A 144,179-nucleotide genomic window follows, 5' to 3' on the forward strand; every position below is an offset into this window, starting at 1 on the left:
GCATCGCTACCTGTTGCTGGAGCCTATCATTGTGTTGACAGAGGGCCTCATTTTCCCTCTGTGCTTCCTGGTTGGTCCTGGAGAACTGGGCCAGTCTTTGCTGCAGGAGGGTTACCTCCTGAGCTGTGTCCCTATTGGCCTGCTCCTTTCTTGCTAGAGCATCTTCCACCCTTCTGGTGTGCTCTACCAAGTTCTGGTTTTCTTTTTGGAGATCTCCCAGCCCCTGGAGGGCCAGGTGATTTTCTTCCATTTTTCTTTTTAAATGGCAGACTTCCTGGCCTAAGGCGTCTCTTTCCTGACTAAGAGCCTGCATTTGTGCCGCCAGGTCGTCCCTTTGCCTTTGGAAGGCACCAGCTTTTTGGCGCTCCTCATCAAACTCTGCCTGGGTATCCAGGTCTTTCAAGATCAGCTTGTTGCTCTCTACCTTCACTCTATCTAGATGACTTTGCAGGGTGGCTACCTGCTCTGTGCATGCCCTGTTAAAGTCTAATTGTTGCTCCAGCTTTTTCTGGCTCTGCAGTAAGGAGTCCAAACTGTCTTGGTGCTCCTTCTGCAGGGCCAGAAATCTGGTATCCTGTTCTGACTTTTCCTTTTGCAGCACATCCATATCCTCCTTTATTTTAGTAATGTACAGTCTGCTGTCATTTTCTGACTCCTGGCTCCTCTGCAGCCTCTGCTCAGAAGAGTCCAGATCAGATTGGACCTTCTGTAATGCCATCTGTTGCCTATTTGCCAGATTTTGGCTTTCAGCACATCTATCCTGCATGTCTCCCATATATAGGTACAGGTATGCTGCTATCCTGGCGATCTTATTGTGTTCCTCTTTGGCTTTAGGAGCCATATATAGTTCACTCAGGGCCACATGTAAGGGACCCTGATCTCTATATATATCTGACCCTGTTTCAGTGACCTGTTGTGTGATGGCCTGCAACCACACATCCTGGCCCTGTTCGGTCCATTCACCTCTCACAAATAGCTTATGCAAGAGGTGCTCTCTGGCTATTTTCATGTCTACTAAGGTCGTCATTCTAGAGATTGGTCTCTGTCCTGACTTACAGAAGTTTGTATTTTATTTTTGCAGAACAGAACTTTTCTTGGAGTGTCCCTTTTGAGGAATGCTTCACAGCGTAATGCAGCGTGGTGATCCGACTGGATGTATGTATCCCGTCAGTTAGCACACTGTATTAATCTGCACAAATGGTAAATCTAACCCAACGTCTCGGCTCGAGCCCCCACTTTGTAAGAGGATTCAATTCAGCACTACAGCCAAGTTAACGCCTAGTCTAGAATACTGAATGAAAACCCTTATTGATATATCTTTAGGTCCAGTTCATGCGTCCTGGATGACTACCCTTGTATAACACCCCTCTCTTGGAATCCCCCTGACCCCACTGAGCCAAGAAGTAGTTCTGTTTTGCAAGTTTAAAAGGTTTATTTGATAAATTAAAATATATATATCACACTTTATAATAAATTAATAATTGAATATCACACTTAATCTGATATGGTAAATATTAACAACGGAGAATCTGGCACTAGCACACTTCTTTATAATGACTAATGAGTTGACCTGAAATGGATAAGGTAGCACACTGGTAAATAGGAACAAAAGAAGAAGGTGGTACAAAATGCTTTATAGAGTTCAAATGGATGCAAGGTTGAATGAATGAAATGCAGTATAGAAATACTCAATATGATTTCAACAAAACAATGTAATCACTTTTCTCTGGCAATTCCCTCCCCCCCTTGATGCAAGGCAAGGAAATGGAAGGAAACACACAGTTCTCAGAAATGCAATCAAATGTGATTCAGTTCAATCCCAGCAAGCTTACAGAAAACAGATAGGAGTTTTGAAAACACAGGCAATGCTTGGATATGTGCTGGCAATGAATGAGAAATATGCTAAATTTGCTTTTAATTCCCTTATAGAGGTTCAGGGTGAGTGGTATCTAGTTAATATTAGTCCAGGCTCACACTAGCAATGATGCAGGGATAGTTAGCAGGTTAAACGAATTTCTGGCCAATGGAAAGCAAACAGCAGCAGTTTTTTACATGTGAAGAAATTGCAAATCGCGGTAAAATTCGCGGATGCGCCGAGCGCTATTACAAAGGAACCGCAAGGACTATCTCTACCGTTTTGGGGTCCTAGAAAAGCCTGGGATCTCAGCTTCCAAATGAAAGTTATTGCAAGTCTCTAGCCCAAACGGTTGCGGAGATATGAGTAATTTAGTAAAGGTCGTTTTTGGTTTTGTAAATTTTAAACGCACACTTTTTCAAAATGACAAGTGACAAATTTTTGCAGCTAGAATGACAGGTGACAGCTAGGAGGCAGTTCTACTTAGGTTAAATAGATTGAATTAGATGAATTTAAACTAAGAGATGTGTTCTGAGTTTTGCTAAGTACTCACAAGAGATTTTGAACAGGAAAGCGACTTGGTTACGGACTTCAGTCTGGTCAGGTCTTTCCGGGTTCTGCTCACAGCGCCTGGCCTCTGGAACTGCTCACAGGGGTCTGGTCTCTGCTAGGCACCGGTTCTTTGGGTCTCTCTGCTCTGGATAGATTGAAGTCTCTAGTTTGGCTTTCTGGAGTTTGATGGAGGTAAGTATGGATTTTTCCGGCAGAGCGTCCCGCTGCAAATGGATTTGGAAAGTCCCTATCTGTCCTGTCTGTCTGCTTTTATGTGTTTAGAATGTGGGTGTGTTCTAGCATCACTGACCCTACCTCTCTCTCAGCTTCTAATTGGTCAAACTTCCATTCCTCCGCTTGATTGGCAAACTGAACTGTGAGTCAGATTGATGTCATTTTACAGCCTGCAGAAAGTCCACTCCTCCTGTCAACTTACACACAAATCTAGATTTGAAACAAATACATATTTGCAGAGGTACATATTGTTTTAAAATCATATGCACCCATCATGCATTACAGGAGGTATCCCCTGTTCAAACTCTGCTCTTCCTGGGAGCTTGCATTCAGAACTGGCACATATTTCACTTTTTAACTGCTTTTTCAATTTCCGACATGGACCCAACTTTACATACATGTGTGCAGGGGGTAGGGACATTAACTGATGAAGTTTCAGATTTTTAACATGCACACATTTAGAGTAATATCCACTTTTCCGCTAAAACCCCCCTGAACATACCACCGGTTCCTACCACGTCTTAAACTGTGGGCAGAAAAATCACAAGAATTATGGTATCATTTATAAAATTTTCACATGTCCGCTCTATGAATTATCCCCCTTTTTATAAAACCATATCCTTGCTGCAGGGGTGTGTCTTTTCAGGTCACATGGTACAGAAACCAGTCTTTCCAGTTTCTGCCAAGCCAGCTTGCTTCTCACAGGCAGTGCTCCTCCCAGCTTCTCCAGGAGGAAGCCACTTTTTACGACGTCTGTAATAAAAAACCTTTGCCTGAGTGGAGAGGGCTTTGTTCACTCTCTGGCAGAGCACAGGAAATTCAATTATCAGATAGATGGCATATCCTTAGCCTGGGCAGCAAAAGGAAGGTTGGCCTGGGAACACAGTGGTGACTCAAGTTTCACTCCTGATGGGTAGTTGCTAGGCAAAATCAAGTTCCTTAAGCCAGACCTTCAGCTAACTTTTTGTTGCTTTTAAAATAACTTGTAATTTTACACATGCAGCTAGAATGCTGATTCTAAGCGCAAAACTATGACATTTCAACAGTTACAAAGGCATGTGACACCAAACATAGGTCACTCATTTAATTTAACATTTTCGATTTTGGTGGTTTTAAATCCAGTTGTAGTTAGGCTTAAGCTGCTGACTCCATAGCATTTTTGTTATAAGCATTGTTTTTGGGCTCTTCATTTCCCAGATTTTGTAGGCACACAAAACTCCATTCTGCCAATGTCTGCTGGTGTTCAGTAAATATTTTGCACATGTTGCAAGGTTTGAAATAGGCATTTTGCTTGCCTTCAGAAAAACACACAGAGTGGTTTTAAAACGCCGGCTTTTGGATAGTGGTGAGTACTGGTACTGCACCCATTTTTGGGATTTAAGAAATGAATTCCCCACAATTCTAGGTTGCATTTGGCAATCAGCATTGCCATTCCCAATGGTTTCAGACTACTGTGCGGGTAGTCCAATGGTGGTTTTAAAGCGCTTTGAAGCTAACCGGCGCTACTGTTTTTCCTTTGGCAACCCATTTCCCTCATGGCAACCCGGCCTTTCATTCTCGCACTGGTGGGTGGCAAGTGAGGCAACCATTTTGGTGGGCGCACAAACTGCGCAGCTTTCCTGGATTTCAGCGCACATGTGGGTTTTCCGCCATCTTGAATTTCCTAAGCCCACAGCACCAAATGTTGTAGCAGGATAGCTTAAACGTGGGTCAGGACACCCAACAATATCCTTTGGATGCCGAATATGCCTACAATAACTCTGTCCATTCGGGAACTGGGAAAACCCCGTTTTTTCTTTTGTACGGCAGTCACCCTCGAACCTCGGAGTGGGATCCCCTCCAAGATCTTGAAACACCAGCAGTAGACTACCTGCATTCTACAATCACCCAAGCCTTTAAGGAAGCTGTTTCTCACCTTCAAAGGGCTAAAGAACAATACAAGAAAGGAGCAGATCAACATCGGAAGGAAGCCCCTCACTATCAAGTAGGGGATCAAGTCTGGTTATCCACCAAATATCTATCTCTAAAAGGGCCACGCACATTCAACCCAAGATACCTTGGTCCCTATTCCATCACTACCATAGTAAACCCAGTAGCGGTCAAGTTGGACTTGCCCCCACACATGAAGATACATCCGGTCTTCCACGTCTCTCTATTAAAACCCGTGCAACCTCAAACCCGACTAACCAAATCTCCAAAACCTATCCTAGTTGATGGAGAACTCGAGTTTGAAGTCAAAAGCATTCTGGACTCCAAGATCTCCAAATCTAAACTATTCTACCTAATTGACTGGAAAGGCTATGGCCCCCAAGAGAGATCCTGGGAACCTGCTGAATATGTCCACGCTCCTCGCCTAATCAAAAGATTTCACTGAACATTTCCTGACAAGCCAAAACCCCCGGAGAAGCCCGGTTTGGGAGGGGCCTTGAGGGGGGGTACTGTCATGATCTCTGCTTCCAAAAGGTCAGGGTTTTCCCAACTCCCTTGGAAGCAGATCCATAACCCAGGTTCCGAGTGCCAACCAGTCCCAATTGGGACCTTTTGGACCCAGTCCTGGCGCCAGTGGCACCAGGCTCATAAATATGCCCAGTCCCAGCGCTGGAAGCGCCGGGCTCATAATGCTTTGGTGGACTTACCTGCAGCAGACCATGCTGCTTACTTGCCTGCCAGTTGAGCCTCTGATCCCCTTCTGTTTGGAACTACTTTTCCTGTTGGGTGGGGCTGGAGCCACTCCCTAGATTCAGAACACTGGAACTCTTCTGGAAAGCAGGAACTCTTTTCTTACCTAGGCATGGCTGTGGAAGGAGACACCGAAGCACTACAGGAGGCTATTTAAACCACACCCGGTGGATGAATCTTGCTTTGCGTTATTCTGCAACCTCTGCAGCAGAACGCTCATCGTGTCTTCTGCATCCGGTCCTGGGCCTAAGGAAAAAGGCTTACCATCCTGAATCCAGTCTTCAGCAACACCTATAAAGACAAGAAAGAACAGGTTAGCATTCCGGCATCTGAAAGGCAAAGGCTTACCATCCTGAATCCAGTCTTCAGCAACACCTATAAAGACAAGGAAGAACAGGTTAGCATTCCGGCATCTGAAAGGCAAAGGCTTACCTACTCTTTGTGCGCTCCGGAGGTCTTCACACTGCATTCCGGCATCTTAAAGACAAAAGCTTACCAACTCTTCGCACGCTCCGGAGGCCTTCGGCGCTGCATCCCGCATCTGAAAGACAAAACAAGGTGCGTTTAAGACATTGGAGAACTTTAATACTCACGTGCCATTACTCCTTTCCACATCTAATCCAGTGGGTATTCCGGCACCCTGCAGCCGCTCCGTACTCGTACCTGCAAAATAAAAAGACAGTTAGAGCGCATCGTGAAGCAGGCAACAAGCGCTTACTTACGTGCTTCCAGGCGCTTCTATTCATCACACGGGCTCCATCTTCAACTCACTTCAGCCCGTCATCCGCCATCGCCGGAACCCTGCAAACCAAGAGACATCATTACTAAAGACTTTACAGACATTTGAATGACTCGAAACTTACCGTTCGTGCAGTAAACGACGGACAGCAGTCCTCTGAAGTCAAGAGGCCTGCGCTACCTATCCAGTGAAGAAACTGGTTACAGCACCCTGCCCCGAGGCAGATGGAGAGCTCGGCATTCACTTACCTAAGGTGAGAGCGTTAACCTTTGGGGGTCTACAGGAGAGGAGAAGAGGAAAGAGATAGGGACACCCCAATAACCCCAGTTCATTAACCCCTTATTTTCTATCTGCAGACATCTTACTCTACACGTCAGGCATACAGTGCACAGAGGTCCAGCCCAAAGAGCCAACCGGGTGCTACACATCACCTTTGAAGATACGGTAGTCGCCCAGTCAAGACCGGCGCCTCTGCGAGAATCAGGTGAGCGTTACAGCAACCCCCAGTCTGTTTGCAGAGGGGAATCTCAGCCATTCTGCCGACCGGCACAACATACAGATATGGGCCTAGGGTGTCGAAGCCAGCAAGGAAAACAGGGAACCCCATGCATTTCCGAAAAGAGGACACTAGTGGGAAAGCACAGAGGTCTGATTTGCGCGAAGCGGGCCAGAATTTATTACCCAGACACCCCCGCAAAGTCCGAAATGTGGGGGAAAAAACACATTTTCCGCTCATTTCACTCGACGCACCCATCGAAACACGCCCCCAACAACACATGGCCTACCGTCCCGCATTCCCACAGGTGTCCCGATGAAAATGGTACCTCACATGCGTGGGTGCACCTACCTGGCCGGCAAGGGGCAAGCCAAAAACGCAAACAACCCCCAGTCTGTTTGCAGAGGGGAATCTCAGCCATTCTGCCGACCGGCACAACATACAGATATGGGCCTCGGGTGACCAAGCCACCAAGGAAAACAGGGAGCCCCATGCATTTCCGAAAAGAGGACACCTGTGGGAATCCGCAGAGGTGTGATTTGCGCACATCGCCCCAGATTTTTTTACCCAGACACCACTGCAAAGTCCGAAATGTGGGGAAAAAAACTCTTTTTCCGCACATTTCGCTCAACGCACCCATCGAAACACGCCCCCAACAACACATGGCCTACCGTCCCGCGTTCCCACAGGTGTCCCGATGAAAACGGTACCTCACATGTGTGGGTGCACCTACCTGGCCGGCAAGGGGCAAGCCGAAAACGCAAGCAACCCCCAGTCTGTTTGCAGAGGGGAATCTCAGCCATTCTGCCGACCGGCACAACATACAGATATGGGCCTCGGGTGTCCAAGCCACCAAGGAAAACAGGGAGCCCCATGCATTTCCGAAAAGAGGACACCCGTGGGAATCCGCAGAGGTGTGATTTGCGCACATCGCCCCAGATTTTTTTACCCAGACACCCTGCAAAGTCCGAAATGTGGGGAAAAAAACGCTTTTTCCGCACATTTCGCTCGACGCACCCATCGAAACACGCCCCCAACAACACATGGCCTACCGTCCCGCGTTCCCACAGGTGTCCCGATGAAAACGGTACCTCACATGCGTGGGTGCACCTACCTGGACGGCAAGGGGCAAGCCGAAAACGCAAGCAACCCCCAGTCTGTTTGCAGAGGGGAATCTCAGCCATTCTGCCGACCGGCACAACATACAGATATGGGCCTCGGGTGTCCAAGCCACCAAGGAAAACAGGGAGCCCCATGCATTTCCGAAAAGAGGACACCCGTGGGAATCCGCAGAGGTGTGATTTGCGCACATCGCCCCAGATTCTTTTACCCAGACACCCCTGCAAAGTCCGAAATGTGGGGAAAAAAATGCTTTTTCCGCACATTTCGCTCGACGCACCCATCGAAACACGCCCCCAACAACACATGGCCTACCGTCCCGCGTTCCCACAGGTGTCCCGATGAAAACGGTACCTCACATGCGTGGGTGCACCTACCTGGCCGGCAAGGGGCAAGCCGAAAACGCAAGCAACCCCCAGTCTGTTTGCAGAGGGGAATCTCAGCCATGTAAAATGTGCCCCGGACTTTGCGGGGGTGTCTGGGTAATAAATTCTGGGGCGATGTGCGCAAATCACACCTCTGCGGATTCCCACGGGTGTCCTCTTTTCGGAAATGCATGGGGCTCCCTGTTTTCCTTGGTGGCTTGGACACCCGAGGCCCATATCTGTATGTTGTGCCGGTCGGCAGAATGGCTGAGATTCCCCTATGCAAACAGACTGGGGGTTGCTTGCGTTTTCGGCTTGCCCCTTGCCGGCCAGGTAGGTGCACCCACGCATATGAGGTACCGTTTTCATCGGGACACCTGTGGGAACGCGGGACGGTAGGCCATGTGTTGTTGGGGGCGTGTTTCGATGGGTGCGTCGAGCGAAATGTGCGGAAAAAGCGTTTTTTTTCCCACATTTCAGACTTTGCAGGGGTGTCTGGGTAAAAAGATCTGGGGCGATGTGCGCAAAGCACACCTCTGCGGATTCCCACGGGTGTCCTCTTTTCGGAAATGCATGGGGCTCCCTGTTTTGCTCAGTGGCTTGGACACCCGAGGCCCATATCTATACGTGGTGCCGGTCGGCAGAATGGCTGAGATTCCCGTCTGCAAACAGACTGGGGGTTGCTTGCGTTTTCGGCTTGCCCCTTGGCGGCCAGGTAGGTGCACCCACGCATGTGAGGTACTGTTTTCATCGGGACACCTGTGGGAACACGAGAAGGTCTGACATCTGCTGTTGGCGACGTGTTTCGGTGAGTGGACACAGGGAAATGTCTCTGAAATTGGCCGGAAATGAAGACAATTCTCAGACATTTCGCTCTGGCCACCCACCGAAACACACCGCCAACAACACGTGGCCTACCTTCCCGTGTCCCCACACGTGTCCCGATGAAAACGGTACCTCACATGTGAGGGTGCACCTACCGGGGGCGCAAAAGGAAAAGGGTAACCGACTGGGAACCCCAAGCCATTCGCCACTGCCCATTTTGTTCATGTGGGCAACCTACAGATTTGGGCCTAGGGTGTCGCAGCCAGCAAGGGAAACAGGGAACCCCATGCATTTCCCAAAAGAGGACACCCGTGGGAATCCACAGAGCTCTGCCTGTGAATTTGCATTTTGTTTTTTGTTTACCCAATTTTGCTTGGTGCAGATGGCCACATTAGTGTGGCTATCTGCCCCCAGGGTGCCCAAACCCTACTGCCCCATCTATTGGGGGTCCTGCCCCACCTTTTGGGGTGGCCTTCTCCCCCCTCACCCCAAATGGAGGTGGGGTGTACCTCATGCAGGCCTCCCTGGGCCTCCTCGAAACGGCTTTGTGAGGTACACCCCACCTCCATTTGCGGTGAGGGGGGAGAGACCCCCCAGGGGTCCCTGGCGCTGTGGCCCCATGATTTGGGGCCACAGGGGAAGGGGGCCGCTTACCTAGTAAGCAGCCCCCCTTCCCCCACGTGTCACAAAAGGATCTTCGTTTGATCCGTGACGTTGCTGCCCGCGGATCGAGGCGCCCTGCGCCCGATCCGCGGGCAGCAAAGCCACACAATGGGTATCGTTGGAAAGGGGAAGATCTCCCCTTTCCAACGATACCCGCCTCGATCTCCGGCTTGAAATACAGCCGGAGATCGAGGCGGAACAAGAAGGGCACTCACCTTCTCTCTCCAACGCAACAGCCGAAAATGGCTGCTGCGGTGGAATTACTTTCCGTTTCACGCCGACGTGTGTAACGCACGCCGACGTGAAACTGAAGGTAATCCAGCCCCCTGGCAGTGAGGGGGGACCTCCCCCTCACATAGCCCGGGGGTTGGATTACAGTTCTCAGGAATAAACACTCAACAAATACAGTTTCAATCCCACTTCCCCCCAGCAAGCATAGAGAGAAACAGGACTGATTTTAAAACAGGTTAAATGCTTTTGAATGTGGCTTGTAATGAATGGGAAAAACACTGGAAAGTTGATTTAAATCCCTAAATTGGATTCAAAACTAGTGGGAGCCGCTTGGTGTAGTTCCAGATAAACACTAGTAATGATGATTGAATAACTAGCGGATTGAAAACCGAATTCTGAGGTCAGATGCAAAGAATAGCTGTTTTACACATGTTGAAATTGAGCCAAATGCAAATCCGCAGCAGCGCGCGAGAAATGTGATTACAGAAAAACTACAAGGAGTTGGAATGCGTTTTGGGTTGGTTTGAAATCTGAGGATGTTAGCTTCAATTTGACAGTTACAATTAGTGTCTAGCATGTACGGTTCAGAGGTTATGAAGGTTTTAATAGAGGTTGTTTTTTCAGAAAGAGTCAAGATTTTCAAATGAAAGATGCGCTTTTGAAATTACAAACATGAATTTATTTTACACTAAGGAGGCTATGAAGTTGCAAGATACCCAATGGGACAACCACCAGATCAGGGTGCCTCTGCTCTGACTTTTGCCCGCCAAAACACTTGTCTTTCTTCAGCAAATATATTAGCGCAAAGATTATATTATCACTACTATTAACAAAGGACTATATGGATGAGGGAAAGATTCAGGAAAAACAAAAGAGATTCTAAAATGCAGTTCTGGATATGATGGAATGATTTGGATAAGATTACTTAAGCATATGAGATTGGCTATGGACAATTCTATGCTATAGAAACTCACAACTATGGCTTTGGAATAGGCCCGTCAAAGATCTGGTCAAAAGTTTTGGAATGGAATTCTGCTAGCCCACCGGACAGGATTCAGGGACCCGTTTCTGCACTCAGCACGGCACTCTGGTCTCTGCACGGCCTCTGAACTGGATCTGATGGGTTGGTTCTGGGTTGCAGCTATCAGGTTACAGCTCTGCTCTACTGGTTTGGATCTCTGGGTTCTGGCAAGAGTTCTTGGCAAGAAGCAGAAACAGCACAGCCAGGCTGTTCAATTTTTGGTGTGCCCCTTGGAGGTCTGGGGTTAAAATCAGGTTTCAAGATTTAAAGGCCAGCTTTGGAATTGGGCCTTCTGCTGTCAGAGTTCTGGAGTCTTGGATCTGGGTCCTTCTGCAGAGTGCTTCGCCGACAATCAGTTGATGAGTGAATGTGTGTCTCTAGGTCCTAAACTGTCTCTATGTATTTCCCAAAGGGGTGGGTAGGCTGAATCATCTAAGCACACCCTCTAGGATTCCTATTGGTTAAAGTATTTCCCCTCTCCTGATTTGAGAAGGAAATCTAGTGTCATAGTGATGCTGCATTTCACAATCCAGGGAGTACCTACCCTTTGTTTCAGTAAAGTAAATCTGTTTTTCAAATAAATCATATTTACAATATCACCAACTTGGTAATAACACAAATTTACATCACAGATTTAGTACAGCACGTATCCGTCCGAGTTCCATTTTGGTGAGAGCTTTAGTTCCAATTTTACCGTTTTTCACGCTTTTGGTTGGGTACCCATTGTCATATCTGTCCACATTTTTCTCCATACATGTGCATGACATCTGGGCATAATCCTGTGAAGTTTCATATTTCTAGCATTATCACAATTGCTACAACATCAACATTTTGGTAGTCCTGTCTCTGAACATCGCACAGATTTCAGAGTAGTTTCAAACTGTGAGCAGAAATTTCATTTGAACAACACTATATTTACAGATTTTTACCAATTTTGTTCAGTTCTCTATGAATCTTTTTTAAAAAAGATATTTTCTTGTAATCTAAGATACACAAATCTGTCTGGCCCCGCCTCCATGGTTTGGCTGGGCCCAGAGCACTCCCAGGCTTTCTTCCTGCTAGCAGTTGGTTTCTGTTGACACCCAAATTTGAATTTCCTTTCAGTCCAGGGAGTCTTTTGTCTCTCCTTAGAGCGACAGGCCACAATCTCCTCCCACCTCCATTAACAACTCAATGACAGTTCCTGAGCAGAGAGCCTGGGGAAGATGCCATTTGTTGGAGCAAACTGTGGAATGTGTCTTTGAAGTCAAGTGTGGCTAACATTAGTTCACTTTTAAAACCCCTTGTTTAAAATTGTCTTTTATAAATAAACCTACATTTTCAATAAATATATGCACAGAGATCATAATTCCAGTCTTTTTCAAACATAGAGATTGAATTGTAGCAACCAATATTGCTTTTGATGGCAAGTCTCTTCTTTTCCACAATTTGATCTGAATGTACAAGTTTAACTAACAGTATAAGTAAATGGCAGCTCTGACACAGGCAGGCGGTGGTACTGCACCCATATTCTGACATATTTTTCCAGGGAAGCACCTTTTTGAATGGAAATCTTTTTTTGATGAATGAAATGTGCTTCTCCTGACATTGTGCTTATGGGGATTCCATAAATAAGGTGATGTTTAACACCCAACAGGGATGTTGGGTCTTTTCTGCGGTTAGGGAACCATGATTTTGCAATTTCAACAAGGAAAAACTGATTTTAAAGCACTTCTGGGTTTTCCCTGGCATGCAACACTGCCTTTTCAAATAGTTCCATTTCACTCTGTGGACAGCCCAATCACAGGTTTTGGCAGTGTGGTCTCCTGTTCTACCACTGACACAGGCATAATGGATTGGAGGCCTATTTTTCAGGTTTTCCTGTGCACTTCTCAGAGGTTTTTAGCGCATAGAGCTTTTTGGCGGCCATCCTGTTGTTTCTGATGAAAGCAGCACACAGTGATGTTGCAGGGCAGGGCCTAGTGGGTCAGAACATCCCACAACAAGAGGCAGAGCCCTCGGATAAGAGCCCCGACAAGCAAAGATAGCCACAAAGTCATGGATACAGTAAGAGTTCCTGTGGAGGTCAATACATACAGAAAGGTGAAACAAGCGGAGAGGGGGGATAGGGGAAGATCTTGGAAATCTCATGGGATGGGGGACACGCAGGAGGGTACACTGGGGGAGTGAATGAGCTCAACACCCGAGCAGGAGAGTCAGGCGAGGCTAGAGGCCGGTTGAGTCACCCCAGGATGAGTGGGGGGTGGGGCTTTGGGGAGGGTAGGAAGGGGGGATCCAGGCTCGGAATTAAGTCTGGAAGGGGGGATTAATCCTGCCACAAGTGGGAAGGATTATAGTCACTCACTAAATAAGGGCTACGGATAGAATGCTAAAAGTCATCTCATTGAATATCAGGGGCTAAACTCTCTGCTTAAAAGGAAAAAATTAGAGCAATACCTGGCAAGGGAGACCCCAGACATATTAGCCCTGCAAGAGACCCATATACACACTCAGGATAAGGGGGTACAGCAGAATCCAGCAAGCAAATAGCTTGAGAAAGAGTGTGGGCATGCTAATAGCTTTGAAAAACAATCTAGAGCTTAACATAACGGATGTAAGCAAGGACAACAATGGCAGGTACATAGCGATAACGTGCCAAGGAGGGGGGGAGTCTTTAACAGTGGCATCACTATATGCTCTGAACATGGTGTAAGATCACTACATACAAACAATGATGCAAAAGCTGGAATTCAAGTAGGGGACTTTAATCTTGCATGGGACCCGGAGAGGAATAGAAGTGCAAAAACATTTAACAGACACAACAAGCCATCTAAGGAATTAAAGGAATAGATGGAAAATCTAGCGCTGGTGGACACATGGAGGGAAAGGAGAGGGGAGGCCAGGGGGTACACACCTATTATTCTCATGTGCATAGAACATCCTCGAGAATCGATTATAAATGGGTGTCACGTCTCCTGTGTGGGAGATTGAAGGAGGTGGAAGTGGGTCATTACCCTGTCAAACCATGCTCCCATCACTGTGTCATTCACAATGACAAGCCATCCAGTAGGCCTTTGGAAGTGGAGGTATCTGACACATGTCTTTACGGATCATGTCCTTAGGGAAGAATTGAAAGAAGATATTGACCAATACTTCCAAATAAACGAGAACCAGGGGGTTGACCCACAAATAATCTGGGATGCCTTTAAGGCCACAATACGGGGCAAGGTAATAGAGATAAAAACCAAACGGGAAAGGGAGTTCAGGCACTTAGAAAGGGAGAGAGGTAGTTGGGGGGGAGTTGGGAGGGGAGTTCTTTGTTGACTGTAATAATGCAAAAATACCAATAAAAATGTATTGAAAAAATAGATATGTTCAGGGTCAGACTGGGGCATAAAATGAGCTTGGACACCAATAAAAAAGTGGCCTGCGATGTGTTCATTTCATGACAAGACTGAGTGGCACAATGTTTTGCAAATGGTGCATTTTAAAGAATATTTGTTACATAAGAACGTTCAAAACCACAATCCACAGAGAAGTACTTATCAGACTGGCCATCTTTGGCCAAAAAACGATCCCTCTCTGACCAAAGAATCGTGCCCATGCTAGCATGTTGGGGCTGCACTTCAGGCATTGACCTATAGACCAGGCCAAGCCTGGATATGTTCACATCATTTTAGTATGGGTTGGACGGTATCCTGGCTGGATACCGCAAATGCTAATTGCATTAGCGCCATGTGGTCCGGCGCTATTAGTGCTGGATCACGGGTTGGGAGATAACAGGAAATTCGATGCAATTACTGCACGCTAATACGCCAGCATTATTTGCGCTGAAACCAGGGCGCTAAGTGGGATTTTCACCTCCAGCAAAGGTAACACAGTCCATTTAGCGCACAACTGGTAATCAGGCCTGCCCTTAAATGCAGCTGTATTAGCGTTACCGCTGCATTTAAGGGCTACTGCCCAACTCCTGATCAGGCCCACAGAATAGAATACATGGCAGCCCGCAATATCCGTGTAAAAGCCTGGAAATAATGTTTTTTATTACAGGTTAGTTGTGACATCAGAATTGACCTGTAATAAGAAAATGACATCACACCTGCTCCATAATCAGTTATTACGCTTCAGTTGTGACGTCACAATTCCAGCTGCTTGATGCAGCACAGAGCAGATCTCCAGCTGTCACTGACGCCTTTAAATAAAGCCGTTACAATTTTTTCAAATTCCTTGCTTGTTAAACAGTTTTCTGTGGTACTGTGGTACCAAGGAACTGTTCATGGTAGAATGTTTCATGTGTGCGCTGCTGAGGTATAACATGTGTGAGCAAGAAGCTGCATGATATTACTTACATTAAATTGCAAAATGAAAACGTTTATTCGATGCATTATATTAAAATGTTTTAACTATTTTTCTGCAGCACATTCACAGCTGGATATTAGTTTTTTTTTAAAAAATCCAAACAGACCCTACTTTGCTTATATGAATTTGGGGTTGTAACCCTGTGTTACCGTGGCGATGGATGTGGCATGTGCCGGTTGGTATTCCCATACCCTGTATTGAGTCTCTAATGATAAAGGACACAGTTTTGAGCCTGAGATTGGTTGGGTTTTATTGCTCCATCGGTTCGGTTTACAATTTTTTGTAAACAATTTTGCCAATTATTGGCAGACTTCTCTGCATGTAGTTGATTATATGCCAGATGTTGTTTGCATTAGCTAGAGTGCCTTTGCTTATATGCATCAGCAAACGGAAGTGCTCTCACATTAGACTAAGCAAGAGGTCCGGTATTAAAAGGGATGACCAGGACTCAAGTCGAGGGTACTCAGCCCTGCCCCCCCCCCAGCTAAAATGAGAAACATTGAACGTCCTCTTTGAATTTAGGAATTAAAGTCAACCTCGGAGATCGAATCGCAGTCGTCAGGTTTACAGGCCGGACACTTCAGCACTGCACTACATAACCTGATGAAAAAAAAACAACTAATGGCCTGATTCATGGAACGTTTTCCTATGGGATTGCTCCATTATAAAACACTTCATGAATCAGGCCCCTAATGTCCCATTTCCGGACTGCAAGTTCCAGGGAAAACATTTGTATTGGTTCTTGGAGTTTAAAACATGCACACCGTTTAACGTGCTCAAAAACACGATTAGAAGAAAATATCCCTGCGACCTGTGCAACTATGAAATGTGCATATTTCACCTTGATATGCTAATTTCTGGCGACGTTGCATTCCATTTCGTGTGTTGATGAGTCCCCTAACACTTTAATGTTTTTCGGACTTGACCCCTGGGGATGACAGTGAATAGCCACCTAATATGAGTAATAAAATACCCCCTACAGTGTGTAAAAAGGACTATGCGAGTCACCTCGCAGTTCCATGGAGCTCCAAGCAGAAGGGTATGATTATAAGGTTTGGCGTGGGTTCTCCCATAGACAGGTTATATGACCTTTGTAATATGGCAAAATGCATCAGAGACATTTAAAATGAGTGAAGGGACACAAGGGCCTATGTGGGCTTGCAGGCCAGCAACCAAAAGCCACGCCCAGCCGAATCAAGCCACTATAGCTATTTGGAGGTTCTCGTATTCCTTTTAACCTTATTAATATTGCTGATTGTAATTTCTGTAATTTGGGGTTGCAGCTCATAACGGTTAGGTTTTGTTCCCTAGAGGGTTCAGGCCCAACGCTCAAATCGCGAGTCTTTGCTGTGAACTCGTGCTCGTTGTGCACAACACGGTGCACTGTTACGCAAGAGAGATGCAGGCGCCGCCCCATGACCTTTCTGTAAACACATCTGTATCGCTTTGATAAACGGGCATTGGGGGGGAGGGGGTGCGCAGCGTCCAACTGTCCCAGCGACCTTGCACTGCGCGCAGAACAGCTACGTGCAGCGCCCAGAGTCGCCTCGCAGCGCCCTCTAGCGGCAGGAGACACTTGCAACCTCAGCCCTGACACTCCCTCCTCCTTCACGCCGTATCACTGGTTGCACCGAGGGCCTTAGAGTGCCCACCCCTCCATCCGAGCAGCGCAGGCCTTAAGCCGCGAACGGGGGCGAGCCACAAGCGACGCAAACTCCCACCTTGCTGCCCGATAAGAGGCAAGGCCACTGGCAGAGTGCTGCCAGCATCAGAGCCTGGCATCCCAGCTGACCGCGAAGTGTAGGGAAGCAGCCAGGGGTCGTGGGAGCCCTGCACGGCGTCAAGGTCCGCGGATGCTTAGAGTGGATGAAAGTGGCAGAGGATCAGATCTCTCGCCCTGAACTCTGGCATGGCACGGCAGCAGGGGAACCCAGATAGCCCAGGCAGCTTTCTTGCTTCTGAGCGTCACATAAACCTACGTCTGTTGATATGTGAAAATATGAACGTCAGTGCAGAGGCTTTTTAATGGGCGGGCAAACGGGGCACGTGCCCCAGGTCGTCACACTTGGGGGGAGGAGGGGCACACCTGCTGCCCAACTCGAGCAGAGGGCAGGCTCGTAAAGGCCCATACGGCAATAGGTCCATGGCCGAAACAAAAACACAAAATGCTTGTGTGAGCCAGTTTTTGGGCCAATGTGGGTCAATTTGACGAGTTACTTTACTATGCGGCTAGTAGTTTTGACCAGTGTTGCTGAATAAGTATTCTTTAAATTGTATAATTTTCATCACATTTCCCCTAAAAACTCCTGCATGGGCACTATTCAAACAGTCTGTCGCAAAAGGAATGAATTGCCATTTGTAACTGTGGGCCACTTTTTCATTGGTGCCAGAGACCATTTTATGGCCCAGTCCGACACTGGGGCATAGAGGGTTCAAATATGCCGGCTGGTTGGGGGTAAAGTGGGGTGAGCTCAGGTAGGGAGTAGAGAGTGGTGATGTGCAGTAAAGAAGGGTGACATAGGGATAGTGGGTGGGGTTGGGGAAGTGTGTGTTAGAACAGCACAGTGTGGGAACAGAAGGTAGCGAAGGCTGAAGTTAAGCATGTAGGGTAGAGAGGGGTGTTGTAGGTTGGGGTTGTTGATAGAGGGGCAAGGTAGGGTGGGGTAGAGAGGAGGTGACCTTGATCGGGTGGGAACAGTGAGGGGTGAGATAAAGTGGGGGTGTAGATAGGCGAGTAGTGGGGGAGGTGGGATAGAGAAGGGTGATGTAGGGTGGTAGAAGTGGATAGAGATGGGCGAGGTAGGATGGATAGCAGTGGAGGATTTTGAGGTATGGTGTGGAAGTGGAGAGGCAGGGGGATTGGCTAAAATGGATATATGGGTCAAATGGGGTCATAGAGTTGTGTAAAAGGGTGGGTGGTTGACAGTAGAGAAGGGTGACAGTTGAGTGCGTGTGTCTATGTATGGGGGTGTAAGGGTCATATAGGGTGCACAGGTGTAGAGAATGGTGGGTTATGGTGGCTGGCGATAAAGGCGAGGGTTGAGTTGGTGGAGGCTGAGAGGGGTGAGGGATAGTTGGTGGGGGTAGATAAGAGTGGGGTAGAGATGAGTGAGGTAGGGTGGGTGGCATTAGAGATGTTTGGTGTAGAGTGAATGGGAGTAGAGAATGGTGAGGTACAGTGGGCAGGATATAAAGGGCTGAGATAGGGTTATCAGGTGGGGTAAAGAAGGGTGAGTTATAGCTGGTGGGTGGGCTTAAAGAAGGGTGAGGTAGGGTGGCAAGGGATAAAGGGGGATAGAGTAGACAGAGTGTTGGTATGAATTGATGGGGTAGAGTAGGTAGCAGGAAAGAGTGAGTTAGAGAAGGTGGCTGATGGTCTAAAGGGTTGAGGTAGGGAGATTAGGTTAAGAAGAGGGAGGTATGGTGTGTGTTAGGTGTTAGGGGTGATGAAGGGTGTGTTAGAGAGGATTGAGCTATGGTTGGTGATTCAAAATCTCCAAGCTCCCCTTGCCTGTGACACACTTTTTCCCCAGTGCTACCAGCCTTTGAGAGAGCCTGGCCTGCCTCTTGCGCATGTCACCCTAATGCATTAATGCATCTGCCTGATAAAGTGCCCTTGCCTCAAGGCCCACACTTGAGCACTTTCATTCACGTTCATTTGGCAGCACTTGCAGGAGATAGGCAAGGGTGGGCGGGCGTCTGCTCAGAAGGTTCTGCGTGTAGCAGAATGAAGAATGTGCATGAGGAGTTATTGGACCTACAAGACATGTGTGGTGCTCCCCCAAAAGAGGTCCAATGACATTTTCCTAAGGTGTTGGTTCCAGAGTAAGTCAGTGACAGAGTAGTCAAACATCAACAGGTGATTGGACTAAAGCAAGGCTGTTTTAAGGGGGGCATTCCCTGTTCTTAAGACAAGTGATCTGCCTGCTGACATCACCACCAGGGTGATGTGTGCTAAAGGAAGTGGAAGGGACAGCAAGGAAAGATAGAGAGAAAACAAAAGGTTGAATCTTCCTCAAACTAGGCTCCCTCTGTCTATATCATCTCTGCCCCCTTCCTTTGTCAATAGCATCAAACGCCCTTTTGATATGCAGAATTCTCAAACTGCTGTTAAAAGGAATTGTCACTTGTTTGGCTTCAGTCTATGATCAGTGCCACATTAGCCTCCCTTCACCCCGAGGCACCAGGCTACCTTCCACATCATCTTCACCCTACGAGTTCTCTTAGCAGTAACAGTCCACATTTTTCATTGGCAGGAAAGAATGAGAGAAAACATCTGACTCCATGATTCCAACTCTATACAAACACTTCAAACAAAAATACAAACGACTATATTTGGGCTTTAGGAAGACTGCAGCATTGAGAGCTTTATAAGTGTTTCATAAAAATGGCACTGTGCTTTATAGGTGCTTCATAGAAATTGCACAGTGTCCGAATTCTTTTTTGAACAGGCATCATGGCTGAACCTCACCCACAAAAGGGAATAAATGCATAATAAACTCAGGACATCCTGTCCTAACTCTCCTCCTCTCGCCCCCTCCTGCTATTCCCTGCTCTTCCACTGGCCCTTTTGCAGCCACCCCTCCTCCCTCCTTCTCTGCCTTTCCCATTTTCTCTCCTGACAAGATTTCTAGGCAAGTACGATCTATGAAAGTCTCGTCAAAACAGGTTCACCCCTGTTCCTCCAAAACTATCAAGGACCACATTGACTCCCTGGCTCCTGCCCTGGCTGATTTCTGCAATCATTCCTTCGCCACTGGTGTCTTCCCTTCCCCCCTGAAGCACTCCCTTGCGCACCCTCTTCTTAAGAAACCCTCTGCCAACCCCTCATGCCCGGCTAACTGTCACCCAATTTCCATCACTCCCTTCCTGGGCAAGCTCCTGGAGAAACTGGCCATCTCCTAGCTCAATCTCCACACTGAATCTGTTGGTTGTCTTCATGACCATCAGTCTGGCTTCAGAGCTGGCAGAAGCACGGAAACCGCTCTCCTGAACATCCGTGAAGACCTGCTCTCCAACCTTGACTCTAACACCCCGTCCGTTCTTATCTTGCTTGATCTCTCTTCTGTCTTTGACAATGTCAACCATGCCATCCTGCTCAACTGTCTCCGTGATAACCTGGTCATCACTGGTCAGGCTCTGGCGTGGCTGACTTCTTTCCTCTCCGACCAACCCTCCCAGGTCCAACTTGGGTCCTTCCTCTCCGACATCTTATTCTCTACCTGTGGTGTCCCCCAGGGATCCAACCTCTCACCCTGGCTGTTCAACCAATACCTGGCACTCCTTGCCCACCACATCGCCACCCCATCGCCGCTCCCTGTACCAACTTTTAGTGCTATGCAGATGAAACCCAGCTCATTTTCAGGCTACCCTCGGCCTCCTCCTCCTCTCCTTCCCTCATCTCTGACTGTCTGTCTGCCATCCAGGAATGGTGTGCCGCCAACGACCTCTGCCTTAATGCCAGTAATACTGAGATTCTACTCATTGGCACACCCGCTCCCTCCTTCCCTGCAGCTCTCTGGCCGCCTCTCTTGGCCCTCCTCCCACTCCCACCTGCAAGGCTAAAAACCTCAGGGTCATCTTCGACTCTGCACTCTCCTTCTCCCCTCGCATCTCTGACGTCTCTATGGAGTCACACTACCAGCTGCACCTCCTTAGAGGTATTCTTCCTTTCCTCTCCTTTCCCCAGAAGCTCACTGTCTCCAGAGCCCTGGTCCTCTCTAAGCTGGACTATTGTAACAGCCTATATCTAAATCTGCCTGCCTCCACTCTCCGCCCTTTGCAACTTATCCAGAACAGGACTGCAAGACTTGTCCTTGGCCTCAAGGCCAGGGATCGTATCTCTCCAGGACTGAAATCTCTGCACTGGCTCCCACTGGCTGCGAGGATTCAGTTAAAAACCCTCTGCATTGTACACAAGGCCTTCTGGGGTCTGGGACCGCAATACCTTCAACTCTCTCTTCCTAAATATCTTCCTTCTCAAGCTCTTCACTCATCTGCCTCCAACTCCCTCAGGGTCAGTCGCTTCTCCAAGCAACGAGTTGGTGGCAGATCACTCTCTTATGCAGGGGCCTCTCTCTAGAACAGCCTTCCTGTCTCCCTGAAACACGAGGAGAACCATCTCCGGTTCCGGAAGCACCTCAAAACCTTCCTCTTTGCTTCTGCTTTCTCTCCTCCCCTCCCCTACTGAATTCCTGACTGAAATTGCACTAGTTACCTGGCCACCCCTTTCTGATCTCTGGCCCAGGCCCCGTCATTTGCCCACCTGCACTGCCTCCCTGGCAACCCCTGTAGTTGGGGACTGTTTTCTGTATCCCTACAGTCCCCCTTCCAGCACTTATGTCTGCACTTGCTTGCACTTGCCACTAGCTGGCTGTTTTATTTGTTTTATTTATCTTATTTATTCCACGTTCCCATGTACTGCACTTTTCCCCTCTCCCGCGCACTTTCCTTTCCCCCCTTCCCATGCACTTGTGCGATCTGAATGACACCTGGCCTAGTAGGATCGTTGTCTGTCCTCCCTTTGTTTTCCCACTTGCCTCGTCGCACCTTGAAACACTTGTGTATAGGCGCGTTATAAATGCCATATATCATACCATACTCCTTCCAGGGGTAGCCGCCTGAACACCACAACTTGGAGACGCTAACCCTGCTACACACGGCATGGATGCATCTCCAGGGGGCCACTGGCCTTTTTCACGTGCCCCTTTTGAACACCCCTATCTATTTGAACCTGGCAACCCCTGGTCCTATGCCCCATGACTTTATTTTATATATTATTTAGTACTCTGGTTGCATAACTACATTTCTAATGTCTTTCTTTACTTCTTTATTTGTGCCTTATTCCCAGATCACGTGACCTAATGGCTCTAGCACGTTTTGGGATTGGAAATACTTCCAAGCCCCCATCACCACTGCCATTAGCCACTAGGCATCCCAGAGGTCTTGTACCCATGAGTGCCGTCAATCTAGGCTTGTGGCAGTTGTGAGGAATTGCTATCTGGCAAGGTTTTAGAAGCCCTGGCTTTTATGATTTGTATTAATCAATAAAGTGATGCAGGTAATTTCATCTCAGAAAGGGTAATCTGCTAACAGGATCTTCCTTTTCCTAAGCTCCAAGACAAAAGCATAGTGTACACCTGTGCCCTGCTGGATCACTAGCCACATGTTCAGCGTCTGCTCTCCAGTGGCATAGAGTAGGTTGAGGGGTCACACGTGCCAATTGGACAGCTACAATGACAGCCACGTCACTTCAGCACATGGGCTGCATTTCAGATATCCACCTCTGCTCCCAAACCACATAATTCTGAGAGTTACTATCCCAGTGGCAGTTACAAACATGAAATATAAGCCTTGCCTGAGTTAGCGTATGGTGGCTAACATCACTCATACCTATAACAGCCACATCAATTTAACATCATACATGTGTTTGCTCTGTGAGCCCATCTCAGCTGTGGAAGAGTTATGCGTACTCTGTTCAGACAGCCTGCGCCTGCCAACTGACAGGACAGGAGGCTGATTGACTGTACCAAGTCTTTCATTTTGGTTACACCTCTCTCCATCAGCAGGAGCTGTCCTAGGAAACAGGAATCAAAGGGCACACCCATCCCAGAAAGACTAGCCTCTCACCAAGGTGCTGCCTGCCAAAGGAGCCTTTCATGCTATTCACAAGGGAATGGGTGGGATTGGTGTAGACATGGAGCTCAGCATAGATGGAGGTGGATTCCACCATCTTGTTTCTTCCTGTATCTTTCTTTCCTCTCTCCTATGATGTCAGAAGGCAAGGACCACTTGTCTCAATGACATGGATTGGACCCCCAAATTAGTCTAACCAACTATGAGCTTTCACCTATAAAAGGAGTCTCCCATTCCTTCTTTGATTCACTCTTAGACAAACACCTGAGGAAAAATGAATTTGCAACTCCTTGGAGAGAGTTGATCTTTTCAAAGCCCTCAACCACTGAGGTGATGAAGGAGCAGTCCATGGCAGAGGCAAGCTTTGCTCCAGACCCACTCCCAGTGCACATAGGCGGTGACACTTGCTGAGGACCAGAACTGCCAATCTGCACCAGAGCTCCATAGATTGGGAAATTATATCCTGAACTGACTTATCCTGTCCAAGAACCCCTGAGACTTGTCTCACAGCATCTGGAGGGCTAGATCAGCCCATGCTGCCTGTTCTGCCACATCAAACAGGTTGAAATGTTTTTCAAATCATGTTTTCTGCAATCGAACCAAAGGGACTTGCGCGTGCTGCTTTTGCACTCCATCGAACTCAAACTGCCGCTGCATCACACCTGTTGTACTGGTTTGTCTCTAATCGTGCCAGGCATAGTCCATCACCTGGTCAGCTCCAACAACCTGCTCACCGCTGCCGACCAAACTCGAACCATTGCCTCACTGAACCTTGCATCAAAGCACCAAGGTCACCACAATGAACCTTGACTCAAATTACTGGAGAATCGCGTCACATGCTGACTCGAACCAGCAGTTAACATTTATCGAACAGACTTAACTTTCAATTCAACCCTGGTGAGCCATCCGAACTGCACGGCCCAAATGCCGCACTCGAACCACATCATTGCCTGTGATTTGAAACAACCAGACTCCAATCTCGCCACTTGACCCAGAATGACTCACCACACCTAAACCTGGTTCAACCCACACGGCAACAGAGCTCAAAACCTGGCTCAACGCTGTCAAACTACCTAAGAACAGCAGCAATGTACATCTAACTACAGGGATGTAAGCTCTTGTTCACAGGTTTTGCAAGTTTCAGCCCATTTTCAGGGACTGTTTTACAACTCTAGTGGTGGCACATAAGCCTTTGCGTACAGTTTCTTGAGAACCACAAGCCTCCACATAGTAGTAATAATATCACATTTTTCTATAGTGCTTTGTGACTGATTCTTACCATTTCTAAGCACTGTAAAACCTTATTTAATGATACTCAATGTCTCCCCCAGATGGATGGAGGACAGATCCTGGATTCAGACTTGTGTCTGGCAGATTAAAATGGATGTCTGGGGCCAGAACTTAATTGGCTGCATAAACACCACCTATATCTGCTGCCACTGCACCACTGCATAATTGTATTAATAAATTGTGTCTTTACAGCTGGATTTTTTGCAAATATGCATTAAATTTAGCTCTCACTTCACAATCGAGAAAGGATGAGCCAGCATGTCAAAGGTACTCCCCCATGAACTTCAGCTTGAAATAGCAGCGCTAGATAAGGTCACGTTGAGAAATGTGTCTTTTCTTTCCGAATGTTGGCCTTGAAATTATATGATCAGATTCCAAGATGGCTGCCATAGTGGAGATGCAGTGATACAGCGTGCTCCGCTCCCCCCTCTGCCAAAAACGGGGTAATTAGTAGCTGAAACCTCCTCCCCAGGCTTGGTTCGGCATTGAGAGGTACCAAGAGCACCCCGGGACACCGTGACAGTAAGAAAATAGAAATTGGTGCCAGGAAATGGCTTCTGGAGCGAAGGGAGCCGAGGACAGCCCTACGGAAGAAGTGGATTTAAGAGCGCAAGCTGCCAGCGCCAGCCGGCACGAAAGCACTTCGCAGCCATGAACGGCAGGCGAGGAAGACGTGGGACAGCTCGGCGGGGTACTGGGAGGTCCTGGGGAGACAGGACCGAGCTATTCCAGGTAAAGAAGCCCGTGGGGAAGCGTACACCCCGCCAATGACACCAAGAAAGCGGGAGCGAGCGCCTCAGAAGGAAATCGCCAGCGCCAGGTTAGACCTGGCAGAGGAGTCGATCTCTGGAGGTCCGGTGTCCCACGACGGGCCAGTAGCAGGGAGCGGAGCAGTGAGGCGGAAGCTGGATTAGTAGCTCCTACTGGAGCGAGAGCAATCAGCAGCGGGCGGATAAGAGAGCAGCCACCAGCAGCCGAGACGGTGACCTCTCGTAAACGTGAGTGGCAAAGAGGGAGCAAGCAAATCGGAACGGCAAGGTCCATGGTTCGGGAGAGGCAGGACCTAGCCGGACGGTGAAGAAGCCTGACGGAGAAGCGTCCCAAACTGCAGAAGGCGGGAAGAAGCGCCTTAGCGAGAAGACGCCAACGCCGGAACTGCCGCGGCAGGTAGGCCGCAACTGGAAGACAAAGGAGAGGGGAGATAACACGCTAAGGACCGGTAGGAAGGGATGTTTGCAGAGCTGGATGATCAGCGGGAGCGGAGAAAGGCAGCTACGACAACGTTGGTGACACAACATATCCCGAGGAGCTGGAACCGGAGCGGGTGAGGTAAAGGGAGGAGAAGTGCATAAAACATCACGGCGAGGGACCTGAGGACAGGGGGAGGGCTGGACTGCTTTGGGACTTGCCACAGAGGCAGAAGGGGCAAGCAGCAGCATAGCTGGGAAGGCCGGGACAGACAGTAAGCCCCCTGCCCCCGACCGCACCATACATAATGCAGCAGGCCTTGCAGCAGGAGTGGCCCTGGAAAGTCCCCAGAGGGGGGAAAGGGCACATAGGACATATACCCCATCCCCAAATTACCTGCCCAAGAGGAGGACATGTAGGGCAGACCACGGGGGGGGGCAGGAATAAAGGACATTCAGGTGATACTCCAACAGGAGGGGACCAAAGGAGTGAAAAACACCTGCATCTCCTTGGGAAGGAGGAGGACTATATACAAGGGCAACAACGGGCCCCACAAGAGGGGAGGCCTAACCCGCAAGGACAACAGCGATTCCCCCTCACAAGCAGAGGCACTAAGGGGCAGAAGGAGACAGGGCAGGCACAGACCCAAAGTTTCACCCATCCATGGCAACACAGCGAGGAAACGCAGCAGGTACCCCTGGACAAGAAAGCAGCACAAATCTGCCAATAACAGGCAGTAGGCAGCCGAGGGCTATGGAATCCAGATCCTGGGGTGGCGTCCCTATACCAAACCACAATAAACCAACAAGGGGAAGCATATCCTACAGATGTGAGAGGGGGATCCAATGGGACATACCCAAGCATCCCCAAGGGAGCGAGCACAGCCGGAATAGAAGGCCTAGAGGGGATATTCGTATTGTAGTGCACAAAAGGAAGGGGGGAAAGAAGACCAGCGACCCCTCAGCTTCGTGGGACGAGGTATGAACCGCAGAAGGGGCAAGGTGAACTGAGACAGGCTGAGACCAGAGAAGTGGTAGGAAGAAACACATGGCCTGCGGCCTTGAAGAAGTAAGGGATGTCAAAAAGCAGGGAGAAAGACCCCCAGAACCAGGCAAAGGGAAACAAAAAGAATTGTGAGGGAACAATTCAGAAAATGTGGAGGAAAGAGGCAGGACCTTTGCACGATAGTGACATGGGGGCGGACAGGTGCTAAGAGGATCCGCCTCAAGAATAAGCCCAAGAAGAGCAGGGGAGAACCCAAAAATGTATGGGAGCAATGCTGCCAGAGCTTTGGCAACAGAATGGCAAGTACGATGCAGAAGCAACTGGAAAAGAGGAAAGAGGATCTGTCAGGAGAGATAAAAGAAGTCAAATGTGAGTTGCATGGCATTGAAGCAAGAGTGGACACCAATGAATGGGCCCTGCAGGAGCTGGCTGAGGACAATCTCAAAAAGGAAAAAAATTATGATACAACTTTCTAGAGCCACGCACAACTCGGAACTCAAGACAGAGGACCTAGAAAATAGGTCTGGAAGGGCAAACATCCAAATAAAAGCATTACCAGAGACAATAGGAGATGCTGACCTGTTACAAACCAAATATTTGTGACCCTGATAGACCTGCCAAATCCAGAGGAGATTCTGGTTGACAGAGTGCATAGAGTGGGACTGAAGTGAAATTAACCGGGAGTCATACTTTGGGACATTCTGGTCGCTATGCATGAGTGCAAACGAAGGAGAACATTCTAAGGGCGGCCAGCCGGTCTGACGATCTTCAATACAAAAGCACAGCGGTGCACCTATACTAGGACCACTCCCAAATAACAATGATCGAAAGAAGGCAGATGCACCCAGCGATACAAGAGCTGGTGAAATGCAATTTGAGATATAAAGGGACCTTCTCATTTTGCCTCCTGTTTGAGGTCGAGGGTAGGCAGAGGAGAATCAACACGGTAGACAAAGGCGCAGAGGCAGAATCAACATGCACGGAGGAACATGGCCCAATGAAGGAGCATCTGAAAAGGAAAGCATGGGAATGGTCAACCTAGGAGTTGAGGAAGAGACCAAGGAAGAAGCGGAGACCACAAGGCCCAATATTCCCAGAAAAGGACTCACCACAATGTATGTGATTTCAACCCGGCACGCCACCTAAGTCAATGCCTAGCGTGTGATGCACAGTTGGAACCCTTCATTATATATTTTTGTCTATAAGTTCTTTTATTTCTGAATGATTTACCCTTATGTCACGCCCCTCTCTTTGAATCCCCTGGTCTCACTGAACCAAGAAGAAGGTTGTTTTGCAAAGTTAAAAGATTTATTTTATGGATTTGAACAATATATATATATATATCACGCTTTTATGAATTTGAACAATATCTAGATATCACACTATTAATATTTATACAATGATCACCATTGGGTGATGTCACAACAATCAACAATCCCTTTAATCAGAATGAGTATGGATAAGAAAATAATGTAGCATAGAATAATACTTGATATGGATAGGAAAAAAATGCAGCATAAAATAATACTTGATATGGATAGGAAAACAATGCAATGTCACTTATCCCTCTGATACTACTCAATCCCCCCTAATATGCAAGCTGAAGAGATGGAAGGTTAGAACACAGGTTTCAGGAATAAACACTCAACAAATACAGTTTCAATCCCACTTCCCCCCAGCAAGCATAGAAGGAAACAGGAATGATTTTAAAACAGGTTAAATGCTTTTGAATGTGGCTTGTAATGAATGGGAAAACACTGGAAAATTGATTTAAATCCCTAAATTGGATTCAAAACTAGTGGGAGCCGCTTGGTATAGTTCCAGATAAACACTAGTAATGATGATTGAATAACTAGCGGATTGAAAACCGAATTCTGAGGTCAGATGCAAAGAATAGCTGTTTTACACATGTTGAAATTGAGCCAAATGCAAATCCGCAGCAGCGCGCAAGAAATGCGATTACAGAAAAACTACAAGGAGTTGGAATGCGTTTTGGCTTCGTTTGAAATCTGAGGATGCTAGCTTCAATTTGACAGTTACATTTAGTGTCTAGCATGTACGGTTCAGAGGTTATGAAGGTTTTAATAGAGGTTGTTTTTTCAGAAAGAGTCAAGATTTTCAAATGAAAGATGCGCTTTTGAAATTACAAACATGAATTTATTTTACACTAAGGAGGCTATGAAGATGCAAGATACCCAATGGGACAACCACCAGATCAGTGCGCCTCTGCTCTGACTTTTGCCCGCCAAAACACTTGTCTTTCTTCAGCAAATATATTATCACTACTATTAACAAAGGACTATATGGATGAGGGAAAGATTCAGGAAAAACAAAAGAGATTCTAAAATGCAGTTCTGGATATGATGGAATGATTTGGATAAGATTACTTAAGGATATGAGATTGGCTATGGACAATTCTATGCTATAGATACTCACAACTATGGTTTTTGAATAGGCCCGTCAAAGATCTGGTCAAAGGTTTTGGACTGGAATTCTGCTAGCCCACCGGACAGGATTCAGGCACTCGGTTCTGCACTCAGCACGGCACACTGGTCTCTGCACGGCCTCTGAACTGGATCTGATGGGTTGGTTCTGGGTTGCAGCTATAAGGTTACAGCTCTGCTCTACTGGTTTGGATCTCTGGGTTCTGGCAAGAGTTCTTGGCAAGAAGCAGAAACAGCACAGCCAGGCTGTTCAATTTTTGGTGTGCCCCTTGGAGGTCTGGGGTTAAAATCAGGTTTCAAGATTTAAAGGCCATCTTTGGAATTGGGCCTTCTGCTTTCAGAGTTCTGGAGTCTTGGATCTGAGTCCTCCTGCAGAGTGCTTCGCCGACAATCAGTTGATGGGTGGATGTGTGTCTCTAGGTCCTAAACTGTCTCTATGTATTTCCCAAAGGGGTGAGTAGGCTGAATCATCTAAGCACACCCTCTAGTATTCCTATTGGTTAAAGTATTTCCCCTCTCCTGATTTGAGAAGAAAATCTAGTGTCATAGTGATGCTGCATTTCACAATCCAGGGAGTACCTACCCTTTGTTTCAGTAAAGTAAATCTATTTTTCAATTAAATCAAATTTACAATATCACCAACTTGCTAACAACACAAATTCACATCACAGATTTAGTACAGCACGTATCCGTCCGAGTTCCATTTTGGTGAGAGCTTTAGTTCCAATTTTACCGTTTTTCACACTTTTGGTTGGGTACCCATTGTCAGATCTGTCCACATTTTTCTCCATACATGTGCATGACATCTGGGCATAATCCTGTGAAGTTTCATATTTCTAGCATTATCACAATTGCTACAACATCAACATTTTGGTAGTCCTGTCTCTGAACATCCCACAGATTTCAGAGTAGTTTCAAACTGTGAGCAGAAATTTCATTTGAACAACACTATATTCACAGATTTTTACCAATTTTGTTCAGTTCTCTATCAATCTTTTTAAAAAAAGATATTTTATTGTAATCTAAGATACACAAATCTGTCTGGCCCCGCCTCCATGGTTTAGCTGGGCCCAGAGCACTCCCAGGCTTTCTTCCTGCTAGCAGTTGGTTTCTGTTGACACCCAAATTTGCATTTCCTTTCAGTCCAGGGAGTCTTTTGTCTCTCCTTAGAGCAACAGGCCAGAATCTCCTCCCACCTCCATTAACAACTCAATGACAGTTACTGAGCAGAGAGCCTGGGGAAGATGCCCTTTGTTGGAGCAAACTGTGGAATGTGTCTTTGAAGTCAAGTGTGGCTAACATTAGTTCACTTTTAAAACCCCTTGTTTAAAATTGTCTTTTATAAATAAACTTACATTTTCAATAAATATATGCACAGAGCTCATAATTCCAGTCTTTTTCAAACATAGAGATTGAAATGTAGCAACCAATATTGCTTTTGATGGCAAGTCTCTTCTTTTCCACAATTTGATCTGAATGTACAAGTTTAACTAACAGTATAAGTAAATGGCAGCTCTGACACAGGCAGGCGGTGGTACTGCACCCATATTCTGACATATTTTTCCAGGCAAGCACCTTTTTGAATGATAATATTTTTTTGATGAATGAAATGTGCTTCTCCTGACATTGTGCTTATGGGGATTCCATAAATGAGGTGATGTTTAACACCTAACAGGGATGTTGGATCTTTTCTGCGGTTAGGGACCCATGATTTTGCAATTTCAACAAGGAAAAACTGATTTTAAAGCACTTCTGGGTTTTCCCTGGCATGCAACACTGCCTTTTCAAATAGTTCCATTTCACTCTGTGGACAGCCCAATGACAGGTTTTGGCAGAGTGGTCTCCTGTTCTACCACTGACACAGGCATAATGGATTGGAGGCCTATTTTTCAGGTTTTCTTGTGCACTTCTCAGAGATTTTTAGCGCATAGAGCTTTTTGGCAGCCATCCTGTTGTTTCTGATGAAAGCAGCACACAGTGATGTTGCAGGGCAGGGCCTAGTGGGTCAGAACATCCCACAACAAGAGGCGGAGCCCTCGGATAAGAGCCCCGACAAGCAAAGATAGCCACAAAGTCATGGATACAGTAAGAGTTCCTGTGGAGGTCAATACATACAGAAAGGTGAAACAAGCGGAGAGGGGGGGATAGGGGAAGATCTTGGAAATCTCATGGGATGGGGGACACGCAGGAGGGTACACTGGGGAAGTGATTGAGCTCAACACCCGAGCAGGAGAGTCAGGAGAGGCCAGAGGCCGGTTGAGTCACCTCAGGATGAGTGGGGGGTGGGGCTTTGGGGATGGTAGGAAGGGGGGATCCAGGCTCGGAATTAAGTCTGGAAGGGGGGATTAATCCTGCCACAAGTGGGAAGGATTATAGTCGCTCACTAAATAATGGCTACGGATAGAATGCTAAAAGTCATCTCATTGAATATCAGGGGCTAAACTCTCTTCTTAAAAGGAAAAAATTAGAGCAATACCTGGCAAGGGAGACCCCAGACATATTAGCCCTGCAAGAGACCCATATACACACTCAGGATAAGGGGGTACAGCAGAATCCAGCAAGCAAATAGCTTGAGAAAGAGTGTGGGCATGCTAATAGCTTTGAAAAACAATCTAGAGCTTAACATAACGGATGTAAGCAGGGACAACAATGGCAGGTACATAGCGATAATGTGCCAAGGAGGGGGGGAGTCTTTAACAGTGGCATCACTATATGCTCTGAACATGGTGCAAGATCACTACATACAAACAATGATGCAAAAGCTGCAATTCAAGTAGGGGACTTTAATCTTGCATGGGACCCGGAGAGGAATAGAAGTGCAAAAACATTTAACACACACAACAAGCCATCTAAGGAATTAAAGGAATAGATGGAAAATCTAGCGCTGGTGGACACATGGAGGGAAAGGAGAGGGGAGGCCAGGGGGTACACACCTATTATTCTCATGTGCATAGAACATCCTCGAGAATCGATTATAAATGGGTGTCACGTCTCCTGTGTGGGAGAGTGAAGGAGGTGGAAGTGGGTCATTACCCTGTCAAACCATGCTCCCATCACTGTGTCATTCACAATGACAAGCCAACCAGTAGGCCTTTGGAAGTGGAGATATCCGACACACGTCTTTACGGATCATGTCCTTAGGGAAGAATTGAAAGAAGAGATTGACCAATACTTCCAAATAAACGAGAACCAGGGGGTTTAACCACGAATAATCTGGGACGCCTTTAAGGCCACAATACGGGGCAAGGTAATAGAGATAAAAACCAAACGGGAAAGGGAGTTCAGGCACTTAGAAAGGGAGAGAGGTAGTTGGGGGGGAGTTGGGAGGGGAGTTCTTTGTTGACTGTAATAATGCAAAAATACCAATAAAAATGTATTGAAAAAATAGATATGTTCAGAGTCAGACTGGGGCATAAAATTAGCTTGGACACCAATAAAAAAGTGGCCCGCGATGTGTTCATTTCATAACAAGACTGAGTGGCACAATGTTTTGCAAATAGTGCATTTTAAAGAATATTTGTTACGTAAGAACGTTCAAAACTACAATCCACAGAGAAGTACTTATCAGATTGGCCATCTTTGGCCAAAAAACGATCCCTCTCTGACCAAAGAATCGTGCCCATGCTAGCATGTTGGGGCTGCACTTCAGGCATTGACCTATAGACCAGGCCAAGCCTGGATATGTTCACATCATTTTAGTATGGGTTGGACGGTATCCTGGCTGGGATACCGCAAATGCTAATTGCATTAGCGCCATGTGGTCCGGCGCTATTAGTGCTGGATCACGGGTTGGGAGATAACAGGAAATTCAATGCAATTACTGCACGCTAATACCGCCAGCATTATTTGCGCTGAAACCAGGGCGCTAAGTGGGATTTTCACCTCCAGCAAAGGTAACACAGCCCATTTAGCGCACAACTGGTAATCAGGCCTGCCCTTAAATGCAGCTGTTTTAGCGTTACCGCTGCATTTAAGGTCTACTGCCCAACTCCTGATCAGGCCCACAGAATAGAATACATGTCAGCCCGCAATATCCGTGTAAAAGCCCGGAAATAATGTTTTTATTACAGGTTAGTTGTGACATCAGAATTGACCTGTAATAAGAAAATGACATCACACCTGCTCCATAATCAGTTATTACGCTTCAGTTGTGACGTCACAATTCCAGCTGCTTGATGCAGCACAGAGCAGATCTCCAGCTGTCACTGACGCCTTTAAATAAAGCCGTTACAAGCTTTTCAAATTCCTTGCTTGTTAAACAGTTTTCTGTGGTACTGTGGTACCAAGGAACTGTTCATGGTAGAATGTTTCATGTGTGCGCTGCTGAGGTTTAACATGTGTGAGCAAGAAGCTGCATGATATTACTTACATTAAAGTACAAAATGAAAACGTTTATTCGATGCATTATATTAAAATGTTTTAACTATTTTTCTGCAGCACATTCACAGCTGGATATTAGTTTTTTTTATAAAAATCCAAACAGAACCTACTTTGCTTATATGAATTTGGGGTTGTAACCCTGTGTTACCGTGGCGATGGATGCGGCATGTGCCGGTTGGTATTCCCATACCCTGTATTGAGTCTCTAATGATAAAGGACACAGTTTTGAGCCTGAGATTGGTTGGGTTTTATTGCTCCATCGGTTCGGTTTACAATTTTTTGTAAACAATTTTGCCAATTATTGGCAGACTTCTCTGCATGTAGTTGATTTTATGCCAGATGTTGTTTGCATTAGCTAGAGTGCCTTTGCTTATATGTATCAGCAAACGGAAGTGCTCTCACATTAGACTAAGCAAGAGGTCCGGTATTAAAAGGGATGACCAGGGCTCAAGTCGAGGGTACTCAGCACCGTCCCCCCCCCCCAGCTAAAATGAGAAACATTGAACGTCCTCTTTGAATTTAGGAATTAAAGTCAACCTCGGAGATCGAATCGCAGTCGTCAGGTCACTGCACTACATAACCTGATGAAAAAAAAACAACTAATGGCCTGATTCATGGAACGTTTTCCTATGGGATTGCTCCATTATAAAACACTTCATGAATCAGGCCCATAATGTCCCATTTCCGGACTGCAAGTTCCAGGGAAAACATTTGTATTGGTTCTTGGAGTTTAAAACATGCACACCGTTTAACGTGCTCAAAAACACGATTAGAAGAAAATATCCCTGCGACCTGTGCAACTATGAGTGGTTATGCAAAGCGAATTTGATGAAATGTGCATATTTCACCTTGATATGCTAATTTCTGGCGACGTTGCATTCCATTTCGTGTGTTGATGAGTCCCCTAACACTTTAATGTTGTTCGGACTTGACCCCTGGGGATGACAGTGAATAGCCACCTAATATGAGTAATAAAATACCCCCTACAGTGTGTAAAAAGGACTATGCGAGTCACCTCGGAGTTCCATGGAGTTCCAAGCAGAAGGGTATGATTATAAGGTTTGGCGTGGGTTCTCCCATAGACAGGTTATATGGCCTTTGGAATATGGCAAAATGCATCAGAGACATTTAAAATGAGTTAAGGGACACAAGGGCCTATGTGGGCTTGCAGGCTAGCAACCAAAAGCCACGCCCAGCCGAATCAAGCCACTATAGCTATTTGGAGGTTCTCGTATTTCTTTTAATCTTATTAATATTGCTGATTGTAATTTCTGTAATTTGGGGTTGCAGCTCATAACGGTTAGGTTTTGTTCCCTAGAGGGTTCAGGCCCAACGCTCAAATCGCGAGTCTTTGCTGTGAACTCGTGCTCGTTGTGCACAACACGGTGCACTGTTACGCAAGAGAGATGCAGGCGCCGCCCCATGACCTTTCTGTAAACACATCTGTATCGCTTTGATAAACGGGCATTGGGGGGGGAGGGGGATGCGCAGCGTCCAACTGTCCCAGCGACCTTGCACTGCGCGCAGAACAGCTACGTGCAGCGCCCAGAGTCGCCTCGCAGCGCCCTCTAGCGGCAGGAGACACTTGCAACCTCAGCCCTGACACTCCCTCCTCCATCACGCCGCATCACTGCTTGCACCGAGGGCCTTAGAGTGCCCACCCCTCCATCCGAGCAGCGCAGGCCTTAGGCCGCGAACGGGGGCGAGCCACAAGCGACGCAAACTCCCACCTTGCTGCCCGATAAGAGGCAAGGCCACTGGCAGAGTGCTGCCAGCATCAGAGCCTGGCATCCCAGCTGACCGCGAAGTGCAGGGAAGCAGCCAGGGGTCGTGGGAGCCCTGCACGGCGTCAAGGTCCGCGGATGCTTAGAGTGGATGAAAGTGGCAGAGGATCAGATCTCTCGCCCTGAACTCTGGCATGGCACGGCAGCAGGGGAACCCAGATAGCCCAGGCAGCTTTCTTGCTTCTGAGCGTCACATAAACCTACGTCTGTTGATATGTGAAAATATGAACGTCAGTGCAGAAGCTTTTTAATGGGCGGGCAAACGGGGCACGTGCCCCAGGTCGTCACACTTGGGGGGAGGAGGGGCACGCCTGCTGCCCAACTTGAGCAGAGGGCAGGCTCTTAAAGGCCCATACGGCAATAGGTCCATGGCCGAAACAAAAACACAAAATGCTTGTGTGAGCCAGTTTTTGGGCCAATGTGGGTCAATTTGACGAGTTACTTTACTATGCGGCTAGTAGTTTTGACCAGTGTTGCTGAATAAGTATTCTTTAAATTGTATAATTTGCATCACATTTCCCCTAAAAACTCCTGCATGGGCACTATTCAAACAGTCTGTCGCAAAAGAAATGAATTGCCATTTGTAACTGTGGGCCACTTTTTCATTGGTACCAGAGACCTTTTTATGGCCCAGTCCGACACTGGGGCATAGAGGGTTCAAATATGCCGGCTGGTTGGGGGTAAAGTGGGGTGAGCTCAGGTAGGGAGTAGAGAGTGGTGATGTGCAGTAAAGAAGGGTGACATAGGGATAGTGGGTGGGGTTGGGGAAGTGTGTGTTAGAACAGCACAGTGTGGGAACAGAAGGTAGCGAAGGATGAAGTTAAGCATGTAGGGTAGAGAGGGGTGTTGTAGGTTGGGGTTGTGGATAGAGGGGCAAGGTAGGGTGGGGTAGAGAGGAGGTGACCTTGATCGGGTGGGAACAGTGAGGGGTGAGATAAAGTGGGGGTGTAGATAGGCGAGTAGTGGGGGAGGTGGGGATAGAGAAGGGTGATGTAGGGTGGTAGAAGTGGATAGAGATGGGCGAGGTAGGATGGATAGCAGTGGAGGATTTTGAGGTATGGTGTGGAAGTGGAGAGGCAGGGGGAGTGGCTAGAATGGAGATATGGGTCAAATGGGGTCATAGAGGTGTGTAAAAGGGTGGGTGGTTGACAGTAGAGAAGGGTGACAGTTGAGTGCGTGTGTGTATGTATAGGGGTGTAAGGGTCATATAGGGTGCACAGGTGTAGAGAATGGTGGGTTATGGTGGCTGGCGATAAAGGCGAGGGTTGAGTTGGTGGAGGCTGAGAGGGGTGAGGGATAGTTGGTGGGGGTAGATAAGAGTGGGGTAGAGATGAGTGAGGTAGGGTGGGTGGCATTAGAGATGTTTGGTGTAGAGTGAATGGGAGTAGAGACTGGTGAGGTACAGTGGGCAGGATATAAAGGGCTGAGATAGGGTTATCAGGTGGGGTAGAGAAGGGTGAGTTATAGCTGGTGGGTGGGCTTAAAGAAGGGTGAGGTAGGGTGGCAAGGGATAAAGGGGGATAGAGTAGACAGAGTGTTGGTATGAATTGATGGGGTAGAGTAGGTAGCAGGAAAGAGTGAGTTAGAGAAGGTGGCTGATGGTCTAAAGGGTTGAGGTAGGGAGATTAGGTTAAGAAGAGGGAGGTATGGTGTGTGGTAGGTGTTAGGGGTGATGAAGGGTGTGTCAGAGAGGATTGAGCTATGGTGGGTGAGTCAAAATCTCCAAGCTCCCCTTGCCTGTGACACACTTTTTCCCCAGTGCTACCAGCCTTTGAGAGAGCCCGGCCTGCCTCTTGCGCATGTCACCCTAATGCATTAATGCATCTGCCTGATAAAGTGCCCTTGCCTCAAGGCCCACACTTGAGCACTTTCATTCACGTTCATTTGGCAGCACTTGCAGGAGATAGGCAAGGGTGGGCGGGCGTCTGCTCAGAAGGTTCTGCGTGTAGCAGAATGAAGAATGTGCAAGAGGAGTTATTGGACCTACAAGACCTGTGTGGTGCTGGGTCTTGAAGGAGCCAGCTCACAGGAGCCACATTTTAACAAAGGATTGTGAATGACACTAGGGAGATACCCCGAAGGAGAGACTGTGTATCACAGACAGTTTCTTCTTGAGCCATGACAGAAGATATTTGTAGCTTCACATACACCTTTGAAATCAACATGCATCAACTTTTTGCTAGAAGAATCCTGTGGAAACATACACTTACCACCTAGAATCGGCATCAACCATCAAAGGGAACCTTTTAGAGACTGGTGGAGAGTACAGGTAATATCAAGGAAGAAGTAGAGGAGTACATTCCGGAGTAGAATGATATGATGATATGAAGAGGGAGGAGGAGGTTGAGAGCATTCAGGAGGAGATGGAAGCAAACACCAAATAAGGAGAAGTGGGCTTGGAAGCACATCAGAGGAGAAGATCATGGAGAAAAAGAGCAGACACATGCTAAGGCGGTCAGGTTGGAACGGAGGAGGCGGGGAGGTACGAGCACATAGCAAAGTGGTGAGTAGGTGGGAGTGAGTGAGAAAGTAGGGGAGGTGGTGGGAGCTACAGGAAAGGTCTCCTAGGCACAAAACCATCACAACTCATGAATGAGCTAGAAAAGGACAGGGTTTGGAGAGACTCGGACCAGGAGTATTAGGTAAGGGAGGTAGAGACAGCACCCTGAGCCAGCCTGTAAAGAGAAACAAACTCCTGTGGGAAGCTTTGGGACTAGGCCTGGTGTCAACCAGCCCTTAGCTTCACCCATTATCCAGACCTAGCCTGCAAGCACATGGAGGTGAGGGGAATCCACTTCGGTGACTGAGAAGTGAGAATGTACAGTTGGGAAAGGTTCTCTGGGGATACAACACCCAGACACCTGGTTGAGTTATGTTCTGAAGTTGGCCCGCAGGTGTAACACTCCCTAGACAATGATTATTATTCAAAAGACTACGTTCTGTGTCGCACATATATGTATCCTACTCAGTCAGCTTCATGACACTACCCACTCACCCAATTCCAAACACACCAATATCAAAATAGATAACATCATCATATCTTCATTGGTTACAACGTTAACCAATATTGTGGCAATACTCCAAAAGAAATGTCAGCATAATTTGCATACAATTCATAAAATGTTCCCTCGAAAAAGAAAAGAGAATATTAGTGGGGAAAACATTTAAAAAACGGTTATGATTACTACCTACAAGTGGTTCAAATCTATAAGTGTTAGAATTGATAATAAACACTAAAAAACAACCATCACAAATGAGAAGTAAATAAATAAGATGACCACAATTCAACATATTTACATCTTAAACCACTAACAAACCAACAGAAATGTCAAACATAAAAAACATTTATAAAACACATTTTACAAGTTAAAACATGAATTGTAAAGATGGTAAGAATTTCTAAAATTACTAGCTCACAACTCATACCCTTGCTAGCATCTTCATAATGCGCTTCACATCTAACAATAAATAGAATTCACCTGCTAAGTACAAACAAGGATACAAACAGGACATGCTACAGCAATATACAAACAAAGCACAAAACACCGTTTCCACATAAGCCGTTAACACATGAACAACACTCCTAAAGTGAAAGGAAGCAAGACCACACTTCAGGTAGGTGGTGATGTGGTTTTATTGCCAAAGATATACTGGAAACAAACACTCAGCACATCCACATGTACCTCAACCTCCAACGAACTTCTGTCTGAAACATAACATTCTATATCTATATGCATGGAATGCCACATCCCATAGCATAGTTCTACATTCTTAAGTAATGGGTGTTAAGATGTTAGCAATGTTTTTTAGCTTTGGCTATTAAATGGTGTCTAAGTGCCACTATAAGCCAAAACTATTGCTTTAGAGTACATCTTGGAGGGAGATGACATGTGAGGAGGGACACATAGCTTGTGTGTGTTGTTTGGTTAGTTACCCATCCATTGTCTGCCCATGGATATGCTGATCCCTACCGCCATTCCCACCCACTACCTTCCCCATCAACCAAAACACATTGGACTGGGATCTCTTTGCACCAGTGCTTTCAAAAAGTACCATCAAACTTTGTCTTGCCTGGTTTTTTTTGTAAGCAGTCTGCTGAGAGTTAATTCCAGCTGGAATTCACTATTTGTAAAATAATAATGTTTCTACTAAGTGTGCCTTCAGGCACCTAATTCATATATGTTTCTTGTACTAACGTCTTGTTAAATACAAGCAAAACCAACAATTTTATCTTGTTTGCAGGTATTAGAGCATCTCTATCATATACCCAGCTAATTACACCATTTTACAGCTGTTGCCTTTTTGTGGCCAGTTAGTGCCATTATGGCAGTGACTGCTAAATGCTAATCCCATGCCTACCATAAGCCAAAACTGTTGGCTGTGCCAATGCGCATTTATTTTCGGTTCAGTGATTAATCATACACTAAACCTTAATGTTGGCATTCCAACTATTTATCAACATATACATTTTAGAGGTTATCAGTAATAACCTTAAGTTTTGTTTTTAAATATTTGTATTATTAGATAAGCATAGAAGTAAATAGCACAAGTATAGATAAACGATTTTTAAACAATAGTATGGTCACAAGCATTAAAACCGATACAGTTGATCTTGATCCAGTTAAGTGTGTTAGAATCAATTAACTTATTAAAGTTGAATAATAGATAAGACAAGGGGGAACACAAACACAAATAAAGGACATAAGGCAATAGGTGAGGAAAGGGCATGGATACTATGAGTAAAAGGTTGATAACATTTCATTATGAGTGTTGAGATATTGTATGAACACATTGTATTTTTTATTAAATTTATGCAAACAGTCAAAAGATAAAGCAAGATAAAGATCAAATGTAAAAGAGCAGGAGAGTCAGTCAGTCTTATGACTGGATTAACAATAGAGCCAATCATAAAGTTAGCAAGCGTTAGAGGTTCTGCAAAATGAAAGATTAATTGCATGTGTGACCATATCATAGTCCAAAAAGCATGAACATGTTTACATTTAAAAATGAAATGAGTCAAGTCTACATTACGTTCAAGACATGACCAACAGTTGTTGGATAAACTATGTACAGTTTTGGCAATACACAGAGGAGTAAGAAATGCCCTGTGAAAGATGAAAAAATAGTTTTGTATAAGATTGGAGGCAGAGGATGCTGACAGATATATTTCCAAATTTTGGTCCAATGATCTGGGGCAGATTGGAGGTCCCAATCAATTTCCCATTGTCTGATAATACTAAGGTTAAGTGAGTTGAGATAAGGGGAATCATTTACGAATGTATAAAGTTTTGCGGCATTAGTAGAGGGATTGTTAATTAAGAAATGTAAAAAGGTTCAAGCGATTTCTGATTGAAAGTAGGGAGGGTTTAGTAATTGACTTGATGAGGAATGTATAAAAGGGGACATCCGAGGCACAGATATTGTGAACAGATCTGTGGAAAGGGTTGTGGAAGAGTTGTTTGATGAATTTGATGCCTGAAGAGTACCATCTGTAAATAGTGATGAGATTGGATTTGGTAGAATGTTGTTTATTGTACCAGATAAGACTGTGATCAGGGTTGGTATTAGAGAAAGAGGTGATAGGAAGTTTGTTCCAGAAAGTTTCAAAAAGATGTAGTAAAGGGAAAGTAGTGATGTTGGGCCAGGAGCAGGTCATCAAAAAGTGGGAAGGATAAAGCAGGGAAATACAACTAGCTTCAATATTAATCCAGAGGGGAGCACTATCAAGGTGGGGTTCATAATGTTTAAAAATGATTGTTTTAATATGAATGCTTTGTGATATAATTGAAAATTAGGGAATTTGACTCCTCCCAAGGATTGGGAAGTCTTAATTTATTGATGGCACTACGCAGTACTTTATGGTTCCAAAGGAATTTAAGAAGAAGGGAGTCACATATTTTGTAGAAAGAGGTGTGAATTACGGTGGGGATCATGGATAATGAATAGAGGATAATGGGACTGATCATCATTTTAATAGTATCAAGGCGTTCCCACCACGACAGGAAAAGAAGCAACCATCTTGAAATAATTTCTGTAACTTTTTCAAGTAAGAGGTTAGTGTTGAGATTAATAGTAGTGTGAATATCTTTAGCGATGAGAAGCCCTAAATATTTAATATGAGAGGGTTAGCAAGACAGGCCAGATAAAGGAGTATTGGAAGGATTACATGCATTAGTGAGAGGCATGACCTCGGATTTATCAAAATGCAGTTTGTATTCAGAGACAATGGAAAAGTCATTTGTGGTATTTATTAAATGTTGTATGGAGGAAGTTGGGTTAGAGAGATAGAGTAGGATATTGTCCGCATATGCAGATAGTTTGAATTCTAAATTATTTATAAAAATACCTTTAATGTTAATTTTCGTTCTAATGTTTTGAAGAAGGGTTTCTAAAGCAAGATTGAATAGTAAGGGAGAAAGGGGACAGACTTTGGGAGTTCCTCTTTCAATATGAAAGGAGGAGAGAGAATTATTGAAAAGAATACAAGTTGTAGGAGATGAGTAAAGAATTTTCACTAGATTGATAGTGTATGGAGGATGCCGTGCAAAGTTAAAGAGTGGAACATGAAAGACCAAGAGACACAATCAAATGCTTTCTCAGCATCAAGGAGGGATAAAGGGTCATGATCATTTTGAGAGTGTGAAAGCATGTTAAATAAGAGTCTGGATTTAGATGAAGCGTGGCGATCTTTGATAAAGCCCGATTGATCAGGGTATTTAAGTTTGGGAAGGTATAGTTCTAGGCGTTTTGCAAGGATTTTAGCAAACATTTTAGAATCAAAATTGATCAGGGAAATGGGTCTGTAGTTTTTAATTAAAGAAGGGTCTTAATCATGTTTGGGAAAAAGTACTAGAAGAGCCTCACCAAAGGAGCCAGGTCTTTGGCCAATGTCAACAAAGTGAGAATACAATTCTAAAAGTTTTGGTGCAATGTAGTCAATACAAGATTTGTAAAAATCTGTGGAAAATCCATCCGGCCCAGGGGCTTTATTGGGTTTAAGGTTGAGTATGGCTTGTTTGACTTCAGTAAGGGAGATAGGTGTATCATGGGGAGATAGGTGAATTGGGTTGGGATGATTTTAATTTTTTTCAAAGAATGAGGAGATTTCAGAAGTACTAATCAGAGGCATATAGTTTAGAGTAAAAATCCAGAAAGGCATTGTTCATGTCTTTAGGTTTAGTTAATCTGTTACCATCAGAAGAAATAATATGGGTAATAAGGGATTTTTCTTTTTTCTTTTTTAGATGAGAGGCTAGCATTTCGCCAGCTTTATTAGATCCATTGTGAAGTTTAGTTCTAGATCTAAGTATGGAGTTAGCAGCTTTAGCAGTGCAGATTTTGTTGAATTTGATACGCTTAGTCATAAGGGCTTTCAAGGTGTTAGAATCTGGGTTTGTGTAGTAAGGTTGTTCGAGATCTTTGATTGAGGTTAAGAGGGTGTTCTGAGTGAGTTCAGATTGTCTTTTTTTAATGGCAACAAATTGAATTATGAAACCACCAAGGGTTGATTTGAAAGCGTCCCAGTTGTTATTCATGGAGTGTGTTCAGGACGGTTATTAAGGAAGAATTCTTGTTACGCTCACCTGGTATCCACAGGGACGCCACTCAACCCGGGTTGGTTGCTGGTATCTTCTTCCCAGTTTTCTCAGATGTTGTCTAGGAAGGATGTTCTGCCTGAAAATACCGGAGGGCTATGTTCAGGACTGGCCGACTGAGGTAAGTATCCTCCCAACACCCCGCGTGACTTCAGCCCCTTTGGGCCTTCTGCTCACCTTGTTGTGGAATTAGGCATGCTCTCCGTCCTGCCTTCTTGGCAGGGGCGCGTTGTCTTCTGTGGGCGTGTGCAGCCAAGTTTCTGGCGCGTGCCCGCTTAGGTGTCTTTCAGGTAGGTATTATTGCAGCAGTTCTGTATGGCGTTGTTATTCTTGCATGCCTTTCTTTGTTTAATAATGTATTTTTTCCCCCCTAGGTGTGCGGAGCTTCAGCGTGGCGAACTAGCTGAGTTGGGCCTCGCCGGTAAATGATGGCGCGTGATGTGCGCTACGATGAGGTAAGTAAGTGCTATGCGCAGCGTTGCCTTGTCTTGCCTTTGCTAACCTGTTTTCTTCCTTCCTTACAGGTCGCGGTGCTTCTCCAGCATGTGTGGAACTCCGGAGCGGTGCCGGCCGGGAGGTGACCAGCCAGGTAAGCTTCTTGTGCTGTTTGTGATTTCGCAATGGTAAAAAATGCCTCTCTGATATTGTCCTCTCCTCTCCTCTTTCAGGTCTTTCGGTCCGAATGGAATGCAGAATCCAGAGGAAGCTGTTCACTGGAGCTGAGAGCAGATAATCGGATGGAGATTGCAGGCAAGATGCTGCCAATGATGTCCCTTTTGTGTCCTCTGCACGTTCGCTTCTCCAAGGCTCGTGGGGATCACAGGACATGGTGAGCATCACGTTGCAGTCTGCAAAGGAACACAAAGCGTGTCTTCTTGCTCGGGTGTGGTTTAAATAGCCTCAACAAAGAAGTCCAGGTAAAGTAGTCCCTAGGCCACCACACCCAAAACACTATACTGCATAGCTTAATTCCTAGGAACCAAGCTATGTGGGTGCCCTCATGTTGGCTGCAGGCCCAAATGAAAAAAGTAGTCCCCTTACACATGTTCTTCAGAGTGCATGAGCCTGGCGCCATAGGTGCCAGGACAGGCCCCAACAGAATCTTGGGAGTGGTTGCTATGCTTTCAAGGCCTTAATGGAGCCCCAAGCCCTGGTCCTTCCTGGCAAGTGGACTTGCTGGTGGGGGTCTGGGGTAAGGGTTGTGACAGCACTCCCCCCTTAGGGCCCCTCTCAAGGTGGTCCTTCTGTTCTGCCCAGGTTTAGTTTGAAAGTTCTGATGAAACTCCTTGATCAGACGTGGTGCATGGTTGTTCTCGCTGGGCTCCCATACCCCTTCCAATCGACGAAATATTATAATCTGGATCTAGTGTACTTAGAGTCCAGGATTTCCTTGACTTCGAATTCTGGTTCTCCGTCAACAAGTATGGGTTTTGGTGGTGTCACAACACGTGTACCGGGTTGCACCGGTTTCAAGAGCGAGACGTGGAATACCGGATGGATTGCAAATTGGGTGGTAACTCCAGTTTCATGGCTGCTTGGTTGATGATCGCCTTAATGGTATAGGGCACTAAGTAGTGAGGACGAAAGTTCCGGGTTCCCTTGATGGGTACAAATTTAGCGGCTAACCAAACCTTGACTCCTATTTGATAGTCAGGAGCTTTTCTTCGGTGTTGATCGGCAAATTTCTTTTGTCTGACCTTGGCGTGAGTGAGATGTTCTTTTGCCTTTTTGAAAGCCTTAGAGATGGTTGCGTGAAGAGTCTTCACAGCTGGCATTTCCAAGCTGTCTGGAAGGTCTAGTTCAGAAGCACATGGGTGTCTGCCATAAAGGGTGTAGAAAGGTGTTTGTCCGGTTCTAGAATGTACGGAATTCTTATAAGCATATTCTGCTATCCATAGTAAGTCCTTCCAATTCCTTTCTTCATGATGCAGCATGCACCACAAGTATTGCTTGAGAGTTTGGTTGGTCCTCTCTGTTTGGCCGTCCGTTTGGGGATGGTGACTGATGGAGAGACGGACGTCATTTGTGCCATTGCACAACACTTCCTCCAGAAGCTGGACACAAACTGGCTGCCTCGATCAGACCCCAGAACTGATGGGAAGCCATGTAATTTAACAATGCCTTTCAGGAACACTTTCGCCAAACTGGATGCATCTGGGAGACTCTTGAGAGGAATGAAGTGTGCCATCTTCGAAAACAAGTCCACAACTACTAGGATGGTGTTGAACCCTTGACTAGGAGGCAGGTCGGTGATAAAGTCAAGGGAAAGGGTGTGCCAAGGAGCAGGAGAATGTCCAATGGTTGTAGGAGACCAGTTGGTTTCTGTTTCTGCGATTTGTTTTGTGCGCATATACCGCAGGACTGGAAATACTGGATGATGTCCTTACGCCAGATAGGCCACCAAAAGTTCTGTTTCACCTTGGCTAGGGTTTTGGCGATTCCAGGGTGACCTTCAATCAGTGAATCGTGATAACCTGAAATAATTTGCTGTTGTAGTTCCTTCTTGGGCACGTATAGACGGTCCCTAAAAAAGGGCAATTGGTCCTTGATGGAGTATTGTTCTCCCCGAGTATGCCATGCAAGTAAGGTGTCGGGATTCATTGCTCGTTGAATTTCGTTTCGGAGTTCGGTTTGCATCAAGGCTGCCGTGAGACCCAAGAGTTTGTCCTCAGGAATAATGGGTACTGGATCTGGTGTGGCATACACCATTTCATCAATGCCCATACGGGATAAGGCATCAGCCTTTCCATTCCTGACTCCTGGTCGAAACGTGATTACATAATCGTATTCGGCGAAGAAAAGGGCCCACCGTAGTTGGTGCGAGGACTGGGCCTTTGTTGTTTTTAGGCATTGCAGGTGTTGGTGGTCTGTGATTACTGTAATAGGGTGTCTGGCCCCCAGGAGATAGTGTCGCCAGCCCTTAAAAGCAGATTTGATGGCCAGTTCTTTGTCGGTGATGGCATAATTGATCTCAGGAGGTGAGAACTTTTTCGACCAGAAGGCCACAGGATGCAGCTGGCCAGTTTCGGGATCTCTTTGTGAAAGGACAGCCCCCATTGCCATACTGGAAGCGTCGGTTTCTATGATGTAAGGGAGGTCTGGACGAGGGTGTCGCAGGATTGGAGCGGAAGTGAACCTTTGTTTGAGTTCTTGAAAGGCTTTTTCAGCTTCTTCGGTCCAAACAAACTTCTTGTTGTTTTTCCGTAACAGTACTGTGATCGGGTGTACAATCTGAGAGAAATCTGGGATGAACCTGCGGTAGAAGTTTGCAAAGCCCAATATGCTTTGAACTCCTTTCAGAGACGTCGGGGAGGGCCACTTCAGAATGGCATCTACCTTGTGTATGTCCGTTCTGATACCTCCTGGAGTGAGGATGAAACTAAGGAAGACTACTTCGGTGACGTGAAAAAAGCATTTTTCGAGCTTTGCGTATAAACGATGTTGACGCCGCTTTGTGAGAACAGAACAAACGTGCTTGACATGATCTTGCTTCGAGGCCGAGTACGCCAAGATGTCATCTATGTAAACCAAGGTGCAAACATCATTTAATTCTCTCAAGACATCATTCATGAAAAATTTGAACGCCGCGGGAACGTTGCATAGCCCAAAGGGCATGACTTGCTATTCGTACAAGCTGTATTTGGTACGGAAAGCCGTTTTCCACTCATCTCTGCGACTAACTCGGACTAGGTGGTATGCTCCTCGAAGGTCCAATTTGGTATATATCTGAGAATCTCTGACTTGGTCTGGCATTTCAGGGATGAGTGGCAAGGGGTAGCGGTTCTTCACAGTGATCTGGTTTAATGCGCGGTAGTCAATGCAGGTCGTCAAGTTCCCTTCTTTCTTCGGAATGAAGAACAAAGGACTTGCTGCCGGGGACTTGGACGGGCGGATAAATCTGTTTGCCAGGTACTGGTCTAGATAGGACTACAGGTGGAGGTTTTCTGGTTCTGTGAGTGCATAGATTCTGCCGCAAGGGATTTGTGCACCTGGAACGAGGTCGATCTGACAGTCATAGGACCTGTGCGGCGTTAACATGTTTGCCTGGTCCTTTTGAAACACATCCTGGAAATCATGGTATTCACTAGGCAGGGTGTTAGTTACTCCCAGCGTTGATGCTGCCGTTCTGGGAGTCATGGGGGTGCAGATGTCAGGTTTCTGCTCTTGGTAATAGCAGGCAGGGGAGCAATCGCCAGGGAAGGTTAATTTCCGAGCACACCAGTCTATCAAAGGATTGTGAGCAACTAACCATGGCATCCCTAATATTAGCCGGAACTGAGGTGCCTTGATGAGATCAAACGAAATGAACTCCCGGTGTCCATTCTGGCACAGCAAGGTTACCCCGGCCGTGCACTGGGTTACTGGTCCGGAAGCGATTTCTGTCCCATCCACGGCGGTTATCTTGTCTGTGGTCGGCTTGGAACATAAAGGAAGCCCCATCTTTGCTGCCAGTTCTTAATCAATATAGTTCGACGGCATGCATCCTAGACGACCGGTGGTGGTTAATTAAGATCACTGGTATTGCAAAGTGCGAGGTCAGTGGATCTTTCTTCTCACTCAACAAACTGACCTCTACGTTTGCCGAGCTTGGTAGTTTTCCGACTTCTTAACCTCATCCTTCTCTGTGGCCCGACTGTTCTCCTAGGGGGTTTCACTGGGCAATCCTTAAGGAAATGTCCTGGTTTTCCACAATACAAAGTTGTTGCGGTCTTCTTTTATACTGCTCTTGTCTTGTTAATGGAGGCCGCATCCCACCCATTTGCATGAGTTCTACAGTGTTTTCTGGCACACGTGATACATTGCCCCTTGGTCGGTAATATACAGCCCGAGTGTCTGTTCTAGACCGATCTGCCTTTCGATCCTGTAACCGATGGTCTAGCTGCACGACCAGATTCATGAATTCTGTACAGTCTCTGGGTGGGTCAACCACCTGGGCTAGGACATCCTTTAATTCACCTCGTAGGCCTCGGTGAAATAACATGGTTCTTTTGTTTTCAGGACACCTAGCTTCAGCAACCAGTCTATCGAAGGTGGCAATGTACGTAAACAAGTCTTGATTCCCCTGTCGGAGTGATAAGAGTATGTTGTCCACTGCTTGTTCTTGGGTATGGCGAGCAAACAGCTTTTCCATTTCTCTCAGGAACCCCCCCAAAGTCATGTAACAAAGGATCATCATGGGTTACCAATGGCACCGACCAGTCCGCTGCGCTGCCACTCAGGTATGACACACAAAAGCTACCCGGGCCTGGTCATTTGGAAATGCTCACGGCCTGCAGAGAAAGTGCAGGCAACACTGATTTATGAATGCTGCGTACTTCCTTGGGTCGCCTGAGAACCGTTCAGGTGGTGCCAGAGGAACTGTTCCGGGTAGCGTAATTTGTACTGGAGTGGGGGTAATGGATGATAAGGTGGGATCTTGTGCCGATGGATTGTTCCCAGGCAGAGGAGTCTGTCCTGCCTGTGATTGCAAGAACTGCCTACCGATCTCTTCAGTGCGATCCTTGGCTACTACTAGGTCTCTCCAGAGAGCATTAGTCTCTTGCCTGGCAGAATGAACCTCGGCACGTAGTTGTCCTAACAATTGAGCCAATTGGTCGATTTCCGATGTCTCCATGGCGCCCGGGTGGATTAGTTATGGTAGGCTTTGCATTCTGTTACGCTCACCTGGTATCCACAGGGACGCCACTCAGCGTGGGTTGGTTGCTGGTACCTTCTTCCCAGTTTTCTCAGATGTTGTCTAGGAAGGATGTTCTGCCTGAAAATACAGGAGGGCTGTGTTCAGGACTGGCCGACTGAGGTAAGTATCCTCCCACCACCCCGCGTGACTTCAGCCCCGTTTGGCCTTCTCCTCACCTTGTTGTGGAATTAGGTGTGCTCTCCGTCCTGCCTTCGTGGCAGGGGCGCGTTGTCTTCTGTGGGCGTGTGCAGCCAAGTTACTTCACTGACGCGTGCCCGCTTAGGTGTCTTTCAGGTAGGTCTTATTGGGGCAGTTCTGTATGGCTTTGTTATTCTAGCATGCCTTTCTTTATTTAATAATGTCTTTTATCTCCCCTAGGTGTGAGGAGCTTCAGCGTGGCGAACTGGCTGAGTTGGGCCTCGCCGGTAAATGATGGCGCGTGATGTGCGCTACGATGCGGTAAGTAAGTGCTATGCACAGCGCTGCCTTGTCTTGCCTTTGCTTACAGGTCGCGGTGCTTCTCCAGCGTGTGTGGAACTCCGAAGCAATGCCGGCCGGGAGGCGACCAGCCAGGTAAGCTTCTTGTGCTATTTGTGATTTAGCAATGCCAAATATGCCTTCTCTGATATTGTCCTCTCCTCTCCTCTTTCAGGTCTTTCGGTCCGAATGGAATGCGGAATCCAGAGGAAGTTGTTCACTGGAGCTGAGAGCGGATAATCGGATGGAGATTGCAGGTAAGATGCTGCTAACGATGTCCCTTTTGTCTCCTCTGCAGGTTCGCTTCTCCGAGGCTCGTAGGGATCACAGGACACGGTGAGTGTCACGTTGCAGTCTGCAAAGTAACGCGAAGCGTGTCTTCTTGTTCGGTGTGGTTTAAATAGCCTCAACAAAGTAGTCCAGGTAAAGTAGTCCCTAGGCCACCACACCCAAAACACTACACCACATAGCTTAGTTCCTAGGATGTTGACTGCAGGCCCAAATGAAAAAGTAGTCCCCTTACACATGTTCTTCAGAGTGTATGAGCCTGGCGCCATAGTCGCCAGGACAGGCCCCAAGAGAATCTTGGGAGTGGTTGCCAGGCCTTAGAGGCCTTAATGAAGCCCTGAACCCTGGTCCTTCTTGGCAATTGGACTTGCCGGTGGGGATCGGGGTTAAGGGTCATGACAATTCTTTGCTGAAAGAATTAGTTTTATAGACAAATGATTTGTCTTTAAGCAGAAACAAATTAAATCTCCATCTTGGGGAAAGTTTGGTAATGGGTTTCCAATCAAGAGTGTGGTAACAGGAGCATTGTCTGAAATAGTTATGGGGCCAATTTCAGAGTAACAAAAATATAATCTAATCTGGAAAAGGATTGGTGGGGAGGGGAATAGAATGTATAATTAGGTTTGGATTTTATAAAAAATGTAGAAAACTGTTCCGAGATTTGGAGTTGATAAATTTTGAGGAGGATTTACGGTCAAGAGCAAAGTCAAGAATCTGGTTCATATCACCACAAAAAATGAGCTTGTCTGGGCTCTTCTGCAAGATAATTGTGATAAAATTGGACCAGAAAGGGGGTTGGGTGCATTGGGGCCATAAACATTAATGATGGTAGCAGGGAAGTTGCTTATGATTGCGTCCACAATGATCCATCGCCCTTCAGGGTCTTTTTCTTCATTAACTAATGAAAAGTTCAAATGCTTATTAATTAATATAGAAACTCCACCCTTCTTATCTAAAGCATTTGAAAAAAGTGTTTGATTGACTCACGGGGTTCTAATCTTGAGATTTCTTCGCCATCTGAACTCAAATGAGTCTCTTGGAGACACACAATGTTGGGTTTTTGCTTAGCAAGTTGGGAGATAATCTTGCTACGTTTGATTGGATGACCGAGCCCTTTAACATTCCATGAGAATAATACAGCGTTTCTATATTTCCATACGTAAGAATTTAAAAATATTAAAACATCAATGGAATAATAGTTACTAAATACAATGGTAATATAGGAGTACAAGGAAAAAACATTAGGGATGGGAGACGACATAGAGGGAAGAACATATATGAATGCATAAGTTGGATGATGAGGGATATATAAGAATAAGTAATGACAAAAGGGTAGAGGCTAGATTAGCAGGAAAGTAAGTGAGCAAAAGTATCATGGGGGATACCAGAGTATGGAGAAGGAATGAGCACAGCCGAAGAGAAGCAAGAGAAAGAGGAGGGGATAACAACTAATGTTGGATAGGCATGAAAACAAAGAACAACCAATAGAACTACAAAGAAGTGGAACCAAATGAATTGCAAAACAGATAAGGTAATGGTGAAGTATAATCTAGGTTTAGAGTTAATAAAGTTTGTAAAGTTGAGAGAGAAGAATCAATGGATTTAATGGGTGATCTAGATTTGTCCCTTAGATGAGTTGTAGTGGATAACGCAACAAAAGGTATTGAGGAAGCTGATCTGCTGACTTCAGGTGTGAATTTGATGTGTTGGTTCTTAGGTATTTTGAAAGTTGGCGATTGAGTAGGAGGATCCGGCTTAGAAGTGTTAACTGAAGGATTCGGGTAGGATATATCCATAGGTGACGTCTGAAAAGCTTGAAGTAGATTATGAAGATTGTTACGGTCCGTGAATTCTTTAGCGGGCCGTCTAGAATGGTAATAATCATTCTTGCGGGATTCAACAAACCATATCTGATATTAAGGGATTTCAAGAGAAGTCTCATATCTAGGAATCTTTTTCTTTTGGCTTGGGTAATCCTGGAAAAGTCTGGGAAGATAAAGATTCTATTGTTCTGGAAAAGGATGCAGGAATGTTTCCTGGCAGTTAGTAGGACTTGACGCGCTTGCTGATGTCATAGGAAACAAGCAATAAAGCATCTAGACGAGGTGTTGTTATTGGAAAAACTGGGTCTTATCCTGCTAGCATGTTGCAGTTCAAATGGAGGTGAGAAGGTGATTCCTAGAGTTGAGGGGATCCAATTAATAGGAAATCTGATAGGGTTATCTCCTTCCATTTTTTTTAGGTATCCCATAGAAGCAAAGGTTGTCCCAGGGTTGTTGTCTTCTCACTTCATTTTTCCAGTGGCGCAAATCTTACTTGCATGTTCTCAAGGCCCTCCACTCTATCCTCCATGATACTGACTCTTTCTTCGGCTTAGTCAAGCCTGCACCAGAATGTTTTCATATCATTTTTAAAACCTTTAGGCTCTTCTTGTATGGAGGAGGAGCAGGAGTCCAATGTGGAAATAGAGGACCGAATATTGGCAAGTTCTTCTAGAATTTTTTCTATACAAACATGAAATGGTGTATTATCAGGCAGAGTCTTAGTTTTAGTAATATCAGCCATGTTTAAAGGTATAAGATATTAGCTAAGAGAGCGGAGATGAAAAAACAATAGAGAGACTTCAAATAAAATAGGATGTACAATTTTGCAGTTCCGCTACCGAAGATGAGTAGTGAGTAAGTTGTGTTGAGTCAGATTGAGTTGGAATGGTGAAGTCTGGAAATTATATGAATGCAAAGCCAGACAATGTAATGGGAGCTTCCACATCAAAGGAGACACATAAAAGTCTCAACCATAATCTGATGTGGTGGGTCTGTGGATATAAAGCTGGTGCACCACTAAGACTTTATGGCAAAACAAAGAGTCACCAGTAACTTGTAACAGGAAGAGAAATTTGTCGCAAGAACGTTACGAATAGTTGATGTTCAGGTATCCATGACAAAATTCCTGAATATATCCAGCAATGACGTAGTTATATCTCTTTGTGGGATGCAAGCGCTTAAGAATCCAGGAAATAAAATTATTTCTCTTTTGCAATGAGGTATTCCTTGACAGACAACGCTCCCTATGATTAAGAGATTTGGAGTATCAGGGTGCTCCAAATCGTAAAAAAAAGAAATGCAAGATAAGGAGTGAATGTAACTAAGGCAGAAAGTTTTGAAAGGAAGTTATCCTTATAATGCAGCAGTCAGTCAGTAAGAATGTAAATAGCCCTGCTTAGTTAGGTAATTCAGGAGGGTTGGTTGTAAGAAGCTCCCATATTGTTATAAATGCAGTAAAACATATTAATGTTGCTGCCCGTGTGTTTAAAAGAGGTAGAATCATCCTGGAGATGCTGAATATCACTTACAGACTTTGCTGTGAATAAAACGGGAATGCTAACACGAGCGGGTTAACCTGCTCGGTCTCAGCTGACTGAACGTGTCGGCAAAGCAAATGACGCAAGTCCGCTGCTGCAGGCTTCACCTACGTTCCAGCTGAGCAGTCAGTTTACGATTCACCGGCAGAGTCATAGGAGTGTCACAGAAGGCATCGCCGAGGAAAGTAAACAAGATGCCTTCTTGGGGGAGAGCGCAACATAAATGCCCATTGAAGAAATGCAGGCCCTGGAAGTTAGAAGCCCGAGTGAAAGGCATTTTTGAGGTGAGTGGGTGCCATGAAAAGCTGCGTCAGAGATACCACCACAGTGTTTCCGGAGGCGCGTCGGAAGGCGTGTGGGAGCCGCGTGTGAGGAGATAAACGCTTTGGCACTCTGGAAGTGGGCGGACCCAGGCAGGGCGGAGCAGTGTCTGGGTGGAGGGTGCTGGGATTGAGGAAACAGAGCGACCTCTCTAGGAGGGTGCAGGGGGAGAGTGTGCTCGAAGGAGGCGGTAAGAATGGGAAAGGGGGGTGGGAAGGCTGAAAAGAAGGGAGGGGTGGAGGAAGGGGAGAAAAGGGGGAGGACGCTGACTGTGAAGTCTACATCTGTGGAGGGGGAAAAGGGGGAAGTGAGGGGCATCATCGCAGCAGGTCTCCACAAAGGGATGATGGAGGGGGGACGGATCGGGGTATCTCAGGGTCGGAGACCCAGGAAAAGTGTAATTTGGAGGGGCAGGGGGCCTCAGGGAGGGGCGTGACTGGGGAGGAGCAGATGCAGTTTGACAGTGTGTGGAAGGTGGTGTTGAAGCCAGATAGCCGTGGGAAAACGTTTCAAGGGGAGAATCCGATGGTGATTGCTGGATGGATGAAAGAGGCTGTGGGGAATGTCACTCGGGTGCAAGTGGTGACTGGGGGTCGGTTGTTGGTGGAGGGAACGGGTGCTGATAGTAAGGCTAAAATACTGGAGGTGGGTTGTCTGGGTAGGCACATGGTGCGAGTGTTTGATCAGAGTGGTGTGTCGTGTAAGGGGGTGTTGTATGGGGTACCGTTGACTGTGAATATGTCTGAGGTGGAGGAGCAGCTGGCAGAGGTGGGGGTAGTGGAGGCGTGGAGCCTGGGGAGGAGAGATACACATGGGGATGTGGTGTCTACAACTGTGGCAGTGAGGTTTGCGAGAGCGGAGTGTCCGGAGGTGGTGGAGTTGGGATATCAGAGGTTTCGTGTGAAAGCTTATGTACCCTTGCCTTTGAGATGTTATAAGTGTCAGCAGTTTGGACATGTGGTGAGAGTATGCAGGAATGAGAGGCACTGTGGGAGGTGTGGTGGAGATCATGATATTAAAGAATGTAAGGTGGAAACTCCGGAGAAGTGTGTGAATTGTGGGGGGGGGCACTCTACTGCGTTTAGGGGGTGTGAGAGTCAAAGGGTGGCGAGAGAGGTGGTGCAGGTGAGGGCAGCGGCAGGTTTATCTTATGCGGAGGCTGTGGCAAAGGTGAAACCAGTTCGAGTAGTGAGTGAGATGTGTAGGAGAGAGCCGGTGGTGGATGAGGCTGCGGGAAGGAAGGGAGTGGTGAGAGAGGCGAAAGGCGTAGAAATGGTGGTTGTCCCGAAAACTGAGTTTATGTGTTTTATAATAAATGTGCTGGAGCTGGTTCAGGGGAATTTGTCAGTCAGTGTGTCGAATCTTACGAAAGGAGTGGTGGAAGCAGGGAGAAGGTTTTTGAATGTTGTAGATGTGTCGGAAGAAGATGTGTTCAAGAAGGTTACTAAAGTGCGGAAACAGAGTGGGGTGTCGGCCTGAGAATTTTGCAGTGGAATGGGAGGAGCTTGTTGAGGAATGGGCAGGAGTTGAAAGCGGTGTTATGTGGGGAATTGAATGTTGATGCGGTTTGTATTCAGGAAACGTGGTTAAAGGGTGATCTGAGGTTTGCGATTCTGGGTTTTGAGTTGTTTCGTAAGGATAGGATGGAGGGGAGAGGGGGGGGTGTAGCTCTGGCAGTTCGGAAGGGGTTGATTGCAAGGGAGATTGTGGTAGATGGAGCAGTGGAGGTTATCGGGGCGGGGATTCGGGTAGGGGGATCAGAAGTCTTAGTGCTGAATTATTATAATCCGTGTGAGGTGGTGGAGGTGGATGTGCTGTCTGAAGTGATAAGGGGACAAATGGGGAACTGTTGGAGGGTATGGCGGATGAATTGAGTCTGTTTTTGCTGAATGACGGTTCGGGCACACGAGTGGATGTGAGGACTGGGAAGTTGTCGTGTTTGGATCTGACCCGGGTGTCTGCTGCGATTGCGGGTGAATGTGACTGGATGGTGCGTGAGGATGGGGATATGGGAAGTGATCACTCTGACATTTTAGTGACTGTGAGGGGTGAGGTAGGGGTCAGATCCCGGATGCTTGGGAGTCGGTTGAATTTTAGGAAGGCTGATTGGGAGTTGTATAAAAGATTGTGTCAGGAATTGATTGTTTCTCGGGATAGGGATTGGGGGGGTGTATGAATGGAATGAGCATTTGGTGCAGGGAATGAGAGCGGCGTCGGTAGCGGCAGTTCCGGAGGTAGAGAAGGGGAGAGGGGGGAAGGTTGAGGTTCCTTGGTGGTCGGTGGAAGGTTCACGGGCTGTGGCAGCGCGTAAGAAGGCGAGGGCCAGGGTGGTGAGAACGGGAATGTTGGAGGATTTGTTGGCATATAAGAAGGCGAAGGCGGTGGTGCAGAGGGTGATTAGGGAAAGAAAGCGTGGATATTGGAGGGGATATTGTGGGTCTTTGGGGAGTAATTCTGACGTGGGTGAGGTTTGGAAGCAGTTCAAGCGGATGTCAGGGTTGATGAAGCTGCAGGGTGGCATGTCTGTGTTGTTGAAAGTGGTGGAGGTGGTCAGTGAAGATGGGGAGAAGGCGATTATTTGCTGGGGGAGTATTTTGCGGGAGTGCACAGTTCAGAGAACTTCCCGGAGGCAATGAGACTAAGTATGGGAGTGGTTGAGGAGGAGATGCAGGAGTTGTTGGCGAATGTTGGGCCTTGGGAAGAGCGGTATGAGGCTCTGTTTTCTATGGCGGAGTTGGATGGGGCGATTCGGAAGGGGAAGTGGTCAAGTCCAGGGGTGGATGGGGTCATGTATGTATTTTTGGAGAAGTTGTCGGTGGAATGTAAGTTGGTGGTGTTAGCATTGTTCAATGAGATCTGGAAGAGTGGAGTTTTACTGAGGTTGTGGAAGAGAGCGATTGTGGTAGCGATTTTGAAGAGTGGCAAGGTCCCGACGGAGTGTAAGTCATATAGGCCGATTGCGCTGACTGTCGTGTTATGTAAGGTTATGGAACGGATGGTAGTTGAGCGCTTGGGGTTCTATTTGGAGTCGAATGGGTGTCTGAGCGATTTTCAGAGTGGGTTCAGGAAGAATCGGTCAGTGGCAGATCCGTTAGTGAGGTTGGTGACTGGAGTGGAGGAGGCGTTGTGTGATGGGGAGATGGTGGGTGCGTTCTTTTTGGATTTGGAGAAGGCGTATGATATGGTCTGGAAGAATGGGTTGCTGGTGAGACTGTTGGAGATGGGTGTGAAGGGGAGGATGTTTCGGTGGATTAAGGCGTTTTTGGCTGACAGGACCTTTCAGGTAAGAGTGAGGGGGGTGTTGTCTGAGGTTTGGAAGATGGAGAATGGGACACCGCAGGGGAGTGTGATTAGTGCGATGCTGTTTAATGTGATGGTGGACGGGTTGATTCGAGCCTTGGAGGGTTTCGGGTGTCAGGTGGATTTCTTTGCAGATGATGGTGTGGTATGGGTAAGAGGGCAGAGTTTTTTGTTGGTGCAGAATCGGTTGCAAGCTGCAATAGTGCGTATGGAGGAGTGGTGTGGAAATGGGGCTTTTCGATGTCTGTGGATAAAAGCGTGAGTATGGTTTTCTCAAGGAGAAGAGTGCAGCAAGGGTTGGACTTGGTTTTGAAAGGTGAGAGGGTGAAAAGCGTGGAAGAGTTTCGGTACTTGGGGGTGATTTTGGATAGGAAGTTAAACTGGAATTTGCAGGTGAATGGAATGGTGAATAAGAGCAAACGAAGGTTGAATTTGTTGCGGCGGTGGCTGGGAAAGAGTGGGGTGCTCAGCAGAAGTGTCTACGAATGTTGTATAAGGGGTTGATTTTGAGTGTGATGGATTTTGGATGTCAGGTGTCAGTGGGTTTCACGGCGAGTCAGAAGTTGCGGTTGGACAGGGTTCAGGCAAGGGCATTGAGGGTGTGTTTGGGTGTGATGAGGTCCTCTCCAGCGAATGCGGTTCAGGTGCTTGTGGGGGAGATGCCGTTGGGGTTGAGGAGGGATGCGTTGAATATGAGATGGTGAGTGAAGTGCAGAGCGAAGAGTGTGGCTCATCCGGTGCGTGAATGTTTGAAGTATAATTGGAGGTTTGATTATTATAGGGATCGGTGGAGGAGGAAGGGGGGCACTTTTGGGTTTCACATGTGGGAAAAGGGAGCGCAGTGGGGTGTGAGCGATTTGATGACTGTGACGGATACGGATTTGGAGAGATGGCCGAGGTGGATGATGGGGTCTCCAAAGGTGTGTTTGGAGTTAGCGAATGTGGTGTCGAAGAAGAGAGGATTGCGGGGCGAGATCAAAGCTTTGGGTCAGGCGTATGTGGCAGGAAAGGAAGGATGCAAGGTGTTTACGGATGGTTCGAAGGATCCTGTTTCTGGGAGAGTGGGTATGGCGTATTATCTGGAAAGCACTGGGGAGTATAAAGTGGGACGATTGACGAATGATGGGTCAATTTGTACGGCTCAGTTGGTGGCGATTGCATTGGCGATTGATAGGGTGTGCGAGTTGGAGTTAGAGAAGGTGGTGATATTTTCAGATTCATTGAGTGAGTTGCAGGCGATTGTGGCGGGGGATGGTGATAGGAAGGACATGATTATGGACATCAGGAGGAAGATTGATCGGTGCATGCAAGGGGGAATGGATTTGGAGTTGGCGTGGGTCCCCAGTCACAGTGGCATTTCGGGTAATGAGTTAGTGGATCTGGCGGTGGGTGAGGGTATGAGAAGGGGAGCGGTTGATGTGAGATTACCTTTGAGTGTGGATGAGGTGAAGGCGGTGGTGGTGAGACGGGTCAGGGATGAGTGGCAGGAGAGGTGGGTGAGTGGGGTGAAGGGCAGGTGGATGTTTGGTGTTCGTGGGAAAGTGTCAGTGAAGGTGAATGCGGGGAGTCTGGAAAGGAGGAGGGGGGAGGAGGTGATGCTGAATCGTTTGAGGATAGGGCATGCGGGACTGAATGATTGTCTGTTTCAAGTGGGGAAGCGTGAGTCGAGGGATTGTGCGGTGTGTGGGGTGCCTGAGACTGTGGGACATTTTCTGCTTAGGTGTGAGTGAGAGACATGTTGAGGAGAGAGAATTGATGAGGGTTCGATTGTCTGCGCTGGGTGTGGCTGAGCTGAGTGGGAAGATTTTGCTGGGAGGTGACGGGGAGAGAGGCAGGAGGAGGAATAGTGTGATGTTGGATTTTGTGAGGCAAACGGGGCGGTGGGAGGAGTTGTGAGTTTATGTAAGCTAAGTATTGATTGGTGGGTCTGGTGCACATCATCCTTTAGGATGGGGAAGCGCCTGCGTGGGTCCGCCCATGCATCCGATAATAAAGAAGAAGAAGAAGAAGAGATACCAGCACTTATGAGAGTAGGTTGTTCAGAGTTGCAGTCGCATGCAGGTTCAAGAAATTATGTTCCGCTGCCGATGCTATTTACAAATAGTAGTTTGAAGCGAAAATATGTCGAACATCATATTCATTAGGAAAGGAAGTTTCCTCAGCTCTCGGAGCTCAGCAACTAAGCGGCCATCTCTGTTGCCGCTTGACCAGGCCCCCCATAACCTTAACTTTCAAAAAAAGTTTTCCTCTGCAGTTAAGGTTAGATGACACTTTTAATAGTTTGACATGGTCAGTAACCTGACCTTCTCAACAAGGATTGGGACCGCTCTCTACCTGCGGTGGGAGGCCTATAGGGGTTGAAACCAGAGGCAGTTCTACCCAGTGTGTGAAGGTGGCAGTTGGAAATGGCCACAATCCTTTCCTGTTCTCATGGTGCCAGCCTGCTTGCCTATAGTACCACTGCCATTCACACCATACAGTTCTTGCATGATGATGGCCAGTCTTTTTTTCTTTTGTTCAGAAAAAAGACATTATCCATCATTCCCTGTGAGGAGAAGAACCTTTAACGGCAGAACAAATGTTTGCCAAAGTGACTCAGAGTTTGCGTACAGTTACGAACAGTATGGGGAGAAGGAATAACTCAGCCTTCACTGTGCGAACTAGAATCGATGGAGGACAGCATGCACACCTAGCACTCCGTGGACAATGCCCTTGACTGGAAGAGAGGCATGGGATGGCTCCCCCGTCAAGCAAACAAACAGACAGACAGAAGAAGCCCACACAAGAACTATGACTTACCCGACACTGCACCTTCCTGGTAGAGAGTCACAGAAAGGATCCCCAATGGACTGACAGGCAGACAGGGTCCTTACACGAACTGGACCTTGAACGACATAAATAATCAACACAGGCCGCCATTACTCACCGGCAGAGAGAATAGGGGAAGATTGGCCCAGGGAACCATCAGGAACGGATGACCAATGGGGCAAAAGGGGCAAGTATAAAGGACGAGCTGGGAGATCGAAAGTTGCATTTTATTCATGAGCGGTCAGAAGAGGTGGACCGAGGGACCAGGCGGAAAAAGGATGGTGTGAAGGAGTGTGGAGAAGTATTAGTAGAGAGGGGGATCAATAGTGTGGCGAAGGGAGAGCACTGGCAGGGAGAGAGTAGAATAGTATGTTGAAGAGTAGGTACTAGCAGTGTGAGGAGGAAGAGGTGGTAAGAGGCCGTGGGATCAGAGTGTGGAGGTAGACCTTAGTGGGAGGAACATCAGGGAGGCATCAGAGACAGAGAAGAGGGGGAACATTGGAGGGATAGTAGGGAGAGTGTGAAGGGGGGTGAAGGTGAGACAGTGCATGGAAGGAACACTGAGGGTGAAGCCCAGGGTGTTTGCTAAGCACTATTCATTCCCCCGAGAAAAACAATTGGTTAGGAACCCGTAGACTCCTCCCTGAGGAAGTTCAGATAGAAAAGGCTTTATCCTTTGGGCTTTCACCAACAGCAAGGTAACTCTTTAGGCAGAGGGGGTTAATGATCGTTAGTACAGGCCTTGGGTTGAAAGACACCTGGGTCAGGGTGGGATCAGTCTTGTCCTAGGTTAGAGAGAGAGGGACAGCCGTTAGGCCCCCTGCTAAAAAACCAAAATACCGGTTAAACTCTTTCCATTAGGTGTTTCATTGAGGCCATCTGTGAAAACGGGACAGTGAAAGCATTTTCCACTGTAGCTTTTGTTCCTGTTCATGAACGTTCATTACATTCTGTAGCCAATCATATCAATACACCCATGTTAAATCTGGTGTTTTTTAAATAAATGTTTTGATGAACAAATGCATTGCTATGAATGTGACGAACTTGCGTATACTCTTCCCACTTTACACTCCATCATGTGTTAACGTCCCTGTAAATACCCCTCATCCATCTTGTCTCTGCTGCACAATAGGACAGAGTGGGGAATGGGGCTGTAAAAGCATTATGCCTCGCTTTCAGGCTTCTTGTTCCTGCTCTGCCCCTTTTGAAAGGAGGCTGATGGTTTGCTCCATGAAAAGAAAAGGTGCATATGCAATCTCTTGAATACCTCTTCTTGTCAATGTGTCCAGTGAGGCCGGACATGGAATAGCTTTCTTATATAAACCATTCAGGCTTTCTTAAATGAAGAAACTGTAAACAGTGTGTCTTCTGCTGTTACTGGACCCACTGCTTTGGCAGCATACAGCAGTGTTGGCACCACCCTCCACCATCTTCTACTACTACTTGTTAAACATGAAAACATACTTGACTACCTGAAATATAATGCAAAAATGGTTAGCCAGGTTCTTTATTATATGAATGTGTACATCATTCATGAAGTAACCACAGTTTCTAACCTGATGCTCTTTAGAATGCAAGTGGAATTAAAGTCCAGATACAGTTACCTGTTTGGAGCAAAGCACCTTATTGCTCTTGGAGATCACCTACAGTTGACTCTGGTTAATGGCTAACCAGTTTTCAAGGCTCCTACTCATCACGAGATCTGGCAAATTCGGGGTAGTATTGGCAATGTGAACTTTTGGTTGACTGTTGTGACGATTCATGGAATGTTGTCACTTCTTCCCAGCCCTTCCCTGTGAGGTTAGGGAGGTGTGGCCCCTACCCAATAGTTCCCCTCGGGGAGGTGGAAAGTGGGACATCACAGGGAGGGACTCCCCTCATGGGGATGAGGAAATCCCTAATCCCTTTTCCCTGATAACACTACTGTCTGTTATGGTAATGCCTCTTCTGCCTATGATTCACAAATGAATATGACCAAGACCTGCAAAGAAATAACAGGTTGCCTTGCCATAGTACTGAGAAGAGTTGGCCCAGAGGAGACATCAAGATTATCACAAAAGCAGTAAAGAAGGACTTTTACTTTACGCTGGGGAGGATCCAGTCAGAGGGAATAAAGAAAGGACTGAGAAATAGAGAGAGCAGCTGACATGAAGCCTGCCCGGCCCGGGAAGTTCGAACCTGGGAACACAAAGCTGCATGAACGCTGATCACCATTGGAGCGAACATCCAAGAGCGGTCAGTGGACTGCTGAAGAGGAAGCCAGGCTCCTGGCCAGTGGAAGAGTGGGAAAAAAGCCAATGGTGGCATGACTTCAGGTAGGTGGCCAATGTGCTCCTGCAACTGTACCAGAGCCGTATGGCCCAAGTCTCAGCAGAGCCACAAGGATGAAGCAGGGAGCCGAGTGAAGGAAGCAAGAGGCGCCGAAGCAACACAAGTAAGCCCAGAACCCGAGGAAGAACCAGCAACGCTTTCCCGACATGTCACAGGTAACAGGAGTAGAGGGAGATCCAGTAGGGGCTCAGGGCAGATCAAGAGTCAAGAGAGCCTCAGGAGTGATCTCCCTCATCTTCTTCGTCAGAGCAGTGACACCCAGAGAACCTAGATGCAAGAGAGGCTCAGGAGTAATCACCATTGTCAAAGTAGTGATACCCAGAGAAGCAAGAGTCAAATGAGCCTCAGGAGTCAAAAGGATATTAGACAACAAACGCTGTCTGGAAGTAATCTTCATAGAGGCATAGGACAGGGAAGAATTGCTGCCACTATAAAGCAAGCTTTCAGGAGCCCTTGCGAAGAAGTGAAGAGACTTTTGAGGACTATTGCAAAAGACTATCCTAAAAGAGCCCTCAAGGCTATGCAAGGTGGTCACGAGAAGTGAATTATTCTCCTGACCATACTTTCTTTGTTGAATCAGAAATTAAAGCAAAGAATTGTTGGGAAAGAGATAAAGACTGAGCCCATTCACCAGGAGAAGGGAGTCATTCTCCTGGTACTAGTTTTATTCAGAGCCAAACCCTTTTGTGGATTAGTGGTAGGGTTAGAGTAGGTTTTTATTTGAACAGGCATCCTGACGATATGGAGAGGTAGGTTATTTTCTTATTTCTTAAATAAAACTTTGTTGAAACATGGCACTCCTTTGTCCGACTCCTTCCTCCACCACACCACACCATCCAATATAAGGTACTGAATATGAGCAAATCAACAGATTCTAGCGATGCTCATGTGTTGAGGGACTCAGAGTATGTATACACACTAAGCATGCTGCAACAATGATCAAAGCAAGGGCGATCAGGAACTGATACATAGATGTTGCAACTGGCCTACAGCTCAGTGACCTGTTGAACAAAGGGAAAGTTCTGTCAGTGTGTTTGATCTCAACATTGGGAGATTGCGGAAAAGTTTGCAGAAACATGTTGACAAGTGAACAGCTGACTATTGTAGAGTTGAAAAACATTGACAAGTTAAATGTACATGGCATTAGTCCCCCTATGTGAGAGTAAGCAGTAGCTAGCTTGAATAAACTGGAAAAATCAGTGCTGCGTAGAGATGGCTCAGAAAGTGTACTAGTTCTTGCTGCATTTTATATAAGTTAGGCAGCATTTTATACATTTATATCAGAGGTCTGCAACCTTTGGCTCTGCAGATGTTTTGGACTACAATTCCCACAAACCTTCACCTTTAACTATGCCGGATAGTCCAAAACATGAGAAGAGCCAAAGGTTGCAGACCCCTGACACATTATATTTGTTCAAGTTAGTGAATTACTTCTACTTAGTGGCTACTGTTTTATGAAACTTTTTATTAGTAGTATGAAAGTGCACATCACCACAATCCACAGCCAGGAGGATAGCTCAGGGGCAATATTGGTCATCAGGGGAACAGGACGCTGCTGATCATGGGTTTGATACCCGGCCAAGCACTTAGAAGCAGGAGCTGTTCATCATGAAGCAGTATATACATTTGCCAAAATAAAAAAAATATATACTTCGGTGACATGGTGAGCAGTTTCTTATTTTATTTAAAAAGGTAGAAGAAACATCTTTTGAATGATTATGTGTTGCATTCCTCCAGCATATTCTCATTATTTTCGGCCTCCTGGATTATAAGAGATGGAGAGGTGCTCTTCTTGCTCGTTTGGTTCATATTCTTGTGATGTTCTTCATGTTGTCTTCTTTGTTTTTTCAGTCTTTGCACTACCCGTTTGTGTTGTCTGTCGAAATGTTTCGCAATTGAAGCAGTTCTGAATTAGCAGCGCCTCTATTTACCACAATCTATCATGCGTTCACACAAATCACACATCACATGTGCGTGTGCTTTTGGAAGGCCTTCTTTGATTTGGAAACATTTCCAACCCCAGGATGCAGAAATCTTTATCTGTATGCAATGTTCTCTATACCCTATGCAACGTTCTAGGCATACTGTCACTAAACACGCAGAGCTTAATAGGCCTTCGCCATGCTGTGGACATCTTTGCATAGTATTATTAAAGTGTGATCAGGTGCATTTGATGTACCTGATGTAACTGATGATGTCATATATAATGTTGTCTGTAGTGATGTCGAGCGGAAAGGATGGTTTGGAATATGAGGGTAGTGGTGGGTTATTGGTAGGGAGTGGTCCAGAAGGCAATGGGGGTCATTATGGGTTTGCCGGTATCCTGCCGGTAATTCCAGAGGGATGCCGGCAAACGGACCTACCGTTACCAGTGCCAGATATCCTGGTATTATCAGGATATTCCAGGTGCCGGCAATGGCGGTCATTCCCCATTCCAAGACTCCTTAAGGGAATTGCCTGGAGGTAAATCAAGTAACCCCCACTGACAAACCTGGAGTTTGGCGGTGCAGTAATGGAATCACCAGCTCTTTTACCAGCAGTGTTCACGCACCGCCAAACTTCTAATCACCACCAATGATTTGAAAGGAGTCAGTTGAGAAGGTGAAGGAGGAGGAGGAGGAGGCAGCCTTGGCAATAGATGACTGCTGTGTTGAATAGCAAGTTACTGAATAAACCATTTTGACTTACTTCAGCCTCTGCCTCTATACGTCCTGGTCAGTGATGTCATCAATAATGACAGTTGAGTGTTGGTAGAAGCAGCGCACAATAGGGGCGAGCTAAGGTTGCATGGCTTACAATAACGGTCAAATTTGTATGTTTTTCAAATTTTGCCCTGAAACCAGAGCATCCCTTCATCTAAAGTTTTATTCACTGAGTATATATGCATACATACATATATGTGTATATATATATATATAAATATATATATATATATATATATATTTATATATTTATATTAAAGGGCAGGGGTACGTAGTTGTAATTATGCTTAAGATGCACTCCTCTTAGGAACAGTCGTTTTGGGCTGCTTATGAATTTAGCACTGTTCGATAAACCTACAAGAAACCGTCCAAAACAAATATTGACCTGACTATGAAAATTATCGGAAACGTAAGTGTAGTTTTGTCAAAAGGAAGCAAAATTATAGGGGTTGGTACCAAAACATATGTTTTCTCTTACACTCTCCGGAGACACATTTTTGGGCGCATCGACATCCAGAAGCACTGGATAGATTTGTGCAATGCGTCTCGAGAACGTTGTTCCTGCTCTGATTTGTGGCTCCTTTTCTGATTCGGTGCCAAACTATTCAGTGGTTTCTTTCAAAATTGACCAAACATTTCCACAAATCAAATGACTATATCTGAGTTAAGCCAACTGAATATTAAAAGATGTGATTGGCTGATCCCAGGCTGCAAAATGTTTGACTAGTGTGAGAAACCTGAAGGGGTCTTCCTAGCTAGTGCCCAGGGGTCTACCATCCAGGTGGCCAGGACACGGTCATTGTTATTGGATCCAGTTTCTGGGGTTGGACCAGTGAGGGAGGATCGACTGGATGAGGGGTCCTCGGGGAGTGGGAGTGGGACACTGACAAGTGAGATGCAAGATCCTCCTTACTTCAACACCTTTTCCCCATCCTACCATGTAGGACATTCAAAACCACTGCCCCCCCCCTTTACCAACACAAACACTATCACACAACACACCAGAGAATGGACTAACTCCAGAGCCGTTTACCTGACATGTCCCAATACAAGGATCAGGCAAAGTCAGGCAATTGATCAGAATCACACACACCTCACAGCCCTTTCCCTTCCCCACAGGGATAAAAGGTGGAGCAAGAGAGCACAGTACAAGCAAGGCAGACCGCACAACGAGATAGTAATCCAGGTCCAACAGTTCAAGAGGAGGAGAAAGGCTGCGAATATCGAGAGGCTGCCAAGGAGAGACACGACTGTGCCCTTTCCGATGCAGACCGCGAAACCTCTGCAGAGGGAATCGTGAGACTGAGGGCAATAGCCCAAGTGTGCTGCAACAGATGTCAAAGGGACAAGGAGCGAGTCAACACTGATAAGCGGTAGCAAGGGAAACTCCTGCTACTGTTGTACCGGCCTTGACTCCAGATATGAAGAAAGCCATGCAGTTCATCACAGCCGGTGAGTCGAAGGGAGAGCCGATAAGAGCCGGGCTGTGGTGGATGAAAGACGCAAAGTGTCAAAATTAACTAAGTTCTAAAGAACTGTAAAATTGTTGAGCGGAGACCAGCTACAGAGGGGACTGGCACCATGTCGGTGCTAACTCTGTCACAGTTTTATTACACTGCACACTGCAGTCAGGGACTCCTTCCCCGACACTGAATGGGGCGTACAATAAAGCATTTTTTATTTTTAATAAACCACAGGTTCTTTTATTTGAGTAGGCCCCCAACCCTTCTCGCACCAACCTTCACAAACACTCCGTGTCACAATGGACTAGGAGAAATATTCAAAATACAACAGCTAATATGAGGCAACACAAATGCAATTCCTTTAGAACAATTAGGATCAGATATCCTATTACTGGTCTGACCAGCCGTTGTGGACGGGACCTGTTAAGGGGCCAGGGCACAAATAACGGGCTCGTGAGTCGCGAGCCCGTTATTAGCATCCTCCCCATTCCCATTGAGCCCTATGGGGGCTCAAATGGGAATGGGGAATGGCATTTTCAATGGGGACTTACCGGTAAATCCCCATTGAACAACGCCGGAGGTGGTACCGGTATGGGAGGCAGCCATGGAGCTAATTGCTCCATGGCTACCACCATACTCGGAATGAGGGCCTAATTCTTTTGAAGCAATACTTTAATGACTATAATTAATAAAAACACTTGACAAGATTGTTGATTTCGAATGACAACAATTTTGAACATGAATTTCAATGGGGAAAGTAATTGATTTATTTCAAAATGATACAAAAGGACTTATAAAGACAACTGAAAGATTTATCAAAGGAATATGCTAACATACACAGGCTAATACAAATTCTTCTATGGAAAGGTAAATTAATTATACTGCCAATTTGGGACTTTCAATGGGATTTTCAATGGGATTAACTGCAATTTACAAATTAAGCCTTGGTTTGGGATTCTGGAAAGCCAGCTGGATCTCAGGACACTCTGGGCCTCATTACAACCCAGGCATTAAGGGTTTAACAGCGGCGTCGGCACCGTTAACCCTTAACGCCTGATTACCATTTTAACGCCTGCTTATAGCAGCCGTTAAAATGCATGCGCTAACCCGCCTTGGTGCTAATTACGGCACCGTAATTTACGGTGTCCAGTGTCCAGGCACCGTAATATTACGGTGCCGTAATTAGCGCCTTCCCCACTCCCATTATGCCCTATGGGGCAAAAATGGGAATGGGGAAGGGTAAATGGGGAATGGGGATTTACCGGCCCACTCACCTTGGAATGGGGCGGTAAATCCGCCATCCACCATGGTGTAAACAGAGTTTACACCATGTTGGTAAAGTAGGGAACTTACCACCTGGGTTGTAATGAGGTCCTCTGTACTGTTAGACAAGGGATCTGTTCTCTACACTCTCCTGGATGGGATGCTGGACAGCCAGCTGAATCTCAGGACACTCTGGACAGCTAGGCAAGGGGTCTGGTCTCTGCACTCTCCTTGCTATGGTTCAGCTGTCTCCTCTCTGTCCTCCTTCTCCTGTCTCCCCGGATTCTTGTGTGTCAGTCTTCTAGTACGGTCCCCCCTCATATAACCCAAATGACATCATTCACTTGAAAATGTAGGTGGAGTATTCTATGATTACCCCTATCCTCTGATTGGAAAATCTACCCTTCCTCTCCACGCCCCGTGGCATCATTGGTTCACGGGGAGGGAGCACCATCCGTCTGTTTGGCATTTATTACAGTTCTTTGTTTCTCAAGTCAACTTTTTAGCAAAACTGAGTTATGTTTCCTAACTTCATATTTATACCAGCTGCGCCATAAGAAATAGATATGCAGTTTCAGTTAGTCATAGGGAATTAGTCAAGCCGATAGCTAACTCCGTGCGAGGTAGCATGGCCCTTTGGCACATTTTTGTGATTTTCATAAAATATAAAACAGTTATAACTCTGAATATGACTAAGCATGTTTATAATCTCATTTTCCATAAAATCTCATGATTGTCACATTTTAAAATCAGAAATCAGCCAGAAACTAGTCTTTACTGGCCATTTCAGTCCACAAAGTCCTAGGAACATGCACTTAGGGCCTCTGTCATGATCACTGCTTCCAAGGAGCTAGGACCAGCCCAACGTCCTTGGAAGCAGGCCCCTAACCTTCATCCTAGGCACCAGCCGGTCCCCACTGGGACCTTTTGGACCTTGTCCTGGCGCCGGTGGCACCAGGCTCATCAAAGTCACTGGTCCCGGCACTGGAAGCGCCAGGCTCATAATTTGTATGAAGATGCTTGGGTGGACTTACCTGCAGCAGACCATGCTGCTTACTTACCAGCCACATAGGAATCCTCTGTGAGCCGGGACTACTTTCTTACCTGGGTGGGGCAAGCTCCACTCCCTGGATACAACACTGGAACTCTTCTGGAACAGGAACTCTTTTCTTACCTAAGCGAGGCTGTGGAGGAAGACGCCTCATCACTCCAAGGCTATTTAAACCACACCCGATTGATGAAACGTGCTTCGCGTTATTCTGCATCTGCAGCAGAACGCTCACCGTGTCTGTTCCAGTTTTCCTCTTTCCGATCCTGAACCTGCAAGAACAAACGCTTACCATTCCTGTATCCAGCCTTCAGTAGCACCTGCAAAGACAAGAAACAACAGGTTAGCACGGCAACCTTCACGCGCAGCGCTTTCCTCACCTGATCCATCGGCAGCTACCATCTCTTCACGCTGCTCCTCCGCCTGTGAAGACAAAAGCATAATTATTCCTGTGTGGAATTACTTACCGGCACTCCGGGAATTCCGGTTTTCTTCAACGCTGCAATCCTGCACCTGAAAGACAAAAGAAGAGACATTAGACAGGTATTTTACTTACGCGCCATCGCGCCCGCCACAATAGGGCGCCTGCAAATACTCCGGCGTTTCCAGCGTCTCTTCAACACCCGAACTCACAACTGCAAGGGAAAAGAGACAGTTAGAGAGCTTTTGAAAAGCAGGCAACCGGCATTTACTTACGCATTTCCAAGCGCGTCATTCCAAGACTCTGGCTCGAACTTCGGCTTTCTTCACACCATCTTCTACCTAAAGAGCCCTGCAAGACAAATAGAAAAAGCATTATACAGAGCCCTGTTCCACATTAACGTGCCCACGCACCTAAAGACTGTAAGGACTTAAAAGGTGTCCGGAAACTCACCGTTCGTGCAGTTAACGACGGTAGCAATCCTCTGATGTCAAGAGGCCTACGTTTCACCCAGTGAAGGAACTGGCAACGGCACCCTGCACCAGACGCAGATGGAGAGTCCAGCATTCACCTATCTAAGGTGAGCACGTTGACCTTGGGGCTCCACGGAAAAGCGAGGAAGGGAAAGGGAGAGAGATACCCGACAACCCCAGATCATTAACCCCATATTCTTTCACCTGCAGATATCTCACTCTTCGAGTTAGACACACAGTGCGAAGAGGCTCATCCCCGGAAGCCAATCGAGTCCTGCATTTCACTTTACGAATCACAGACACCATCCTGCCAAGACCGGCGCCTCCGTGGGAATCAGGTGAGCGTTACAGCCTCATTCCGAGTTGGGCGGTAAGGGTTTACCGGCACCAGTAAGGATGCCGGTGTCGGTAAATCCTTACCGCCATATTCTGAGGTCCCTTAGCGGGACCCGGAAAGGACGTGTGGTCTGACCACACGTCCTTTGCGGGTCCCGCTAAGGGACCAGGGCGCTAATTACGCTATTTGCGGGCCTGTAATTAGCGCCTTCCCCATTCCCATTGAGCCCTATGGGGGCTCAATTGGGAATGGGGAATGGTTTACTGAATGGGGATTTACCGGGTCCTCCAAGGTCGGAATGACCCGGTAAGTCCCCATTCAGCCAGACCGGACCCAGGTTTGGAGGTAGCCATGGTGCTAATAGCACAATGGCTGCCTCTAAACTCGGAATGAGTCCCTTAGTCTCTAAACAACCTCATGAAAATCACATGGAAAAATAGCAGAAAACAACATTATTTCTTATTCTGAGTGCTGCGAAAAATGCCTAAAATGAATCAATCCTTTAATGTCAATTTGGAGGATCTGTCACATATGGGAGGGCGGTGCTTCACCCCCCACAGCCAACTGTCTTCCCCTTTCTCAGACGGGGACCAAAGAGTTTTCTTACGCCCTTTGAAGTTTGTTGGTTTGTCCTTGGTAGTGGGTGTAGGAGGAACTCACACTTCGTGGTCAAGCTCTAGCCACACATTCTTTCTTTGTCCTCCCTGCTAATACTGCCTTCAAGTCTGGCAGACCAGGGACTTATAACGGACTCAGTCACATCACATGTCATTGCGGAATAGTTCACTTATAGGTGTGACTTCCAGTGGGAGGCAAGGCTTTCAATTGAGTTTTGTGCCTGAGCCCAAAAACTGTTTTTTTCTGGTATTCTGAGCCTTTTCCTAGGTGACTGAAGTCTTGTGGGGGAAAACATAATGTACATGGCTTTAGTCAACACCCCACCGGCAACATATTTCACTGATATTTTCTGTGCAAGCAAAAGCTATCCTTTCACAGTGGCTTTTAAAAGTAATTTTTCTTTATTTCACCAGTGTACGCAAGCCGTTTTTCATCTACTGTTTGAAATGCTGTTCTGTAGGTCATTAAATTCTTTAATTTGTCCCTTTTGAGTGAGTTTGCATTTTCTGTTAGTCCATTGACAGAGAGGGAATTGGGCCCCTGCACAGGGTTTTTTGATTGGACACAGAATAAAAGCAAATGCCACGCCTTCTTTTCCATTTGCAGTGTTTAGAGCGCTACTGTTCACATGAAAGGGAAAACAAAAGCTGTGTCGGTTTGCAATGTCGAAATCCTCTTCCCTCAGGTGAATTAACAAGGCCATTTTTGGATGTAGTGCACAACCTTTTTTGTATTCAGATTAAAGAAAAGCAAACACAGGGCCGTTTTGAATGCAGGGCATATCTTCTTATTATTCAGATGCAAGATAAGAAAAACGCAGAGCTGTTCTTGGTGAAATGTTAAAATGCTTGCCACACGTGCCAGTGAAAGCAAAGCACAGCCATTTTTCGTGGCAATGTTTTTTTTAGGTGATTTCTGCTTAGGGCCTGTATATACACCCCAAAATTCAAGAGGCTCTGGTCGATCCTTGTGTGAATGAAACTACAGAAACCAGAATGCCATAGGAGAGCCGCTAGGTCAAAGTGGTCATACAGGAGGTCCAGCAAAATCCTGGTACAGTCAAAAGTCGTTGATCTACGAACTTGAGAAAGCAAGGGAAGTGAATCCCACAAACAAATGTGAATGTGAAGTTGGCAAGAGTGAACCCGATCGAGGGATGCTGACGATAAGGGGGCAAGTCTAAAGTCCCAGGAAACAGTGTGTCAACAAACGTGAACCAGGCTGAGGGATGTCCACTATGAACTGTTCAAAAAGAAATTGACATCTGAGAAGGGTCCAAGCCCGAAATAGGGAGATCCAGAAGGGTATCCATCACTCGAGAAAAGCCAGAGTGAACCCGGTGGAGAAGGGGTCAGCGCCCAGAAGAGGGGGACCCCAAAGGTGAAGCCATCATCCAAGAAATTCATAAAACAGAACTTTGTGTTTGTTAGTTCATTTTTGCGCATGGTAAACCTATCAGGCCCTCTGGACCAGGAAACCATCAACCGAAGTCCTTGACATTGAAAGGAATTGTTTTAGGTTTCAAATCCGGAAGAGGGAGATCCAAGGGCTGAAAAGCGATTACCCAAGACACCAAGGAACAAGGGGCAGCACCCAGAAGAGGGAGACCCAGGGGTGAAGCATCCTGACACTAAGTAAAAAAAGGAAACACACTTTAATTTTGTTGAAGGAACTTTTGTTTTGTTATTTGAACACATTAAGCCCTCGAAGGCAAGAGACTACCAAGAAAACGATACTTGGCCATCAATGGTCCTGATAGCTGCATGTGAAATTGCTCAAATGTGTTAATGTAACATCAGGCTTGGGTTCACTTCATTGGCTTCCAGTAACACAATGCATTGTATTTAAGTCATTATGAGTATTGCACAAAACATAATTTTCCCTTTTTGCCAAATAAAATATTGTGGCTTATCCCTCCCAATCCCCCACCCCCGTGCTCTGTTCTCCCGATTAACTGGTTTCATATTGAACCCTCATTCTAGGAGGAAAGGACTGGGAGGTCACTCTTTCTCAGTACAGGTGTCTACATTATGGAATAGCTTGTCACAATCCCTGTACGCTGAATCCTCCTTGCTAAGATTTCCTATGATTTCCAAGATTTTTCTCTTTTGTACTTTAACTTAGCTTGCCATGATTATGTTTACGTCTCTTACTGCACCTGTCTCACGTTAAATCTGTGTCACTGTTTTCAGTAGCCAAAATATGCCTGTGTGGTCAATTATTCTGCTTTAAAAAGTCAGAAATACAAATACAACATAAACATAGATTATTTATGTAGGTAGTGGTGTTATGCAAAGTAGTGTAAACAGTACATAAAGCCCTTTACACCTGGCATTACAGATTCCCAAGGGGTGCATGTCATAGAGTAAATATTTGTGGAGCTCAACAATGTTCTCCACATCTTGGACAAAGAGTAACTATGTTTACCATCCTTCTCAACCTCTCTGTCACCTTTGAAACTGTTGAACACCAAGTCCTCTCAACATCCTTGCTACATACTTGGCCTCCGACAGAATAGTCCTTTAGTGGTCCTCTTCCTACTTTTCCAACAGATTCCAACTCATCAAGATGTGTCCCACAGATTCCCTTTGCGTGTTTGTAACCCGAAGAGTCCCCATCCTCTCCTCTGCCATATTCACCCGCTACATGGAACCTTTGGGCAAACCCCTCCTGAACACTGAAGTCAAGATACACCAATATACAAATGGCATGCTGCTCTATCTAATGAGCAGTTGCCTCCATGAAATCCAATGACTTAAGCACTGTCACTCTCTCATCTAAGCCTGGATATCAAGCATCAACCTGAATCTTAATCCAAAAAAGGCCAAATTAACTCTTCTTTGAAACCACAGGAAGCATGCCCAAGTCCAGAAGTGGCTGACAGGCATGCAGCTTGACGAATTCACACCTCATCTCTCACTCAATGCAAAATCTCCTTTTATTTCCATGAACTGTGTGAGCTGTCATTAGAACACACACAACCAAGAAGACCCTAACAGCATGGTAACAGGTGTCACTTATTCACAACCCCAAGCATTTAATCCCCACCGGAGCTTTAGAGCAGTTGTGTAAAATGATGTATTCTCTCAAATTAAGGGTGGCATTGACCTTCTGGCAGGACATGCAGATATATCCGTTGCCCCTCTGAAAGCCATCTGGCATGCTCTAGCACACCTCATCACAGGCCTAAGAAAATCTAACAACATCAACCTCATCCTCAAGGATACACATTGGCTCGCCTTCAAGAAAGCATCTTGTTCAAGACAGACTGCATCACCAATCATAAATGACATCAACAGTCAAAACTAAAACACCAGGCTACCTAGCCGACATATTCACCTTGTCCAGAGGCCGATAAACCACAAAAAGCAAAGACATTGCCAGACTGGAAACAAAAAACTGCGATAAGGATAGAACGGGGTTGTTCTGTCTATGGCCCTCATTACAAGTCAGGCGTTAAGGGTTTAACGGCGCCGTCGGCACCGTTAACCCTTAACGCCTGATTCACACTTTAACGCCTGCTTTTTGCAGGCGTTAAAGTCCAAGGCGCTAAGCGACCTTGGTGCTAATTACGGCACCGTAATTTACGGTGCCGTAATAAGCGCCTTCCCCATCCCCATTATGCCCTATGGGGCAAAAATGGGAATGGGGAAGGGCAAATGGTGAATGGGGAATTACCGCCCCACTCACCTTGGAATGGGGCGGTAATTCCGCCATCCACCATGGCGGAATCCGGCATGGACCATGGTGCTAATAGCAACATGGTCCACCGCCTGACTTGTAATGAGGGCCTATGTATCCTGTGCATGGGACAAGTTACCAACACAGACACTAAGGCCCTCATTACGACACTGGCGCTAAACCATGGCGCTATTAGCACCATGGTTGGTGCCGGTATCGTAACAAGTCCGCCAATGTTCAATGGGAAATTACCACCCCATTCCAAGGTTGGTGGGGCGGTAATTCCCCATTGAACATTGGCCCTTCCCCATTCACATTTTTGCCCCATAGGGCTCAATGGGACTGGGGAAGGCGCTAAGTACGGTACCGCAAATTGCGGTACCGTACTTAGCACCAAGGTCCATTTGCGGGTCCCTACTTTAACGGCTGGTCTAGACCAGCCGTTCAGGTCGGGTCACGCAAAGGGACCTCGTAGTAAGGCGCTAATGGGTTAACGGCACTGCAGCCTTTTACGGCGCTGTTAACCCATTAGCGCAAGGGTCGTAATGAGGCCCTAAGTCTGACCCCCCTTGTATCCTACACCTGAGGAAACCAATCAAAGTTCAATAAAGTTAACATCATGTGAAATAAGCTGCTTTGGGCCAAATAACAAATGTACAGGAAATATTTATTGGGATACATGCATCAGAGCCCCATACCGGCACTGCTTTGCATCTCTTCCCGACAGTCAACAACCCTCCATCCCGAACTCAATAACATCATATGGAACGTGGTTGCAGGCCAAGCTCCACATTACAACACATGCCCTTTTTAATAACTGAATCATTGACAGCTTAACATTTAACAAAATACTCATCCAACAAACTCATTAACAAATACAATACAGATGCAGTACCTAATATGCAATAAAAATGATCTTCATGCCATCGTAATAAATGTTCAATATATGATCCTAAATGAAATAAAATATAATAGTTCACATCTTAATAATACAAATACTCTTGAAGAAGGAATACATTTACACAACTTAATACTAAAGAAAAACATACGCTTAAAGAAGAAATAAATGTATACAACCTAATACTAAATAAAAACATACACATGATCACCTTGCTTCACTCCATTATATAGTCTCTGTAGCTGCTCAACCCTGGAACTAGGCTGATGGTTACTTGTTACATTGTTATACAGTTCATCACGCCTACACCTTTCATCACTCCTTTCAACATACCTCTCACACGCTCTCGTGACAACCCTCTTGCTGATCACCCCTATACCTGGTCACTCTCTGTCCATTCCATATCCGTCGATCCTCCAACATGACTTGATGTGAAGCACCTCCTGCCATACTTCAAGGTTCAAAATACACTGATTCTCCTTTACCCATCTTTAATGGTTTCCTAATCTTGACCCCGTCTCCTACACTTGCTTATTCCATGTTTGCACATTTCTGTTTCTCAACATATTTGTTTTTGTATGCTAGTTGCCCACTCTCTCAATTATTTGTCTTTCATCCAGTGAAATTTCTCCTCTTCCTCCCACCAATGGAGGACTCAAATCCATACACGAAAGGTCCTGTCATTGGGTGAGGAGTATCTGTGTATGCTGCAATCCTTTCCCATAAAACTTGTTCCCGCTGCTGTAAGCGGATTCAGTTCAACACTACAGCTAAGTCAAAACCTAGTCTGGGATGCTGAGGGAAACCCTTATTGATATATTTTTATGTCCAGTTTGTTTACTCTGGATGACAACCCTTATATAACACCCCTCTCTTAGAATCCCTCTGACCCCACTGAGCCAAGAAGTAGGTTTGTTTTCCAAATTAAAAGGTTTATTTGACAATTAAACAATATATATATATATATATGACACTTTTATAATAAATTAATGTTTGATAGCACACTTGTGAAGATGATAGTGATCAACAATGGATAATGTTACAGTGGTACACTCTTTTGGATGGCTTAGAGTAGCTGAGAATGATTTTATGGCTTCAAGGACAATGCAATGATGAATGAAAATGCAGTATAGAAATAACTTCATATGACTTCGACAAAAGACAATGTAATCACTTATCTTTGACAATTCACCCCCCCGCCCCCCTTTGTGCAAGGTAAAGAGATGGAAGGAAAGCACACAGTTCTCAGGAATGCAATCAAAGATAATTCAGTTCCCCCGTAGCAGGCTTAGAGGAAAACAGGTAGGAGTTTTAAACACAGGCAATATACTTTGATGTGGTTGCAATTAAGTGAAAAATATGCTAAAGAGGCTTTCAATTCCCTATAGGGGGTTCAGGGTAGTTGATAGATACTTTGAATCAGTTCAGGCAAGCCCTATCAATGATTCAGGGATGGTTATTAGGTTGAAAACAGATTTCAGGGAAGGAAGCAAAAACAAATATTTTTACCCGTGGCTAAAATGAAGCAAAATGTCAAATCGCTGCAATTTAGGCGTGTGCGTCGAGCGCAATTACGGAGGCACTATAAGGAGTAGGAAGTTGGTTCGTTGGAAAGCCTAGAATCTTAGCTTTAAGATGAAAGTTAAATCTCATTCCTAGCACAAGCGGTTCCGGAGATACGGCCGATTTAGTAAAGGTAGTTTTTTCGGATTTGAAATTTTAAAGCTCAGAATGACAGATGACAGTTTTCAGTTTTAAAGATGACAGAATGACACGATTCTAGGAGGCAGTTCTAATAGGCTAAAATAGTTTGGATTAAATTATTTTAAACTAAGAGATTGGTTTTGGCACAGTGCTAGCTGGGTACTCACACTAGATTTTGGACAGGAATGCGACTTTGTCATCGATAGGGTCAGGATTGGCAGGACTTCTGTTAGCGGTTCTTCACAGCGATCTGGTCTCTGTGTCTCCGGTTCTGTTATCGGTTCTGCTAGCGGTTCTGGATACAGCGGTCTCTGGTTCTGCGGGTCTGGATCAAGTGGATTCTTAGCAAGCAGCAAACCGCACAGCCTGGCGGTTGAATAGTTTGCAAATGATTTTTGAGGCCTGCTGAAGAGAACTCAGCTTGTGGGTTAGCCTCTCTGCTACAAGTTCTGAAGTAAAGTTCTGGATCCCTGGAGTTCTGGATTTGAAGTCTGGAGTCTCCCGGCAAAGCGTCCCGCAAGAAAGTGGAAAGTGAATGTCTCTACCTGGGTTTCAATGTTCCTTTTATGTGTTTTGAAAATGGGTGTGTGCCTGGGCCTAGCTAAGCCTGCCCCTCTCACTTATCATTGGCCAAGCTTTCCACTCTCCCTTGATTGGGGGAATGAAATGGAGTGTCAGAGTGATGCTGTAGGTTTTATGGTCAGAGGAACCTCCCCTTGTCAAATTGCACACAAATCTATTTCTGACCCAAATACATATTTATCTATTTACCATTTTTCTAATATTATACGTCCAGTTAACATATTTTCTGTAGCACCAAACCATCCGATCCCTGTCTTTGTACGATGTTGTGTCCACTTATGACAGAATTCTGCCCTTTTCATCCAGATCACGACCTCTAAACCTTTCCAGATTTTACACAAATGTGCACCAGGGATATGGGTTTCAGATGATAAAGTGTCAGATTTTTAACATGCATACATTTGGAGTAACAACCTTTTTTTCTGCTACTATCCCAAGAACATGCCACAGGGTCCTAACACCTCTTAAAATGTGCACAGAAAAATCACAAGAATGATGATATTATTTATATAATTTTTACAAGTCCGCACTATGAATTATCCATCTTTTTAAAATCATGCTCTGGCCCCAAAGGGGTGTGGTTTTCCAAAGCACATGGTGGAATTTCTGGTTTATCCACTTCCCCCAAGCTCAGCTCGCTCTCACAGGTACTGCCCCTCCCTGTTTCTCCCAAGAGGAAGCCATTTTACGACCCCCCCCAATATAACATTTGCCTGAGCCAGGGACAGTGCTTTGTTTAGTTTCCTGTAGTCCCCAGGTGCCACTCCCCTAATTCAATCAGAGAGGTGTCATCTCCTTTTGGCAGGGGCAGCAGGATGCAGCCAGGCCTGGGAACACAGCTGCTGAATTCCCTCTCCTGTCGGGGGTAGTTGTCAGGCAGAATCCAGTTTCATTAAGCCAGGCTTCAGCTAAATGTCACTTTTGTTCCCACTTTTTCTTCATTCAAATCAAACTCACGATTTTTGCACATGCAGCTAGAATGCTGATTCTAGGTTCAAAACTATGACATTTAACAGTTGCAACCTATGTTACACTCAAAGGTAGGTCACTCACTTATTTTAAACATTTCGATTTTAGTGGCTTTCTGTCCATTTAACTTAAGCTGCTGACATCCACAGCTCAGCCAGTTTTGTTATAAACATTGTTTTGGGCTCTTCATCTTTCCAGATTTAGTATGCACACAAGAATACATTCTGCCAAATGCCTCATGGTGTTCATTGAGATTTTTGAATATCTTGTGATGTTTAAAATAGGCATTTTGAGCTTACATTCAGGGAAACAAAGGTGATTTTAAAGCGCTTTTTTTAGCCAACCGGCACTGCTGTTTTTCCTTTGGCACACATCTCACTCATGGCACTCCTGGCCCATCATGCTTGCACTGGCGGGTGGCAGGTCAGGGGACAACTTTGCTGTGCGCAAAACTGCACGGTTCTCTAGGATTCTGGCGCAAATGTGGGCTTTTCCGCCCTCTTGGATTTCCTAAGCCCACAGCACCAAATGTTGCAGCATAATAGTCCAAACGTGGGTCAGGACACCCAACACTGCAAACCACTTGCCAATGCCAATTGTAGATTTTCCTTAATAATTCTATTCACCTTTTCAATAAGTCATTCTCCAGTGGGTGATATAGTGGCATTCCGAGCTTTATAACAGCATGCACCTCCAAGAATGTCTTCATTTCATTTGATTCAAATGTCAGCCCTTTGTAACTCACAATATACTTGGGATATCCTTCACGTGCACACAGTATAAAATGTCTTACTACACTGGTTACAGAGCTGGCAAATTTGATTTCAAACCTTCTCAATGTGTAATCCACCATCACAATTAGATATCGGCACTCCTCTCTCACACACTCTATTGAACCCATCACATCGATCCCTCCTTTTTCTGACACCTTTTTTGCTACACCCACATACCTCCATGGTATGGCCTCTATCTTCCATGTCACAATCCTTCGGTGGCCACTCCACCATGTCATACATCCCCAGCCACCAGTATAGTTCCTTTAATCTCCTTTTTGTAAGACTACAACCTAAGTATCACAATGAGAATTAGTCACAATGTTTGTCTAACTTCTCAAGAAGGAAATTACGTTTCCCTTTGTTAGGGAGGGTGCTCATTTTATGGCTAATTTCCCTTACCTATAGAGTCCCCCAGCAGCTTTGCTGGATTTGAAGGGTTTGTTTCTTTTTACTTGCTAAGAGTGAGACTCTTTTTCCCACTCTGAGGCATTTTTGCTATGTGTTTTCTAGGCTATTTTTGTGTGTTTAATGCCTATGGGGTTTTCTCTCACCCATAGGAACCATCTTTATGCACATGTGTTACACAGCACCCTCTGTGCAGTGGCACAGGGGTGTCGTAGCGACCCCCAAACATAGACTCCATACCCTGGGACTGACTACTGTCTCCCAGAGCATGTAAAGTCTCCATTGACTTTACTAGTCAAATCTTACGAACTTAACCAGTACAACCCATCTTACTATGGAGGTACTGGAAAGGGTTAATAGTTTTTCCCTTAGGTTCATTTTCGAGGGGGTACCTTAAAGTCCTGCTCTTTAAAGTTTCTGGCTGGTGGCAGTGGTTACTACCAAAAATATTCAACCGCAAATATTTTCCTATGGGATTTTCCCATTGTTCGAGGCTAATGCTTTTACTGACAGCCTCTAACATACCGCCGGTTTATTTTATTATTAACTTTACTCCGGTATGTTTTATTTGCCAGAACTTTAATATAACTTCTTTCTCAAGTCTTACTCCATACTCCTAACCCAGGTCGGGGATCCTCTGTCCGCTCTTTTTGTGGGCTTCCTTTCGGCGCCTCTGAGTCTGGGATGGATCTGTTCTTTGGGAGGGGGAGTAGAACCCCTGGTCAGAGTTGCCACAGCAACTCATGTCACACTCTAACCTGATAGGCTGGAGGGTCTCCCGCCAAGAAGACCACTCCACTGTGTGAGTGACAGCTAGGCTGTATGTATGGGTCTCTTTTTGCATAAAAGCAGGGTCCTGAGGACTGGAAGGGCAAGACGTCGCCACTGGAACTTCGGAACCGAAGGGGAGAGAAGCCACAGACATCTGCAGCATCTACACCACCGGTGAAGCACTGCCGCATCGTCTCACCACTTTTCTTCCACACGACGAGAGGAGATCTTCATCGAAAGAGCTTTCTTCCCTTGAGCTGGTGGGAAAAACCAGTTCACCCATCGCTTCTCCGGACCTGCCTTGGTCGAATCGACAGTGCCCAGCACTTGGAGACCGGATAGCCAGGCAGCTATCGACCCAGACCGTGATTAAAAGGAACGTACCTTTTAAACTTTGTTTGGCAGCACCGCGGCTGGTTTCATCCCTGGGTAGTGCAGTGACTCGAACCTTCCTCCACGACGAGAGACTCTCTTCCTCTGCTGGACCCTCGGACTGCAGGAACTACCAGGAACAACCACCACCGCAGGAGCCACTTCTTCACGTTTAAGGTACATTGTTCCTCCAGGCCTCCCTTTTCCCGTGGTAGCCCTAAAGGTGTTTTAAATCCTTTATCTACTTGTGGGGTTGGCCGCCCTCTCTCTTAACATTGTCTTTTGCCTCGCATCTACCTCTTCAATATTTTTCTACTAAAGACTTGACTGCAGCTACAAGAACATTTTTGCTCCTAAGCTCTTGGTCCTGTACCACTGACTCTGGCTCAGGCCTATTGATTCAGCCTGAATTGTTAGATCTGCTCTGACTAGATTGGCTTTCAATGAGAAATGTGTTGATGCACCTAAATATTCTAAACCCCTTTTCCTTCCTACTGTTTTAACTTGTGGAGTGCCATTTTGCTCAGTTTCCATTCACTTATCTTTTTGCTAAAGTGCCACTGTGCATTACTTGTTCACAAAACTTCAGGGAAGTGTTGCTAGGGGGTGTCTGAAGATATTTCGTTTTAACTTGTGCTTTCCCTCCCTTTCGGTCAATTGGTAGAGTGCCATTTGTAGTTGGTTTTCACTGTGCCGTTTTGCTCAGCTTTCACTCTACCACAAACTTGTCTACAATTGAATAGGGAGTTGTATATACTTTTCCTTGACTAAACTTGACTTACTTTATCAACTGTGATTTATGTGTTGAACTAGATATGTATAGAATAAATATATTCTCTTTTTGATGCAAAGCTTTGGTCAGTGTTTCCTTGTTCCATAGTACTGTGATACCTATTGTGTAAACCCTGAATACTACTCATCTCCCTCTTGAGATAAGTTTGACTGCTCAGCCACAGCTACCAACTAAATCTTTGTGGTACAGACTGATACCAAAGGGGATTTATTGCTCTCACCTGCAGTCCTAATCTGGTGTAGTGCTCCCTAAGGGAACTGCACTGGATTCTGCCTAACACCCTTCTTGCCATACCCACTCCCATGGCATCACCTCACCCTTAACCATAGTATACGCTGTCTCAGATTCTAGTTATTCGGCCACCATTTCTGAGTGCATTCCATTACATGCTTCAGTTAATCATCACCTTCTACAGCACACTTGCATTCCTCTTCTGGAATTGCCGATCCATCAAATCACGGTCACACGCTGGTTAAAGCACTTCTCCCATCACATGAACCAAGTACGTAACTTCAGTCACCTTAAATGTGCACGTTTCCCTTTTCACTGTTAAACCCGCCTCTTTCAAAGTTTCTAACACATGCATCAGCAATTGTTCATGTTCCCCTTATTCCCATGCACACTCTAAATGTCATCCTGTAAAAAACGTATTCCTTTATTCCTGCTAAATACATTTTCCATGACCCCTGGGAACACAGCACTAGCAGAAGCTAGCCCAAACGTTGTATGTTTATACTGATAGACCCCCATAGGTGTTATTAATGATGTGATATGTTGTGACTCAGGGAACAGGTCTATCTAATGATATCTGGATGATAGATTAATGGTTGAAAACCATTTCATTTTTCCCATTGTGGATAGCATAATTGTAAAATATTCGAAAGTGGGTATCTCGATAGTCATATAGCCTTGTTGCCATCTCTTAAATGCACACATACCCATATCCTGCCATCTGCCTTCTGTGTGATCACAATCAGTGACAACTACTCACTCGCCTCAATCGGTTCCATTATTCCTTCTTTACACAATTTCTGTAATTCACCTTTTTACTTAACAGAACCTGTCTCCTTTTGTGCACCATGGGTACATGTGGCTAAAACCTTCCAGCCTTCCAATTTCATACTTAAATCCTTCTGGAAACCTCTTTACAACTTCTTCCCCATAACTGCTTCCTAAAGATACCACCTGTATTTGGTTCTCCTGCCCGGTTTTGAGTTCCATCTATAAACTTCCTTGATGTCCCCATTCAACAAATTGTCCCCCTTCTCAGTGATATATAGCTTCCTTCTGATCATTTGGTTCACCACTCCTATGTTAGATCAAATCATTCTCTCATAAGTGATGTTATACAAAGCATTTGTTTTGCTATATGTATAAATAAAAAACCTTAAACCTTAAGTCTTCATCCTCATTTTGTATGCCAGACTTATGTACAGTTTGCAATACCAATGTGTACGGTGACCCACAGTCCACTAACATATGTACTTGTGTATCATTTATTGTACCCTCTGTCAAAAGAGGTATATATGGTCCTTCCTCCCCCTCCTTCTCTGTCACTGTGAGTATCCAGATTTGTACTACACCTTTAGAGTAGTCTCTCGCTTCTTCCACATTCACCACGTTTACTCAAGCATTTGATGCCTGTTCCTTTCTAACTGGATCATATAATCGACACACGATTGCAAAAGGCCCTCTCCTATTGCATTTCCTACATATTCCCTTTATTCCTAGACACTCTGGGTCCGATGCCATGTGACGCATAATTCTTCACCAGAAACAACAACCTTTAAAGCCTGTTCAATTCAATGAGTGTTTGGAAACTCTTTTTCTTCTGTACACCACTGCCATTACTCCATCTCCTTTTGGTTGCTGTATTGATCTGGCTTCCTTCTTAATATTTTCACTGCTTGTTTCTTTTGTTTCTACATATCGAGCACACTTTTGACTCAATTTGATGCTTCTCACCATTTATAAAGCTTCAGTAATGTGGAATTTTTTGCTTGCCCCAACGTCTTCTGTATACTAGGGCCTTACGTGCACATTACAAATTGATCCCTAATATATTCATCATCTACACCAGTGAAATGGCACAAAGCAATCAAGTCTCAAATCCGCTGTCTAAGCATACACACTTTACATTTGCATCTGCTTGAGGGAGAGCAATGTGTACAGGTCCAATATTTGTGCTGTGACCATATTGTTCTTCTAGTTTCCGGAATGCTTGGTTACACGTAGTCCACCACGAAGGGCCATCTCCTTCATCTTCCACGGCTGGATTAGGATCCGGGACATGTTTCATAATTCGTACTGCTTCCTTGCCCATGCAGTTCATTAGTGTGACATGTTTCCGTTCATCTGAAAATGTGCACAACCAATGGCTAATAGGAAAAACCTAACTGAGTCTTTCCATTCTTCCCACTCTGTAATGGGCTTACCTGGACTTTAAAAGAATTTGACTGGAGGCGTTACACCTGGACTTGCCATTCTGTGTTTTCTTTACTGGACTTCTTCTTGCCCATTCAATCCACTATGTACCCCTACAGAACGTGATCTGGCTGAGGGGTTTCTTGAACTGGCTGTGATTTACTCCAGTAGCTTCCTGCTATTTGTGTGCATACAAATCTCTTGGTTTTGGCCTCTTTTTTCTTAGATCCACTTGGGGACCATCTCCAAACTGGCTGCAACCCTCTCTCAATGCTCACTGCTCTGGCCTGTGCTTAAATCCACATGGTGGCTTTCTCTTAGTGTGCTGAACCCACTCGCGTGCATGTGAATTTACCTGGGGAATTCCTGGGGAAATGGCTGTTTCTTTCACTGCACGCTATGCTTGTGACCCGCATTGAGACTCTAACTGTTTCCAGTTTCTAGACTTGCCATTCGAGGGACAGCCGCAGTTGAACAACGATATGCAGCGGTGTTGCCACGCTGCCTCGCGTCTTCTCGGACAGATGACACAGGGGTAAGACTGACTTGAATTGACTCCAATTCCATAATGGCCACAAGGGCGTCTGTGGCAGTTTGGGAAAGTGGCAGAGGAGATCATTATCTGAGAAAACTCAAGTGTTGCAGTTACAGTAGGGGGAGAGTTGGCTGATCCCAGAGGGTAGGGGCCGGCTGGCCGTGGCTTGCCCTGTGTAAAGCGTCTGGCTCACTTACAGGGCTGCTGTGGGAAGATTAGGTGAACACATAGCAGAGAGAACTCTGCTTGCTGCTGCGAAGGGAGAGCCTTTTATTAAAAAGGGGAAGCTCAGTACAGAAGAGTATTTTGGAGGGGTGACAGACAAGGGTGCCCAAAAGGAAGGTGGTGGAAAGAGTGGGAAAATGGGAACTAAAGGAGAATTTGGTACAGGGAGACTGCTGGCAGTATAGGGGAAGGAGGTAACACTTCAGTGGGTTTTCAAGTGGAAAGTAGTGTCAATGGGAGAAGGGAAGGAGTGCAAGGGTGCTGGTACTAATGAGAAGTCATGAAGTAGCTCCCTAGTGGATAGGAAGATTGAAGATGCTGGGAGGGCAGGTAATGCACAGCAAGTTGAAAAAGCTGATAGCAGGTGTGGAACTGGGGAGGAGCCAATGGAGGGTGATTTTGAGTGGCGGGTGGTCATTAAGTCGGCTAAGCCTGATAAAGACCTAGCTGGTGTTAGCCCTTTTCTCATTTTGGAATGGGTAAAGAAAGGAATTGGTGAGGTGCAGTCTGTGCAGGTGATAAGTGGAGGGAGATTATTGGTAAAAGGTATAGGTGAGAAAACCAGGAATAATGCTTTGGACATAGCTAGCCTTGGGAACACCCTATAACTGTGACTGAACAGTATAGGGTTACATGCAAAGGTGTGATATATGGAGTCCCTCTTAGTACACATAATAAGCATAGGAGATCACTGCAAGATATCGGGGTGTTGGAAGTGTGGCGGTTGGGCAGAAAGACGTATGATGGAGGCACTAGCTCTATGACTGTGGCACTGCAATTTAAGGGGAGTGTAGTCCCAGAATGTGTATATTTGGGGTATAAGCGCTTTAGGCTCAAGAGTATGTCCCGGTGCCTCTTCTGTGTTATACATGCCAAGATTATGGTCATGTGGCACTAACATGTAGGAAGGATATGCGGTGTAGTATATGTGGTGGGCCCCATGGTATTAAGGAATGTGTGACCGAGGATACTCCACCGTGTTGTAATTGAGATGGTGAACATGTTTTTCATTTAGAGGTTGCCTTAAGCAAGTAGAGGCCTGGAAAGTAATGCAAACAAAAGTGAGCCAAAATATTTGCTATGCTGCAGCGGTTCAGAAAGTGAGAGAGGAGAGGAAGGAAATGGTGAGAAGTCCTAAGGTCCCGGAGGGACAGGTGGAGGTGGGGGAGCGGCAGACCCATATGAGTTTTATCCTTGGTCAGGGGTTTAATGTCAGAAAGGAGGACTTGTTATGTTTTGTCATTGCAACCATAAACATGACGGCTCAGTGTCAGTCGAAATCCAACGATTGCAGCCATTGGTGAGAGCTGCAAAGATGTATCTGACGATAGGCGATCACACTGACAGGGTTGTGCAAAGAATGAAGTGGAGGTGATGCTACCCGTGATAGTCCAGGGGTATGAAATTATGGCAGTGGAATGCCAGGAGCTTATTGGCAAACGGACAGGAGCTGAGAAGAGAGTTATTGAAAGAAGGTGATGTGGATACTGTGTGTATACAGGAGACTTGGTTAAGAGGCGGTCTCAACTTTATCTTTCTAGGGTATAGGCTGTATCGGAAAGATAGAGCAGTGGGGGGGTGGTGTTGGTATTTTGGTTAAGAATGGTATTCAATGTTCAGTAGTTGAGTTTGATGGGGACTTTGAACTTATAGGCATAAAGATAACAGTGGTTAACGGAACGATAGTTGTGCTCAACTTCTATAACCCGTGCAAGCCCCTAGATATAGGGGCGTTGCAGCACGCCCTCGGCCAAGGGTGAAACTTTATATTCTATGGCGAATAGTCCTGGAACAGATATGAATGGCGAAACACTTGAGGCAATGGCAGAGGAGTGTGGGCTTGTATTGTTGAACTCTAAAGAATATGCAAGGATGAACGTGACTACAGGCAAGGGGTACTGCCTTGATTTGATGTGGGTTTCAGCGGGTTTGGTGCCTAAATGCTTGGGGATGGGGAGGACAGATGGGAAGATGGGGAGCGCTCATGAATATATTGTTCTATAGGTAAACATCAGGATGGTAATAGCGACCAGTGCTGCTCCCTAGGGTTCTAACATTAAAAAAATGGACTTGGTGAAGTTTTGTGTGAGGTACTATGATTTGATGGTTGACAGTGGAGAAGGTGGAGGGCAGAGTTCACGATTGCCCTCAACAATAGAAGAGTTGGATCAAGTGTTAGCGCATGTGCTTCAGAGTGTAGTGGAGGAATTCGATCTGGCTCAGAGAAAACAGTTTAGGAAACCAGAGCTTCTGGGGTATACATCAGAATGTTCGGCAGCTGCAAGGGATAGGAAGAGGAAATGGCAGAAGACCTTCCACTCCAAGTGTGTGGAAAATATGCATAAATCGATGAAAACACAACCACACTGCACTGATCACAATGTTTTTGAAAACGTATCCACTTTAATCGGAATAGAACAGCCAACACATGTTTGTAACAAACCGCACTGGCGGCTTAATCTTTAGGATTGCTCAGTCCATTACAACCACCCAAACTTGGGTGCAAGATAAGAAACCTACTACAGCCTGGAGGAGGACACGTGTCGGCTGTTCTATTCCGATTAAAGTGGATGCTTTTTCAAAAACAAGCCCAAAATAGGTATGGCCTACTAGTTTAAGGAGGAAGAGGAGTTTAAAAAGGCAAGGTTATCCGATAGTCTCCATGTTCACGGCAGAGTTGATGGCAGTGAATATGGCAGTGGTTAGAGCTATGGAGAAACGGCTGGCAAAAATAGTGGTATTTGTGGATTCAATTAGTGCGTTAAAAGATATAAAGGAATGGAACAGCGATAAAAAGACATTGTGCTGCATATTAAACAGCAGCTGTAGAAATGCACAGTGGGTGGGATGGGGATTGAATTGGCATGGATCCCCAGTCATTGTCAGATTTTGGGAAATGAGTTGGTGCGTATGCGGCCACGACTAGGGAGGTAGTGCATATAGAGAAGCATAAGTGTCTCCGCGGTCCAGGTGGTGGTGAAAGGTGGAGTTAAGGGAGAATGGCAATGCAGATGGGATACAAGAAGATAGGGGGCGCACTTGTATGCGGTGCAATAGAAGGTTCAGTCTAAAAGATGTGGGGGAATGCAGAGTTGGCAAGCAAAGAGGAAACTATTCTAACTCAGCTAAGAGTGGGCCATGCAGGTTTAAAAGGATATGATATGATATGATACGATATGGCATTTATAACGCGCCTAACAAGTGTTTCAAGGCGCGACGAGGCAAGGGAGGGGGAACAGAGGGAAGACGGAGACAACGATCTTAGTAGGCCAGGTGTCATTCAGATTGCGCAAGTGCAGGGGAAGGGGAACAGTGCAGGGGGAAGAGGGGACAGTGCAGTACAGGGAAAAATAGAATAAATAAAAAACAATAAATAGAATAAATAGCAATAAGTAAAAGTACGGCCAGCTGGTAGCAAGTGCAAGGGTATGTGCAGAGATCAGGTTTCAAGTGCTGGTAGGGGACTGTAGGGATACAGAAAACAGTCCCCGAGTGTGGGGGTTGCCAGGGAGGCAGTGCAGGTATGCAACTGGTGGGCTGGGGGACCTGTGCCCAAGTTCAGAGGGTGGCCAGGTAACCTGTGCGGTTACGTGCAGTTTCAGCCGGAAGTTCAGCAGGGGAGTGGAGGAGAGAAAGCAGACGCAAAGAGGAAGGTTTTGAGGTGCTTCCAGAACCGGAGATGGCTCTCCTCAAGTTTCAAGGAGGCCGTTCCAATGGGAGGTCCCAGCTGAAGAAAGAGATCTACCATCAACTCGTTGCTTGGAGAAGCGACTGACCCTGAGTGAGTTGGAGGCAGATGAGCAAAGAGCTTGAGAAGGAAGATATTTAGTAAGAGAGAGTTGAAAGTATTGCAGGCCCAGACGGCCTTGTTGGCAATGTAGAGGGTTTTGAACTTAATCCTTGCAGCCACTGGGAACCAGTGCAGAGATTTCAGGCCTGGAGAGATATGATCCCTGGGCTTGAGGCCAAGGACAAGTCTCGCGGTCCTGTTCTGGATGAGTTGCAGAGGGCGGAAGTAGAAGCAGGCAGATTTAGGAAGAGGCTGTTGCAATTGTGCAGCCTAGAGAGAACCAGAGCTCTGGAGACAATGAGCTTCTGGGGAAAGGAAAGGAAGAACACCTTGGAGGAGGTGCAGCTGGTAGTGTGACTTCTTATAGACATTGGAGATGTGAGGAGAGAAGGAGATTCTGCAAGGTTTTTAGCCTTGCAGGTGGGAGCAGGAAGAGGGCAAAGAGAGGCCGTCCTGAAGTTTAGATCGGTAGAGTCACTTCTGTGAATTGTGAGGCATGCGGAAGCCGGAAACGGTACATCGCTATATGATAGGATGCAAAAAGTTCTGGGTGCTGAGGGAATTGCTAATAGCCAGGATGAGTAGCATTGAGCTGGCAATAACGAGTGTAGTTGACTTGTTTCACCTCAAAACAGGTTTGAGGATAAGCAGTGCAGGTTTCTCCTTGAATATGTTAGGGACACTGGGAAGTGTGAGGAACTTTAGCAGGGTTGTGTGTCTGACATAGGTGACTAACGGCGAACATCATCACTCCAGATGGAAATCGCCGGCTCTGGCCCTTGAGGAGCCATCCCAAGAAGAATAAGAAGACGTGCCATTCCCCCACGCTGCTGTCCCAGCTGCAGTTCCCACCTGACTGGCTTGCTTCACTCTGCCGTCTGCAACCGACCACCAGCTATTTCTTTCCAGCAGCTACCTCCTCCACCACCCACAACATATGCCACCTCCAAGCCAGCAATAAGCTCGGCCGCAGCTCTGTGCTTGTTCTGCCTGCTCGTCGCCAAGGGAATATGCCGCTGTGGGACAAATAATGTATGCACAGGAGACATTTATCGGGATACATGCATCAGAGTCCCGTACCGGGCACCACCTCATTCTCATCCCCTCCGCTCAACAAACCTCCTTCCAGAACTCAATTACACCATATGGAACTTGGCTATAGCCAGGTTCCACATTACAACACCATGGCATTGGAGAAAAAACATTGACCCAATTTCCATTTGTGAAAGAGATTGCCAAGACGTATACATCACACTTTTTGACCAGCAGATTGATTTGAAAACACATGCATCATGGGCTCCGACCAGTTTACAAGTGTCATATTCATCTAATATCAAGACAGTATTCATAAAAAAAGCAAGAAATTAGGGTTCATTTGTTCAGGTAAACTAGCTTTGACACAGATGGACTCTAACATTAAGAGTAGCTTCAAAGCAGTTTATTGACCAGAGAGACAAACAGGAACAGGTTGATTCATGCAGATGATTTGGTATTACTGTGTAATGTGAGCTATTATCTCCCATGAGTGGGAGGACTGTTACTGATCACCACATTGCCCATTGGACAACGTGAATTTCCAATGATTCGATCATCGACCATTAGGGTCATGTGTGTGCCACCACCTGCAGGCTCAGATTCAGAATTAGATTAATCACTGGTCTCCAATCAAACCTTGGCAATTACCACAGGTGAAAGTCACATATTGAGGCAGCAAATTTATTTATTTATTTTGCATTTATAGGAGCACACAAAACAGGTAATGAACGGTGTGGAATGTTAATTAAACAGGTGAGTTTTAGTTGTCTCCAGAACACATTGTAAGACGACTCTGCGCTCAGGGCAGGAGGAAGTGAGTTCCAGAGTGTGGCAGCAGATACTGGAAAGCCGGAGCCTCTGAATATGGAACGCGTGCACTTTTGAACACTCATAAGGTTACAGTAAGCAGTGCATGTTGGTCTGGTGGCAGCAGGAGCTGAGAATATCTAGATCTGGTAGCTGGTGGCGGAGTGTGACAGGCAGCGATGTGTGATAGTAAGGACTTTGAACTTTATTCATTCTTTGACAGAGAGCCAGTAGCCTCTTTCCTTGCTGCCGAGAAGTGGTCATGCTTGTTGAGGCTGAGGGCGGTGCATAGAGCATTGTTATTAATAGTTTGCAGTTTGACTAGGTTTTTTTCTCAGAGGTGCCACAGAGGAGTGTGTTGCATTAGTCCAGCTTAGAGCCGATGGTGGCGCGAGCGATGTTGAGGCAGTTGTCAATGGATAGGAAGGGTCTACTGGCATTGATGAGTTTTGTGGCATATGAAGCTGAACAAGCAATGGCATTGACAAGGTGTGACATGCTCAAAGTGGCATCTAGGTGGACGCCAAGAGTCTTGGCATCAGGCGAGATGTGGATGCTGTGGTTGTTGATGTTGAATGAATGGTAGGCCGGGTCCAGTTTGGCAAGGCGGGTTGGGTTGCCCACAAGAAGGAGTTCCGTTTTGTCATCGTTGAGGCATACGAGGTGGGTGGCTACCGAGATTTTAATAATTTCATAGATGGAGTTGACTTTCAGAGAGTCTAGGTGGTAGTTGCCGGTTAGGGGGATGAGGATCTGAGTGTCATCATTGTAGTTCATGTACGATATGGCTAGTGAGCCAAGGTGGTCGAAGAGAGGTTTGGTGTATATATTGTAGAGGGTGGGTGAAACACAGGAGCCTTGGGGTACCCAACATGAGGTGGCAGTGGGGGTGGCAAAGTAGTTGTCGGAGAAGACTCTAGAAGTGCGGTCAGCAAGGTAGGATGCAACCAATTTGGTATAATGAATGCACTCTCTAGGCAATGCGCTTCTCCTTGAATTAGTCCTTCAATCAAATTTACATCCTTGATGCTAACAAAAAGTGTTATTGTTTTATTTTTTTTGACTGCTTACTGGGACACGTGTTTCACCCCTGGTCATTTTCAGGCCATTCAATGTGAAGTCAATTCAATTTACATAATATCAACATAGAAAAACCAGTATCAACATACTTAACCATAAAGATAGGAAAAGAGACATATGTTCATCCATCAGTGTTATCATTTTAGATCCAGAAATTGTTGATTGTGAAATAAACATGAGAAATTAAAAGAAGGAAGAGAGTCAAAATAATACAATAAAATGAAATAAAAGGGAGAAGATATACATGAATTACTCTGAGCACCAAATATAGTTAAATATAAACATCTTCTCTACATATTAATGTAATTGGTAGTGTAAATCCATTGACTTGTTTGATTTGTTTGCATGCCATTTCCTTCATCAATACATAATTCATCAAACAAAAATGTGTCCCAACAAATAATTCTATTTGCATGTTATTTACTTGAATATTGCAAAATTAATTTCACAATATTGTGATCCAATAACTAATTTTGTTTTGAGGAGTAGTTGCTCACCCACACCCGTGTGACCCTCCATTAGTGCAAATCAATTTGGAATAAATAATATTGCCTGTGTTGTAAAATGAACCAATTAGTAAATGTATCTCCCTTAAGTGATCAGTTCCCTTAGTGATCATTAGTTAATTACCCGCTTAGAATCATGTGATACACACCACCTTGATTAAAACATGCCCGTGGTGTGTTAATATCCAAAAGTCAATTCAACCTTACACTCACCATGGACATCTTTCTTGTCAAAATCTGTATTATGGGGTTGGTATATTCCTGATTCAATATGAACAGCTTCATTATCACTTTTTAGAAAGTTAGTTGTATGTCAAAACACCAAATGTAAATTTGTAACAGTTATTCTCATCTGTTATGTTATTAATGGTTTATCCAGCCTGATTAGATGTAAATTCATGTGCTCTGTTCTCAATATACCCGTATATCTATAAGTATGAAATAAGATTATGCAGTGATCATGCTAGATTGAAATCTTAAAGGGTATCCCTAAATAAACTGAAGTTGTGGTCACACTGTAAATTCCTTACATATGCAAGGTTAAATCCTCCCAAAAGAAGTGTCGTCCCATTTGGATTATGGCGTTCCGCGTGGCAAGCTCTCGCAGTCGCCATTTTGGAAGTTCATTTATAGTCTGGGTAACGTGACATGTTATGTACGTTCGTGCGTACAACGCTGCAGAATTGTCTCCACTTTGTTAATAAAGTAATATACATTGTTGCGCATCGTGCATGTGCCATTCAGCCTTTATCATTAAAGATATATGTTTTTTACACAGACTTAACTAGAACAATGCAAAATTACCCTGATAACAGAATTGGAAATAATAAAGGGACCAGTCAATTAAAACCTGTCATATTTAATTTTATCCATCGGGCATGCATCATTAATCCTTTCTCGATGAAGATATATGTTTTTCACATAGTAATAACTAGAATAGTATAAAGTTGCTGGGATATCAGAATTAAAAATACTAAAGGGACCGGTCAATTAGACACTTAATATTATGTACATGATGTGTACAGAATTACAAAGCTATCCCAAATCCGTGTTGGTGATAGTTATCACATGAATGTAATTGAGCAACTAATGAATGTTAATATGGGTTGGTTAACTAATTGTAATATAATTCGTGATCACACGGTCTGGGTGAGCAGTTAACCTCTTTTTAGATCATGTGTAGCAATGTTACAATCCATAATTTGTGTTCCACATCTTCCTTTACACATTTCATAAGAATACATTCATATCATTTTCATAATTAAGACCATTTCATAGATGTTGTAATTTACATATCATCCTTGATTCTACTTGTCTCAACAGGGGTTTCTGGATTCCACCACCAACACCAGTTTTCACTTTGCATAAACCAATGAAAGATATATCATCTTTATTGTCCATCTGATGCTGATGCTGTTGCTGCCAATGAGTCGCCAATGGTAATCTGATGTCTTGTGAATTTAGACTTGATAAATCTTCTGATATATTAATACGTAATTCTGGAATGTTGCTCCGCAAATAGATTTTATGGCGTACACACATAATTACATATACTACATATTTGTATTGACAGTTGATAAGACCCGTGATTGATATTACTGTGCCATCCTCATGTACAAATATATTGGTATCACAATGTGCATATTTGCACATGCTACAATGTCCGCATCTATAGAAACCCTGTGTCCACAAGTTCTCATGGTCGTTCATCTATAGGTTTCAGAAAGGATGGATTTAACTTATTTTTTAAAGTAGGTTCCCGAGTATATATAAATGTTGGCTTGTCATCTATATATTCAGGTAAATCACTGTCCATCTGCAAAATGTGCCAATGTTTATTAACAATTAGAAATGTTATCTTCTGAATATGTAGTGATTAGACCAAACTTTTGTTGTTATTTAATCTTATAAGACGTCTTTGGATTTACCATGTATTGTCTCCTCATTCCTTTGATTTGTATTACATGCTGCAGAAACACACTCTTTACTTTATCCTCTTGCACAACATTTTTTGCTTAACAAATCACATTCTTGTTCAAAATCTGCATCTGTACTGCAGGTCCTGCGGGTGTGATACAATTCACCAGTGGGGATATTCTTGATGATGGCTTTTTTATGACAGCTGGAGGTGAAAAGGGTTGAGTTGACCTCTGTTGGGTTTCTGTATGTTTTGCTTTCTATTCTGTCATTCACAACAAATAAATTCAAGTCCAAAAAATGAAAACTGCCTGGGTCGCTATGACCTATCAGTTCTAAACCAAAGTCATTGTGATTAAGATAATGAGTAAAGTCCTGAAAAGTGTATGAAGTGCCTTTCGAAATTAAGATAATGGGCCTCATTACACGGATGGCGGTAAGGATTTACCGGTACCGGTAAATCCTTACCGCCTTACTACGAGGTCCCTTTGCGGGTTGGGGAATTTAACGCCTGCTTTTTGCAGTCGTTAAAAACCAACCCGCAAAGGGATCCAGGGAGCTAATTACGGTACCGCAATTTGCGGTACCGTAATTAGCACCTTCCCCATTCCCATTATGCCCTATGGGGCAAAAATGGGAATGGGGAAGGGCAATGGTGGAAGGGGGAATTACCGCCCCGCCAACCTTGGAATGGGGCGGTAATTCCCCTTTCGGCCAAGCCGGTGCCGGTATTTTACCGGCATGAACCATGGCGCTAATAGCGCCATGGTTCTCCGCCATCCGTGTAATGAGGCCCCATGTCATCTATAAAACGTTTCCACATGATAATTTTGTGTTTGTAATCCGGATTAGACAGTGCATGAATTTGTTCAAAGTCTCCCATGACAAGATTTGCTAGCGATAGGGCATATTTGGCACCCATCGCAACCCCTTTGGTCCGAAGATAGTAATTTTGATTGAATATAAAATTGTTGTTATTCAGAGTAAACCACAAAAAGTGTTACCATTTCTATATGTTGTTTATTGGAGGCTGAAAATTGTGGGTATGTATAGTCAACTGCATGTATTGCCAAATGGTCATCAATTAATGTATGTAATGATTTGACATCTAGAGTAGAATAAAATCTGATTCCCAATCAATATTAGTCAAGATCTGCAAAATCATGAGTTGAATCTCTTCTTGAGGTCTTATTAGCTTGTCTATATATGTTGATAAACCCTCAGTAGCTCAGTTTATTGACTGAACTTCGGGTAACCTTTCAAAAGGTTTGCTAATTTTTGAAAGGAAGTATATTGTTGGCATGACTGGTTCTGTTATGTTTAGAAATGTTTTGAGAGACGTGTTGAAGTGGTTAGCTAGGGCATCAACACAGGAGGTGTTGGGTGAGTGGTGGTTAGCCAGTAAAGGTCAGGGAAGGTTGCTTGAGAGGTGGTGGGTGCAGCGAGAAATAATAGGAGGGGTTCTAGTGTGATTGGCTATGGGTTTTCTATGCGAGGGAGTAGTGAATGTGATGATGTGGTGGTCCGACCATGTGCACACGGTGTTGGCAAGGACACTAGTAATACAATTATGGTCAAGTAACCAATCAAACGTGTGTCCCATAGAGTATGTGGCATCGAGAATTGTTTGGGGGTAAGGCTAGGGCAGAAGTGGAGCCGGCATGGGATGTCACGTCCATGTAAGTCGGTCAGTGTAACCAAGGTCAAAATCGCCTTGGGGGATGACTTTCGAGTAAGGCTTGACATTGGTTATGAGGAGTTCAGTGAGGTCCTCTTCAAAGGTGGTGGCAAGCCCTGGTGGGTGGTAGATGAGTTGAAGGGTAATGATGGATGTGGGTAACAGTGTTCATTTGACTGAGAGAGATTGGCAGTTTGGGAGGGGGTGGAGGGTATGGATAGTGTATCTTTGTAGATAAAGGCGACTCCACCACCTTTTTTGCGTAATTCAATTGTTTCTGAGCATTCCGTAGTTAGGTGGTATGGCAATGGATAGGACAGGGCTAGCGGCATCATGGAGCCAGGTTTTGCTGATGGCTAGGAGGTCAAGGTTGTTAAAAGTAATGAGGTTGAGGATATCTGCACGTGAGCAATGACCGTACGTGCATTGGTTAGGGCGTATCGGATGTTAGGCAACCGTGTGGCGGATATAGAGCTGGTGAGTGGTGGTGGTGTAGTAGAGATAGTGGTGGGAGCTGTAGTCCGAGATCTTAAGTGGTTGTTGCAGGTGAGTGAAGGGGGTGGAGGGAAAGGACAGGAGTGCATGTGTGTGAGGTGCGAGCTGAGAGCTGGAGGCAGCGTTCATGTCTAGTGCAAGGCTGTGTGGGAGCAATGGGGTGCTAAGAGTGGGCAAGAAGGGAATATGTATCAGGTCGTACGTGCTCCGAGGGGTGATTGGAGGAAGATGGGGTATTGTTGGGTCGTGGAAAAGGGTGAGGGGGGATTGCTAGGCACGCGGCAGTCAGAAAGGCCTGAGGTCATGGAGAAGTTAGGTGAGTGTAAGAGGCTGTGTGGTGAAAGTGGTAGGGGTTGTGTTGAGTGCTAGGGCTGCAGGAGCAGACAATAGAGGGGTAGGAAGTAGGTAGGTAGGGGAAGAGGGATATAGGGGGGCGCAGCTGAGGTGAATCACATGGGGCAAACACAGGATCCCACCATTATGCAAATCCTTAATTTTGGTTATGGAGTAGAGGGCACCGTCCAGCTTAAGGGGTGATCTAGGTCCTTCCAGGGTAAGACAGTCTAAGACAGACAGAAGCCTTAAGTGAAGGCATTTAGGGAAGGCTGACTGCACCTCCCAGGTTGTTGCAGGGCTCCGGTATGAACCAGACATCAGCCAATCCAGGAGGCGGTGGGCAGCAAATCAGGCAGGTAGTGTTGGGAGGCAGGGGAAAGATCGTGATGTTGGCAGCCATCTTTGCCTGGAGTGTGTGCTCCATTTCAGTAGGGTCTGTAGCAGCGGTCTCCAGACCGAGTTGGGTAGCAGAGCTCCTCTCTTTCTGGGGGCTGCTTTGTTGGGCCAGCGAGCCTGCTAAGATAAGCAGAGGACTTTCGGGTTGGCCGGCTGTGCCTCCGGACTTGTTACAGGGCTCTGGTATTAACCATACAGTAGCCAATCCTGGTGGAGGGTGGGCAGCCAATCAGGCAGGCCGTGTTGGGAGGTAGGGGGGGATGAGGATGGCGGTGGCCATCTTTGCCGGGAGCGGGTGCTCCATCTCAGTAGTGTCTACGGCGCCGGTCTCCAGACCAAGTTGGGTGGAAGAGCTCCTCTCTTCATGGGAGTAGCTTTGTTGGGCCAGTGCATGGTCCCAACCCCTTGGAAGGTCAAAGGTAGGATGAAGAAGACTCATTGTCACTTGTAGATAAGGCACTGCCACAGGAAGTCGCTTTAAAGAAGCTTAGTAGCCAGAGGAACCACGCACCATTTACATCATGCACCTCATATGAATAGACAGTGAATGAAAGGATCTCCCAGCACTCACATTCCATTAGAACAGAATTACATCCCAACCCCACATTCCATCTGGGCAGGAGTGTGCACACAATGCAAAGGAAGGGTGCAGTGTACATGGAATCTACATGTTTATCAGCTGTTCGTCATGTAAGTTCCACCTTAAAATCTTTTACAAATCTGATGTTATCACTTTCGCATTGGCATTGTCCCAAATGCACGAATAATAAGAGGAGTTTTGAAGTATGCAAAGCATCTTTTTTAATACCACGTGTGTTACGGCTCTGTAGTAATACGTACTGAGAAATCTTTTAGGGAGAATTCTCAAAAATATGCTAATTCCCTTCTTCTTAGAGACCCCCAGCTACTTTGCTGGATTTTTGAGGACTTGATTTTTTTACCTGGAAAGAGTGTGAGCCTTTTTTTCCCACTCTTTCATGTATTCTGTTGTATGTTTTACTCTGGTGTTCTTTGATTATGGAGTTTTAAGATAACTCCATAGCCATCTGTTCATGTGTGTTACACAGCACCTTCAGTGCAGTGACACAGGGATGTCTTTTTCGACTTCCCAAAGGTTTAAATACCTTCTCTGGGATAAACTACTGTTTCCCAGAGAATGTAAAGTTAAATTGACTTTACTAGTCTTTAAATTCCTTGGGCCAGCACACACTATCTTCATATAGGGCGTTGGAGTGGTTACCTAGTATCCCCTGTGTCTATAAAATCATGTAGCAGTCAAATGCTACCCTTTTCTATCGAAATGGCTGGTGGCAGTTGTTTTACAACAAACTACCATGATTTTGCCTGACCGCGAACACCGGTGGCTAAAAATCACGGAAGCCATGTTTTTCAAAATGGCACCTTAAGCCCATTTGTTTAAACGGGTCCTGGTCTTCTTTTTTTGCCATTTCTTTTTGAAAAGGTCCTTCTAGTATTTGTCTGTGCGCACCAAACCAGGTTTGGTCCCTTTGTTTCCATGCCGTTGGTGGGCTTCAGGACTGAAGAACGCCTCTGGCGTCTGAGTGTCTGGGGTGGGAGGAAGTGAGGGAGGTGCCTGAAACTCCCTGTGCTTATTCTCCTAGGAGACCCAAATGCACTCTGCCGTGATTGGCTGGCTGACTGTCCGGTAAGTACAGCCACCATGCTGGGTGAGTGGCAGCTAGGCTGGAATGAATGAAAGAAAACTGTTTAAAAGGCAAGTCTCTTGGAATGGAAAGCAGAGTCGACCATTGGAACGAAAGAACCAAAGAGGAGCAGGAAGAGGACGGCTGCTGCAACTCCTGGACCGCTGGTTTGCCCGGTGAAGCCTTGTTGCAGGTCCGAATCGCCAAAGCTCCTTTCGACAGAGAAGCCCCTTCAAGGACAACTTCTTCCTTTCAGTTGGTGGGACCAATCAACTCGTAAGCCACCTGGATACCATTCTTGAAGCTAGTTAGGATTAACCAGGGGGAAGGACACCAGCTTGTGTGATTGATGAACAGCTACTCGAACTGAAGTGACTCCATTTTGTCAGCATTTTCGACGAACCCGTGCTGTGCAGGAGTCCCCCGACATCCCTCTTGTCTCCACAACTGAGGCTCAGGAACAGCGAGAACTGCAGGAACTGCCAGGAACCAACGTCTTCAGCTGCATTTTTTGCTTCATACTGGGCCTCCCTCAGGAACAGCCTCCCTGCCTCCCTCAAACTCGAGGAGAACCATCTCTGGTTGCAGAAGCACCTCAAAACCTTTCTCTTTGCTTCCACCTTTTCTCCTCCTCTCCTCTGCTGACCTGCTCGCTGTTATCGGAACTGCACTGGCGACATGGACATCCTTTTATCTCGGTCCCAGGTCCCCCTGGAGGCGTCACACACCTGTAGTGCCCACCTGGCAACCCCCGCACTAGGGGACTGTTTCTGTATCCCTACAGTCCCCCTACCAGCCCCAGCCCTTGACACCTGATGTATGCCCTTACCATTGCACTTGCCACTTGTTGGCCATACTTATTATTGTTATCATCTTTCTCATGTACTGCACTGTCCCTTCCCCCTCCCATGCACTTGCGCGATCTGAACGACACCTAGCCTAGTAGGATCGTTGTCCGTCCTCCCTTTGTTCCCCTCCTTGCCTCGTCGCGCCTTGAAACACTCTTGTATAAGCGCTTTATAAATGTCATATCATATCATACTAAGGCACTATGCCAACCCGATTGAGAGAAAGCTTCTCTCGCGGTGAAAGTTTGTGGAACTTTCCCAACTTGCAGGTCTAATCAGCTTGTGACCCAACAAATGATTCTTTTTCGTACAAACTACTTCTGAGAACCTTCGCAAAGACTTTACTGTTTACTTGAAGAACTGCTCTTTCCTATCCAAGACACTAGTCCATTGACTTTGGCTTAGGCCTATTGAACTGAATCGAGTCCTCTAGTGAACTATAACTATTTGCACTGCCTAAGAAAGTATTGTGATCTATTCTGTTAACTTGTGCCTTTTTACTCCCAATGAAAGTAACTGAAATGCCGTGTTGCTCCTATTTCAGGGGAGCCTAAATTGTTCAGAAACGTATTGGTTTGCTATTGAAGTGTGTTTGTGTATAATATTAAGTTGCCTCCTTCTAGTGAATGTTTTCTTAATGATTGTGTAATAAATTAATAAGTGTTTTCCAAGAAACCTTGAGTGTAAGTGTCTACTTGAACCACTGTGATTGTAAAACCTCTGTGTAACCTCTTGTACTGCTCACATTCTCTCTTGAAATAAGCCTGGCTGCTCAGCTCGCTACCACAAAACTGTGTAGTACAGACTTATACCAAAGGTTTATTTTGCTTAGACCTGTAGTCTTAATTGTATGTGGTGGTCACAGAGGATACTGCATGCAATTCTGCCTAACAAAATCCATAAAAATAAATCTGTCTGTGTGGAGGTAATTGCCTTGGACAAAATCCTTACTGTATTACCACATTTCCCCAAGAGTCATACAGGGCTCTATAATGAGGGTTAAAGAGAAGGTATGCATGACTCTAAATCCTGTGCACCCTTCCAGTGACAGCATGTTTCAGCATGTTTACCACAAGCAGTAACAGAATGTGAGTTTAGCAGTGTTTCTGAAAGAAATACTGCCAAACTTGTAATAAGGCCCAAGATGTATAGTAAAGTTAATTACTAGTGAGTGTGTATGTTTGTGAGCTCAGGCATGCGGCATGCGCATGCGGGCATGCATGTGTGCGTGCGTGCGTGTGTGTGTGTGTGTGTGTGTGTGTGAGAGAGAGGTGAAAGGTGGCTACATTTGTAAGGAAAAGGTTTTACAAGATCTGGGTTACCAACATTTTCTTTAATGAGACCTACTAACCAAGGCATAAAGCATTCACTTGTTCACTCACCTAAAAATGGGATTAATTTGTCTTTTTTTATAGCATGCTCAATACTGGAGGCCAGTCTCTGAACACAGGACTGGGATTCGAACTTGTGTTGTTCTGTGTTGCTTTGCTTCTAAGAAAAACACGTTGCCCCTGAGCTATTCTGCAGCCCCCAGTTAGTTGAGGTTTTTTGTTACCTGTGGGTCATCCATTCTACCAAGCATAAGAGCCATACATGTTTCATTTTTGATAGGCTGACCTTTCGTCAGTGATAGGTGGTCAAGTCCCTTTGGTAAAAAAAAATGGAATCTTCCTTTATTCACAATTTACACAAACAAATAACTTAACAAATGTAAAAGAAAACCTTGAAAAAGTACCTAAAACTGCTTGCACACCGTGCCTTTTTAGCTTTGGCTATTAGGTGGCGCTGAAAGAGCTACCTTTAAGCTGAAACTATTGTCAATAAAATAAGAGCTTTAACATAAGAGCTTCAAATAGGGGATTTGAATGAGGGTCTCAAATGCTTTTCAATGCAGATAACATATGAGGATGGATTTGTGTTGTTTGGTTATGTGCCATTTAACGCCCATCTCTAAAGTAAAATCTACATGATTTTCCTCCTATTCACACCCATCTCCATCTTAAACCACACTCTTTTGCACACTTTTTAGTGCAGGACTTTGACAACGCCCCACAGGACCCCTACCTGGAATACTTGTTTACCACTGTGGGGCTGCCCCGTGACGGGATGCGCACTCGGCGGTGTGACGTTGCACGCCACTGCGTGCAGCATAAATAAACGGGGCGTTCCCAGCCGCGGCAGAGCGACCGGGAAGCACGAACCATAAGGACCTGTGTCGTGTGGTCCTTATGCGTTGGGTGGCTTACGAGCATCGCATGGTAGTCAGGACAAACCCCCAACAATTGCGACGAGTGGGGGATGATGCCTGGGCCCGGCGGTGACGAAATCCTTCAATTTTTTTTCTCCATGAAACGGAATCTTGACAGCGTTTCGTTTCGTGCCGTAGGCCGTGCATCACACACGCGGCTGGCGGCCATTTTGTATTTCGGGCCGTGGACTTCACCAAGCTCCGGTTTGGGCGGTGAGTGGCATCCAAGCCTAATTTTTGGACACATTAACAGCAGGCAGTTATACCTGCTTGCCCCTTGCCCAATTTTTAAATTTTCATTGAATCTTGGGCCTACTACGTCGAGTGTAAGCGAGGAGAAGGGGTACAATGGCTGGGCCTGCGCAGCCGTAATTCTCTTTTCACTCAATTTCTTGAACTCCTGCACCTACAAGGTGCTGCAGCAGCTGAAGAGTAATCTCTTCATTATCCTCTTCATCATCAAAGTGGGGACTTTATTCTTCTTCATCCTTTTCATCATCAGGCGGGACTGCTGCAGCTAAGGCTATTCCTTCTTCTTCATTCTGTTCATCATCACATCCAGCTGCTGTGGCTGTGCATGAAGCTGCTTGTGGAGGGGGACACTCTGTTATCGTCTTCCTCGCTCCCAGGTTGGACTTTTCATTTACCTGGGGGTGTGTGTTTGGACTGTGCTGTGGTGGTGGGTTTTGAGTTGCAGCCCCCAAACCTCACGCTGGGGGTGCCTGTGCGCTCACACCCATGAGTGCGACTAGTTATGAGGACGATGATTTGCCATCAGTGCGCCAGCAGCCACCTCAGGACGGTGGGCTAGCAGCTGCCCAACAGCAACCTCTCCAGGACAGAGGACAACCAGCAGCTCCGCAGCAGCCGCCTCAGGACGGCGGACGACCAGCAGCCATACAACAACCTTCTCAGGTCCAAGTAGGAGGTCAGGCTCCAGTGCCTCAGGTGCCACAAGTGGTACAGCCCGTTGCTCAGCCAGGACATCTCATCATGGCACAGGCGCGTGCTCATGCGGCCCTGCAGCCCATCCCTGAATTTGACGTCTCGGGCCCGCCGTCCAGCTTGGGGCCCAGGTGGAAGAGGTGGGTTGACCGCCTCGACATGTACTTTAGGGCCACACAGGTGACTGATGATGACAGCATGCTGGCAACCATGTTGTACTCGGCGGGACCTTTGGTTCAGGAGACATTTGTGTCGCTTCCACCAGGGGATGGATCCTATGCAACGGCAAAGGCAGCACTCCAGGCTCACTTTCTGCCACTTGCTAACTCGGACTACGAACGTTTCGTCATGCTGCCCGCAAAACAAAAATAGGATGAAACTTTGGACTCCTTCTATGGATGCCTAAAGCGCCTGTCGCTCGCCTGTGCATGGGGTGACACAGATGACATGATAGGAACTATGCTCATCCAGGCATGCTCCTCGGGCAAGCTCAGAAGACAGGTCCTAAGAGAACCCAGCCTCACGTTACCACACGTCCTGGAGCTGGGGCGGTTCCATGAGGTGTCTGAGGCTCGGGCAGCGAGGATGGAAGCTGGCTCGCGCTCCATCAAGACGGAAGAGGTGTGTGCCACGTGGAGGGGTGGCAGAGGAGTCCGGAGACCTGGTGCGGGACCCCGTGACAGAGCTGGAAGAGCGGGTGAGTCCTGCCAAAAGTGCGGGTACGACCTTCCCCATCCAACTGAATGCCCAGCGGCCGGAAGGACATGTGGAAGGTGTGGGCTGCCCGATCACTTCTCTCGGGTGTGCAAGGCAGCCCTACGCGTGATGGTGCAGAGAGGCCCGGGCCGGGTTTCGGCAGAGTCGCATTCTGAATGTTGCCCAGGTGGACCAGAGTGAAGAGGATGCCCAGGTGGAGGAGGCAGACGAAGAGGAGTAAGAAAACATCTTCTTTGTCTCCAGTGTAGGAGTCTTGAAGGGGAAGAACAGAAGACAGCCAAGGTGTGTGGTGGAGGTCCACAGGTCGCCAGTCCCGGTCCTTGTCGACACGGGAGCCTCAGTCAACGTGACGGCCCATGGGCATTACGACACCATGGATCGCCTCCAAGGCTGGTCAAACCGAAAGCTCGTATTTTTGCTTCCGGGGGTCTGGAACCCATCCCACTGGACGGTGCCTTTGTGGTGAAGGTGGAGCACGACGGCTCGCAGTTCACAGCATGCTTAAATGTGACGCCGGTAAGCACTAACACCCTGCTGAGCTGTGCGGTGGCTGTGGCCCTCGGCATCATCCGTTTTGCATATATATTCAGTGTATCTGGAGGACATTAATGCCCTGCTTGATAAGTATGCAGCCCTATTCACTGGGTTCGGACGGATGGCTGGTGACCCAGTGAGGTTGCATATAGATGAATCAGTGCAACCCATCGCCCTAAAACATTGTAGGGTACCTTTTCACCTTCGTGAGCATGTGGAAAGGGAACTGGACAATCTTGTGAACCTCAACATAATTGAGAAGGTGGAGGTTCCGACTCCCTGGGTGTCTCCGAACGTCATAGCAAGGAAACCCAAACAACCAGAGGCCATCCTAATCAGTGTCGATATGAGGCTGCCGATCAAGGCCATCATGAGGGAGAGGCACCTCACTCCAACAATTGATGACATTATTGCTGAAGTACAGGGTGCTTGCTTCTTCTCCAAGCTTGATCTCCGAGCGAGCTACCACCAGGTGGTCCTACACCCTGAATCAAGGTACATCACCACGTTTACATCGGGGACTGTACCGCTATACAAGACTGAGCTTTGGTGTGTCCTTGGCAGCAGAAGTCTTTCAGTATATCATCCGGGGCGCCCTCGCAGATTTAGAGGGTGTCCTGAACATCAGTGATGATATCCTGGTGTTTGCCAGGAAAGAGGTGGACCACCTGCGGAGACTGCCGAGGACTTTTGAGAGGCTTCAGTCGTTGGGCCTCACCCTTCACAGAGAAAAGTGTGAATTCCTGCGCCCATCCATCGAGTTCTTTGGCTTTGTGTTTAAAGAAGGGGGGGTGTCACCAGACCCCAAGAAGGTCAAGGACATCAAAAAGGCGCAACCACCTGAGTCGGTATCTGATTTGAGGACTTTCCTCGGCATGGTTACGTACTGTGGACGGTTTATTCAAAACCTTGCCTCCAGATCGGAACCCCTCAGGGCCCTGACAAAGAAAGACTATGCCTGGCACTGGGGCCCTCTTGAAAAAGCAGCGTTTGATGACATCAAGGGTGCGCTGGCGGCTGAAGACACAATGGCGTTCTTTGACCCTGCATTACAGTCGGAAGTCATTGTGGATGCCAGCCCCTTCGGCCTGGGTGCTGTGCTCACTCAGATTGGTTGTGATGGGTGTGTCCGTCCGATGGCCTACGCCAGCAAGGCGCTGTCAGAGACGGAACAGAGATATTCGCAAATCGAGCGCGAGACACTGACAGTGTCCTGGAGCTGTAGACATTTCAGGTTATATGTCCTGGGTCGCCCAGTGACGGTTGTGATGGACCACTAGCCTCTGCTTCCCATCCTGGCTGGGTCATCGTCCAAGCCACCGGCAAGGATTGAGCGGTGGATGCTCGTTCTCCTGGAGTACGGGGTCACCCTGGTGTACCGGCCTCGGGCAAACAATGCAGCCGATTATCTCTCTCGACACCCGGGTGCACAGGGGTGAGAAGGGCAGGACACATGTGCCGAAGAGGCTGATGACCACGTCTGCATGGTGGTGGAGGCGGCCATGCCGAATGCGATGCCCCTGGGGAAGCTTGAAGCAGCAGCAGCAGGAGATGAATGCTTTCAAATCCTGAGACAGTCCATGCAGCAGGGCTCCTGTAAGTCGGTGCTGGAGTCCCTGGCGGGGCGCACTCAGGAAGCCAAAACTGGGCTGGAACAGCTGTGGAAGCTCAGGGAGGAACTGTCATTCTCATCATCCGACCTGCTGCTCAGAGGTGATCGCATTGTCTTGCCTCAGTCCAAGGTGAGGGGCGTGATCACCCTTGCTCACCATGGACACCAAGGCGCTGCAAAAACCAAGGCCAGACTAAGACTGGTATGGTATGGTATGGTTCCCGGAACTTGAGCGAAAGGTGGATGACTTTGTGGCGGCCTGCGTCTGGTGTCAGACGGCGTCTCCCTTCCAACAAGAGCCCGTCATAGAGGCGATGCCTCGAGGAACGCGACCCTGGGAGGTGGTCCACACGGACTTCGGGTCTACCACGATGGGCACACACTTCTTGATGATTGTCGATGAGTACTACAGGTACCCTGAGGTGGAGTTTGTGGAGTCGGTGGCCCTCAAGCATATGGTGGTGGCCATGGAGAAGGTGTTTGCAGCCCATGGTTTCCCCCACACCTTGTGCTCCGACAACGGGGCACCGTTCCAGAGCGAGCGTTTCTCGGAACTTATGGAGAGCTACGGGGTACAGCACAGGAAGATCACCCCTCTATGGCCAAGGGGAAATGGCTAAGCCGAGCGGCTGATGAGAACACTGAACAAGACCTTCAGGATTGCCCAAGGCCAGGGTCAGTCCCTCCAGAGAGCCCTCTATCAATTCCTGCGGGTGTACCGCACCACCCCGCATGCATCTACAGGAGTGACCCCGGCCGAGGCTCTCTTCAAGCGGTGCCCTCTGGGTTTGCTGCCCGAGGTGGGGGAGAAGGAACTCGGGGCAATCGACGACCAACAGTTGGAGGTGGACAGGCGAGTGCGGATCGAGCAGGAAAATATACGGCGGGTTCTTCGCCCGCAGCGGCTGGAGCCGGGTGATGAAGTCCTCATCCGAAACAGACACCCCCATGGAAAGCTCTCCCTTCCCTACGAGCCGTTGGATGTTGTAGCGGTCAAGGGGTCCAGGGTGACGGCCTCGGCTGGACGATCAGCTGTCACCCGCAATGTGAACTTCTTTAAGAAGTTAGGGGATCCGAGAACTGACCCTCCCCCTGATCCGGACCTGGCAGAGACCCCTGAAGACAGGGGAGAGATTGTGCGCCTACCTGAGTCCCCTGCCGGGGTATGCCTGTGGACATACTACCCGTGTCGGAGGTGAGTGGGAGGTACGCCCAGAGGGCTGGGCGAGGGAAACCTGCTCACCTCAGCGATTACGTGCTGGGACACTTATCTGATCAGCCTGAGGCTGTAGACTGTTAAGTAAGGGGACCCGGGTGGATGCTAATAAAGGGGCGTGTGGGGAAATTGCTATTAAGTGTTGGTATTAGTAGTGTTATTTGGTTTGCAGTGTGTACTATTAAAGTAGTTGTTGTTGTCCTCCCGAAAAAGGAGGTGTGTGGCGCTGCCCCGTGACGGGACGCGCACGCGGTGGCGTGACGTTGCACGCCGCCACGTGCAGCATAAATAAATGGGGCGTTCCTGACCGCGGCTGAGCGACCAGGAAGCCCGAACCATAAGGACGTGTGTCGTGTGGTCCTTATGCGCTGGGGGGCTTACGAGCATCGCATGGGGGTCAGGACAAACTCCCAACAACCACCAGCCAGTTCTCGCTCAGAGAAATATTAGAGAAAACAAAATGAACACTCCGAAGACTGCATACTTTGCATCTTGAGCCTCTCATTATTTTGTGTTTAGATGCATTTTTGTTCTTTTTCAATGGGTAGTCGAGCGTGATTACTAGTTTTCCTTTGTAGTCTATCAGTACCGTTGTGTTTCAGGACGCAAACTGAAGAAGCAACCCCAAAATCCTATAGAAAATGACCTAAAACTCATGAACACGTAACAACAGCCGAACGGTCCCAATACAGACAATACGGCCTGGTAAGAATTTTTTCATTGTAATGTTTTTTTAGACAGCAGAAACTGCAAGTAAGGGTCAGCCCATGTTTTGGTTTTGCAGTGGCTCGTTACCCTATTCAGCTTCCTGTCCCATTTAGACCTGAGCCATGCATGGCCTGCCCACCTCTGTCTTTATAGCACACATGGAACATTTCCAGTTACTTGCTGTACCCCAATGTTAGCGTTCACAGCACCCAGATGCTAGAATGATGCCCTTTTCATTGTGTGCCTCAGACTGTTACACCGTACCCCGTAATAAAAAAGTAGGGGTGACAGAAGTGTAACAATGCAATACATGCCAACATTTTACAGGTCCTGGGTGGGAGATTTCCTAACAGAAAGCGGGAGATTAAAATATTCCCATTGAATTTTAGGAGCGACAAAGTACAAAATAGCAACATATTTGTATACAAACGTGTGTGTTTCCCTCCACAATCGGGAGGGTTGGCATATTTGCCATGCCTAGTGGTATACATGCCAACCTTTTGCCACAGCTCGGAGGAAGATTTTGTTACTGAAATCTGGAGAATGTAATGTTCCCATTGATTTGAACTGGGGTTAAAAATATTTTAGGAGAGAGAAATAACAAAATTGCACCATTTTTGAGGGAAAAATCAGTAGTCTCCCTCCCAAAGCGGGAGGGTTAGCATATATGTATTGGCACAATGGCCATTGAGCCGATTGGGCTTCAGCCACCCCCTCGAAATTTTAGATTATGCTGACTTCACCTGTTTGACCTACAGAGCCTGGGCAGGATAGAACAGGACACAGACGACCATTGGGAATGTCACAGTTTGGGCTTTTGCATAGCCATGGGAAAGGCACTTGCCAGGCACAGCCGTAGTGGTATTAACTTGAGTTTGATGGTAGCAGGTGCAAAATGGTGCAAGTACCTGGGCATCTAATAGGAGCGCCTAATAACTCTACACAAGCCCAAACCGTTGGCTTTGCCAATGCTTGTTTCACTTTGCTTCTAACCTGAACATCCCGGTGCTGCCTTTTTGTGGCCAAGACCGGCAATGGTGAAATATACAGAGAACTGGGTTCCTTGCAATGCATTATTAATAGTAGACAAAGAAAAAAGACTCCACGTCATTAGCCGAGCTACCAGTAGTTCGCAAGCTCCCTGCTGGTGATCATGTATCTTGCAATTTGGTTTTATTCTTCCTCTTGGGTATCTTGCATATTGGTTCAGTGAAGTTCAATTTCCAGAATTACTATTTTTGTGGAGAAAAGTCAATTTGGCAGATTATGAAATTAAGTCTTTCAATAAAGCAGCTGGACTTCCAAAGCTGCCCGAGGGCAGCCAATGAACTCTATCATGAGGGGTGAATGGACTTTAACTTCACATTTCTTAAACGCACAACAGCAGCTGAACATTTGCACCCTATAAAATTCCTCTGGAACAGCACGATTCATGCCATTAACGTAGAGGCCCGCGCTGCGAGTCATGCGTCGCTAATGTTTATCGGAGGCGAATTCAATGAATGCCTTGCATTTGACTGTCTTTGAATTCTGTGAGAAAGGAAATGTTTAACTCCGGGCGTTTGGGGAATGAAAGGGCCGCCATCTTGTGTTTTGTGTTAAGGGTACACGTGTGCTTTCCTGGCAGCTGGCCCCTTCCGCGTGAGCGGCCTGCGGCTCACAGAAGTGTGAAGGAGAGGCACGGCCCCGTGGACAGAGGGTTCCTTTCATAGTTCCTTTGAGTTAACGTTTGCCAGAGCTTCCTTGAAAAGGCCCTGTAGGCGAGTGAGAGGTCAGGCCACTGCCAGTTCCACTCCCAGAAAAAACCTTCACCTCAATGGCGGCAATCAACAAGCGAGCGACACTCTCTCAGGCCTAACAGCACGCCAAAGCATGATCTGCATAGCTCTCAACTCTGACTCACCCGCCAAGCCTCCTGAACGCCCATTCATTCCAATGGGCGTCTCACCCGCCAGAAACAAAATCGGGTGATTTCACCCGCCTTTGCAAGACAAATGGTTGAGAGCTATGGATCTTTATACTAGTGTTCATAACGACAGCGTGTAATGGACATACTGTGTTTCATGGCGTATTTCAGACATCATTCCCTCCACCTTTTATGTGTGGACGACGAGGAGAGTGCCACTGCAGGGTGCCCACTCTACACTTCTCTACCCTCTCACGTCACGAACTATTAACATTACCCTATACGCATTGCGTCCTTTTCTGACCATCTCCTTTCTTAATTGTAGTTTCTTTTCTTCTTTCCTTCTTTTCTTTCTTTCTTTGTGTTTCTTTTTTCTTCCTTCCTTTCGTTTGCCTTTTCTTAGTCAGTTGCTTCTTCTTTTCTTTTATTTTTCTTGCTTTCGTTATCTTTCCTTCTTTTGTTCCTTCTTCCTTTTATTTTGTTTAAATTTTATTTTCAATTTTAACAATACAACGATACATTAAAAACATCAAGGTGCTGTTTCTTCCTACCTTTCTTTCTTTCATCGGTTCTTGCTTTTTCTTTCCTTACTTCATTCTATTTTCCTTCCTTCTTTCTTTTTTTTCTTTCCTTCTTTCTTTTTTCTTTACACCGCACAATTCTATTTTCCTATAGCCCTAACCATTACCATGATCCTTAACCCTACCACGATCCTTGATTCTAATGCTTCTTTTATTCATTTCAGAATTAGTCATAAATAATCCTTACGACTTTCAAAAGAAAATAGTGCACACCCAGAATTTAGCTATTCACAAACTGATGAACCAAAGACTCTATAAGGTAGAGTTGGCTTTCACTTAGGCAGTACGACTCAACCAAAGACATAACATTGCAAAACACATTTGTCCTTGCAGGACAGTGCACAATCCAAAACATTTAAGACACAACATGTCAGAGTACCAATAACATAGCCATATTTATGAAGCCCGAATGATGCACGTTGCGGAGATGCCCAATTCTAAACAAGCTTTGGGAAAGGCAACAGTTTTTGGCTTTTTTCTTATCAATGCCAGGCACAACCATAACAGTACTAAATGGGCATACAATGACTACAGCATGGAATGGTGTGCGAACCTGCGCCTAAGATATCAGAACCTTGAAAAGGCCAATCTAATAGCTATTAACAAGCCCAAACTGTCAGCTTCTAAATGCTTGTTTTTAACAGGACTTCAGTACAAGGAACCGATGCAAGAGCATACATATTGTTTTTAAATCACATGGCTGAAGGCAAATTTAGCTAAGACATTTTATTATCTCATGAGTTCATTTACAGCTTCAATTAAGAGATTAACTCTCAGAAGAATGCTAAGAAATAACAAAGATAGGCCTTATGCAGCACGAAGTTTGATGCTACCCCGTGACAGGCTAGCTTAAAGAGATCCCACAGCGGTGTGTTTTGAGCAGGGACTTGAAGGTAGTGGGTGGGAATAGCCATAGGGTGGCATGACCATGGGTGGTTCATGGATGGGAAAAATCCCAAAGAACAACAAACTCTGTGTCTCTCTTCACATTCCATCTACCCCATACCTGTGCTCCAATGCAACAGTTCTGGTTTATAGATTGCACCAAAGAGCCAACTCATAAGCAAACAAAAAATTAGCAGATGTCCTTTCACAAAGGTGTCTGCACATTTGGAAAGGGCAGACAGCACTGGTCAAGAATACAAATCTAGCCCACTAAGAATAGGTAAATGTTGCATGTATACCCAACACTTCATGTCACTTGACATCACCAGGCTCAGCCTACAACCTTCTCACTTTGGGAGGGAAACTCAGCATGCTAAAATGCAAAAATCAAGAAAATACATATCTTCCACTATTTGGCTTGGTCATGTAGTTTCGGAAGCGGCCCTTGACACTAGGTGCGGCTTGACATTGTGATACTGTGATGGGGGATGTGGACACATGGAGACACATAGAGGTCCTTTCCTCGGAGCCACAGAGTTTCGGGAGTGTGAAGACAGCTGAGAACGAGTGCTGAGTACAGAGCGCAGAGCGGAGCCAAGGTAACGCAAGGAAAATGCGAGACACACCCGGGACAGTGTGTGGGCTGAGGCAGCACCATATGCTCGGCAGTATTTAATTATTTTTTGCTTGTTAGGCGCTTATACAATAAGAAAATACTGTTTCAAAGCGCCGACAGGGCAGGGAGTGAACAAGGGTGGGAAATACATTACAAAACAATATTTAAGAGCAGAGTGGGGAAGACAAACCTACTATGTCTGGTGAGTATCCAGAAGGTGCAAGTGCAGAAAGGAAGAGGGAAGAAGGGGTAAGTGCTGGGGAGTCGGAGCTCGTGGATGAGCCATAGACGAAGTGCTAGGAATGTTGAGTGCTTTACGGCCTGGGCTGCGGGAGGTGTAAATGCGAGCCTCCAGAGCAGAGGATGTGCCAATGGAAATTGCTGCGGATAGTCATGAGCTGGGAAGAATTGGTGTTGGAGGTCAAGGCCCCGAGGATGCAGAAGGGCCAAGGACACCGATTCAGCAACTTTGGGATAAGCAGAGGAGAGTAGGAGGGACGGAGGAGGAAAAGAGGAAAGTCTTAAGTAGCTTCTGGAATGTAAGAAGATCCTGCTCAAGGCGGAGGGGGAGGCTATGCCAAAGGAGGGAGCCCACAGAAGAAAGTGAGTGACCCCCTGCCCTGTGTTTAGCAAAATGCTTTACACACAAAGGCCCTCATTACAACACCAGCGCTAAACAATGGCGCTATTAGCACCAAGGTTGCTGCCAGTATTGTAACGAATCCGCCATGGTGAAATGGGGAAGTACCACCCCATTCCAAGGTTGGCGGGGCGGTACTTCCCCATTTCACCATGGCCCTTCCTCATTCTCATTTTTGCCCCATAGGGCATAATGGGAATGGGGAAAGGCAGTAATTACAGTACCGCAAATTGCGGTACCGTAATTATCGCCAGGGTCCCTTTGCGGGTCCCTGCAATAACGGCTGGTTCCAGCCGCCGTTATGGTAATTGGGCGCTAAGGGATTACCGGTACCGGTGCCCTTACCGGTACCGGTAATCCCTTAGCGCCAGGGTCGTAATGACCCGCAAAGAGTTGCTGCCAGAGGAACAAAGTGGTCTAGAGGGAGAGTATTTAGTGATAAAAAGTGGAAGAAGGTGTGGTTGCCGGGCCCAGACAGCCATGTGGATGATGCAGAGGCATTTGAATTTATTCCATGCAGCAACCGGGGGCCGCTAAAGACTTTTTAGTGCAGGAGAGATGCAGTGCCGAGGCTTAAGGCCAAGGATACGTCTTGCTGCCCTATTCTGGATAAGCTGGAGGGGTCGCAGAGTGGAAGAAGGAAGATTCAAGAGGAGGCTGTTATAGTAGTCAAGTCTAGAGAGAACCACGGCTTGAGTCATGTTAAGCCTCTGAGGGAATGTGAAAAAAGGTAAAATTCCTTTGAGAAGGAAGAGCTGATAGTCGGACATCTTGGCAATGTCCTAAGTGTGAGAAAGGAAGGAGAGAGAGGAGTCGTAGATGACTCCAAGTTTTCTGGCTTCAGTTGAAGGCGCAGGGGGCGAGCCCAAGGAGGAAAGCCATAATGAGGGGAAGAAAGAGGGAGCAGGGGTCCCAGTGGGAAGGATCTCAGTTTTACAGGCATTGAGGCAGAGATCATTGGAGGCGCTCCAGGACTGGATGGCAGATAGGCAGTCAGGGATGATGGAGGGTGCAAGAGAGTCAGCAGGGAGTCAGAAGAAGAGCTGTGTGTGGGAGTCTGAAGAAGAGCTGTGTGTAATCTGCGTAACACTGGAAGTTGGAGGAGAAAAAGGAGATGAGGCGTGCAAGGAGAGCAAGGTAGATGTTAAAGAGCCAGGGGGAGAATATAGAGCCCTGCGGGACACCACATGTGGAGATGGACGTAGGAGAGGAGAAGGGGCCCAGGATGACTTGGGAAGAGCGGTTAGTGAGGAAAGAGGACAGCCAATCCAGTCCCCTTTCCGAGATACCAAGTGTATCATGGAGCCTTTGTATGAGGATGGCATGGTTAGCTGTGTCAAATGAAGAGAAGAGATCGAGAAGGATAGGGACAGCTAGGGAGTTGGAGTCCAGAGATGCGAGTAGTTCTTCACAGGTGTTCAGAAGAGCAGTTTCCGTGCCTTTGAATGCTCAAAATCCAGATTAATGGTCGTGGAGGCCACCAACAAGTTCAGTGTGAGAGTTGAGTTGGGCAAAGGCTAGCTTCTCAAACAGCTTCACCAGGAAGGTGGTGGTGGAGATAAGGCGCTAGCTGGCAGGGCAGTTGGGATCAGAGGGAGGTTTTTTCAGGAGTGGGCGTACAAGGTAGTGCTTAAGGGGATGGGAGAAAGATCCAGTGACAAAAGAGTGATTGCAGAAATCAGAGAGAGCAGGGGAAAGAAAGCCAATGTTATCCTTGGTGGTCCTGGATGAGCAGGGGGAGACCTGTTTAGAAGAGACCTTCATGGAGCTGACAACTCTGGTAACTTCTTCAGGCGTGACAGGAGAGAGGGAGAAGGAGGTAGGAGGAGAGGGGGAGTGTGGTATGAGATGTGAGGGAGCGTAGAAAGCGTGGTCAAAATGTCCTGAGTTTTGGTGGCAAAGTGTGAGGCCAGTGCATTGCAGAGGGCCTGGGAAGGAGAAGGGGAGGAGGAGACTGTGGAGGGGTTGGCTAGGTCCCTGCAGATTTTGAAAAGTTCAGCTGAGTTATTGGAAGCGCCGGAGAACCGTGCCTGAATGTGCCTGAATGTGGGCTCCTTTCTTTGCATGGATGGCGAGTCTGTATTGCCTTTGGAGCAGGCGGCCGGCCAGTTTGTCCTGAGGTTAGCCACTTCCGTTCTGCTGCCTTGCACTTTTGTTTTAGGGCTGCAAGTTCAGTGTCGTACCAAGTGTTACGCTTTGAGGCAGACTTCAGACGGATCCTCATAAATGGGGCAAGAATGTCAAGAGTGTTGGTGATGGAAAGATGGAGGTTGCTGAGGGCAGAGTCAGTGGTAGAGTCAGAGGTGGGGGCAGAGGGAGGATAAAAGTGGTGAGGAAGGCAGCCGCAGCCACTCGTTTCAACGGGTGGATATTAGTAAACAAGGTTGGTGGGACATTTGTTGGGCAGTCAGGGGGCCAATGGGATCCAGATGGGTGGAGAGGAGGGATTGGTCTGACCAGGAGAGAGGAGTGACTGATGGGGGTGAGAGAGAGAGCTCAGAGGGCATCCAGAGTGTGTCCATCTGTGTGAGTTGGCCCAGAAGAGAGAATGGAAAGCGAGGTGCAGAGGTCAGTGAATAGAGTAGATGAAGAGCCAGGGGAGTCCAGTTGAATGTTGAAATCTCCCAACAGGAGAAGGTTAGAGGTTGATGAAAGTCACGAAGAGCAGAAGTCAGCCCATTGAGAGAGGAATAGGGAGGTGGCGCCTGGAGGATGGTAGATGGTAGCAATGGTCAGGGCCGAGGTGGTAGAGGTGACCAAATTGCAAACCAGGCTTTCAAAAGAGGAATAGGGCTGGGTACGTAAGATGGAAGCAGGAATCCACTCTGGGAAGATTAATGCAACCCCCCCGCCAGTGCGGTGAAGTCGAGGCTTGTAGATTATCTTGAAGCCGTTAGGGAGGAGGGAGTCAAAGACAGTGACTGAGCTGGCATTGAACCAAGCCTCGGTAAGAGCGAGAATGTCGAGGTCAATGTCTTCAAGAAGGAGTGTTTGTTGGCTGAACGGGCGTTAAGAGTCGCCAGGTGGAGGTGGTCAGCACTTTTGAAGGTTTTCTGAGGTGGGGGTACAGGGACACACCATTGAGAGGAGGGAGAGAGAGAGTAGAAGGGGAGTTGCAGGCGAAGGAAGGAAGCGTTTGGAGTGCTTCACAAAGTGCTACCCAGACATGCTGCTCCTACATAGTCTCCCCAAGGGTCTTCATAGGTTTAAGGACTAGAAGCTCTTTTTCTTGTTAGCCAGTTTATATGCCGGCCCATCCTGCTCAAGGACGTAAGTGAGTGTTGCTAGTGCTGATACTCGTACTGGTGCGTGTGGCTGGTGGCTCACAGCTAGCACCGATAAGCAGCCTCAATACCGTTCCCCATCCCCATTAGGCCGAGGGGGGTGAGGGACTGTGGGAGTGAGGGCCGCTGTCAAACAGGGCAAGGTCCCTCTGAGCCCTTTGTGAAACCTGAAGGAAAAAAGGCAGAGCAGAATTCATTTATTTCTTCTTCTTCTTCTTCTTCTTAATTATCGGAAGCGAGGGCGGACCCACGCAGGCGCTTCCCCATCCTATAGGATGATGTGCACCATTTTTCATTTTTATTTAATATGCATACAGCCACATTGCTTTACATATAAACATTACATAATATACAATTCCTTTTAAAAGTGGATTGACTTACTTAAAATAATACCACAATATTAACATCAATGAAATGTACCATCGTACAACTCCTTTAAAATAGATAAAACCAATTCATAGAATCTCATCATGTGAAATATCAAATTAACATCATTTCCAGATAATAGCAGCTGCCAGATTTTATACATATTATCATTATTGTAGCTGTTGTCATATGATTTCCAATATTTTCTTCTAATTCGAGTTAAAATTTCACAGTGACATAATAAATGCTCAACTGATTCTATTGTTAGTTCTCCACACAGTCTACAGAATCTCTTATGTTTTTCAATTCCTATTCTAGCTCCTAGAACTTCCAACGTATCACACCTATTAAATTTGAACAATAGATATTGCCTTATAGTTCTACATTCAGGATATGCTGCTTGGCAGATTGGTTTAACTCTTTCATTCATCCAATATTTTAAAAAAAGACCACTGTTCACTTTTGTCGCCAGAGTGATCATGTCTCGTTCTTGTGCATAATTATATATAGCTGCTTTCAATATACGTTTGATTTTGACAAAAGAGTATTGTAGACAATTTTCTGCATTCTCTTTGGCCCATTTCAAGTACACTTTACTAATTGCTGCTACAGGTCCAATATGCATCAAAATAGAATAACTTGCAAAGCCATTCATAATTTCTACAATAAAAGTATTATTACATAGTATACCCAATTTCACATAAAACATGGCCATTTTGAATTCTAAAAAATCTGTAGCTCGCATAAAATGGCATTCTAAAAACAAATACTCTCCTGCCAGCGATTTTGGCATTCTGAATAACATGTTAAGAAGATTTACTTCAAAGCAATTCATTTTGCTAACAAATTCATTTGCCCATATTTCTGCTGCGTAGAGCAGACATGATACCACCTTGGAGGAATATAGTAACAAAATAGTGTTGACAGAAAACCCACCTTATTGACCAATAAATGCACTAAGAGCCCAAACAATTTTCAAACATTTTAGTTGCAAGTCATCCCAATGTTGTTGCCAATTCAACTTCTGATTGATTATAATGCCAAGATATTTATAGGATCTTACAACCTCAATACATTGATCCATTAGTGTCCACTTATAGTTGATTGATCTGATGGTTTTCATTTTGCCCAGAAAAGGTAACATTTTCGTTTTACTAAGATTTATACTCAGACCATTTATTTTTGAAGTTTTCTAAGATAGTCAATTTGTTTTGTATGCCTTTGAGAGTATGATCTATCAATAGGAGATCATCTGCATAGCCTAACCAGCCTAATCGCGCAACACCTATTTTAATATCATTTACTAATAATTTCTGGGCTTCTTTCATGAAATCAGCAAGATACAAATTAAATAAGGTGGCTGCTAATATGCACCCTTGTTTGACTCCTCGCTTAGTTGTTATTATAGCGGATAGCTTTCCTTCAGCATCAAGTTGTACTCGTACTGTAGTGGCACGATGTAGCAGCTGTCTCATATTAACAGACCTGCTGATATACCCCAGTTTTTAAGTTTCAGCCATAGTCGCTCTCTTATCACAGTATCAAAGGCTGCAGAAAAGTCGATGAATGCTGCAAATACTGTCAGCTTTCGGATATTCCAGGAGAATTCAATGGCTGTCACCAGGTTAACTATATTATGTAACGTGGATGACTGTTTTCTGAATCCAGATTGATTCACAGGCAATATTTTAAATTCTTCTATCCATTGGTTAAGCGCATTGAGCAAAATTTTGGCAAATATTTTCCACGGAATATCTAGCATAGGTAGCATCCTATAATTCTGGGGATTTTTCCATGAGCCTTTTTTATGGATCGGAAGTATTATGCTCTCTCGCCACGTCACGGGAATACGCCCATTTTCTCCAATCCATTGAAATAACTTACATAAAGCTAAGGCCCATTTATCAAAGGACATTTTTAATAGTGCATTGCAGCTTCCATCAGGGCCGGCAGCTCTAGAACTTCCCAAGTTCTTAATCAAATTAGTTAAATCATCCAGTGTATGCTTACCTGTCCATGGGGCACTGTTAATAGGTGTTTCAGTGTCTCCCATCGTATTTAAGCCAAGAGTGCTCTCTACTTATTGCACCGATTCCTTCTCAGATACACCATCACTGGTAACAGAATTCTTTTATTAATCCAGCCAAAAGAAAAACAAAATAAAGCCCCCAGCAAAACTATGGGAAGTTACAAGACTTAAGGATTGATACTTGACGATTGTTGCCATGGAGGGAGGTGGCCTTAGCTGTAGCTCTTGAAGTCTTTCAGTGTCTGAGTCCTTGTCACTAGCTATCTAATACTATTTGCCACCTTCTGCTCTCGTCTGCCTCTGCTTTCTCTCTTAATTATTGCTGTAGTTCAACCTTTTATCACCGTCATTTATCGCCATCTCATCTCATTTTAGAGGAGTGGTGTTGGTCTGTTCTGCTGTGGGTCGGGGAAAATCGATACAGTAAATTAGTACCTAGCTGCCATGGTGGCTAAACGCCGGACACGAATTGAACAAAATATCGCTATCATTTCAAATGTTCCAAGGGTCCCTAATGATATATGCCACAATGTTGGTAAAGAACCTGCAGGGCTAGCAGAACCATCATCTAGATCAAGTATTGAGGCATCAGAATGTTCTATAGATCTTTACTATGCAGAGAACTCACTATCAGTAAATGAAGTATCAGTAATGGTGAGGCCAATGTGTTCAGACCTGGAAGACACCCTGGAAGACACTGATCCCAACAACATGGGTGAGCTAGGGGGTGATATGGTTGGCAATTCCACTCAAGATCATAGGCTGTCCTCCACACTGGATGGTTCGGCGGGTTGCAATGGCAAGGGCCACAGATGGGGGCATTCTTGGTAGAATGAACACAAGTGTATTTCAACTATCATAAATGAACAAAGCAGTAACCAACCAGTGTGCCCATGCAGTTATGTAACTGAAGGATCCACTGAGGCTGCTGACGGATAGGGATGACAAAGATGCAGGGAGAATGGATTCCTGTTTGGGAGTGATTTGTATATTGACTAATCTTGTGGTGAGGAACGCCAACATAAAAAAGGACATAAATGCCCAGATGGGGCCCGACACCGCAACCAACTTGATGTCGAATGCCAGCAAGGAAAACAGGGCGATTTCATTAACAGCAGAGATCGAGATGGGTGTGCGCTGATGGGGCGGCAACATCTCTGGTCCTGAGACCAATTAGAGGACAAAGGACTATATCTACGCAGTCTGATTCTGAAAGGCCAAGGTCAACAATAGGATGTTTAGTTTGCAAACTGTTATCAGAACGGGTATGGGAAAGTTGGCTATTCCGGACAGACTTCCTCCCCTGCTCAGCTAAGCGACGTGATTGGGCACTCTGCCCTTCTTAGGAGCCTATCCGGTGCCGGCAGACGACCGCCGTCCCACCAGCAAAGGCAGACCTGCTAAGGCACAAAGCCTGTCGTGCGCCTGTCTGGTGCCTTTTGTGCCCAGGGCCACGAGTCCTACACCTTCGCCCCTGCCCACCCTCTTGTCCCGTTAACCTATAGGATCTCCAGCCGTGCAATGCAACATCCGCTTGCTGCTGACATCCACAACATGATATCTGGGATTCGGTAAGCTCAACCGCCGGCCATTTTTGAGACTTTGATCAAATACTGCATACCTGCTCACGCTTTATCTTGCCACAACCTGGGCATTATATGGAACCCTGTCTGTACTGTTTGCATGTGCATACCACCTACGCCATGATCACTACGGCCATAATGTACCTGTCCAGCCCTATGTTAGTCACTGTGCCACACTGTAACAGCCCGGCCATATGTATGTTACTGCCATTGCATTAGCCCTGCCTCATGACTGTTGTTGCTACTGTTTTAACCCTGCATCATGCTAGTCACTGCGCCGTATTGCTCTAGCCTGCCTCATGCTAGTCGCAGCCCCCTATTGAATTAGCCCTGCCTCATGACTGTTGTTGCTACTGTTTTAACCCTGTCTCATGCTAGTCGCTGTGCCGTATTGCACTAGCCTGCCTCATGCTAGTCGCTGCGCCCTATTGCATTAGCCCTGCCTCATGACTGTTGTTGCTACTGTCTTAACCCTGCCTCATGCTAGTCGTTGCGCCGTATTGCACTAGCCTGCCACATGCTAGTCACTGCGCCTTATTGCATTAGCCCTGCCTCATGACTGTTGTTGCTACTGTTTTAACCCTGCCTCATGCTAGTCGCTGCGCCGTATTGCACTAGCCTGCCTCAGGCTAGTGGCTGCGCACTGTTGCACTAGCCTGCCTCATGCTAGTCGCTGCGCCCTATTGGATTAGTCCTGCCTCATGACTGTTGTTGGTACTGTTTTAACAATGCCTCATGCTATTCGCTGCACCGGATTTCACTAGCTTGGCTCATGCTAGTCGCTGGGCACTATTGCATTAGCCCTGCCTCATGACTGTTGTTGCTACTGTTTTAACCCTGCCTCATGCTAGTCGATGCGCCCTATTGCATTAGCCCTGACTCATGCTAGTCGCTGTGCCCTATTGCATTAGCCCGCATCCTTGTGTGTTGCTAACCAACTGCACCAGCATCGGCTGTGCCGCATTGTACTAGCCTAGCCTTTTGTGAACTGTTGGACCCTACTGTATCAGCCTGCCTTTACACTCTCTGATGTGCTTTACTATATCAGCCTAGCCTTATGTTAGTTGATGTACCCTGCTGCTCTAGCCTAGACTAACGTCAACCTTTACTAACTGTGCCCTATAGTGACTGTAAACAGGTCTGCCAACTGTGCACAATTGTACTAGCTCGCTTACTCTGCCTTCCACTGCACCTACTTCTGAATCTGCCGATTATCAGCCTTTCATGCCTAACTAGGACTGCTCACAACCTATTGTCATTATGTACCTTCATTGTCCCTATAGACTCCTAACAGGTGCCTTATCTAAGATAGCATGGTTAACGCTTCACATTGCCTTCTTCTTCTTAGTATCAGAGGCTAATAGCCTGTTCACCAACACTCGCACTATTATGTTCTCTTGTAAAACAACCCTAGACAATACACATACCTGCCTACAATGACACACAAAACTACAAAACCTCATACAAAACTATCCTGCAACAAGAACAATCTATCACACAGGCTCCATGTAGCAATGCTGATAGAAATCTATGATTGCGTGCACGCCCATCTAAACTGTATGAACTACCGGCTAAAAAAGTAGAGCAACTAAATTACCGAAAAAAGTGCCTACCTCACAAAGTAGCTACAGAGCTTATTACAAGCTTCACCAATCATAAAAGACCGACACCTAACCCTCCTAGGCAGACGACTATAGACAGTCCTAGTGCCATCTCTCCCTATGCATCAGAAAGCCACCTACTGAATCTTAAAGGAGCTCTCATAAATGCCAGGTCTTTAGTTGCACATGCAACTGAAATATCTGACATTATCCTAACAGATAACCTTAATTTCCTGGCCATCTTAGAATCGTGGTTACATGATGCTGCAGGCCCTGCCCTGTCTCTGGCAGTCCCTGATAACTATACCATCCTGCGAACAGACAGACATATCTCTCGAGGTGAAGGAATAGCAATTATTGCCAAGACCAACCTAGCTATGAGTTATAACACCTACTACGAAATCTTGAGAGTGCCTCACGGTCAAAGTACCCATTGCCAACTCCCAAACGTTGAACATCTTTCTCATCTATAGACCACCAGGTCCTATAGGAACCTTCCCGGAAGACATATCCATGGCCTTGTCCAACAATTTAAAAAACACCTCCCAAAACTTAGTTCTAGGTGATTTTAACTTAGGTTACAATGATGTCAAGGATACCACTCTACCGTTATCGCTACTACTTTGAAAGAAGTAGGCTTTACTCAGAAAGTAAACCTACCCACGCACGACAACGGTCGAATTCTCGACTGGATCGCAGAATACAACTGCAATGTCAATATTGCGTCCATTGCTCCCCAGATCTGGACGGACCATCATCTCCTAGCATTTACATTGGCAACTAATCTAGCCACAGCCCAGACCTCCCGCTTGCCCCACCTACCCTCACGAGGAACAAAAAAAAATATGACAGTTGACAAACTGCTGCCCCACATATTACCCAATCTTAACTCCCTACCAGATAACTTGGACCCTAACTCCCTAGTTGAACATTATAACAAAGTCATGAACTCGGCCCTTGATAATATTGCACCTCTCACACTAAGGAAGAGTAAAACTAAAAAACACCTTAACACTTGGTTCACCCCTCCCTTAAAAAACCTTACACTATTTAAAAGAAAACTTGAAACTGCTTGGAGACTCCCACCCTCAGCAGAAAATAAACTAAACCTTCCTAATATCTCAACCCAATATAAGAAAGACATTCTCCTAGCCAAACAGGAGACGTATGATAACAGAATATCACAATCTAAATCTAGCATCAAAGAACTGCTCAATATTCTAAAAGAACTGGATACACCTATCGTACCGTAAGAGAACTGTACCAAAGATAAAAGGTGCTCCAGTATCCAGCACGCCTTAACTAACAAAGTCTCCAACCTACAAACCAAAATCGCTCATAAGAAAGCCTCTCTAGCACCTCAAACTACTCCCAGTATAGTACCGTTGCCGCATTGCAAACAAGAAACTCGCTTCAGTTTCTCAAAAGTCTCTGTCATTGAGGTAGAGAAGGTCATACTGGGACTCAAACCATCCAATTGTAAGGGTGACCAATGCCCAGCACAACTTATTAAGGACACTGCGAGAGATCTTGCGCCTTTCATAACTAAACTTATTAACTCCTCATTCACAACTGGTACTGTCTCGAACAATCTGAAAGAATCCTGGGTACTACCACTACTCAAAAAGCAAACGCTTGACCCCACCATACCCACGAACTTTAGACCCATCACGACTGTGCCATTTCTCTTAAAAATCCTAGATAAAGTGGCCTACATTCAAATACAGAACTTCTTGGATTCTAACCTCCTACTAGGTTCTTGCCAATCCGGATTCAGTTCCCAACATGGTACGGAGACAGCACTAATTGATCTCAAGGCCCAAAAAGATGAGCTCAGAGATAAGGGCCAATCAGCCCTACTCCTCCTACTAGATCTCTCGGCTGCATTCGACTTGGTTGACCATAAGGTCCTATGCAGCCACCTAGACTCTGCAGCACATTTCTCTAAGGAGGCTATAACATGGATTGAGTCATTCTTGAACAACAGGACCATGAGAATCTTTTCACCATCGGCTTCAGCAGACCCTATCCCTATAACCTGCGGTGTACCCTAGGGATCCTGTGTGTCACCAACACTCTACAATGTATTCACCAAGCCCCTCTTCGATGAAATGGACCATTTGGCTATCGCCTACACAAACTATGCAGACGATACCCAAATCCTCCTTTCTCTTACTGGAGATTACATCGTGAATATAATTTATGGCATCGTTCAGGCATGGATGGCCACCCATGAATTATGTCTGAACGATGACAAAACTGATCTTATTATCCTAGGCACCACAAACCCCCTATCTACACAGATTATGCCAACTTCACCATTGATGGGAATGACATAAAAGTAGCTAAGGAAGTGAAGACCCTAGGCTTCTACCTAGACACCACTCTGAACTTCAGCCTTTGCTACTGCATATACGTGCAAACTAATCAGTGACAGTTGCTTAATTCTCGCTAGAGCCCTCATACTCTCTAAATTGGATTACTGCAACACGCTTTACATTGGTGCCAACAAACAGATTATCAAAAAAATACAGGTACTCCAGAATAATGCCTTGAGAGCAGCACTCAAGATTAACAGAAATTAACATATTTCTTCCACTAGAAGAAAATACAAATGGCTATCTACCTTTGACAAAATCCAACTTAAAATTGCCTCCCTCACATACAAGTGCCTCAATAATAGAGCACCGCCATACCTCACTGATAGGATAAGCAGAAAAACCTCTCTCAGACCGACCAGAACAGACAACTCCAATTGCCTCCAAAGACCACGCTTCAAAATCTCCACTATTGGGGAACATAGCTTCCCTGTTAAGGCTGCTCAATTGTGGAACTCCCTGCCTCCTGGTTTTAGAGAATACCTATCCTTCACCAAATTGAGACAGAACATGACTGACTGGCTGAAAGAAAATGACAAGTAATTATCCTGATAAACATTCACTTGACTCTGCATATTGATTTGCTTATTATGTGTAAGTCCACATTGGACACTCTCTTTGTGTTGTACCGTGATCACTTTGTATTTAGCCGCTCATGTAATTTACATTGTATCTATGCCTATGTAGCTCACGTATCTATGTAACTAAGCTGAATGTATCCTTATATCCTGCGCCCTGCGCCCTGATGCCCCAACAAACAAACAAACAAACCAACAAACAAACAGAGTGGAGCATAGCACCTGTGGAAATGTCATTCAGAGTTCAGAGTCTACTCAAAGTGGTCCCTGTGGTGTTGTGGATTTAGAAATTGTTAAGGCTGAGCCCCTGAGTGGATAGCGAGACACAAACTCAACACAGTTGGCAACAATAATGCCTGTAAAAGAGCTCTTGTGAAAGGGTATGCATTGATTTTTAACAAATCACTTTAATAATGAATTAATAATAACGAAAAAATATTGAATTTTCTGTAAAAATTATATATGGGGGTTTTGATTGATTGATTGATATTTTATTTCTATCCCGCTCGTACACAAGTGTTTCAGAGTACGACAAGGCAAGGGAGGGGAACAGGGGTGAACAAAACAACGATCTTACTAGGCCCAGTGACATTGAGAACGCGCAAGTGCATGGGAGAGGGGGGAGGGGAAAAGGTATGGAAGGGGGGAGAGGTGGAAAGTGCGAAGCAGAGGAGAAACAGATAAATAACAATAAATAAATAATAAAGGCAACAAACAGTGGTAATGCAGCCAGCAATTTGCAAGTGCTAGGTCTAAGGCAGCAGACAGGGTAGGTCTGATAAGTGCAGGAAGAAAAAGGGGGGGCTGTATGGGTACAGATACAGACCCCAGTGCAAGGGATGGCCCGATGGCAGTGCGGGAGGGTGGCAGGATGAGCAGGTACCTGGGCCCAAAAGACAGAGGGTGGCCAGGTGCACGGTGCCAAGAGAGAACAGATCAGCAGGGGAGAGGGGGAGCGAAGGCAGAAGAAAAGAGGAAGGTCTTGAGGTGCTTCCGGAACCAGAGATGGTTCTCCTCAAGTTTTAGAGTGGCAGGGAGGCTGTTCCAGAGGGAGTCCCCAGCCGAAGACAGAGATCTACCCCCAGCTCGTTTCTTAGAAAAACGACTGACCCTGAGTGAATTGGAGGTAGAGGAGCGAAGAGCTCGAGAGGGGAGGTATTTGCGGAGGGATAGCTGAAGGTATTTTGGACCCAGGCCCCAGAAAGCCTTGTGGACAATGCAGAGGGTTTTGAATTTAATCCTTGCATCCACTGGGAGCCAGTGGAGAGATTTCAGAGCTGGAGAGATACGATACCAGGGCTTGAGGCCAAGGACAAGTCTCACAGTCCTGTTCTGGATTAGTTACAGAGGGCAGAGAGTAGAGGCAGGTAGATTTAGAAAGAGGCTGTTACAATAGTCCAAGCTGGAGAGAACCAGAGCTTGAGATACCATGAGCTTCTGGGGGAAGGAGAGGAAAGACAGAGTACCTCTGAGGAGGTGCAGTCGGAAATTTGACTTTTTAGAGACCTCAGAGATGTGGGCGGAGAAGGAAAGGGTGGAGTCAAAGATGACCCCGAGGTTCTTAGCCTCGCAGGTGGGGGTAGGAGGAGGGCCAAGGGAGGCTGGCCAGAGAGTGAGGGGAAAGGATGGTGAAGGTGTGCCGATGAGGAGGATCTCTGTCTTGCTTGCATTCAGACAAAGATCATTGGCGGCACACCAATCTTGAATGGCAGTTAGGCAATCAGAGATAAGAGAGGGAGAGGAGGTGGCAGAGGGCAACTTGAAAATGAGTTGAGTGTTGTCAGCGTAGCACTGGAAATTTGAGCAGAAAATGGCATTGGGTGGGGGTATTAAAAGGGATGGAGAGGGGGTTGAGGCGGGGGAATAAAGCAAGAAAAACAAGGGCTTGTGGGGACCCCACAAATTGAAAAAGATATTTTTTCATTATTTTTTATTAGATAAAAATGTTTTTGTTATATTTCCTTTTCGTTATTTTCACATGGAACTTGTGAAAGGCCTTTCAGAGCTGTTGGAGGTGTTGGGGGTGAACAGTACTTAATTCAAGAAGTTTTCACTGTTCGTATTTTTATCAGATGCAATGTCCGTTTTTCCTTTGTGAACGTCTGTGTGTTTTAAACTGTCAAGAAACCCTGGCAATGAGGGGGATCAAAATATTTGGGGACACTAAGGCAGATTCATGTCGTCTGCGTGATTATTGGTATCCCTGGTATGTGGTGAGGGAGGGGGTGGGCGGTAACCCAGAACCGCCCACCATTTCTCCAAGGAATCCTGGACCAGGTAATAATAATGAGTTTATCATTGATCTTAACCGCCCCATCATTTAGTTGACAAGTCAGGAAGTGGAGCAGAGTTTGGGGCAGGCTACCCCAGTGAGCTTCCAGGTCTCTAAGCAAGCCGGAGAGAAGGTGTATGCCTGTGTCACCAAGGCGCCACCCGGAAGCAGCTTTAAGGTACCAGGGCTGATTGTTCATAAGGAGAACTGGCACGTCTTAGCTGGGGGGCAAGCATATGGTGGTTTGCCAAATGGTAAGTTTGTGCAACCAAAAGCTCTCCAGCCAGCTGTATCATTGACAATTCTCTCATGGAATGTGGCTGGCATTTAATACAGACTGTGCAGTTCTGAGACCTTGCTACTTTTTTAAAGGGCTGATATTGCTCTATTACAGGAAACGTGGGTGGTGGAGGATGTATTTGTTTATGGGTTTGTGGCCTATTGCATGTCATCTCAGAAAAGAATGAGGGGGCGCTGGCACAGTGGGCTGTGTATTTTGGTAAAAACCCATTTTGCCAGTGAATTCTTCCCCTGAGATGGTTCCTGTCCTTTCTTGCAAGCAGCGAGAAACCATAGGTCGGGCTGGAATTATGTTTTGGTGGTTAGTTTTCGCGCTTTGAAGCACTTGTGTATAGGCGCGTTATAAATGCCATATCATATCATGTCATAACAGCCCCCATGTAAAGTTTGCTAGTAGCCGCCTTTCGGTATTAGCATCCGTAATGGAGGGCTTGGCTCACTGGGTTGTGGTGAATGCTCTACTTCTTATCCTGAGGGGGGGGGCTTTAATGCCAAACTGGGCAGTGGCCCAGGAACGGTCTTGTTTGACTCTGCTAAGGATGATTTGGCAGGGATATTGACTCCTATTATGAGGGATGCCAGATCTTGTGTGGAAGGGCTCAGTCTATGGAAGTGGACTCCATTCAGCCAATGGCTGGTTCTCAGATGATATCCCAGGCAATTTCACCTCTTCCTTAGCACTGAGGCATTCTACGATTGACTACATATGCGTCCCAGTAAAATGTTGGGATTGTATTGTTGGGTTTAAAGTGCTGTGCAATGTATTAAGTGATCGTTTCCCTGTTAGGCGTGAAGTCAAACTACAGAGTAAGTATGCACTGCCGGGACAGCCAGAGGTGTCTCTTGATGGCCAAAGGCACAGATGGCAACTAGCTGACCAAGAGAGTTTGCAGAGGGATATTGTCATAAACGATTGGTGGGAGATTGAAAATATGTTTTCCGGATTTTTGGATTAAAGTACCATCATGTGTGAATTCTCAGTGCATTTGTCTAATCTGTCGGCCGCATTTACGATGAAGGCTAGGAAAAACAAGGTGAAGTGGCGACCAGTCTGGTTTAATTTAGATTGTGCACAATCTAACTTGTTGGACATTTTGAGGAATCCCATGTCAGCTAAGAGGGACATAGTCCCTACCTCGGTCACCTATAAGAAGACTATTGGCCAAAGAAAAAATAAAATTGAAGCAGAGTCATGGAAGCAGTGGGTTAAATCTTCGGCCACAAGTGATGCTAACATTTTGGGGATATAGTGAACAGTCGGCCATTCTACAAATTCAAGTTAAGTGACACTGTTCTCACTCTTCCTGACCAGGCATGGGTATCCCATTATTCATATTTATATAGTACTGGTCATCTGAGTGTGGAAGCTGAATGCTGGTGTGTCATGGAGCCCCTGCCCTTATTATCTCCAACAGAAGGTAAAAGTCTTTTTACAGTAGGGGAAATGTTGACAGCAATAAAATGCCAAGGTGGAAACAGGGCCCCAGGTCCGGATAATGTGTCAGAACCGGACCTTTGGGCCACCATCTTGACTATTTATTTATTTATTTGCATTTATAAAGCCACACACAGCACGGGCGCATCAAGGCGCTGTTAAAAGAAAATGGCTTAGTTACAATACATATATAGGCGGCTAGGTGCATTGGCCTGCAAGGGACAATGGCCTAGTTACATACTTAGATGGGGGCTGGATTACCTTAGCCCTTACCTGAGTTTAGATGTGCAGGATTGGTTACAAATGTGATAGAGCAGCACAGGGTTACACGTTGAGCTGCATATCATGAAACAGTGTCAGTATTATACAGTTAATTGCCTCACAACATACAGAGTTCAAAGTTCAATCGGATAGAATTGTTTGGCTTTACATACATAGCAGAGGCTAGGTAAGGGCATTATTGTTGATGTGTGCGAGGCAAACAGTCTGGTTTTGAGTGCTTTGAGGAAGGCGAGATGAGAAGGTTCAGCTCTCAGGGCACAGGGCTCTCTTCGCGCCTTGAAACACTTGTGTATAGGCGCGTTACAAATGCCATATCATATCATATCATATCACAAGGCATGGCGTTACAATGCCTGGAGGTAATGAAGAGGAGGCTTGCACCCGCACCTCCGGCACGTTTAACTCTGGGAATAGGCAGCAGATTGACGTATGGGGTTCTAGTGGGTCTAGAAGCATGAGGAATGAAGATTCTGTGGGAGAGGTAGGGAGGCGCTGTGTGGTGGAATCATTTGTGGGTGAGGGCAAGAGTTTTGAAAAGGATGCGTTAGCGGACAGGCAGCCAGTGCGCTTGCTTTCTGCCTTCTGAAATTTGTTCTCTTTTGGGAATGCCCAAAGCTGCGTAAATGGTGTTATTTTGAATAGTTTGGAGTTTGTCCACATTTTTTGCTGAGGATCCCGTGAAGAGGACATTACAATAGTCCATCCTTGAGCCTATTAGGGCTCTAGCAATGGACAAGCAGTTTGAGGTGGAGAGGAAAGATCTGGTGGCGTTGATGGGTTTAGAGTAGTAGGCTGCAGAGGTAGCGATTGCACTAACTTGTCTGGACATAGTTAGGTTGGAGTCTAAGTAGACTCCCAGTGTTTTGACCGATATGGAGATGGGGATGGTAGTGTTGTTGATGGTGAATGATAGGTACTGGTCATTTAGTTTGATTTGTGAGTCAGTGGGTGCTATCAGTAGTAATTCAGTCTTATCTCCGTTCAGGCAGAGCCAGTTCTTAGCCATCATGTGTGTATGGTGGCGTAGATGATGTTAAGAGTTTTGGATTAAGCCTCATAGTCACCGGATAGGGGGATGAGGACTTGAGTATTGTCAGCATAGTTGGTGTACATGATGCCGAGCGAGTCAAGAAGGTTGAATAGTGAGATAGTGAAAATGGACTATGACTAGAGACTATGGGGTTTAATGCTATTTGAGCCGGGGGCGCGTATCCCACCCCCTGGTGACATGCAGTAATCCATCCAATTTACAAAAAGGGGACTAGGGTGCTACCAGCGTCATACAGACCAATCTCCCTTTTGGACTCTGTGTTAAAGATCTTGGGGAGGGCCATTTTGGGGAGACTAGAGTCTTGGATAGAGTACAGTAATATTCTCTCCCCTGTCCAGCTCGGGTTCAGGCCAGGCCTTGGAACTGCAGAGCAGGTCTTGAATCTCTATCTGATTGTGCCCACTACCTGCATATCAAGGAAGAGCCAATTCTTCTCACCTTCATGGATCAGAGCATCACATTTGGCAAGGTCAATCGTGACAGTCTTTGGTGTGCACTCAGATCCATGCATTGTCCAAATGCCTAGGTAGATCTTCTTGAGAGATTGCATCTGTCAACTGTGGCTTGTGTGAGGAGTGAGGTACACGGACAGTGGAGCCTGGGATGTGCCAGGGCTGTGTACTGGCACCCCTGCTCTTTTGTCTTTCTATAAATGGCCTATAAGATCATTTACTCAAGTCCAATCCAGATACACCTTGGCTGGGCAATAGGTGTTTTCAACTACTGGCCTATGCAGATGATACAGTCTTGGTGGCCTGCAACTCAAGAGCCCTGCAGTGTCTTATTGATGGTTATTCCTTATTTATGGACTCACTGGACCTAAATGTTAATGCCCAGACTGGCCCAGAAATGGGCTGTCATGGTCTGTAGTAGGGGGAAGCGTCAACCCAACATTCAGGCCATGTTAGCAAGGGTGTTTAAATCCCTACGGTGGGTAGTTTTGACTACCTGGGGGTTATATTTTCATCTAACTTTAGGGCAGAAGCCCATATTAATAAGCAGATGGCTAGATTCAAACAGGCCATCGGGGGTGGCCAGAGCTATGGCCATGTTCAAGGCAAAACCGGCCAAGCTGCTGCTTAAAGTTTATAATGGCAAAGCTACCTCTGTTACTAGGAATGGCATGGAGCCGTGGGGGCATAGCAAGAGTTAACCATCCAAGTTGTAGAGAACACTTTTTTAAAAACGAATACTGGGGCATCCCCAATCTGCTCCTAGTTTTGCAGTGCACCAGGAGCTGGGATGCAGATTTGTAAGTGATCCCATCGGAGCCCAGCATGTAAGTCATTGGCTCAGAGTTTGGGATAATAGTAAAGCTGTTCTGACTCATGAGCTAATTAGATATCTGGTGCTCAGGGAGAACTATTCTGAACATCCCCTGGTTTAGGCATGTAAATACCACATTGTGGGAAGTGGGCGAGGATGAATGCTTTTATATGACAAAGCTTATGCCTTCTAGGGATAACATTTGTGAAAGTAAGGGTACATCAACACATCCTGGAAAAAAGGGAGTTATTTGAGATCATGAGACCTACCAACTAGGAAGTACATGATTATCGTGGGTCCATGTTTCCAGAAGTATTTACGGTGGGCCCAGATTCCTTTGCACCGTATTGTTATTACCAGTGCATGGTTTAACTGTATCCATTTGAGAGCTGTGGTGGCAGCTTGGTCCAAAGGGAATGAGAACCAATCATGTACTTTTTGTGATGCGCCCAGAGAAGACCTGGCACATTTTTTATTGTATTGTCCTGCTTTTTTGCATATTAGAGAACGTAGTTTTGCAGGGACAGGGATTTCGCTGTTACAAGCCTGCTCTGTACTATCTGTAATGAGCAGACTCAGTTTGTGTGGCCTGGGCTTTATCGTCATTTTTAAAGAATATAGTATCTGTGAGGAAGTTCTTATTGAAATCTGCTTGAAGAGTTCATCTTTTGGATTTGTGTAATGTTTTTATGGTCTTAATGCAGTTTGTGTTTTTATCCTTTGATTTGTAATTATGTTGTTTATGCTGTTGTTTTTTGGGTATGTTTTGTATTCCCGAAAATAAACGTTTAATACTAAATATCTACCACTAACAAAGGGGTTGACATAATTTTGGGATGATTCCAATGTCATTGTCAATGTAAAAGTTATTTTATGTAGCCAAGGCACGGCAAAGTACAGAAGGGATTCAGGTGTCATATGTGTGTTGCATATTCCTATGTACATGTGGCTAATAGGAAGGGGAATGGCATGTTCATGCTTATTTTTTTTTATATAAATGTTGTTTATTAGTTTGATTAACAAACTTTTTTACAACATCTTTAGAAATACAGTTACAAAAAGTTAAAATTTCATTATTAAGTACACAAGTTTCTATTTACATTTCATAATCTAAAAATTATAATTATACATACTCTTAAAACAAGTAAACATGATCTTGTCATTACATAGGAGAACATACACCTTTAGTATTATGATTCCTTCATGTGCAGTTCCATAACCAACTTCTCAAGGAACATGCATAGTGATACAACTACTTTGAATGAGTATCCCCACATGAACTTCTTCCAACACCATTCCCTCGCTTCCTCAGCGATCCCCAGCACTTCCGGACCAATAAGAGAATGTCTTAGAGCTTCAAAGTGTGTGCAATAGATGGTTAGATGTTTTAAATTTTCTATGCAGCTATTTCCTACACAAAATCTGCACCATGATATCTTTTTCTGCAAGGCATGCTTGTTCCAGTTGTTTGTGTTCTCAAATGTGTGCAATTGATTGAGCTTGAATCTCAAGTACAAATCTCGGTATTCTTTGGCCAGGAATTTTATCAGATATGCCTTTCGCGGAGTTCCCGGTGTAGCAAATTTTGCTGCTTCCACATATAGTTTTTTTGTATGCATGTCTGTCAATGTAATTGACCAGTCATACTCATATAGACGTTTCTTTACAGTAGCAGACCGAAATTCAAGATCTAGTGGTTTTAAGCCACATTCATCTAAGATCTTGATCATAAGGTTTGAGAAAACAAGCAATGAGTTTGGTGCTCGATTTTTAATCATTATTGAGAAATCCTCATAAAGTGATTGTTGGGGTGGGAATAGCATTTTAGCATAATTCGTCAGTTGTCGCCAATGGAATCTGGCCGATAAGGATGAAATACCCAGCTCCTGTCTTAACACACAGTTTGGTAATGCATTTGGTAACCTTAATACAGCTTTCTATATTTGCCCTTGTAGTTGATCTAGAATTGAATCTACATTGCACAATCATAAGTCAAGCACATAAAGTAGAATAGCTTCCACTTTCAGCATGTAAAATTGCAATAGTGGTTCTATAGAGAATTTACAATGCTTCATAAATACGATCCGCATCTGTGTAATCAGAACAGCTTTTTTTGTATTTAGATTTGCGAACCATGTTTTTTTTGTGGGAGAGTCTATTACATCATAGCCCAAGTATCTCATATTCACATTGATGGGCATAGGTATTGAGTTAATTGACCATTGCATAGTAGATATTTTCTTTTTCATGTTTTGCAATATAAAAATGCTAGATTTCTCTATATTACAAGTTAGATTATGTTTGTATAAGTAATCCGTAAATATTGCAAGCTTTTTTTGTAGGCCATACGGAGTTCGATCAAATATCAGCACATCATCAGCAAAAGCAATCCATTGAATTCGCAAATGCCCCAATTTCGCTGGATAAGTTATTTCAGTTTTCCATATTTGTTCAATGTCTGAGAGGTAGAGGTTAAACAGGGTCGCTGCCAAGTTGCAGCCCTGCTTAACCCCCACCTCTGTTGGAATCGGGAGGGTGTTGAACCAGATTCATTAATGCGGACTAGGTATGATGTGCCTTGATGTAGTTTGGCCAACATTGCAATAAGGTCATGTGGTATACGTTTTTCCTCAAGTAGATTTCTTATTGCACAGTCAAATGCTGTTGTTAAATCAACAGATGCCATATATAGGGCGCCTGAGTTTGGAATTTTAGTTTGGGCAATTAGAGGAGCCAGAACGGTTGCATTCAAAGCCGTTCCCATCCTGGCACGAAATCCTATCTGAAAAGGAGAAAGGATAGCTTGCTGCTTTATATTGTCATTTAACTGCTGTAATAGTAGGATAGCGAAGGTCTTTGCGCTTGCATCAATCAAGGCGATGGGACGAAAGTTTCCCAGGTTCGATCTAGCGCCTTTCTTGTGAATAGGAACTATAATCGATTGCAGCCATGATGGTGGGACACAGGATGAGGTGATAATCTCATCAAATTGAAGTTTTAGCATCGGTGCCCATAATTGCATGTTTTCCTTTAACACACATGGCGGAATACAATCAGGACCCGGTGCTCTTGATTTATTGAGCTTTGTAAGAGCCCATGTGATGTCTTCTATGGACCAACCTTCGTGTTTCTTAACTGCGAATTGATTGAACTTGGACGTTAAGGTTGAAAATCTTTCTGGTAATGCAAATTTGTCCTTCTAGTATTGTGTCCATAATTCAGCACTTATGCTGGAAGTTTGCTCAGTCCTTCTTGAATGCTCATTCCCCCTTAGGAGGGCCCAAGTAGATCTCCTGTCATTTGCACACAGTGCTCCTATCATTTTTTGATTTGTTGTATGATGTAAATATATTCTATAGTTTTTTTATGTTATTATAGTATTTATTAAAAATCTTCCGTTTTGTGTTTTGATGTTCAGATTCACGCAGTCCCATTTTAATCAAATGAGCAATCTCATAGTTTTTTTGTTTATTTAAGGTTCCAATTCTTGCAGCCAACAAATCAACAACGGGAGGCTTTACTTTTTCTTTTGATTTAAGTTTTACAAGATATATAAGGGCTATTGTAATGATGATTAGATTTTGCATTGTTAGACTCATCCCTTTTATGGTCGGATCTTTGACATTCCTGCAGTTGTCAGCAAAACTCTTAATAATTGCATTTCATTTTTTGCAAGTTTTCAAATTCATCGTAAGGAGTCCCCTGGTCTGTCCTCCCGGATTAATGTAGTGAGTGGGTCTTGAAACAGATTTGAAATATCTAATTGAATTTCGGTGTATAGGATACAGTGATCACTCATATCGATCTTGGCAATTTCTACCCCCGTGCAACTGTTCCACAGATACTGCAATGTAATCAATGCATGATTTCCTGTTATTACGAGACCAAGTGAATATTTTCTCTTTTGAAAGAAAGGGTATCAGGATCATATTCCACCGGCGAAAAGAAAAATTAAAACGATATACCCCTTTTCCTATTTGTCAATGGTTGATTTTGTAAGTACATTTTTGATCATTCTGGGGCGTTTGCAGGCAATTGGAGTTAAAATCGCCCCCTGGAACTATTTTTATATCAGACCATTTACACAGGGCCTCGTCAAACAGAAGATCAAGATCATTCATTACTGTTATCATTTCAGTAGCTAGTGGATTATAGTACATTGAGACTATTAAAACATGCTCCATTTTGCATGTTCCTAGTTCAATTACAATCGCGGTGTAAGAGCATGTAGTATGTGTTAACAGCAAAGCATAGACCATGCCTGTATTTACCAAGAGGGTGATTCCCCCCGATGGTCTCTCTTTGGATACCGGTGTGGCAAGGGTCGAATATGCCGCAAACCCGCTAATTACGAGTTTGTTAACAGCCATCGTCTCTTGACACAACACTGGGGTTATATCTGAGTGCCCATCTTTTCAAATTTTTCAAGCCACAAGAGTTCCATGACATCACTCGTAGACACTTTTTGCTACTACGAGTGCTTGGTTTTGGGTATCTCCTTGCAAGCCCCATCAATGCAGATAACCAGGACCAGTCCTTGGAAGCGGCAGAGATTGAAACTAATTGTTCCAGGACTGCCGTCTCCCAAGAGGGTAGTGTGTTAGTTGGCGCTGATTGGTTATTTGTGATTAATTCAATTGGAGGCCTAGTCTCATTAAATATCTTTGCTTCCTCGATCGTCTGGATTTGAGTGATTGCCAGTCCTAACATTTTGAGCTCCCTTTGATGGTTCCATATCAGTTCCGCAATTATTGGGGATTGCAGTTCAAATACCATCCTATGATTTTTTATGGATGGAAGAGTTATACAAATAATGTCACTCGAGACCAGCGCTCGGAGAGCTGGAATCTTTTTGAACGTCTGCATCATAAACGATCGATTTAGATCCTGCTCCCCATTTATTTCCGGAGCACTGATCCATCCCAGAATGGTCGACATAGGCTTGTCATAAATCGCTTGCTCCATAGGTTCTATCGTTGTAAGGGAATTTTTCCTCCCAGTCTCGCCCTCAAAGTTTTTCATAGAATCCTTTATTTGAGCTGGAGGATTCCTTGTAACTTCAGGGAGAGTGGATAACAATGAGTTCTTTGGCACCTTACTATCTCCCGTTTCTCCTGGAGATATTTCTTGAGATGTATGGTGCCTTTGTTTATCTAATTGCAGAGTGTTTGTTTTTCCTTCAAGCTCAGAAACAGACACATGTGTTTGTGATTTATCTTCCAAGACCTCTGGTTCAAGATTTAGAGAAGGGGCTGACTCCATATTGGCTCGTTCAGTCGTTCTTTTGTTGGGAATTGGTTTATAGAATACTGATAACAAAGATTGTTGTGAGTGAGACAACGAAGACGCAAATTCTTTTTGTTTATCAGTAATTGATTTTTCTGTCACAGATGTTTCATTTTTTACTTTCTTTCCCCCCAAGTTCAATTGTAGTTGTAATGCGAGTCAACTTTCAAGTGAAAGTTCCTCCATATCGATCCCCATCTTATTACTTGAATTAATGAGGGAGGTATTAATTTTTACCTCATTTAGTAGTGTTTTATCATTGGCTTTTATCTCATCACTGGAAAGTTGTTTCTGAGTTTTCTTTTTTGGTTTTTGGTTGCATTCTTGTACCTCCTGTGATTTAGCATTGCGCAGATTTAATCTATTCAGTGCACGTATGTGCAATCTTTTTTGTTTTCGTGAGAGAAACAGTTTTTTTCTTCAGGCTGGCAAGGTTCCTCCACTGGTGGGGGGTCCAGTTTTGCGGCTTCCTTTGCATTTTGCTCATTTATTATTTCAATTAAATCAGATGGGCTGCCTAGGTTTGCGAGCGGGTTCACAACCTTTGTTTGAGCCTTCCATTGACGCTTCCATATTATTTGGTTGCTTGAAGAAAAATAGCTGGTCAATTTTCTCTGCGTGCTATGATATCATTTGGCACAGCTGTGCATGGGTATAAATTTGGATGGATTCCACCGTTCTTGGTGCATTGACCGTCTGCCCAAACGACGATTGGAATTCATAAACTGGACCACCCACGTTTTTTTTACGGGGCCATGGAGCTCATTTGATGTACTTTCTGTTTGACATGCAATTGTGACAGTAGATATATGAGGAATAGTAGGAGAATAGCAACCCTTTTGCAGATTTTATATCGCAAAGTTCATAATGGGTGAAGTCGTGCCCCTTGTCAAGAAGATTGAGAATTCTTGACATTACCGGGTATGAAGCTTCAAAGGTTTGGAGGTCCTCCCCTTCTGAGGTAACTTTGGGTTGAAAGTTCCCAATCATTTCTTCATTCATGTTTTAGTTGAGGGACATGTTGAAAATCAGGTGATGAGCATATTCCACCCTCTTTATTCTGGGCAGCAGCTCCATTATATAAATCGACATTCACCTGTTTACTAGGGGAGTCTTCCAAATCAAGATAGGGTGGAGGCACATCTAATGTTAAAGTACATGGAGTCTCGCTATGGAGATGTACTTTATGTTTTCCAATAGGCCGTACTGTAACTGGAGTTGACGGGCCATCAGATAGTATTTTTCGTTTTTCTAGTTCCATGAGTACTGCAGGTGCGAGAATCGATATATCAGAAGGAGGGCCTATGTTAATATCCTCAATAGTAGACGTCCTCCTCGAGCGCTGCAGAGATTTTTTCCAAGAGGCTGGTCCACAATCCTTGGACAAGAATAGCCGGCAAACACAGCAAACAGTACTTAATCGGTACATGCTTAATATGGTTAATAAAAATGGTAAGATTACTTGCATCTCACTTTTTAGCAGGACCAGCAGAAATAGCCATGAGCACATAAGAATTGAGGCCATTGGCAGTGGAATTTTTTGAAGATGCCCTTTCAGAGAAAGCTTTGAAGACAGCTGAGTGGCTTCAACTGTGGCTCAAAGATGGCTTTTGGCGAAGAACCCATGGGTTGGGACAGGTTTTCAGATCAATGGGACACTGAGAGGGTGCAAAGGCAGTGTTTCAAGCCTGAGAACCAGACTGGAGCTGCTTCCAGCGTTCTAGCGCCAAAGAGGTAGAAGTCTTTTTAGTGCACTTCAGTGTTCTTTTATGTTTCTGGAAACACCCGTTGAGGCCATTACTCATGATTTAGTAGTGCTGTGCTGTAGGCCCTCCTTCAAGACTGCTTGGCTTTGGCTGGCACATTGTCTCTCCCTCACTCTACTAAATGGGGCTTCCAGCCAGCCAATGGTCCATTGCTACAAAGTGAGTAAGATGTATTCACGCAGCTCCTGCTGACAAATGAAGGAGAAAATAAAAATGACCTCCAAGCCACCTCCAGCAATGCCAGACACAATGCCACACTTGTATCTTCAATCTTATTCTTTTCCAGCAAGTAATCAGGTCAACTCTACCTCCTAAAGATCAAGTGGCCTTTAGTGGCCTGTTTTACCAATTCTTCCAAACAAATTGTGCACACCAGTGAGACAAAGATATGCATTCTCTACAAACAACATGAATGTGATAACCTTCAGCAACTCAAGCATGGCAAATTCTCTGCTAGATTTCCTAATATGTACTATATCTTCTAGCCATTCCTTATGTTAGGTCTATACCCTGTTACAGCTGATTTCTGTGTGAAACCTGAAGGTGTCTCACCTGCTAGTCTCCAGGGATCTGTCATCCAGCTGGCCAGGACACAGACATCGCTATTGGATCCAGTTCCTGGGAGTGGACCAGTGCAGGAGGATCACTTGGATGAGGGGTCTTCGGGGAGCGCAAGTGGGACACCGAAGGGTGAGGCGTGGTATCCCCTGTCCTGTAACACATTTTCCCCATCCTACCAGGTAGAATACCTAAAAGCTGAACCCCCTACCCTTTCCCGACACAAACTCTTCCTCATGGACAGTTCATTGTGAGCGACAATGGACTAACACCACAGCACAACACCTGGCTCAGGCAAGGTCAGACAATTACTAATCATTACACACACCTGACTCCCATCAAACTTCCCCTCACGAATTCAAAGGCGGAGCACAAAAGCACACTCTGAGTGGAGCAAAGCAGACGAGAAAGCAGCAGTTCGGAGATGGTGATTTAATACAAGGAGAAACGCGGCAAGAACGGAAAGAGTTACAAGAAGGGAAGTGCCCTTGACTTCTAGAAACTGTTATTTTCATGAGCCTTGGAAAGTGCGAAGCCCAAGACCTGGAACTGACGCTGATCTATCCTACACTGTGCATCAAAGGTATCTGGGGAGCTCCCGTGTTGATAACCCAGGCCAGGAGGGGCGATTTCCATCGTGGTACTGTCCTTGGCTCCTGCAAAAAAGCTGCAGCAGTAAAAGCAGCACAGCCGGGCAGTCAGAGAAACCGATACAAAATCAACTTGTGTTTGAACCATGATTGCAAGCGGTAACATTGTATGAAGAAATCCACAAAGGCTATTGTTCGAAGTGCATGTGATGAGATGCGCGAACAAGTGGTAACTAAAGGAGTGAATGTACTTTGAAAAGCCAAATAAGATAAGGGGTACAGAGTTGTCTGGTGCCACGTGAGTGCTCATTCGAAGGTCTCTGTAAGGCATCCCACTGATTGGCAACGGCATTGTAAAAAAGGAACTTTGCATAGAAGTGGTCCAGTGACGGGTCGAGCTAAACCCAGTGCACATTCGGAAGCATTCGATAAGTATAAAGTGAACTTCAATTGGTCCGAGCCTGGCTGAGGGAGACTAATTGAATGTGATGAAGGGATGTGAACTCGGCTGAGGGGTATCTGGTGTGAACTGTGAGTCACCTGAGAAGGAATTCTTTTGACAGCACGTAAAATAAAGGGATCTAACCCCCCCTTTTCCGACACAAACACTTTTGCACACCACGATTGACAATGAACTAACACCGGAGCCGTTTACCTGACATGTCCCAACACAAGGGTCAGGCAAAGTCAGGCAATTGACCAGAATCACACATACCTGACAGCCCTTTCCCTTCCCCACAGGGATAAAAGGTGGAGTATGAGAGCACAATATGAGCAAGGCAGACCACACCACGGGGGAGGTGAAAGGTGGCAAGAACCGAAGGGGCAACAAGGAGAGAAGCGACCTTGCACTTTCCGACCCAGACCCACGAAGCCTCAGTGGAAGGAAACATAAGACCATGAACAATGGTCAGCGTGTGTTGCCGCAGATGTCAAAGGTACAAGAAGCCCTCCTACACTGATAAGCAGGACCGGTAGAGTGGTACTGTCCTTGGCCTCAGAAGCAAGGAAAGCCAAGCGGTTCATCAAAGCCAGTGAGCCGAGGAGAGAAACTGATAAGAAACCAAACTGTGTTGAACGAAAGTGGCAAATGATAAAATAAGGAAAGTTCAAAGAACTGTTAACCGTTTACAGGAAGACCAGATGCAGAGGGGTCCAGCACCACGTGGGTGCTCACTGGAGAGACTCTGGTTGTTTTCGCTACTGTTGAAACTAGCGATACCAGAAGGACTTAGGAGAGCCGAAAGGAAAAGGTCAAAGTGGTCATACAGGGGTCTAGCAAAATCCCCCTTTACAGTTGAAAGTCTTTGACCAACAAGTAATTGGAAGACGAAGGGAAGCAAATCCTGCATAGGAGGAAAGTGGAAGAAACTGTGAGGTTGGTAAACGTGAACCCGACATAGGGATGCCTGCCGAACGGGACGAAGCACGATCCCCCAATGAACATGGTGTTGACAAAGAGTGAACCCGACTGAGGGATGTCCACAGTGGATTGTTTAAAAAGGCATTACGACTTGTGAATGCAACAGGTGAAATTGTACAAGAAAAGGCCACAGTGAACCCAACAGAGGGAAGCCACCATTCGAGAAGGGTCTGAGCCAGGAAGAGGAGGATCCAGGGGTAAAAAGTCATCACTCAACTTACATATGGAAAGGAACTTTTAGTTTGTTTGTTTGTTTTATTATTTGTATTGCGCACCAGACCCGTGGGTATCAGTGCGCATAGCATAAGATAACTTACAGCTTAGTTACACATCAGAGTAATACAGTAGTACCAGCGATCAAATGAGAACAAAGTCATGACATAGTTGGAGATAAGGACATATACAATGGATAGTAAGAATATAACTAATGATATTAATATCATGGGCAGGTAGGCACTAACTAGATTATTTACATAGAAGCAGACGGGTTTAGTTATCTAGTGCCCGCTGCATATCCTGCTATTGTGATGTAACAACCTAGTGCATCCCACGCCATCTTAGCTGTAAACGCATCCTGTGCTAATTAGTGAAACTGCTTCTGGCCCCTGCCAGTTGGAACATCACCAGAACGTGAGGTAGCGGCAACTGTTTTCTAGGCTACTTAGTGTAGCTGCACACTAGCCCTTCCTGCCCTGCAAGCTCCTCCTTGGCTCTATTCAATATCGCAACTTAACCCACCTGCGATCTCACTTGTGCGACTAGCCTCTATGCACTGGCATAACCGGTCCCCAGTAGTCAACCACTCCTATCTACCACCATTCCTCAAGTTATTTGCATTAGCGGTTGCATCCACTTTCCACCTCACCTTCCACTCCGCATTTGCTCACAACTGCAGCACTGCTCCTTCAACCAACCTTCTCTATCATCATATTACAATTATGGCAACTACCTCTCCCCACACAAATCCACACCTCAATAACCCCGCCTTATGGTTCCAACACTTCACCACTAGACCCACTCTGAACCAAGCATGCACTCTCTCAGCGAGGAACTCCAGACTTGGCTCCAGACTCACCCATGCCTCTCACCACCACATGACTCCCACTCGTCATAAAAACTACCTACAGCCAACTGCCAGGACTGACACTTCTCCACCCACACCTACCCGAGCCAAGAACTCTGATATGAACACCATCAAAGGGGCTTTAATTAATGCTAGATCACTTACAGCTCATGCACTAGATGTGGCTGATCTCATCCTAACTCAAGACCTCGACTTCATCGCCATCACTGAAACCTGGCTCCACGCTGCCTCAGGGGCTTTACTCTCTCTAGCCATTCCCTCAGGTTATAACATCATCAGACACAACCGCAATACAAACCAATCCAAAGGAGGTGGCATTGCCATCATCCACAAAAACTCCATCAACTTCCGTCTCTCCTCCATGCATCAAATCTACTCGGCAGAAGTGCTGACAGTTAAACTTGCTCTTACCCCTAACCACACACTACATCTATTATACAGGCCCCCAGGGCCTCTATTCACCTTTTCTGAAGACTTATCCAACATTCTGGCAGAAAATACTAAAATCAACTCTTCAAATTATTGCACTAGGCGACTTCAACTTGGGTCTTTCCGACACTAATGATACTGCTGCCCTTGTTATTGACAATATGCTCACTAACCTTGGCTTTATTCAACTTATTAATAAACCTACACATTCCAAGGGCAGAGTGCTTGATTGGATCGCTGACCTTAACTGGGAAATTAATGTGGAATCTAACCAACCTTGTGTCAAGACTGACCACCATTTAATCACCTTTAACATCCTAGCCAAAACTATTAGTTCAACCTCAGACGTCGCACCTGCGACTCTCACTAGAAACAAGCTCAAAAGAACCTGCGAAAAACTCCTCCCTCTTATCCTACCAGTTTTCAACGAACAGGCACTCTCCTGCACCGACTCAACTGTCCTGGTTGACACCTTCAACCAGACCATGCTAAAAGCCCTTGACCACATTGCCCCATCGAAACTGAGAAAACCTAAACCTCAAGCTCACCTTAACTCCTGGTTTACACCCGAGCACAGAATTCTACTCAAAGAAAAACTAAATTCTGAAGCGCACTGGAGAAGTAACCCCACTGAATCCAAGAAAGCCAGCATTATTCTTGCAACTCTAAATTACAAAGACGCCATACTCCAGGCGAAAAAAGACACTTACAACACACGCATCGAAAAAGCCAGATCTAATACCAAAGAGCTGTTCAGAAAACTAAAAGAACTGGAAACCCATGTCACCGTACCTGACACTTGCAGCAAAGATAGCACTTGGTGCACTAACATTCAAAACACACTCCTTGGAAAGATAGCCTCCCTCCAAGCCAAAATGAATGACAAACAAACTAGTCTACAACTTAACTCGCAACCTAACAATCAACCTACTAAAAACAACCCTAGCCTTGACTTGCTGATTCCTTTCAGCTTCTCTCTCCTATCCGTTACTGAAGTTGAAAATATTAACAGCCTTAAACCCTCCAACTGCCAGGGGGACCTCTGCCCTGCGCCTATCATTAAGGAGGCTTCCCATGACCTAGCCCCGTTCATTACCACTCTCATCAACTCTTCCTTCAGCACTGGGATTTTACCTGACAATTTGAATACGCTTGGGTTATCCCCCTCCTAAAAAAAACAACTCTGGACGCTAACATACCAACTAACTACAGGCGCATCACTACAGTGCCTTTTCTACTAAAAATCCTCGATCGAGCTGCCTACTTACAGATTCAAGAATACATTGAATCCAACAAACTCCTGGGACTGAGACAATCTGGGTTTCAACCGCGGCACGGCACTGAAACTGCCCTTATGGATCTTAAAACTCAGATTGAAGACCTAAAAGATAAGGGTAAACTTGCACTGCTACTTTTACTTGACCTCTCTGCGGCATTCAATCTTGTAAATAACCAAATACTGTGTAAACACCTTAAACTAGCTGCCCACTTCTCGGACAAAGCAACGGCCTGGTTCAGTTCATTCCTGGACAACAGATCGATGCAGGTCTTTTCCCCCTTAGCAGCAGCCATACCCTCACCTGTCACCTGTGGGGTACCTCAAGGATCGTGTGTCTCCCCTACTTTGTACAATGTGTTTACAAAGCCTTTATTTGATATTCTGGATTATCTGGGGGTCACATGCACCAATTAGCCTGACGACACCCAGCTACTCATCCCTTCGACTCCACACTCTCCTTCTCTCCTCATATTTCTGACGTTGCCAAGAGGTCACACTACCAGCTGCACCTCCTCAGAGGTATTCTTCCCTTCCTCTCCTTCCCCCAGAAGCTCACTGTCTCCCGAGCCCTGGTTACCTCGAAGCTGGATTACTATAACAGCCTCTATCTTAATCTGCCTGCCTCCACTCTCCGCCCTCTGCAACTCATCCAGAACAGAACTGCGAGACTTGTCCTTGGCCTCAAGCCCAGGGACCGTATCTCTCCAGGACTGAAATCTCTACACTGGCTCCCAGTGGCTGTGAGGATAAAGTTCAAAACCCTCTGCATTGTCCACAAGGCCTTCTGGGGCCTGGGTCCTAAATACCTTCAACTCTCTCTTCCCAAATATCTTCCTCCCCGAGCCCTTCGCTCATCCGCCTCCAACTCCCTCATGGTCATCCGCTTCTCGAAGCAACGAGCTGGGGGTAGATCTCTCTCCGCGGCAGGGGCCTCCCTCTGGAACAGCCTTCCTGCCTCCCTGAAACTTGAGGAGAACCACCTCCGGTTCCGGAAGCACCTCAAAACCTTCCTCTTTGCTTCTGCTTTCTCTCTCCCTCTCCCCTGCTGAACAGCTAATTAATTCTTCACTAAACTGCACTGATCCTGCAACTGGACCACTCTAAACTGCCTTCGGTCCTGGTCCCAGTCACTGATCCCCTGGAACCCCTCTGCACTACGGGACTGTCTCTGTATCCCTACAGCCCCCCTCCTTCCCCAGCACTTGTTCTGCACTTACCTTGCACTTGCCACTAGCTGGCCCTTTTTTTTATTTATTACTTTACGCCACTTACCTTTACTGCACTTCCCCCCCTCCCCTTCCCCTTGCACTTTTTCCCCCCTCCCCCACCCCTGCACTTGCGCGATCTGAATGACACCTGGCCTAGTAGGATCGTTTTTTTGTCTCCCCTTGTTCCCCCCCCCTGCCTCGTCGCGCCTTGAAACACCTGTGTATAGGCGCTTTACAAATACCATATCATATCATATCATATCATATCACAGGAGACTACACAACTGACTCTCTTTCTGAAAATGCCATCCACCAAGTCATCCAAGCCTGGATGGCGCAGCATGGACTCTGTCTGAATGACGAAAAGACAGAGCTCCTTATTCTCGGCTCTCACCAAAGACTCATTAAACTAGACCCCTTGTTCAAATCCTTCACCATTGATGGTAACACCATCAAGGTCTCCAAGGACACCAAAACATTAGGTATTTACATTGATTCCACCCTCTCCCTGGCCATTCAGAACTAATGCAGTCACCTCCGCAGCTGCCTACACCTGGAAGCTGATCACAGCCAGTCGTCCTTTCTTATCACCAGCTAACTGCATTAGACTAGCCAGGACACAAGTGCTGTCAAAAACCGATTATTGCAATGCCCTCTACCTTGGCACCTACCTTTGTAACTTAAACAAGCTACAAATTATCCAAAACAATGCCATTAGAGCTGCACTTAACATCCCCAGGAACCAACATATCTCAGATACCAGACGTAGTATACGCTGGCTCTCAGTATCAGAACGAATATCATTGAAAACACTTGCACTCACTCACAAATGCCTCTCCAACCAAGCTCCTAGCTACTTGACCAATAGATTCTCGATCCACAACTCTAACAGACCCCGTAGAACAGCTCAGAATAACTACCTATCCATACCATGCTTCAACCTTCAGAGATCTGGTGGGACCAGTTCCCCAGTAATGGCCGCTAAACTTTGGAAATCGCTTCCCAACTCGCTAAGAGCGGAACCTTCCTTCCAGAGATTCAAAAATATGGCCAAATCTTGGCTCTCCGCCCAAGACTCTCCCCTGTCCACTTGTCAACCTCCATCTAGGCAATAGCCGTCAGCCTCACCTTGTGTAAATAGGTAACTGCTTTTCCTGTACTTTCTTGTATGTATATAGGTTTAACTTACTGTATGATCTGTCTGCTTTTACCATGTTGTAACTAAGTGAAGCGCCCGGATGCCTTTGGGCCTGGTGCGCTTTATAAATAAAATAAATACAAATAAAATTGTAGGTGTCAAGGTGCAGGCCTTATTTGTCAGAGTCTTCGAGCCATTTTATGAGGTTCTGGCGGAGGTTTTCGTAAGATTGATCTGCTCTCAGTGGAGGGGGTAAGGAGTTCCAAAATTGGGCTGCCTTGACCGGAAAGCTACTGCCCCTGACTATAGACAGCTTAAATCTTGGGACTAAGACACAGTTAGTGTTGGATAATCTGGTGAATCTCATAGAGG

The sequence above is a fragment of the Ambystoma mexicanum genome, chromosome 5p (assembly GCF_040938575.1).
Source record: "Ambystoma mexicanum isolate Mex_15411 chromosome 5p, UKY_AmexF1_1, whole genome shotgun sequence".
NCBI classification, from domain to species: Eukaryota; Metazoa; Chordata; class Amphibia; order Caudata; family Ambystomatidae; genus Ambystoma; species Ambystoma mexicanum.